Raw genomic sequence first — 123535 nt, forward strand, 5'->3', positions numbered from 1 at the left:
TGACCAGGTTGGGCCAGGTTTTTAAAGCATCAGTACAACCTTAAGTTCCCTTAACTTAGCCTAGGCCTTCTCGGGCTGGGATTTTTTAGGCTAGGCCCGCCTGAATCTGATTGACCCTGTTTGGGCTGGGTCGAGCCGGGTGGCGCTTGGCAATCCCTACGTATGATGTGATTATGTACTACATGTTGGGCTCAGACCGATTCTTCAGCCAATGCTTGAACCGACCGGCACTGGGCCTGAAAATCTTAGCCATGGCCTAGTCTACACCAGCCCAGGCCTTATTGGGCTCAGGGTAGCTTTCGATGGGCCTGGCCTTGCTGGGCCAAACCTACACCCCAAATAGTTTCAATTTCTTCACCGTGAAGCAAACAACCAAATTAACAATTCGGTACTTCGGTTACTTTCGTTCTCAGTTCTCACGGAACCACGGAGGGCGTCGACCGAGGCCAGATAAAGGACCAGAACAGAGAACAGAATAACTAGAAGGGGGAAAAGATGAACAAAATCTTGCAAACCCCTCTGTCGATTGGGATGTGAAGTCCTCTTGATATTCATCGAATTCTATTTCTGCAAATTCATTCATCGAATGGCTTTTCTTGGATCCAACATCCCCAGTGAGGTCAGGCAGTTTCGATCTTTATTACTGTTCAAACTTATTTGTTATTCTTTTCTTTTCTCTCATTCCATGGCCTAATCAATCTTGTTCTTGCATTCCGTGTTAGTTTTGTCTCCGTGTGCCTTTTATTTTATCTAATTTTTCATCTTTTTGGTGTTTACACGTGATGCACTCAAACGATCATCTTTATTTCAGTGAAGCATTGCGTATATCGGCCTCAGATTTAGTCAGGTTAGAGACTGGTGTTCAGCCTCTGACACCTAAATGGAACATTGTCTATAAAAACGATAAAAAAAAATTAACTCTTTATTGGTTTTCTTTTAAATTCTAAGTTAATATGCTGATAAATAGGAACGGAGAAACAAATTGAGCAAAACAAGTCTTCAATTTGATGAAATAAATTGTTACTTAGTTGCTCCGAGGGAGGAATTCTATGAATGGTGGAGTGAAGTAGTTTATTAATTTGATATGCAGGGTGACCTTAATCCTTAGTTCATTCAGGGTGTAATTGGGGGAAGAAGTGGTCTATAGACTATATAGTGACTTTACCGTTCATGTATCCTATTTCGGGTTGTTCTTTTCTTCACCCCTGTGTGAAATTCGTCCACTGCTTAGAGGAACATGGAGGTGGGAGTTTCGTTGTGGTAACAACTCTATGTTAGAGTTATTTTTGTTGTTGGCTTTAGGTATACTATCATGGGGCGTCACCGTGGATTGCACAACGTCTTTCAAGAGAGGGTTCTCCCAATCTCCTCTTTTTTTTTCCTTTTCTGATAAGAGGGTATTATGTAATTGATAATTCTTGTTTGAGTAAAATGATATTTCCCCTGTTTTTCTATAGTTTGGGGCCGTCCTACAAAATAAAATTTTTCTTTGATTTTTTGTTTTTAACTTCCTATTTGTTTGCACCAAAAGAAAATTTAGTTCAAAACGTTTATGTTTACATGTTTTTCCACAAGTGGTGGCAAAAGACAGACCTACCCATACTTTGTTGTTGGGTTGAGAGCCCAGGCTGAACCCCCGGCAGTCATTGGTTCTATTCAGTAAAATTATTGGGTTAGGTCCCCTAATGAGGTTGAGTCTGATTTTTATGATGAGTTGCTAAGCTGAACCCCAGGGAGAGGTTTGTGGGTGTAAAAGGTATGTTGGAAGATTGCACTAAATGTTACCACTGCTAGATCTACATTCTACACAATCATAGAAACCAGGCCAGATTGGCAGGTCATCTTGGAAAAAATGTTGAGTTGGATACCCAGGTTGGTTGGCATAGCTTCAAGGTGGCTCTTTGAAAAACCATTTTCAAATTCCACAGGACTTGCCCTCTCTGGATATCTGAACTTGTCAGTGATGCAGATTCATCACCAAATAGGGCTTGTTTCATTAGAAATAAGTCTAGGGTTGGGTTACATACCTGTTGGGCCTTTGATCCCATGAGTTTCTAATGTAATATGCCACTTTTCTGGGCCTAAAATAGGGGTACATAGGTTGCATATGGGATTAGCCCAATACTTAGTTTTTATTGTGTGTTTTTAATTGAACCGGTTTAAATTGGTTGCATCCAATTGGTTCAACTGGTCTAATTTAAGTGAAGTGATCCTATTGGCTAAGAGGTTCTTATATCCTATTGGCTACTAGGGAATCTTCTTTATTTTAAGTAGTTTAAGTTGTTTTTAAGTCATTAGGACTCTATTTTGAGTCTATTTCAGTTTCCTAGTCAATTTAACTTAGCTAATAGGTTAAGGATTGGGTTAGGCCATTCCTTTTTAGTGTCTAAGTCTAATTTTGAGTCTTTTATATAAGGTTCTAAGGGGGCCATATATTGAATACGAATTTGATTAATAAAAATTAGCTTTATGCTTGCTGCCATTGCTGCTGCTCTTTGTGAGTGTATATCCTTATGGATCTCAAGGTGGATAGGGTGGGTGGACTCCTGCGACTCCTTGCATTGTGAAGATCGGAAGGTTCTCTCAAGTCATCAAGCTGCTGCCATTGTTCCGGCAATATAGTGAGTTTGAATCTGTTTTTATTTTAAACCTTCTTCTACTTAGACCTAATCTACAATCCCCTCCATCCATCAAACCTTAATCTCCATTAAACCTGCAACTCCTACTTCAACTAAGACTCCCTTATAACTACAGATCTGGCCATCAATTTCGAACCCTACTTCCAGCCTATATCCCCCACACCTCTCCCTACACTCGACTTTAACCCTAGCCTTTAGTCTCCACTTTATCCCCTCCATTCCTTCACTCCATTAAAACCCAAAACCTGCAACACAATTCTGTCCAGAACTGCAGAATTTTAAAACCTTCCCAAATCCTATTATTTTTATACCATATTGACCCCCTAGACCTGCCCATTAATACCCTATAAACCCCTTTCCCAATATCCAACCCTAACCCTAGGAATTGACCTAAATCCTAGTGCTGTCCATTCGAGCCAGCAACCCCTTTTGTTATTTGATCCTGTTGTTTGGCTCCTAGTAGGCCTCTTACCTATCTAGGACTACATTAAGTGGTATCAAAGCCATGGATGAGTATGGCCAGCCCATTACCTCTGTCTCCATCGACTCTTTGAACAAAATTCTGGAGAAGCTTCAGCAGTTTCATGCTGGTCAAAGGGCTATAAGTGAAACATTGCAGCGAATTGAGCAACACCAAACTACTCTAGTAAGGAGCAACAACATTCCCCTAGAAAAGGACAAATATCAAGTCAATTCGGTAGCACAAAGAGCCCCAAGGACAGATCAATACAGAGAAGACAGAGATTACAGGGATCGACGTAGGCATGACAAAGATCATAGTGAAGATAGGAACAGAGGATACAGAGATTACAGGAGACGCCATAGACCTCCCAGGCGTATGAGTTGAGAGACTATGATGGCGGACTGATCCACAGGTATTTTGTGATTGGTTAGTGCTTTAGATGATTATTTTAATTGGTATGGTTTGCTTGAGCAGAGGACAATGAGACTAGCACATACCAAGCTAGTGGGACTAGCACATAATTGGTGGAGAACCCAGATGGATTATCCTGACTACCATGGTAGAGAACCTGTTACATGGGCAGAGATGAAAGAAGATCTGAGTAAGAAATATTTCCCACGGACGTTCAGAGCTCTACAGCAAGGTAACTTAAATTCCCATCGACAACATCACCACCAAAAAGCCTTCAAATCTGAAGACAACTTGAAGCTTCCATCAATGAGATTCCGTTTGCAAGTTGAAGAGTTTTGGAAATCTGACATCACCAGTGTTAAATCAGCGGCTGAATACAAATGTACATTGCCAATGGAAATTGAGAGAGCACAAGTTGAAGACAAAGCTGAAGTGATCATAGTGAATTGTGATGAAAAGAAAGAGACAATGCCTGGAGCTTCAAAGATGGAAAGTCAACATGCGGAAGATTCTACTGAAGAGGTCTACCTTGAAGAAGTCAAAGTAGACAAAGCTGAAACACAGCAGAAGATGAAGAGGTGGTTGAGAATATTCCACAGGAGATCAATGATATTCAAGATGTTGTTCTTGAAGAGGTAGAGCTTGTATCTCAAGTATTAGATGAGAAGGTTGCTAACACTAAAGACTCTATGGATAGGGCATTCACAGTTAGTGCTGATTCAGAGGTAGAGCACATAGAGTTTGTTATGCCACCATGGTTCTTCGAAGAGAAAGCTCCACGCCTTGAAGACTATATTCCTAATGTTCCTGCTTCACCGGAATTCTGTTTGGGGATGGTCAAAGCTGTTGATCACATGTTGATTCCCCCTCATCACTACAAAATTCGAGGATGAATTTTTCCAAGTTGGGGAGAGTTGATGCAGATTCATCACCAAATAGGGCTTGTTTCATTAGAAATAAGTCTAGGGTTGGGTTACATACTTGTTGGGCCTTTGATCCCATGAGTTTCTAATGTAATATGCCACTTTTCTGGGCCTAAAATAAGAGTACATAGGTTGCATACGGGATTAGCCCAATACTTAGTTTTTATTGTGTGTTTTTAATTGAACCGGTTTAAATTGGTTGCATCCAATTGGTTCAATTGGTCTAATTTAAGTGAAGTGATCCTATTGGCTAAGAGGTTCTTATATCCTATTGGCTACTAGGGAATCTTCTTTATTTTAAGTAGTTTAAGTTGTTTTTAAGTCATTAGGACTCTATTTTGAGTCTATTTCAGTTTCCTAGTCAATTTAAGTTAGCTAATAGGTTAAGGATTGGGTTAGGCCATTCCTTTTTAGTGTCTAAGTCTAATTTTGAGTCTTTTATATAAGGTTCTAAGGGGGCCATATATTGAATACGAATTTGATTAATAAAAATTAGCTTTATGCTTGCTGCCATTGCTGCTGCTCTTTGTGAGTGTATATCCTTGTGGATCTCAAGGTGGATAGGGTGGGTGGACTCCTGCGACTCCTTGCATTGTGAAGATCGGAAGGTTCTCTCAAGTCATCAAGCTGCTGCCATTGTTCCGGCAATATAGTGAGTTTGAATCTGTTTTTATTTTAAACCTTCTTCTACTTAGACCTAATCTACAATCCCCTCCATCCATCAAACCTTAATCTCCATTAAACCTGCAACTCCTACTTTAACTAAGACTCCCTTATAACTACAGATCTGGTCATCAATTTCGAACCCTACTTCCAGCCTATATCCCCCACACCTCTCCCTACACTCGACTTTAACCCTAGCCTTTAGTCTCCACTTTATCCCCTCCATTCCTTCACTCCATTAAAACCCAAAACCTACAACACAATTCTGTCCAGAACTGCAGAATTTTAAAACCTTCCCAAATCCTAGTATTTTTATTACCATATTGACCCCCTAGACCTGCCCATTAATACCCTATAAACCCCTTTCCCAATATCCAACCCTAACCCTAGGAATTGACCTAAATCCTAGTGCTGTCCATTCGAGCCAGCAACCCCTTTTGTTATTTGATCCTGTTGTTTGGCTCCTAGTAGGCCTCTTACCTATCTAGGACTACATTAAGTGGTATCAAAGCCATGGATGAGTATGGCCAGCCCATTACCTCTGTCTCCATCGACTCTTTGAACAAAATTCTGGAGAAGCTTCAGCAGTTTCATGCTGGTCAAAGGGCTATAAGTGAAACATTGCAACGAATTGAGCAACACCAAACTACTCTAGTAAGGAGCAACAACATTCCCCTAGAAAAGGACAAATATCAAGTCAATTCGGTAGCACAAAGAGCCCCAAGGACAGATCAATACAGAGAAGACAGAGATTACAGGGATCGACGTAGGCATGACAAAGATCATAGTGAAGATAGGAACAGAGGATACAGAGATTACAGGAGACGCCATAGACCTCCAGAGGCGTATGAGTTGAGAGACTATGATGGCAGACCAGATCCACAGGTATTTTGTGACTGGTTAGCTGCTTTAGATGATTATTTTAATTGGTATGGTTTGCTTGAGCATAGGAAAATGAGACTAGCACATACCAAGCTAGTGGGACCAGCACATAATTGGTGGAGAACCCAGATGGATTATCCTGACTACCATGGTAGAGAACCTGTTACATGGGCAGAGATGAAAGAAGATCTGAGTAAGAAATATTTCCCACGGACGTTCAGAGCTCTACAACAAGGTAACTTAAATTCCCATCGACAACATCACCACCAAAAAGCCTTCAAATCTGAAGACAACTTGAAGCCTCCATCAATGAGATTTCGTTTGCAAGTTAAAGAGTGTTGGAAATCTGACATCACCAGTGTTAAATCAGCGGCTGAATACAAATGTACATTGCCAACGGAAATTGAGAGAGCACAAGTTGAAGACAAAGCTGAAGTGATCATAGTGAATTGTGATGAAAAGAAAGAGACAATGCCTGGAGCTTTAAGATGGAAAGTCAACATGCGGAAGATTCTACTGAAGAGGTCTACCTTGAAGAAGTCAAAGTAGACAAAGCTGAAACAGCAGAAGATGAAGAGGTGGTTGAGAATATTCCACAGGAGATCAATGATATTCAAGATGTTGTTCTTGAAGAGGTGGAGCTTGTATCTCAAGTATTAGATGAGAAGGTTGCTAACACTAAAGACTCTATGGATAGGGCATTCACAGTTAGTGCTGATTCAGAGGTAGAGCACATAGAGTTTGTTATGCCACCATGGTTCTTCGAAGAGAAAGCTCCACGCCTTGAAGACTATATTCCTAATGTTCCTGCTTCACCGGAATTCTATTTGGGGATGGTCAAAGCTGCTGATCACATGTTGATTCCCCCTCATCACTACAAAATTCGAGGATGAATTTTTCCAAGTTGGGGAGAGTTGATGCAGATTCATCACCAAATAGGGCTTGTTTCATTAGAAATAAGTCTAGGGTTGGGTTACATACCTGTTGGGCCTTTGATCCCATGAGTTTCTAATGTAATATGCCACTTTTCTGGGCCTAAAATAAGAGTACATAGGTTGCATACGGGATTAGCCCAATACTTAGTTTTTATTGTGTGTTTTTAATTGAACCGGTTTAAATTGGTTGCATCCAATTGGTTCAATTGGTCTAATTTAAGTGAAGTGATCCTATTGGCTAAGAGGTTCTTATATCCCATTGGCTACTAGGGAATCTTCTTTATTTTAAGTAGTTTAAGTTGTTTTTAAGTCATTAGGACTCTATTTTGAGTCTATTTCAGTTTCCTAGTCAATTTAAGTTAGCTAATAGGTTAAGGATTGGGTTAGGCCATTCCTTTTTAGTGTCTAAGTCTAATTTTGAGTCTTTTATATAAGGTTCTAAGGGGGCCATATATTGAATACGAATTTGATTAATAAAAATTAGCTTTATGCTTGCTGCCATTGCTGTTGCTCTTTGTGAGTGTATATCCTTGTGGATCTCAAGGTGGATAGGGTGGGTGGACTCCTGCGACTCCTTGCATTGTGAAGATCGGAAGGTTCTCTCAAGTCATCAAGTTGCTGCCATTGTTCCGGCAATATAGTGAGTTTGAATCTGTTTTTATTTTAAACCTTCTTCTACTTAGACCTAATCTACAATCCCCTCCATCCATCAAACCTTAATCTCCATTAAACCTGCAACTCCTACTTCAACTAGGACTCCCTTATAACTACAGATCTGGCCATCAATTTCGAACCCTACTTCCAGCCTATATCCCCCACACCTCTCCCTACACTCGACCTTAACCCTAGCCCTTAGTCTCCACTTTATCCCCTCCATTCCTTCACTCCATTAAAACCCAAAACCTGCAACACAATTCTGTCCAGAACTGCAGAATTTTAAAACCTTCCCAAATCCTATTATTTTTATACCATATTGACCCCCTAGACCTGCCCATTAATACCCTATAAACCCCTTTCCCAATATCCAACCCTAACCCTAGGAATTGACCTAAATCCTAGTGCTGTCCATTCGAGCCAGCAACCCCTTTTGTTATTTGATCCTGTTGTTTGGCTCCTAGTAGGCCTCTTACCTATCTAGGACTACATTAGTCGGCCAGGGCAGATAGGGTCAATTTGTTTCACTGTTGTAGGATATAGGGTCTTTTTTGTTTTTGGTTTTTTTTTTGGGGGGGGGGGGTGTTGAGGGCTATGAGCTAATGAATCAAACACATAGCAAGACTTTTACAGTACAAGATATATTTTTACTGATTCTTGCTATTTAACTTTTTGTTTTAGGGCACAAATTCAATAACCTATATTGCAACACCATACTGAGTGAATTGCATCCTTCAACAGCATCTTTGTCCAGAAAATGAAAGTATTGGGTACTTCTACCTCCATTGATAAAGGAAACCATGTCAAATATGAAAGCACTTAGAATATACAAAGTGTGTCAAGTAGCTTAGATTATGATTAACACAAACTTCTCGCCGATGTGCACTTTTACTTCCAATCATTTTTAGTGCATTAAAAGTAAACCAAAAGAAATACTTCTTCAGTACCTATAGAAATGGATCACATTGAGCTCATCTATCACTTCAATTTTCTCTATGCATGAAATGATGGGAAAATGTTCAACATTGATGACTTCTCGAAATGATGCAGGTTGGGTTGCGGTCGCTTCTCTGCCCTCTTGGTTCTAATGTTGTTATCCGAACAGCTTGGTGAGCCTCTAGATCCACGTTTATAAAATTATCAGTAGAAGTTGAAATCTGGATTCTCTTATGCACTTATTTTTATTGTTCATATATAGTAATGACAAGCAATAAGGTCTGAAAATTTTGTGAAGTTTTTTTTTAATGAGTGATGCATGATGATTGCAGCACGGTGTCCTAAGGTTTCAAGAAGCCATGTTTTTTATTGTCAATTTTTACTCCTGTATGCTTAGCTTGTCATTTATCTTGTATAAAGCTCACTTAGCTCACCAATTTATCACTGAAATTTTTGCAGCTGTTCAGTAGGGATTGTTTTACCTGTATACTCTACATTTAAGGCTATTGAGAAGAAGGATCAAAATGAACAACAGAAGTGGCTTTTATATTGGGCAGGTTAGTGGTTAAAGCCTTTCATTTGGCTATGTTTTGACTTAATATTTGTAAACATAGTTGGCAGAAATAGTAGACAGAAACACCTTTTTTTTTTCTCAAATTTTGTTTTTGAAGCGAAAATGTGTTTGTCTGTCAGTGTCAGTTACCCGTTTTTCTTAAATCAGAAAAACAAGCCTTCCCTAATGGCAGAAATTGAGAGTATATGAAATGTGTTGAAATGTCAAAAGACTATTTTACCCCCTAATCCGCCATGTGCTCATTAGATGTGTTAGAGTTCATGTAATAAGAATATTTAGGGTACTTTGTTATTAGCCTGTATTTTTACCTTTTTACTTCCTTAGGTTTTATTATGTTAGTATGGGGGTATTGATGTAATTCCATATGTTATAAGCAAGTAAGTAAATATAGGAAGGAGAAATCAATTCCCTCCTCAAGCATTCCATGCGTCTCTCCTTCTCTTCTTTCTTCTTCTTCTTCCCCTCCTCTTCTCCCATCTTACTTGCTTTTGGTGACTATTATAACTTTGAACTCTTAGTGCAAAAACAGAAAAGAGGGCATTTCCATTATTTTTTTTTTACATAATTTTTTTGGTTCCAGAAAAGACCTGTTTTCTGTTTATTTGTCCCTTCCCCCACCCAAAGTAAAAGTCAAACACATGCTTTTTCCACATGTTGGAGTGTTTTATATCTGTTCTCAAAAAGGCTAAAAAGAAAAAGAAGCCGCATATTGAAATGAGGCCTAAATTGGCCTTGAATTGGCATTGATAATTATCTTTGGTCCATCCTATATAAGTTCGCATTATGTAAAAGGTACCTCTGATACCTTATTTTGAACATTTTCAATTCTTGCAGTATATGGATCTTTTAGCCTTGCAGAGGTTTTTTCAGACAAAATTATCTCCTGGTATAATTCATGACCTGGTGGCCCTCTTTGTTTACATTGTCTTTGATAAAATTGGACATTCCATGCTTGTTGGATCTAAAAAAACAGAGGATTTTATTTTATTTACTTTTATTTCATAATAACTATAGATAAGAAGATGATTTTTATTTTATGCTTGCTTTCTACAAAATTACTTTGAAGATATTTTTCTTTTGTGCAATTCTGTAGAATGCAAAAGTTCATTTAGACAGTCCGTCTTGATAAGCTTCTCAGGGCGGTCCGCCATGTGGGCTTTGGTTAACTGATCATTGGATTAGTTGTATACCTTATGGATTAGTCATGTGTCAAATTTCAGGCTCAAATACAATCAATTACCTATCCATGTATGTCCATTCATCCTTGTATTTGTCAGCTATGAATGTCCGTGCACCCTCTTGTAGTCCCTAGATTTTTAGAAGCTTTATTTTGTCACTTCGTGAAACTCCTCTGGGCTGAAACTTGACATGTGGGCAAGGCACCTTGGGGTCTACTTGTCTACAAAATTTGGCTCCCATCCAATCTGCCACCTGGCAGATATTTGGGCCACCCTAAGAAGTTTATCAAGACGTGCCGTCCTGGATAACTTTGCTACTTATGTAGAATTTCCTTGCAATCAAATCTTAAAAGTGTTTGAAAGCTTAATTTGAAAGGTCATGATATTGTCTTGGTAGAATCCTGCACCTTGCTTCGCTCAAGTATTGGAATTCAGAATAATCTCTTTTTGTTTAGCCATTTGTTGGGATCAGGGCATTGGAAGGTTTCACTTTGTTTTTTGATATGCAATAGATACATTTAATGCCCATATTATGCTACTTAGTGTATGCCAGCTTTGGTGATATCTGTAAAAGGGGATAACCAGTGCACGAGGCAAAGAAAACAAATCTTTTCTTGTCCCCTAACCTCATTGAATTGTCACCATCTAAACAGAATTGATATGAGTGCATGAGCTGCCTGCATGTCCTGTTACATGCGTTGAGCCCAAGAACAATTAGGGAAGAGAGGTTTGTGTGTTCCTGTATAAGCCTAAAATACTTAATGGGGTATCCTAATCGCCTAAGGATTAGGGTTAGAAAACATCATGTAACTCCAGAATCGTGGGGATTATATGAACCAAAACCAGCAACTGAGATTTAATTAAACAGAGAAAAGACAAGTCTGATGTGGCCAAAATTCTGGTTGAGTGGGCTAACAAGGATGGAGAATAAACCCTTAAAGTTTGAACTTGAGCCAACGGTCAGATTTGAGCATATTTGGAGATTGCTACTATGAAGATATGAAGGCAGGACTGAAATTAGAAAGTACTTAAAAAAATTAGTAACTTCACCTACAGATCTGACTTGTAGATGGAAGCATGGAGCTCAAACCCTGGTTGATGGAAGGCCTCTAATGGCTAACTCCCAAACAACACACGTATCTGCTGGACAGATTGATATGTATGGAGAAGATAAGGTTTCAGCAAGTAGGGACCCAGATCTGGTATCTACAGGGTGTATACAGATGTGTAATGGATTGCAATTGATCTCCCTCTTATGCTAACAGTACTCCACCAGTAGGGCACAACAGGACATAACAGGACAGCTCCAATAATAGATCTCAAACAGCTTCAAACAATAACTGGAATTGCAGAAAAATAGGTAGAAGGAAGGGAAAAAAAAGGGATATGACCACTGCCTCTCACCTATGGACTTGGTCAGTATCTCACTAACCTAGAAGGCATCTCACCTCACCACTGTACCTCACAGCAAGACAAAGGCACAAAATCCAATTCCACTGAACTATCAAATCGTGGGGATAGGCACCAAGGCCCTTACAATATATAGATGTTTGAAGTAACCTCTCGAAAAACAGAAAAATAGAAAGTGGGAAAAGGCTCACACATGTTTGTGGTTACTACTTGCCTTGTACATTAAGAGCTGAAGAAAACGGAAAGACAGAAGTAATAACTAAGTAGTAACTACTAAATAATCAAATTAGTAACTAGGGTTAACAAATAGAAACTACTAATCGAACCCCCCACGATTCTGGTTGTTAGTGAACTAATAACACCCAGACCATGGGCTTGGTCTGGCCTGAACCAAAAGGCCCAGATGGAGAACCATTGGCCTAATTATAAGCCTTCGACTGTACTGTTTGTAGTGCTTGTCTGCATCAATATCACTTGACAGGGTTCCTTGTTCTTGGAAGATTGTTGTAAATTGTTCTCACACCTTCCATCGTTTCTCTTATTTTGCAGGGTTCCAATGTACTACCACATGAAGTTTGCATTTCTTGTTTGGCTTCAGGTGCCATCTGCAGAAGTAAGTACACACTGATGCTTCGCTTGGAGCTCTTTCAAGAATGTCTATACGTGCATGAATTCTCAAGTTGTCAAATCTTTGCATAAATTACTAGTTGTTGGGAAGATATGATTGCTAACTTTAGCAATCTCAATTGGACTTCCTTTGAAGTCTGGTTACTACAGAATGGTCTTGAAATAGGGGTCAGTCTGATTCATTAGAATATTCTTGATCAAGTATGACTCAGTCATGTGAATGAACAAGTGGATGACTTTCATGAAAGGGACATGAATGTGATGGGAAATTTACTTATCACAGCTAAGGTAGTTGCATCACCTGAGAATCCTTCAAAATAGTTGAGTTGGTCAACCCAATGTAGCATTGACAGAAGGTATTAATGTGAAGAGTAGTCTGCTTACTTTTCGCATCCTCAAAATTTTTTTTGTCATTCATAACAGAAAAAGGAATGCAAGTCATAGTGAGGTTTCAGGATGCCATCAACAAGAAGTTATGTAGGCATATCCATGTCTATAGTAACTCTATTGCTCCCATAAGCAGATGGTGGCAAAAATACCGGTTTTTCCATGGTTTGCAGATGTACAGTGTCCAAGTAGGGGTGATAGCATTGGTTTTCAAGGACCTGCAATTTAAAGAGTAATCTTGTGAAGCATCGATGCTGTCCGTATTAATGTTATGCTGGATTTTATGTTTTCTTACTCATCCTAGATGGTTCTGGACATCTTTCCAGGTATGCATCTGGCAACGTGAGAAGGGAGAACACAAAAATCCAATTGATAGATGCAAAAGGAACCCAGGACCATTGAAAGTAAGGAATTTCAGGGAGAACACAAAAATACAATTGATAGATTCAAAAGGAACCCTGGACCATTGAAAGTATGGAATTTCAGTTTATGAATTTGGTAGAAATTTCACGAACTACCTGAAATAATAAAAAATAAATAAAGTGAAACTTGAAATAAGCATTGAGTAACAGATATCTCTCAGCTTTAGACATATGCTATCTTGTGGGTTTGGTTTCTAGAAGAAAATTCAAGAACTAATTATGGTTGCTTGTTAATTATGAGTTTCAGATGCCACAATTTAGATCTAAAATTCATGTGAGAAGCTTGTGCCAGAGGATTCATGCTCACTTTGAACTCACTGCGTGCTGGTTTTATGTTTTATTTCAATTTCTTTGTTGTTCTTTATCAGGGGACTAGGCAAATGTATGTGAACCATCTGCGTCCATTCCTCTTGCGGCATCAAGCTAGACTTGATCAAATAGTGGGCTATACGTATGGTGAAATGGTATGACTACTGATCATTTATTTCCATCATGGTTCAGTAAATCTTCTGTATGTTCAGTAGTTCCAAAGATTTATACTATTGACGGGCCTTGTTTGAGTTTACGTGTATCTCTAATATGTTATGTGTTGCTTGTTGAAGCCACTAATGAATGTTTTAGAAGTTTGTATGTACTGGATTTATTTAGACTTAGGTCTAAGCAGCCAAAGTATTTACACATTTAGAGCCCTTATATCATCTGGGAAATGCAAATTTGATTGTCTAATGGATTCCTAAATGTGTAGGTTAAATTCATCAATGCACACCAATCAGAATTCCAGTTTGCTAGGGCAGTGATCATGAATATCGTGGCATCAGGTATGCTACACACTAGTCTGGAATTGCTGTTGCTTGTAAAGACTTGAGTTGAACTTAACTTTTTCTTTCTCCCCTAAACAAAATCAAACTGTTCTGTTCGGTGGCTGAAAATTCAATATTCCTGTATCAGGCAACAAAGTTTTGAGGAATATTGTTCACCCAGCCAAACGAGGAGGGCACAGAGCAATAGAAGGCCCAACGAGTCAAATGGAAGATTCTAACACAGATCTTGACAATTAAAGCTCCCCTTGTTCTTTGTAAACAAGCATCGTAGTTCAGTAGGGCTTTTTGTAGGGTCAGGAAACTACATTGGTACAAATGATGTAAATATGCACTCTCTAAATGCCTCTGTAAGCACACGATGGTGAATATTCTCTTGCAAGCACACATTTTATTTGTTCATCATTGCTCTAATCTTATTTTGAAGCCAATGGCTAGCTATTAGTGATTTGCTTCTGATCTAGTTGTGCTAGTCTATCTGGACAAACAAGATCCGGTTTGGAAGCCCAGGCCTAAATTTTGCCATTGGTTCTAGTAAAGATAGATTGGAAATTTTAGCAAAGTTTAGGGGTTAATGTAGTTAAAATTAAATTGAAGCAGGGTCTTTAGAGGCTGTCGACAGGTGCTTATAATAGGAGTCAAGTTTCAGTTGTTAAGTTGGAATATGAGTCATTATAGGAGATTACATAGGTTAATGATAAAGTTGGTCGAGTCCAGGAGAGTTTTTTATTTCAGTTTCAGGTCTTGAAAAGGAATATGGTTCATCATTGTCCAATTCTCCATCTCAATTACTTGCTTTATTTTCCTGAGTTTTCTAACAACCCATCCTAGAATCTTAGGTTATATCAATTTAATATTTTCTGGATTGGGACAATTACACCACGTTTGGTTGCGTAAATCTTTGGGATTTGAATCAACAGAATCATGATTCTCAATTTTGAAAATTGTTTGGTTGATGAAATGAGTTGACATCTGCAGATTCACGAAATCTAGGGATCCACCATTTACACTAAAAATCGTAAATCTTCAGATTTCACCCCTTAGGATGAATTCTGAAGATTTAACCCTTGGTATAAAAAACGCAACATCTGGAGATTCACGAAATCAACAGCTCTTGTTATGTCTCTTCTCTATCTCTATCTCTCTCTCTTGTTCTCTCTCTATCCCTCACGATTGAATCTACAGCTCTGCTCCTCCTCGTTGCCATCGTTGTTGCTACTCCTCATTGACTCTAGGTAATCTCTCTCTCTCTCTCTCTCTCCCTTCATCTTCTTCTGCTTCTCAGGTCATTACTTTGGAACCCTAACTCGCGATCAAAGAATTCCCTTCCGGCAATGGTTGCAGAGGTCAAGGAGAACCCATTTCCAGTAACGGTTGCAGAGGTGGATTTTCTCCATTCGGATTGCAATGGTGAATCTCTTCGCATCGACTCCAGGTAATCTCTATCTCACTCTCGTTCTGTCTCTTCTCTCTCGTTCTCTCTCTGTCTCTACCGATTGAACCCTAACCCTTCTTCTCACCCCCCCCCCCCCTTCATCTTCTGCTGCTTCTCAGGGTAACCAAACAGTTATTCTGTCAGAATTTCAAATCCACAGGTACTCTCTCTATGGATGTTACACCAGAATCAAAACAGACACCAATAGATTTACACAACCAAATGCAGTGTTAAGTAGCCTTGCAATTCTGTTGGTGAAGATCTATCCCTATTTGACTGAGTTTTAAAGAGTTACATTACTTATATGGGCTCTATTTTTTATCCATCTATTCTTATTTCTGAAATTCGAGAATCATTCTCTTAAGAACAGCCTCTGGCTTGGGTAGTGTTTGTTAATTACCTGAAAAACTGTTTCTTTTTTTTTTTTTTTGTCTTAAAATTGCATTCATTCCAATTTTATGTCTAATTCTTCAAATTTCTTCAATCTGTTCCAAGTGTGGTACCAACCTCTATCCGATCTCCTAGATTTAATTCTAGGCTTTGAATCATGCCAGTTTCAAATGTGAGTAAACAATTGTCTATGAGAACCCTGCAACTATGCTAGCAGTTGTCTTCAAGGGCCTTTATTTGACAATAATAGGAATAAATTAAAGCGCATACCCAATACATGAGGCTCCCAGTATTGTGGGGTCTGGGGAAGTTCATAACGTACGTAGCCTTTCCCTGCTTTTTGCAGAGAGACTGTTTCTAAATTCAAACTGTTTAGTGGTCATTTTCTTTTTATTTTTCACTTATGGCTGATTGGTAGGGGCATTGGCTGGTTTGGAATCGAATCTTTGGGGAGGGGGCTATGAAGGCATTTGTACACTACTTTTCAGTCAGCCCAAAGATTGACCATACATCGAAATTGATTACTTAACATCAATTCTCAAACAAATAAACCATTTAAGGTCTTTTCCCTCGTTTTTTGAATGATCTCTCTACTGTTTAAATAATTTCACAAAGAATTGACTTTGTTTTAAAATTTTTGAAACCACTATGATAGCGGTAGCTCGAGGAGAAATCAAGTTGATATGATATTGAACACATGACTACGTGCTGATGTGGAAAACTTGTCCCAACTATTTGCCAAGTAAGAGAAGAATCTAATATTTGGTACTTTCAGGGGTGCCACGTGGTAGTTTTGATAGCCTATTATAGTTGGAATATGAAAAGGGTTCCAACATTAGGCATGTACGAGATTTGTCTTATCATATTAAATATCTCTATTGAGAATTCTAATTTTCTAAAAAAGGAAACTCTCTCTCTCTCTCTTGTGTGTGTGTGTGTTTATTCATTTGACCTCTCCCACCTAATCGACCACTATATTTCACAAAGAAATTATGATATATAATATTAAGTAATTGCTAAATATGTAGTATTATCATCTAGATATTAATAAGTTATTACAAATGAAAAATATACTCTTTAAAACAAAATAAGTAAGATTATTATTAAATAATTGAGAAGTTAAATTAAACAATATTTCTTTAAATGGTAGATTATGGTAACGGTGTTTGTTTCGGCAGGTCCAAGAAAAATCATTGGAGCAACACAATATTTGCCATGTGGCAGTGGAGACTGAAATTTGTGGACCCTATGGTCTCTTGCTCATATGTTTGTTTTAGTCCGAAGAGAGTTGGCCAAATGGCAAAATAAGCCTTTGAAAATCTTGTAGGAAAATGAAACTTAAAGAGAAATGGATGATTGAAAATACAAAGGGTATATACCAACACAACAAAATGGACAAGAGATCTCTACTTGATCGCATGGTCTCTACACAAGCATCTAAGTCAATGGGTGAGTACGTCTGGGTTTCTACCCAGGGGGCAGGCAGAGGTATCATCTCACGGTGTCCTGTGAAAGGAAGTACAAAACACCACCAAGTAGAGATCTTTTCCCCTAACAAAATATATGATTGAATTTGAATGAAATCTTATTGGACCTGTGACCAATTTAAAAATAGGTAAAAAGAACACTAATCAATCTGTGGTTCTTGTGCCTAGACACAAATCAATACTTTTGTGAGCGAAAAGCCCGTTCAACCCCAAGTGAAATAAAAAATTATGTATAAACCAATACCCTTGTATGCACTTTGATTGGCTATCATATTAGTGCAGGGGCTACACGACCAGTTAGTTTCTTACATCACTAAAATATTTGTCATGTGGCAGCTCAATTGAGACCTAAATGATACTGCCTAAGGTCCCTTGCTTATAGATCCAATTTCATCTCCGAGGGGATTTGCCAAATGGCAAGATAAGAGTAAAAAAAAATAAAGACTATGGGAGAAGGAAGGGAATGATTGGAATTTGAGTAGTTGTGCATGGGCATCGGGGTCTTCTACTGTCGAACAGGGATAAGGCGGTCTTTTCAATCTTGCTGTCTGAAGTGCACGAAAGTAGGGGCAGCTAGAAAATGAAGGATTCAGATCCTATGCATGGACACATCCGAGGAAGCATAATAAAAGGATTAAAATAATTGGAGAGGTAAGTTCCTCTCCAAAATGATGATAATGATGATAATGATAATGACAAATTGACAAGGTGGCTGAAAGAAAAATCTCCCCAGTCCTTCAGTAGTGGATACAGATGTACGGCTGAGCAGACTGTCAACGCACCCCAAGGACTAGCTCTAACCGTCCGATGCGCTGAAGAGGATCATGGTCTCTACAGTTTCTGCAATCTTAAGTTCTAACCCCACGAATTCACGATGCCACGACTTTTCTTATCTTTCTCGGACTACTTTTCTCCGGATTTTGCTGAGAACTTGAGAGAGAGAGAGAGAGAGAGACTGGGACTTTATACACACACACACACAGAGAGAGAGGTTACAAATTAACAATGGTTGCAGCACAGTTTTTCTATATAAAAAGTAAATCTTTCTGGTTGTGATTGTAAAAACCTCAATTTGAATGCTGTAGAAGGGAGGAAACTCTCTCCCTTTCTCGTTATTCTCTCTGTTTCTCTCTGTTTTTGGATGTGTGGAACGTCGCCATATACGAAGATATGACGGGTCGAAGAGACGGTTTATCGATGAAAAACAACGCACAGTCGAATCGTGGCTCAAGAATCGCTGTCGCCATTGCTATTGGAATCCTTGTGGGATGCATCTTTGCCTTCTTGTTCCCTCATGGGCTTTTCGGTTCCGATCTACAAATTCAAGGCCGTCAAGCTGGAAAAGACAGTCTTCTGGTATGCACTCAACTCCCTTATGTTCCCATTTTTGCTTGAAATGAAGATGTTGACTTCGATTTCAGTGTGTTGACTTAGAATTTGAGGTCTGCGATTCTAAATTGATACATGATCTAGAACTTTGTTTGCAATTACAAATTCTGGGTCTTGTGGGAATTTTCACCAATCTGTGGTTGCCATTGTTGTTTCCCCTTCCTTTTGGTTTTTAGGTTGATTTGTTCCCCTGTGAATCCGCGGAACGGATCAAAGCGTTGAAGTCCGAGTTTGTGTCGGAGTCGCAGAAGAACTCAGAGTTGAAGAAACAGGTTAGGGAATTAACTGAAAAGCTTCGGCTGGCTGAACAAGCAAAAGGTCAGGCAGAGAAGCAGATCGAAGTGTTGGGTGGAAAGCATAAAGCTGGACCAATTGGTACCGTAAAGGGTTTAAGAACCAATCCAACTGTCATTCCTGATGAATCTGTAAACCCAAGACTGGCTAAGTTACTTGAGAAAGTAGCTGTCCAAAGAGAGCTTGTTGTTGCATTGGCAAATTCCAATGTGAAAGACATGTTGGAGGTCTGGTTCACTAACATCAAGAGAGTTGGTATACTTAATTATTTGGTTATTGCTCTGGATGATGAGATTGCAAATTTTTGCAATTCAAAAGAAGTTCCCATGTACAAAAGGGATCCTGATGAGGGCATTGACTCGGTCGCAAAGAAAGGGAGCAATCATGCTGTCTCTGGTTTGAAATTCCGCATCTTGAGAGAGTTCTTGCAGCTGGGTTACAGTGTTCTTCTCTCAGATGTTGATATTGTATACTTGCAGAACCCATTCAATTATCTGTATCGGGACTCAGATGTGGAGTCCATGAGTGATGGCCATAATAACATGACGGCCTATGGTTATAATGATGTTTTTGATGAGCCTGCAATGGGTTGGGCGCGATATGCGCATACAATGAGGATATGGGTTTACAACTCTGGATTGTTTTATATAAGACCTACAATTCCTTCAATTGAGCTGTTGGATCGTGTTGCCAGTCGGCTTTCTCAGGAACCAAAATCTTGGGATCAGGCAGTTTTCAATGAAGAGCTTTTTTTCCCCTCACACCCTGGCTATGATGGACTTCAGGTATCCAAGAGAACTATGGATTTCTATCTCTTTTTGAACAGCAAAGTCTTATTTAAGACAGTGAGGAAAGATGCAAAGCTGAGAAAGTTCAAGCCTGTCACTGTTCATGTAAATTACCATCCAGATAAGCTTCGGAGAATGAAAGCAGTTGTGGACTTCTATGTTAACAGAAAACAAGATGCGCTGAGACACTTCCCAGATGGTTCGGATTGGTAGAACTTGTTTCTGGCACTCGAGAAAACTTCAGTGGTACCCTATTGAGTGCATTCAGTGATAATCTCCTGCAAATGCTCCAAAAAGTAACAGATAGGTTAACCATTCACTTTGAGAGCTACGTGAAATATGTGTTTTAATTTCCAAAAGAGTTGATTCCCCTTAGATTTTATTTTATTGATGTGATAAGTTTGTATGATGTTTCTTTAGATAGTCTACTTCCCATGTAGGATCTAAAGTGCCATATCTGGAGACAAATGATAGGGGCTTTATTGTGGAAGAGGTCAAGTATTTTTCTTTCTTAAACTTGTATTCCGGCACATCACACTGTATCAGACCCTCTCCTTCTGTACTGAATCTACTTGAATTGAAAATGACAGCTGGAAATTTGATCTGGACTTTGTGAAGGCCCAGCCTTATGTTTCATCCAGTTTTATATTGTGCTTGTAGAGAAGAAATCACCACAGTAAGTTCATATGTTTAGGGTTTAAAGAATCCATTAATCTTCACTTTCAACACTTTGTCTTGGAAAACTGGGAGATAAAAATAGAATGGTCATGGATTCTAAAATCATCACCTTTCTGAATCTCTGGACTAGGAATGCTAAGGTCTATAATTCAGTAGTTCTTTCACCAAGAGGAGTAACTGAAATTCTCTCATATATTTGTGTGTGTGTCTCTCTCTCTCCCCCCCCCCCCCTCCCCCTCCCCCCTCTCACCTTTTTTTTTTGAATATGCAAATCTAAATCTCATGATGTTAAAAACTCCATATGCAACTGACTGGAAAAGCATAAAAAAGATGCTGGAGTAGGTACAGCTTATACTTGTTCTCTTTTACTGGTGGTGCTTAAAACCTCTTCTAATTGGTTTATAATATAAAAAATGGGAGAAAGAACGCTACCTGGGTGTGTGCAGTACACTGCCCGAGCGCCTAGAAACAGAGGCGTGCGAAATGACTACTGCACCCCCATGGAAAGGCAAAATTTTTCAGGGGTGAGGCGGTCATTTCGTGCACCCTGGTGTCTGGGCGCAGGGGCAGTGCACCACACATGCCCAGGTAGCGTTCTCTTTCCCATAAAAAAATATATGACTAACTATTTTGGTACCTGGCCAGATATTGGAGAATAGGCCACCAGAAACTCATATACCTTCCCAGTTACCACTGGAATCTGCTCAGTTACTCATCGATCTACTGCATAAGAAGGGAAAAAAGGGGAAGTCACTGGCAGAATGTCTCCAGTGACACTTCATCCTCATTCCCTATGTATATACAAAAAACACCAAAAATCAAGAGGACTGATTCAACTAGAAAAACTTGGCTAATTCCTTTAAAGTTGTACCAAAGGAACTCCTCCAAGGCTTATACTTACTGCTGTCCAATGTTCAACCCTCAAGCCTTTTTCGCAACAGCAAAAATGGGCCTGATAAGGTTTTGAAATAACCATGCTTTCCTTTCTTTGTAAAAAGAACCATAACACAGCAGCAGGTAAGAGTCTCCATTTCTTCTTAACTCTTTCTAATGAAGCCACTGGATTGCAGTGTGTGAGAGCAGGTTTCAGGTTCAATATTGAGGGAATTGATACCATAAAAAGGGCAAAGAATTTGTGTGGCAAAATATGCACACGAAAAGAGATGGTCTACTACATTCCTCCCAGTGGTGAACATCAGATTGGCTAGAGAGTAGCCCCTTTTGAGGGTTGTCCAAGATAATATTTTATCTTTAAAAGTCATCCACAGAAAGAAAATCTTTTGTATAGAACGTCTGTCTGCCATATCAGCTTCCATGGATCTCCATAGGTGGCCCAAACAAGAAAGATCTAACAGGTTGAGGTAAGAAGTTTTTGTGAAAAGCTCTTTTTGAGAGTTGCAGGCATCATGTGGAGTATCTCTTCTTAAAGATTCACTTCAGCTCTATTTAACACACTTAAAAGGCCATAGGAAGCGTCGTGGCTGGCACGTAGGATCTACTAATATCGGCCTTCCTCTTGATTCATCCTTCATTGTTCATTAATTAATAACTTACCTTTGCCTCTGTATCTTGTACAGCTCTGAAGTTTTGAAGTCCAGATCAAATTTCCAGCTTTGAGGCAATTGAACTTGGGTATGGTGCTGGCGAAGTCATTGTTGATGAATCTGAGGCTGCAAATGCCAGGGATCTTGCGAAGGGCATTGATGTCGATCTTGCCCAAGAGGCCTATTGAGGTTCTGTCGGTAATTCAGTTCTGAATCAGTCGGGAAATGGTCACATGCCTCGCTGGAAATAGCTGAGGCCTGGCCTGATACAGGCCTAATGGTCTTGATCTGATTGTCTATCTTGGATCATCATCTTCAGACTCATTGCCTTCGCCCAGGGCAGGGCAGGGCAGGGCAAAGCCAAGCCAGCAGACCACTCTCGTGCTTACTAACTGTTTCCTGATTTGGGCAAACTGTATCTTCAATCCTTGACAGTTCCTCCTACGTACTTTTGGAAATTTAGAGGTTAGGTCTTAGAGATGCCCTTGGAGTACCATCAGTAGAAATGGTTCAGGGATTAATAAAACAAAAAAACCTGCTAAGACTTTCCCTTCCAAAATATGTAGGTGTAATTGATTAGGAAATCAGAATCGAGATCCAGATCAGGCCCAGTCAGTCAGAATCGGCCGGAATCAACCTGAACCCTAGAAACACAACATGGATCAACCACTCCAGATCAGCTAGAATACCACTCCAGATCAGCTGGAATCGGAATCAGGCTCAGCCAATTCCGATCTGTATTGACCTATTCAAGTAATCCGATTCCGATTCTTGAAACCCTGTTCACCAGTCTTACCTTTGCATCCACTTATTTATTTTAGGGGAAAATTTTACTCGACACACTCAGCAGAGAAGAGTATCCACCAAAGAAAGGAAACTTGCTATATAACCATTAGTCCAGAACAGTACAACATCTAACACCCAGTTTGATTTTACAACAATGTACATACATAGTATCCTGGATTTGAAGAGATTCTAAATACATAAGACAGTCAATCAGTCGGGACAGAAAAGTAAGGGTTAAGGCTCTAAAAATTAGTACTATAACAAAAAGATGTTTTGTGTTAATTAGAAACTAAATCAAGCTTCCCATTAGAGTTAAAGAAATTCCCTTCCTTCTGACCAGGAACTGAGCCACCTCCCCTTGAAGTATCTTGTACATTGCCGCCTCCGTCACCTTTTGCAGAATTAATAACTGTCTTTGTATTATTAGTTTCTAGATTAGCTACTGCATCTGGTCCATACAAACGAGTCAGCTCTTCCTGTTCCAGCAAATAATCTCTATTAATGACAACTTCATCAATAATCACAAAAATGGTTTTTTTGACATCTAAAAAGATCCACTCCCTTTCAAGTATTATAACCATTGTATGGTTTTCACTTTTAAGTACTTTGTCCATCTCCAATTCAGTCTGAAGACTAATGAACAATCTGCTTTAATGAGCCAAAAGATCTACTGATTGGATGACTAAGGTATCCATTCAATGCAGTTTTTGAGTAATCTCATCATCTCATGAGGTAAACTTCAGCCCAAGAACAGTCTACCAAGTGTTTTACTGTTCACTAATGTCAATTAACCTTGTAAGTTCACAAGTTGTCAAGCAATTGATGGAAACATGAATGGGTCCATGTTATAAAGGACTCCCACCAGATCTCATTGGTCAAATTTCAATCCAAAATGAACATTTTATATGGGTCAAAATTATGTCCAAAGTTTTTTTTTTTTTAATTAGAAACATACCATTGCCACAATTGTACTGATAGATATCTATGGCATTCTTGTAAATTTCTATAACTTTGAACATATTTTGAATCCTATTACAAACTCATATTGGGCTGGAACTTTACCGATTAGACAGGTGTATGATCCTCTATAACATGGAGCTGCTCATGTGGCCATGTCCACCATTTCTTGCCATGTGATGAACAGTGACTTTTACATTAATTCACCAACCTTAGGGAAGGTTAACTTTACCCTTATTTATATATGTTTTTTTTTTAACTTTTTTTTTTGGTAAAGTGTTTTTTTTTTTCCTTTCATGCCTTTGTAGCTCGGCTTTCCATTCATTTAATAAAGCAAGTTATTCATCAGTAATACTAAAATAGAACTTTAAACCATGGTGGAAAGTCAACACTTTGGAAAATGCTGAAAAATGTACGATGGACTGTAGTAAGAAGCCCAATACATGGTGGCCATATAGTGGAATTCAACTACCAAATTTGAAATGTGGCATGAGTCAGACACATCTATGCAACAATGAATGCATATTTAAAAGATGCAAACAAACAAATGTAAGAGACAACAGACTTTATGGAATCATGAATCGTTAAGTAAGAGTTTAGTCTGAAGAAAGTTTATAATCAGCACTGCAGAATTAGTCTAATCACAAGAGTGAAATATAAGACTAAGACAACTAGAAACGTAATTGGGAAAATAAAATACCAAGAAAAAAAATGGAGGATATAGAAACAGAAGATTATCAAATCAAACCATTATGGAACTATTTTCAGATGTTAGCTTTGTGCATTCCTCAGCAAGCCTTTGCAGCTCATCTTTGAGTGCACGATTTTCATTTGATAGTGCCTCCACCTTCGATTGTAGCTCTTCACATTCAGCCTGAAAAAAAAAACAAGAGGAAATTCATCACACACAGAGTTTCAAGGGATTTCAGGGTATAGAAAAAATTAGCAATATAGTGTGTTATAAAAAAATTCAAAGTTTCAAGATTACTAAATCTTCATGCAACCCAAGTGACATTTTGGTTAAGTCAGCAGTCTATCAGAAGGAATACACAGAATGGAACAATGCGCTTCTGGTTTTTCTTGCTGTTGTTCATGGTATAAGGGTAGAGCCACCCCCTTGGACTAGGGCAGCGTATCGGAAAGCTGGTTTTAAAAGACGTTTCAAAGACGTATCGAAGAGACGCTCGATACACTTAAGAATTAAGATACACATGGATATGCTTATGATACATGCATAGCAAGTGTTTTCAGTATTGTACACTACATCATTAAAATTTTTATTGGCAAGTGCAATATCAAAACCTATTAATAAGTAATAAAAAATAATTACACACTTGAAAAAGAAAAATCAATAAGTGTGTTACGATACTGGCTTAAAGTAACCCCTAAAGGTTCAAACCAAGCAAGCCTTATGTATGTATAAACATACTAATAAGTAATATCAACTAGATGGGGCTTAATTTTATATATGTTAGACACCATTGGCTGATCTATGTCCTCATGGAGTCTGATTGTTTTTTTTCTACCAGTAAATATATTTTTATTTTCAAAATTAAAAAAAAATATTTCAAAAAATCCAAAAAAAAAAAGGAAAATTATTTTGTTTTGGTTTGAAAAATAAAGAAAAGTTATGAAAGGAATTCCAACGTGTTTTTAAATGCATATGAGGCTTATTATGTTGCTCCATATTTGCTTTTGTTGTATTAGGCCAATTTTTTCCCAAAAAAAATATGAAAATTTAATTTTAATTAAGAGAAAAATATAAGGGTTAGGGGAAAATAATAAGTAGCTGCATAGTTGATGTACCTCAACTAATAATAACTTGTTTTCTTCATACAAAAGTATGGTGGTGAGATAATGGCTACCCAGGGAGGAGATGGCGACAGAAGAGACATAGCATGGCAGCATTGAGTGCCAATTGGAGGTGACGAGAAAAACACAATATCATTATTGTGGTAAGAAGATCATGGGAGGTGGGGCTACTAAATTGAAACAACATTTGGCTGGGAATGGTACAAACATAGTACTAGATTTCCAAAATGTTTTTACCGAAACCGAAATTGCAGTCAAAACCTGTACATTTTTTTCCCTGAGTTTCGATGGTTGGTTTTGTGGGCCAAATGGCCAAATTAGGTTATGAAACTTCTAGGACACTCTATTTTAGCCCCTCTAAACATAGTGGAACCCTTAGATTTTAAAAAATCACACCCAAAATGGTAGTTTGACTTCGGACTTTATGTTGGTAGTGTACGTTGTATACATTGTCTAATATGGCCTATTCTACACAATTTTTAGTACTAGAACCCACATAATTCAAGTAAAACAACTTAAATAAGTATTAACAATGAATAGACATCAAATTATAAACCGTTTGATAAATCATGCATCATACATGGTTTGTTACAAAGAGTCACATATATCAAAGTCAACAATAGTACAATATACAACCAATGAGTCACCCCTATGCCCATCCTAGACTCCTAGATTTCTAGGACCAAAATGAGTTCCGAGAAGGCTCATAACCACTAGAATGTTGCTACTGCTACTAAACCAAGTTATCCTCCAACTGTTGCACAAAAGCTGGCTATGTCATAGAACAGCAGAAGAAACGCTCGAAGTCATCCACGGCAGCCCTATAAATGGGATCATCAACATACTGCACGTACACTAACCTAGGATATGGTTCTCTGAACAGTGTAGAACGTGATCGAGAGCCACTGCCACTGGATGGTGCTTATGGAACCGTCACTACCATGTATGGTGGTTGTGGAACCGTCATCGGCTTTTGTGGTTGTGCACAAAAGCTAGCTATGTCATAAATGTTGTTCATGTTTCATTATTTCCTCACTTTTCCAACATATTCTGGTCAAGTAATCGGTCTTGTCCTGATTATGGACTGATTAACCAAGACCGCCTACAAACCCGATAAACTTAACCAAATAAAGATTTGGTTTCATTCTTGTGCTAGGACCAATTAAGTACTTAGTCTGGTTCGATGTGGGCCCAAATAGGGTGGTGCCTATGGCCAGCCTGACCAAAAACCATCCAAACCAACCAAATTGACACCCCTACACAATAGCATCTAAGAATCACCAGAGTAGATCTCACCCTATTAAATCAAAGATTAATTCTGGTTCAGGTCAATCAACACTACGAATTTTTCAGCATATACTATACTCAAGGTGATGCAGTTAAGGATATTCAATTGGGCCAATTGGGCCCCATAAGATTTTATTTTGGCCCATGTTGGGTTCTATGGGCCTTGGTAATGTAGTCCTAGATAGGTAGGAGACCTACTAGGAGCCAAACAACAGGATCAACTAACAAAAGGGGCTGCTGGTTCGAATGGACAGCACTAGGATTTAGGTCAATTCCTAGGGTTAGGGTCCGATATTGGGAAAGAGGTTTATAGGGTATTAATGGGCAAGTCTAGAGGGCTATTATGGTATAAAAAGGTTAAGGTTTGGATGAGTTTTGAAATTCTGCAATTTTGGGCAGAATTGAATTTTAGGTCAAAATTAGGGTTAAGTTAGGTTTAGGTTAGGGTTGTCTTATATGGTAATGATAGGCAGGTGTAGGGAAGTCTAATGGTATAGGTTTTATGATGTTTAAGTGAATGGAAGTAGGTTAGATGAGTTGGACAGCAAGATAAGGTTATTGGAGACAATTCCTAATGGAGGTAGGAGTAGGGGATTCTAGGGTTTAGGGTGGTGGGGGTTTGATGAAACTTGGATCGAGTGTCAATAATGATGTAAGGGATGTATGCTGAAAGTTTGGTTTGAAACTAATGGACAGATTTGAAGTTATGGAGCAATCCTAGTTAGGGTAGTAGTGAGAGGAAGAAGGTTTAAACAAAGTTTAGATTCAAACTTACTGGATTTGAAAAGATCTTCAATGGCAGCAGCTTTGAAGATGAATAATGGGGTCTCCCGCGATCTACAAGATGCAAGGAGATAAGTAGTAGCCCTCCCGATCTTCACGATGCAAGGAGTCGATTGGAGATCCACCAATCCCTTCACCTTGATATTACTCACTAGGCAACCTTGATATTACTCACAAGGCATACTCATGATGGAGCAAAGGCAGCAACAAAGGCAGCAAGCATAAAGCTAATTTTTATTAATCAAATTCGTATTCAATGGTGGCCTCCCTTACAAACTTATATAGAATACTCAAAAATAGACTTAGACACTAAAAATGAATGGCCTAACCGTATCCCTAACCTATAAGGTAACTTAAACTGACTAGGAAACTAGAATACTAAAGGAAACAGACTCAAAACATGGCTGGACTTATAGAATCCTAATCCAGCCCAACTTACATCACATGACCACTTAAGTTGTCACATGACCACTTAACCAAGTCACATGATCACTTAAATTGAACCAATTGGAAGCAACCAATTTGAACCGGTTCAATTAAAAAACATAAAAATAAACTAAGTATTGGGCTAATCCCGTATGCAACCTATATACCCATATTTTAGGCCCATAAAAGTGGTCTATTACATTAGAAACCCATGGGATCAAAGGCCCAACATGTATGTAACCCAACCCTAGACTTATTCTCAATGAAACAAGCCCTATTTGGTGATGAATCTGCATCACTTGGGCTTTTTATTTTTGGGTTTATTGATGTAACGGGCCTAATTTATAAGCTCATAAAGTGGTGACAAAGTTAGCATACGGGATTAGTAGTTAAGTGTTTTAGTCCGATTAGGATACTCAATAGCTTTTAAGAGTTCTGTTCTAAGTCTATTTACTTTAAGTCAGTATAAGAGAGTGATTAGGAGTCTTTTCATAGTCAATTTAATAATTTCAGAAGGAATCTATATATGTATTCACACACACCCCCAATCAACTTAAGATGTTTTGAGTAAATCTGAGTTTTTTTTTTTTTTTTGGGAGCTGTTGAGCTTCACATACGGGATTGGTATACCATGCCCAATTCTTTTCTTCTCTTCTCTTCTCTTCTTCTCCATTGATTACAAGGTTAGTTTCTGCAATTCTCCTCTCTTCATATCAACTTCTAGTTCTGATTTTGTTCTAAGCATAAAAATCAAATATTTTTTGTGTTTATTGAATTCCGACTGCAACTAGGAATTTTGCTAAAATTTCAAATATAATCATTAGATTTCAATTATGCATTTCTGCTTCCATACTAAGCAATTAGTTCCTGTTCTAAACATTCTTACCTTTTCCAAATTCAAATTTGAATCCGATTTCTTGTTTTCCTACTACAAGTTTGATTTTATTTTAATCGATTTTCAAAGTTTGTTTTTAAGTCCATAGTCGTCACGGCGTCTAGGCGACCCAATGCATTGGAGGGGTCTGGACGAAAGCAAGGTTCGAAGTTTCGGTTGCGAAACTGTGAAATTTCGACTGAAACCTGGTAAGTTTCGAGATCCAAATGACCAAATTAGGTCCCAAAACTTTTAGAAAACCCTATTTTAGGCACTCTAAACAGTGGGAAACCTTAAATTATAAAAAATAATAAATAAATAAATAAACCAAAATGGTACGTTGGGTTGATGGTGTACGTTGTACATTACAGTATACACAAACTTTAGCACTAGAACACACATAATTCAATTAAAACAACTAAAACATGCATTAAAAAAAGTAGAAACCATTTCATATTTATCAAATGTTATACATGATTCATTACAAAGATATAGGGGTGATTTGGCCAAAAATCACAAAATTTGAGGTTTTCTAGGAAGTTTCCCTCTTTGGAGTCAAAACTAGTGAAACAATATCAAAACATGGTTGAAATTTACAGAGACATTTCGACCAAAAACATTCATTTTATACAAGTGATTTGACCGAAACTGCGAAATTTCGACCTAAACTTGGAAAGACCCAAGTATTGCACCTGGTTTCATTTCAACCTTTGTCAAAACTGAAAAATTACGCGAATTTCTGTTTATTTAGACTGAAATTTCAAACATCGGATGCAAAGCGACACCAAGGTGATCAAGGAGTCTGGGCGACGCCATGACAACTATGTTTGAAGTCTGATCTCAGATTTCTAGCTGTCATTAGGCTTGTTATTTGGTATTGAAATCAATCTCTAACCTGGTTTGTCTGAACCTTCTAACGATTCTCACATTTGGGAATTCCTTCAAGTAGGAATCGTCAGATCCTAATAATCTGACTATTGGATCAAACCTAATTTATGATATTATATTCTCCCATCCAATTTGAGCCTTTGACCAGAATTTTGCAAGAATCTGATCACTTGACTCGTTTTTATTAAAATTATTTGGAATTCTGGTTTTATTCCTTACGTGCGATCCTGTCGCAAGCTTATCTGCCACTGGATACTTACTGGTCTGAGATTAGCACTGCATTACAAAGGACCAACTTGATGATTTTCAAAAAGGAAATAATTTTTCCTTCATCAAGAAATAATACATCCTTGATTTCAGTAAACTGCTCAGTAATGTTCTTTCTCCCCAAAGTTTGACCAACTCATTGCTTCCAAAGATATTCGTGCAAAACCATTTTTCAACTATTTAAATAGCGTAATATATTGGTATTATAGAAGTGTTGCTAGATTATTTATTGTGTATTGGCTCACTTATAATTGTAGCATGTCTCTTTTCAGGACTATCCTATCTCGCCTTCTCTTATCAGATATTGAAAAAAAAAAAAAAAAAGAACTTTGCACACTGTTGATTTAACAGAAGAGGGATTTTTATTTTGGGAGGGATGATTATGAACACTTAAAAAATGACGAAAACAAGCATGTACTTTCTTTCATCAAATATAAAAATATGAGGAAGATTTCAGATTGTAAGACCAAAAAATAAATGAACACCTGTTTGCGTAATCTTGACCTTCTCGCTGACTCCCGATTAGACTGCTTCCTCCTCTGCCTTTTCAATTCACGTTCATCCTTGCCAAGTAAAAGATACAAGTCAATAAAAGTATTTTACAATAAAACTAAAACCAAGTAAATGTTGAAAGCAGCACCAAAAAATATCTATCTATATGACATCATACAAAAAATTCCAAAATTTGAAGTTGAGCAGATGTACTGATGGTCACAAAAACCAATTAAAAAAAATACATAATTGGGATAAATATATACCTCAAACAGAGATTCAAAAGATTAGATACAAGCACCTCAAAATAGCCAATATTCCTCAAATTGGAACAGAGTACATTAAAATGAGAACAGTAATCACACATACATTAAATACAACTAGCACTCACCTCAAATGTAAATAAAAAATAAAAGCACCCTAAAATATGAACATTTAACTTCAACCAAAAAAAAAGAGGAAAGACCTACAATGTGTCCATACATCAAAACACTAGTCTCCGTATATGTAAATTTGGATCAGAGAAGAAGGGAAAAGAAAAATCCTCCACATCTTTAAGTATGCAGAATACGTCTGCAATTTAAAATTCGCCAATTGCCAGCTCTGGAATATTTTTTCCACTACCCTTTTCTAGAGTACATATAATCCATTAATCCACATTTATACATAAGTGGATTTGCCCCCAGGATAAACCCTTCGGAAAAAATGTGGCCAGAGGATCCCACCAGAAATCACAAACCAGAACAGTCTGAGAGTAGCAGAAGTAAAAAAACAATAATGAAGGATTTATGCAAACCTTGAAGCCTCAACAAATGTCAATGTATTATGAAGGTGTAACAGGGCACCCAATTATGTTGCCAAAGCCCCAACACAGTGATTTGATTAAAAAAAAACTAGGACAAAAATGCGCAGGTTCCCAATCACATTAAGTATACACCAATGGTCAATATTAAGTTCTTATTTCTTTGCCATAGTTACAGATGTGTTGAGTATGCATAGGCAGCCGGAGGTTCCAGAGTGTATAATACAGTATTGATTGAAGGAAATGGATGGGGTATAAAGGTCACATAAAAATATATAGTTGCTGAACTAAAACAGATTTTATAGAGTGTAATGTTGTAGGGTGGTATATCAAAAAAAAAAAAGTACCTTAGTGTAGAAACAAAGGAGTGGTTAAGTTTGATAAACAAAATAGACCCTAAAGCAACCATTTTCTTAATCATAGTACAAACATCCATAAGGAGTGATCAGAATGAAAAGAGTGTCGCCCATAGAATTAGTCTAGGGTGGATGAAGGTGAGAGCTGAGAGATGCTTTCGGAAAGCTGCGTGATCAGTGCATATTGTTAAATAGAAGGGAAAGTTTTTATTCACACCAATATGACCAGTGTTACTTTAGGAGCAAAATGTGGGGCAACCAATAAATAACAAATACATAAACATGTGCAGCTATAATACAGATGCTACAATCGATGAGTGACAAGAGCAGAAAGGATTGAATCCAAATGAATGATTTCATAATTGGAAAAAGAATATTTAGAGCATTGTCAGAAACTTAGGGAAGTAACGAATGGCAAGATCAGGGAAAGTTGAATAAGATGGCTCAACTATGTGTAATAAATACACTGATTACACCAATGCGAAGTTGTGAAGTGCATGTTTTAGGTACAAAAAAATAGAATGGAAGCAAAAATAGAAAACATGACTGCATATGATTCAAGGAAAGATATAAAACCCTGGAAAAATGTGACTGGAAAAATAGGATTTCTCTAGAAAGCCTCAATTGGTTAGGAAGCTGGGAATGTGTCGGTTAAGTAGGCCACTCTACTCAATATTTATCAACATAAGTTGACACAATTTCCAGCCCTTGTTAAATAACTTGACATCCTTCAAAAGGGGAAACAAATATATCAAAAGCATAATGCAGCAAAGAAATCTCTTACTTGAATCCAGAGGTGTTCAGCTACAAACCCCTCCCGTCCAACCACTGGTGCTGGAGCCACTACTGGTGAGACACCGGATGCATTTGGTCTTGTCTTCAAGGGCACACCTCCAGAGGATGTATTCCAAAGGTCCATTCCTATGTTCAAATTAGTTGCAGGCCTAATTACCACAGACTTTCCTGGCTTTCCTGGCACTGAAACTGCAACATTTGCAGCAGGTTGCTCCCTTGTACTGAAAGATGATTCAACAGGTACACCACTGTATTGAGCCATATTGGCGTTCTGTGCATTTGCACCTGAGAGAATCCTTCAAGTAACAAAACTAATACATTTAATTAATAAAGGCAGAGTAAAAGTGCTTCAGATGAGAATGGTACCATCTGCAAGCATCTGGCCAAAGCTCCTCTTCTTATTCCCAGTAAGCTCCTGAAGAGAAGAATCATATTGAGAATTTGGCAAGTTTAACATGAGTAAGAAATTGATAGCAGCAAAGCTGCTGAAGCACTAGCAGCCTGCTAGGGAGTCCTTAAACAGACAGAAATATCTCACACAGTTCTTAAATTTGACATGCCAAGTCAATGAAAGCTTTCAATCTTCTATTTAAGAAGATGGGTTAAGATTTGTATGTACAGCCTGGCCAAAGCCAGTTATATCAGCCAATTTCTTTAGCCTGAAGAAATGAATCAACACCTGAAAAATATTAAACAGAAAGCAAACACATACTTGCTGGTTAGTATCCTGATCACTTGCAGCTGATGTACCCTCACTTCCACTTTCAGCACTACTTATATTTACAAAGAAAGTAATTTTGAAAGTTAGTTGATGATAATACATAAAACAGAATACGGTAAATAGAAATCTAAGTTAAAGCCTTATCATATAAAAGTTCAAACTAAACCACCTTGGTGAAGGATCGTCGTTTCCAGAACCAGAAGCAGCCATCCCCCTTTCTCCAGGCTTGCCACCAGTATTTCCTGAACTTCCGTTCGACTTCTTTGTTGAAGTCCGGTCTTTTCCATCAAGGGACTTTCCTTCCATCTCTGCAGCTGGTGGTGGTGCACCCTGAGACTGCAGAGAAAAGTTTAGAGAAGCACAAGTACAGATTATTGTGAGAAATTAACAAGCGTCCTCCTATAGGCATAATGGTAGTTTTCATTATTCTCCTTCCAACAAATTGTCAATGAAAAAGAGGAACTACACAAGTAGTCTTCCAACATTTCTCCAAATCTTGACAGGAAAAAAAAAAAGGGAACAGAGAGAGAGAGAGAGAGCATGATGGACTCCGACATCAGATATCAAATGAGATTATAACATAAGAAGCAAAATGTAAAATAATTCAAAGGAGACCATGCTCACCATAGCCATGTTAGGATGAGCACAAAGTCCTCCATGAGGATATAGAGCAGGATATGGAAGTGGGGTTCCATATGGTGGAATTAAATGCTGAAAAAAGACGTGAAGGAAAAGCAAATAAGAATGTTTCTTCTTTCAAATCATAAAATATAAAATCTGAACTTCACTTGATAGTCTCAGATGGATGGAGATTTTCACCTGACTTCCCCAAAGATAAGGATGGGGAGTTGGAGAAGAAGAAACAGGTGAGGTGAAAAAGGGGTGTGGAGTAGCACCAGGACCATAGTATGCCTATTCAAGAGGCTGAGCAATGAGCTACTAAAAGAATTCTATCAGATACTGAATATACAGATTCAGGAATCAAAACCAAAAAAAAAAATTTAAGGCCAACATATTTGCATCAGAAACCTGCAAAGGAGTTGACCAATCAGGATACAAAGGTGTTGTAGGTGTCTCCTGTAAATAAAGGAAGAATTGTCAAAAAAAAAAAAAAATTAGAGAGAGAGACGGCAGGGTTGAGGGAGAACCTGAGTTGAAGCAGTTGGTTTTGAGGGCTTAGCAGGTGTATTTTCATCCCCTGAGCCCATTTTGCACCGTAGCACAACACATCTAGCCTCTTTAGACACAATATTTTATCAGTAGATCTCCTAAACCATCAAAGATTTCAAGAAACACCTGAAATGATCATGCCAGGTAAGAGTCATTTTAATCATTGGATAATTTCAGTTTAGAGCCAATTATTCATCATTAGTACTGGTGTTCTCTGGCAAACAGATAGCAGTACATAATGTTTAGATCAGACAAATAGTCATAAGTATAGATTATTCTATTACCAACAACAAAGGATTTTTGCAAAAGAAACTTCATAGCATCAAGTTCTTGCATTGAGCCAAGCAACTTCTATTGGAAGCTGGAAACAAGGAACAATCCAAAACATAAAATGTACATCAGAGAAGATTGCTCAAAGTTTTACTGTACAATAAGTGACTCCTTAGTCAAATGCTTTAGGTCCATAGGTTAGCCATACCCTGTTGAGATGAATTTATATGGTAAATAGGATATTTTGTCTCACATTCGTTTGATCTTTGGCTATCTTTGTCTAACAGCCAAACAACTCAAAGGAATAAGATTAATATCATACCTCATTTGTCTCTAGAATACTACATGGAGCATTCAAGGAATTTCTGGCACTTTCTGAAGGTTTACCCAACTAAGTTCAATATTCAGGTTTTCATTCATTCCAACATTTCCTTTATCGGTAATCACAGTTATGGTTTACCAAAAAAAAAATCACAGTGATGAAGCCATCCCTTTGGTCCATACTAATGAAGTTAAGACACTTAGAAGACTTGCAACAAACCCTCCCATCTTTTGCCAAATTATTTGGGCCGAGTTTAATAGGACACAATGGATTGTTCCACAATTTCAGCTCTGATATTTCATCTTGATCCATGTCATTCGTTAAATTAAAAACTCAAGATTCTACAAATTTTCAAGTGGAGATTTTCATGATTTTCCTTGTTCAGCATTTTTACATTTGAATTTCTACTAAACTTCTCTTCAAAACTTTTTTTATAGCTCAAATTTCTCTAAAAGCTAGAAATTTTGATGTTCCCATGAATTTGATAGAAGACAGCCCTTGTTCAAATTAGACTTCAGAACATTGCACAACAACCGTAGAAATGAGTTGCAAATTCGTGGGGCCCATGTGAGACCTTTTCCTGGGTCATGAGACAAATATAGTGCCAAAGAGCGTCAAAAGTTGCACAATGCAACTGGATTAGTAGGGGGAAATTTTTTTACTAATTTAGCTACTCTTAATTTTCAGTGAGCAATAAAGATACTTTTGCTTAGGCTATTTATTTTGTCATTTTGGGTGAGTTTCTCTCTCTCTCTCTCTCTCTCTCTCTTGATGTTCCCATGAATTTGATAGAAGACAGCCCTTGTTCAAATTAGACTTCAGAACATTGCACAACAACCATAGAAATGAGTTGCAAATTCGTGGGGCCCATGTGAGACCTTTACCTGGGTCATGAGACAAATATAGTGCCAAAGCGCATCAAAAGTTGCACAATGCAACTGGATTAGTAGGGGGAAATTTTTTTACTAATTTAGCTACTCTTAATTTTCAGTGAGCAATAAAGATACTTTTGCTTAGGCTATTTATTTTGTCATTTTGGGTTAGTTTCTCTCTCTCTCTCTCTCTCTCTCTCTCTCTCAAGTCCTTACAAGACTTCACCTTGGGCTATTCACATCCAATGTGGAGCACATGTGGGAATTGAGATCTTCGCGACTAAGATCTTCTCAGAGGGATTTTCTCCATCTTCAGATGAATTGAGATCTTCGCAGAGATCTTCATAGCCAAGATCTTCCCAGAGGGATTTTCTCCATCCTCGGAGGCACACCAGAGTTGCCACGCAATGGCTCTAATAAGTAATACTGCTTGTTGGGACTTGGGTAGAACTCATCCTTAAAATCTAGATATTAAGGAGAGGGTGCCCAAGTCCTTATAAGTCTTCATATCGGGCTAAAGTGGGATAATTGCTTTCGCGTGGAACCCCAACAGGTACTGCTTATGCGGGATCTTGACAAGGGTGAGTTTGGAGACAGTCATAACCATTAGAATTTTTTTGGCACAAAATGGCCGTTCTCAAGTCTCAAAGTCGGTCATTTGCCCTAGCAATTTGAACCGTTTTACCATTGCTCCAAGAAATTGCCCCTGATCCTATAGAATTCTCTAAATCTCAGACTAGCTTTTTGGTCCCCAAAAGTCCAAAACACAGGTGCACAATTTCGGTAAGCATAAACAGGAAGGAAATGCATGAATAATTGAATACCATGGATATATGATGAAGGGCAGATATGACATACTATTTTAAGTGTACATCCGAGAGACATATATTTGCATCCATCAGCAAAACCACGCCAGTACAATCCTTTTAGATCAAAGAACAACAGGAATATTATAGCATCGCTAAACCTACTTTATGAAAGAACAGTTTCAAGATAATACAACACTCAATAAATCATTTTCACAATAAACTCAAGTGATTTCAACCAGAGAATTTATCACTCTCAACGCAATGTTCATCCTAAAAGTATCTTCTAGACTTCTTTCTTCTTCTTTTTTTTCTTTTTTTTTTGTTTTTTTGGGGGGGAGGGGGGACAATTGAAGGTGCATGAAACAACAAAATGAGACCTCCACAAAAGAATGGAAAATTGAACAAAAGCCTGCCCTAATTCCAAAATCAAAATCCATCCAGAGAACCCATTATTTAAAACGACAAGGTAAAAGAAATAAGCCATCATTACAAGGAGATAACAGAAACCCAGAACACCCATATCTGATAAACCATAGGAGCTAATTGATATGAGCAACACAAACTCAATTCCACTGAGTAGTAAGGATGGGGATTTAGGGAGTGAAAAGATGCCATTTGAAACCTCTCCCTTCACCCCCCCCCCCCCCAAAAAAAAAGGCACACCCATTCACACAGACAGACAATCAAAAATTAGAAGAAGAAAAAACACTAATGAATCTAAACGAAATAAATTGAACTTCAAGAGGCTCCCAGGCGAACAGAGAAAGGGTGAGACAGAGAGAGACTGACCCGTTTTCATGGCGTAAAAAGAAACGAAGAGTGAAGTGGAAGTCCAGGTTGGACAGACAGCGGACAGTGAGTCCAGGTCTGAAATGGGATCTGTTCTTGCATTACACTTCCAAGTACAGACACGGTCCTTGTTACCACAAGAGAGAGAGAGGGAGAGAGGCCAAAGGTGTAAATCTGCAATTCTGCTCGCTCCTTACGCTGCGGTTCTTTGCCTATGCTACGTGTCTCGGAGAGTCTACATGGTTCAATAAAAATCTTCTACAATACCGGCGGGGCGGTAGTGCATATCCGACGGTCCAGCACAGGCCATGTGTCACCTGACTTACATCATTATAGAATAAACAGTTGTCAAATCCTAATTGGATTCGTATTTTAGGTTTTTACCAGATAGATAAAGATGGACTTCAACAACTTTCCAATTAAGAATCCCAATTCCGAATACCCACCACCACCTTGGGTCCCATTGACAAAACTAACGGATATGATTCCTTTTCACATGATATGATTGACTGGGAATGGGTTCCTGTCTTGAGCAGTTGAGCTAAAGAGCCGTATCGTTGTAATTAGGATTCCAGATGGTGCAAGTTCACCCCATTAAAGCTTTACATTAACGGGCCCCACAGTTGGTGGATCATGGTCTATGGTCCTTCCAGTTCCACCTTTTACTCGTATTTGCAGAAAATATTATCCGTTTTCGGATAAGGAAAGACAGGTTTGTACCCAAAAAAAAAAAAAAAAAGATAAGGAGAGACAGAATGGCTAACGTACGCCTAGGAAGTTGGGACTTCAACCTTTGACTGAAACGTTTCTATCTGTTAAACTGTAATAAATCTCTGTGCTGTTCTTATTCTTCTCTAAGATCTCTGTGTTTCTCTCTAATTTCATGAAGTTGTCTTCCTGTCTTCCTGACCCTGCTATCTCTCTTTGATCACCAGGAGCTGCAACTTCCTTCTTCTGGTGGCGGAGAACTTTCCTTATTTTGGATCCATTGTATCAAATTGTATTTTAGATTATACAGTCTATTGTTCATTTGTTCGATTGTCTAGATTTAATGATTCTAATCTGACGTATCCTAAACACCTGGCTGAAGAAATTCTCTCTTTCACCATGGTTGAAAAAATTTTCAATCCTATTTTAAATGAATAAACCAATTTTCGAGGAAAAAAAAAACTAATTAAACCAAACTACTATAGCCATCTAAAATTTTGCGAAAACCCAAACCATCTTCCTTGCCACTGATTTTCTCCTATAAATTTTAACAATGTTCACAGGATCAAAGACTTCAAGAGAGTTTGATATTTGTATTAAAGACAAAGTTTTCCTTCACTCATAGAATACGATTCACCTACCATCTTAAGATTCACAAACCCCTCCTAGTGTTTTAGTATGTTCCAAAATAGCCTCCCGAGACTCATTCCAACCCTCTAATGCTCCTCAGTAAATGGAATCCCATTCACTGTGGATGGAGTGAAACTTGGTCCTTGTATAAATAGGGGACAGTTTACATGCATGACTGCTCAGGGCAGAGAGGGGTTACAATGTATCAAATAGGAGACATTTGGTCATTTCTACCCTCTATTGTAAGAGGACACAACCATGCAACCATGCACGAAACTTTTGCCCTTCATCAACATAACAAAAAGATTTGCACAGCCCAATACTTCGATCCTGTTGCTGAGATGTAATCCACCATTTGCAAAAGAGTGTCGATAGTAGCTCTGTTTGCTCTATGCTTTAGTTTGCAACAGGGCCAATTTCATGGGGTCTTCCAATCGATTAAATTTCAGCCCACCAGATCTACCACTGGCTCGTGACAAATCTAGACATGAACATTTGTTCGTAAGCAATCCATATTTCAATCCCCACATAAGTTTTCTCTCAATCACCTAATAACAAGGTTTATTAAAAAACAAAAAATTAAAATAAATAACCAAATAACATGACATTAAGAATCTAATACTCAACATAGCTTAAGTCAAAATCACAATGGTAATATGACAACCAATTCAGCAAAAGAATTGAGTTTCATGCCTTAACAGTGGATATTGTATCCCCCAGAACATAGGGTCCCCAACAAAAGGGTGCGGGAACAAAAGAAAAAGAGGGGGGGGAAATAAAAGGGCCTAGATCATGTCCCAGCCTTCCTACGTCCGACACGCGCAACAAAACCAGCCTTGATTGGAGCAACGGACCGTCCTGAACCACACTGCAAGTAAGAGTATGATTAGCAAGAAGATATCAATGCCTGTCCAACACTCAACCATCACGAATGAATGTCAACATAAAACAGTAAGAAAGGTTCTTGATGATATTTTCATTTCATGGACAATCTCAACTTAGGTATAAGAATGTCCTATACATGATAATTTAAGTCCAACCAATACATATAGCAAGCTATGAACAAGATTTACATCACATATCAAGACCGTCCACATGCTTAGGTTGAACCATGATTGTGATTTCATGTGAACAAAGAAAGACGGTCAGTTACCTGCTCACATCTGAGAAAGAATAAACGGTTCTCTTTTGAAAGAATTGTGTCCGGACTTTTGCAGCCATTGCATATGACATATTCATCTGGAAAAAGATGAGTACTAGTTAAGAGAGAAATGAGAAAAGACAAATTATCAACAAGGAAGAGAGTCATCAAACTGCCTTAGAATTTTCCTTCCCACTAAAGAAAAAGTGAGAAGCGCCAAGCATTCAGCTATCTTTTTAATACGATAGTAAAGAAACTTACTGACATATCTTCGCAGAATCCCTTCAAAATTCTTGGGAGCAAATCTTCCCTTAACAACCAATCTTTGTTGCCCATCAAGAGATCCACTAGTTCCCATTTCAGCCAATAGAAAATTCATGACATGCTCTGGCTGCCTATGCATCCTGAAATGGAAGAAAATTTTAATATTAAAAATAGACGAGCATAATAAGACCATGGATAAATAGACCGGAAACTCATATTATATAAGAATTAAAATTCCCGTAATCATAAAAAGTTATGCATAAAAAAAGGACACATTTTACCACAGCAACAGCAATAAGTAAACAAAAAACGGTGTACCCAGTGCACGAGGCTCCCACCGCTGCGGGATCTGGGGAAGGTCATAATGTACGCAGCCTTACCCCTGCTTTCGCAGAGACGCTGTTTCCAAACTCGAACCCGTGACCACTTGGTCACAATGGAGCAACCTTACCATTGCACCAAGGCCCGCCCTCTAACAGCAATAAGTAAACACTAGTATAAATTCAATTTGCATCACAGAAACTACAATAATTTTCAGTATGCAGCCCACCAAAATATCTCATTCAACTGAAGGAGTACGAGAAATAAATCCCACCCGAAAGCAATAAATTCAACTCAATATTTGGGAGCAAGAAACAAGAAGCTCCCCAGAGCATCATAACATGATTTCAAGTTATTCTTCTTTTGAAGCACATCTTCCCTTCATACTGCACACTAGATTATGTTAGTGGAGTTAAAACAAATTATGTTGTATGTGTATCTCTGTGAAGAGTATCACACCTTAGCATCTACAAAGTATCATTACCATACCAGCACACTGCTGTAGAGAAGAGTAGTCCATAAGTACTTCTCTCTCTAATGCAGTGCTAATCTTGAACATGTGAGATCCACTGGGAGATCAGCTTGCAACGGGATCACAGGAAAGGAATGAAACCAGATATTCAAAGAATTTTAAAAACAAAGAATCAAGGGATCAGATCCAATCAAAATTCTGGTCAAATGCTCTAATTGGATGGGAGAATATAATTTCAGATATCAGGCTTGATCCATTAGTCAGATTCTTAGGATCTGAAGATTCCTACTTGAAGAAGGAATTCCAAATCTAAGAATCAATGAAGGTTCAGACAACCAGAATAGAGATTGATTTCAGTACCAAATAACAAGCCTAATAATAGTCATAAATCTGAAATCAGATTTAGAAAACAGAACTTAAAATCAATTGCTAAGTATGGAAGCAGAATTGAAATCCAATGGTTAGATTTGAAGTTTCAGAAAATTCCTAATTCGAAAGAATTCAAGAAACCAGAAAAAAAAGATAGGATTTTTATGCTAAGAACAGAATCAAAACTAGAAATTGATATGAAGAGAAAAGAGAATTAGAAGAAATCAAAGATGAGATCAGAGAGAATTAGAACAGAGAGAAAAGATCACACCTGATCTTAGGGATGAACTGATGTAGATCAAAACATGAAGAAGAAGAAGAGTCCAAAACACTGTTCACATGAAATGATGTAGATAAACCCCTTATTTTGCCTTGGTGAGAATATTATTAGAAGATCCTTGGTGGTGACCACATGAGAATCGAAGCTTTTACAAGAAAGAGGATTGACTGCTAGAAGACTTGAAGATCTAATTTTATTTTGTTACTATTTCTCTTAGTAGTACTTAGTTACTAAATCTATTAGTTTCTATTTTAGTTATTCTTGCATGTGGCTGAACTATAAAGCCTAGTAGCTTCTAATTTTAGCTACCTTCTATTTTAGTTAGGATTTAGTAGTTTCTATTTTCGTAAGTTTCTAATTTAGACCAGTTTCTATTTTGGAAGTTTCTAATTTTATTGTAAGCTTGCCTAAGCTATTAATAGGCTTCTTATTGTAAGGAAAAAACACAATGTAGAGAATAAAATTTTCTGGCCCAAGGTTGCCATCGAATTATGGGAGATCCTCCTTGTTTCAACAGCTGGGATAGCTGTGGGTGAGAGATCCAGGCTGAGAGAGCCATTCCCATAACCCCCCCCCCCCCCATCTCTTCTACTTCTTTTCTCCATCTTCTCCTCCACTGCAATTGATTCCCTGTTGTGTTGCTGCTACCCTGTGATCAATGCTGCAAACAACTGACAACTCCACAATCCAAGGCTGTGCTGCTACTGCCTCCTCCATTCAAGTGAAGACTGCTGCTGCTCCTAGACTTGAGTTCCTGCTGCAACTTCAAGGCTGCATATCTCCACCTTCATCCATCGAAATCTGCTGGATTTTTAGCATAGAACCACACCATCAGCCCCTCCATTCGATCCCCGCTTCTACCCCATTCCATTGGCTAGAATCCTCCATATTCACAAACCTTCAATTTTCATCCCCAACTCATATCTTCACTTCTGTCCATCAGAACTGAACCAAACTTTCAGAAAGATTCGCCTCAATGCCTACTCCACTCGATCAACCTTAGAGCCCATTCTCACCACTGATTTGCCTAGTATTTGTTACCTTCTGTTTTGGTGTTTACCTCCTAAATCTGATTTGCTTCCATTATTGATGATCTGCTGCAACTATTAACGATCCTACTGTAGAGTGGTTCTTCGATGAACCCCCTTCTACATTATGAAGTGAACTAGGAGGAGGGAGGTCAAATCTGGAACTCCAATCCCGTTTGCACAGCTCAACAGTACAAAAAACTCTTGAAAAACTCAAGTTTCTTTACTCAAATCATCTCCAATTGATGGAAGTCTATTACATATATAAAAACCTTCTAAAATTCCTAAACTGACTCGTAAAAAGACTCTTAATCACTCACTTATACTGACTTAAGTAAATAGACTCAAAACAAAATTCTTAAATTGGAGGTAAAGTTAGTACACAGGATTAATAGTTAAGTGTTCGAGTTAGATTAAGATGCTTATAAATTAGGGAATCCAAGAAAATAAAAGGCCTAACTACCATTAAAACTCAAAGCTTGTTTTCAGCCCCATTACACTGTCACTTGCCAATTGTGGGCCTTCTAGATTACATCTAGGCTTCCATACGGAATAAACGTCTTATGCAACTGCATCACTCCCCCCCCCCCCCTTTCTGTATCGAGTGCCTACCCCTTTCCTTAGTCCCCAACTTTCTCTCTACCACTATCTTAACATTTTACTAATGGCAAGAAAATGTTGACCATGCCATTCAATATTCAGATGTTCTTTCTCTCCTTCACTCTCATGTTCTGCAAGTTTCTACAATTTTTTATTTTCTTCATAATTCCTGAAATCACTCACAATTCATTTGACGCCTTCAATTCCACAGAATTTTGTTGACATAACCGTGCAATGTTCAGAGCTATGTCCCTTGCTACCTCAATGTCGTTTTCATGCACCAATGCAACTTTTGCTATAGAAGTGATACCAAATACATTATAAACATCCACAACAATACCAGCAATCAGCAGCCATAAAGAAAGGGAAGTTCTGATAAAAGAGAATGATAAAGCAGTGTTTAGGGAGCCCAATCATACGTCTTGCATAGATCCATAAAGTTCACAAAGACAGTCTTTTTTGTGCCTTCACGGAGTACTTGAGGTGGCCTCATCACCGTTCTACGTCTATCTCCTGCAAGCTCAGGATTATTCTCACGCAAGATGTTGAACACCCTGCCTAAAAGCTGCATCCATTAGAAAAATATACATTAATAAACAAATTAAAAAGCATATGCTTTTAATATATATAAAAATAACCACTGGCAATTAACACCAAAAAATCTATTAATGCATCAAAAGTACTGACCTCAAAAGCCATCAAAGCCCATGCAAGTAAAATGATAAAATGGGGGATCGAAGAAATTGAGTATAAAATGCTGGGACTAACAGTACTTTGTTATTAAAATAAAATAAAAAAAAACTTTTATTATTTGTCAAAACACGCAAAAACAAAAGAGTGCTATACTAACACATGCATGGCTCAAAGTGAGAGAGAGCAAAGAGAAAGAGACTGCTGAAGAAGATAACTCTGACTTATCCAATGCCCATAATTGCAAAATCTAAGAAGTGTAAGATCTCGTAAACTTAATCAAAACTTTATAGTAAAAGATAATGACACACATGGGAGGTCCTCAAAGAAAAGAATAACCACAAGCAGGGGATGCCCTTAAAGAAAAAAATTAACCACAAGCAGGGGATGTCCGTAAAGAAAAAAATTAACAAGCAGCAAGGGAGGTTCTTGAAGAAAACAAGCTACAATTTTACGTATACAGGTACCGGAAAATAATCGCACCTCTTCATATTCATAATCTCGGTCACTTCCCTCCCAAGGATATCGTTGTCCAAGTACAATCCCTTCTCCTTCTTCATCCTCATCAACATGGTCTGAATAGGAAGGGAAAAAAAAGGAATTAATTTGTACATTTAATAAGGACCTAATATTATGAGCAATTAGTAACAAACGTTGGAGTTAAAATAAATTTGAAATGAGAGCACATACCATTCAGATCTTCTCCTGCATCCCCATTTTCATCATTCAATGTTTCAGTTTCTACCTGCAACAGTACTCTAGATATTACTTAACACTTTCTGTCCGAGAAGAGATGATAATAAGGTGCTAGAATACAATAACATTTGTGCCCAGGTGGCAAAATGCTGACTTACAGGTTTCTTCTTCTTTTTCTTCAAACCAGCAAAAGTATTTTCAAGTCCGTCAGTCACTGCATTTGAAGAACCTTATGAGTCTCCAAAGAGGAGCAGTATAAAAAAAATAAGCTCTTGAAGAAATCCATTCAAAAGTAAACTCGTGGTCATTAATTTCAAACGTACCTGACAAATTTTCTGTTTTCTCAGCCAACTTATCCACAGCATCATCCACAGGATCTTGAATAACAACCTTCTTCTTCTTCTTCTTTTTTGTAGGATCGAATGGGGCAAGCTGCGAAAGAGGTAATCACAGACCACAGAGAGTGAATTTTGACAAACATAACATACCACTCATCATTATTCAGACCAAAATTTTGAAAAAAAAAAAAAAAAAAAAAGACGAATAGCTAGTTTTGCACTTCAATTGCTTTTTGAAGTTCCTTTCCATTTCTAGATATATCAATTTATTAACTAATCAGACAAATAACACTTTACACTGTAACCAACAACATGCCCAAACCCAACTACTCACACCATAGAAAAGACAATATTCTGATTCCCACTACATTCCGTATCATCTCAAACAGATCAGAACTTACTTCTGCCACTTCATCCTTCACGTCAACAGGAGTTTCGTCTGTCATAGCTGCTCCAAATTCGCAGAAACTAATGACCATTACATTAGAACAAGACCACAAATAATCAGATTAGGAATTGCTAAGTATTGAATGAATGACTAAAACAGAACAGAACCCCATCATCGAAAGTGAAAAGAGAAAACCCTAATAAATCGTCATTATAGGAACAGAAACAAACATAACGCTCTTCCACACCAATAGCAAACACTAAAGTCTTACCTGGAACCATATAAAATACAAGATCAAAAGTAGAAGACGCACCCACTAAAAGAACTGAGCAATGCTCACAAATCAAACACATAGAAAGCATCTAAAGGGACAAGAAAAAAAATAAATTGGAAACGAAAGTTAAAGAGTACATAAATCCCAATAAACTGATCAAAACCGAAAAATCAAGAGAAAAAGGCTCTAATCATAAACATCAAAATATAGAAGGTTTAAGTAAATAGAAATAAAAAAACAGAAAATTTCAGACCGCAGCCCTTTCTTCACATGTCGAGAAGCGCAGTTTAAAGAACCAAAGAAAAATAAGAAACTTGAACCTCCACTGAAAATCATATGAGATCGAATACCTTCAGGTCGGAAGATGAGATTCCCGTATTCCTGTGTCTGCCTTGTGTCGCTCTCTCTGTTTCCCTTCGTTTTGAGAACGGTGAAAGCGTCTCCTCTCATACGACCAGGTAGGGGTTTAAGTTTAGCTCTGTCGGGCCGAGCTCGTCTTGGTCCGTCCTGAGTTCAAACAGGGCTTGGACTGGATTTTTCAACCTGAGGGTGGGCTAAGGTTGAATTTTTTAAGTTTTGGGTGTAGATCAGGATCAGGGTCCGGTTGGGCTAAAGTTGAGACCTTAGGGCTCAGGCTAAGCCCAGTGCAGCCCGGCCCTGTGTTAGTTTATGTCTTATAAATTATTGTTTATATTTTACAATTTTTGTTTAGTATCTAATTATCTATTGATTTACCAAAAAATAAGTTAATTATCTATTGAACGAAAATATTTACAATTTTAAGATTAGGTTAAGCTTTTTAACCCAAAGAAAAATCTAGTAGTCATTTGAATATACCCAATCAGATATATCTCATTTTTTTAATGCATAGGATGAAGCAAATGGCAAAAAATCAATCAGGGTTGGACTGGGCTAGGCTGAGCCCGACAAGGTTGGGCTTGGGCTGAGATATATCTGCCTGACCTAGGGCCGGGTTGGGCTTGGGTTGAGCTAAGAGGACTCAGGGTTGGACTAAGGTTTTAAAAACCCGGCCCTGTTTCAACCTTAGGACCAGGGTTTTAGGGCTCGATATCGTATCCGCCTATCCGTACCGGCCAATACCTGACCAATATTGGATTGAAGATACAATATGGACGGTCAGACAGAGGATAAAATTGTCAAAGTCCATGTTAGTATCTAGGGTTGTCAATTCCAGGCTCAGCCTCTTAGACAGAACCAAAAGACGGCACTATTCTCGTAAAAATAAATTGAGGAATTTTTATTTGAAATGCATGCTTCTAATGTTTAGAGAACAACTGTAACATCCAAAATTTAGAAACTCTTTTCAATAGACGCATCAATTTGTAGTTCAATATTTGGGATCCTTGCATTGACTTTAAGTTGAAGATGATATCATGAGAAATGTAACCCTTCGAGTCATCTTTTTGTCGGTGAAAGAATCAAGTAAATCAGAGTGAGGGACAGAGAGATATGGTCAATTAAGTAAACCATTGTTTAACAAGTCCAAGATCTAAAAAACATAAAAAAAAAAAAAAAAGGGAACATGCACAGAAATGCATGACGTTTATCGTTTTTACCCGTATGTTTCCCAAATATACGGCAAAACGTATTTAAAACAATAAAAAACAGGTCAATTTTAAACGCATTTTTGCTAAGGTTCCACCATTTCTGCTAATCCAACCAAGCCTAGTGAGAAGCAAGTAATCAACTCCCCAAATAGAGCATTTTCAAACTTACCTGCTGGAGGAAAAAAACCCACTACGAAAATTCGTTTTAGCTTTCGGATGACTGCATCAAACTTAGTCACTCGGTTTACTCTTTTTTTGTTCTTTAGCTGTGTTGGCGGGAGGGCAGTCCAGTTCTCCCCATGTGGGTACCCTCTGGCTAGATCTCACACCGTCTATGAGTATGGGTCCCGCACTCCAAAGATGGATCCCACACCCTATGGACAGTGGGAGATCCAAGAGAAAGGTACCCATGTGGGGAGAGGAACCCGATTGGGGAGGGAGTGACATAGGGGTCTGAGGGTCACTGAACTTGCCAAAAAAATTTCTCCTTTCATAATTGAGATTATTCTCTCATCTCTGAACTTGTAGACCCTCTAATGACATTACCATCCCATGCACAGCCATTAGTGGGAAAATTATCTACTCCATTTCCTGCCTGTTCCATTCCCCCAAGTGCCTCTAATGGGGGATGGACCCCACCCAAACAATGTGATTAGACAAGAGTAGGGTGGTCATTTCCACCCCTATTTGAGAAACTTGAGAAAATAAATCTACCCAAAAAATGAAACAAATAATGATCCGTCATTGATGTAGCATAAGAGACTCACTCCTCCACTGGCAATAGCGTTGGGAACCCTCCCCTTATAATTATGTTAAATAAGGCAGCATTTGGTATGCATTCCAAATTAATTTTGCATTCTCAGATGATAAAAATAATTGTTTTTATTGCCCAAGAATGGGAAATCAATCTAGAATACATACCAACACTGCCTAAAACTCTTTCCAAATATGCAAATGGTCCTTTAAACGATTGGTCATTTTCCATTTTCCACTTGATATTCTGCCTGTTGTCCAAACAACCAAATGAAATAAAGTAAATTTCAATAAAATTCCTATCTTGTATTATTGGTCAAATGGTGAAAAATTACTTTACCTTCTGATTCATTACTTACACTCCCTCGACATGATGCAAATAAACAAAGCCTCAAATATCAGACCAATTTCAAATGAAACAAATCTGATCCTCGAGACATCCATTCCAGAGCATCCTCTCTATCCACTGAAATTAAATTTTCAGCCAGGAATTAGGAAACATTGGAAGGAGACCGGAGAAGATCTTGATGACCATTTGCATGTTCACATGCGCTTCAGGGGATGAGATTGGAGACTAACTACTCGAGAGTTTCCATTTCCACATTTATGGATAAGGATTTCTTCAACTGTTAGTCAATTATGTCTGTGCTACAGATAGTCTTTGTAAACGAACTGAAAGTTCAAATGACATGATCCACAGTGGAAACCACCCTATGAGATTGCAACATCAACTGATAATGCAAAGCAGAAAAGCAAAAAATCAATCAAAAAGAAACTTCAGTAGAATAACATTTCTGAATATCTTAACAAACAGGCTTCCATGTAAAGGCAGACAAGAGGCCAGCAAGGAGATCAGTTAGCCACCAACCTTGGTTTCCAGGTCTACGTTCTGTGACAAGCTCAAACGGCTTTTTCATCAGGAATGACCACATAAAGTCAATGAGACTGACCCAAAGAACCATTCTTTTAAGAGAGCATATAAATTCATAAGCCTTACAAATTAGCTTCTATGGCTTGACATGTTCCCGAATGAACTGCTCAACTTGCACTATATCACCTGTTAGCCCTGAAGCTTCTGCAATTACCACCTTGTTATGACAATGGGAGAATGTGAAGGCCTCTCCGGTCACACCAAGTGTAAATTCATTAGCAATGTCAGCATCAGAAATAGCAGTTCTTGATGTCCGTAGCTTGTCTCTGTAGGAAGCAGAATGTAAGAACATCAGATCTATTGATTTATCAATCAAACAGAAGGCCAGAAAGAACACTTTAAGGAATGAACTTCCACCTCGCAGCTACTCTTCTACCAAGAAAAAAAGAGGGGGGGGGGGGGGAGGAGAAGCAATGCTGTCACACCACCCTATGCCCTACCATCTTGAATACCACCTGAAGATGACCATCCCCAACATATTTTATACATGAAATTAATAACTATGTTTTGTATATCTGATATCCGATATCAAACTACAGAGTAGTAACTCTAAGACCGGCCACTAAGGAAATTGTGTCCATGAATCTAGCTGGAACACTAACTTATCAATCGGATCAGAGCTCAGGCAAAACTTGGTACTTGTGCCCTGCATCAAATACACTTAGTATAGTTTAAACGCCTTTTGCTCCTCAGAACTGATGCAGTCAGATAACCAATTCTATCTTGCCCACCCTTAAAAAATAAAAGGCACTGAAATCTTACTGTTACAACTGCTTGTCCCAAAAGCACACTCTGTTAAGTAAAAGCTACAACAATGTCTATCAACACACAAACCCCCCCCCCCAAGGCACTTGCAGGCCCAGACACACATACACACACGGCTATGCACATGATACACCAAGGGGCACACAGTGTACGGGCACAACAACAACACAACACAAACCCCTCACACTTGCCAGGCATCGAACACCCAACCTCCTGGCTTTGATACCATCTTACAACCTCTTCCTCTAAAAGCTCGAGCTGTTAAGGGCTACAACAATGTAATATCAACACACAACAACACTTACATTTCATTTGCCAGTTGTTTACCATCCTAGATGAAGTATATGTTGCAATAAAGCCTTGCAATGAGAGCATCAGTGACACAGAACTGAGGTTACAAGTTCAATCTCACTTAATCAAAGAAAGTTTGAAAGAATTTCAACTTCATGCACTTGTCATCAGGACATCATGGTCAAAAAAGAGAGATTACTAGTTTGACATTGCTAACTAAGTCCAAATGAAAGAGTTGAGGTCTTACATTTCCTTTTCAAGTTGTTTCCTGATGAATTCCTTGGTATGTGCCGTCACTTTGTCTGTCTTGTTGCATAGTATGAGTACAGGGATTTTCTTCTTAACAATGCTTGCCTTGGTCAAGATATCATAAAGGTACCTGCCACATTAAAAACATAAAAATGTCTAATGTCACGAACTGAATCTTATAAATTTATGTATGTGAAAATACATAATGAGAACCACAAAAATAGTAGCTTTTTAGTACTCTGCAGCTGCACGGCAATTCGGTAAAAACTCCACGGCATCCACGACAAAAACAAGGCCAGCAGTTTGAGGCAAGTATTCATCAAGCTTGGGTCGAAGTCGTGAATGCCCAGGAACATCAACTACATGGACAGGCTTTATTTTTCCCTTCTGCACATGAGATGAGAACTCACAATCATACCGATGAGACTAATTTATTTATCATTTCAGTACATAGAATGAAAGACTAATCAGTAACCTCTTCAATTTCTAAGAAATTGATGACAGGAAGACCAATCATACAGACAGAAGAAAGAGAGGGGGGTTTGAAATTATCACCATGTGGAAAAGTAAGAAATACCTTGACAATCTAACAGAGGGGCCTTTTGGGCGTTAAAAAAGGGACAAAGGGCACATTATAACTTGATAAGGTAGTAGTAAAGCTTCGGATTTCGGAAAGTTAATATACAGATCAACATGGACAGAAGAGATATCAATGAAACAGGAGTCCTTCAGGGAATCTATTCCCTAGCCATTCTGCATAACATTACATGCAGTTTATATGTGCAGGATGGCAGACTACATCACTAATTGATAAAATCTAGGAGATTTCTACTGCAAAAAAAAACCATTCAGACTGGATGAGTGCAACTATCTTCAATAATGTGCTGTGAATATGTGCTTCTTAATGCAGACTCAGTCCAAAAAATGGTCCTATTTTAATATCTATGGGATAGGGGCTTTTAATTCTTTGGGTTTTATTTGTAATGTGCTGAATTACAAGGCCCAAAACTGGGGGTCTATAGGGGTGTACGAAAATTTTAATTAGTCCTGGGGTCCATTAGGTCATGTAGTTGGCTTTAATTTACTCATCAAAGAGTCCTTATGGTTAGTTGTGTGGGGCCCAAGTTATCTAGAAGACTTAAGATTTCAACAATTATAATTAGTTAAGTATTTTAGATTCGCCGTCAATTAAGTTAGTCTAGCTACCTAAGAGTTTTAAATTTAGGAAACTTTCTTTTGTTTAAGTATAAATATGTAATCACCGCCATGATGATGGGTAATGGGATAGAATACAGAATTTTTATTTGAATTGAGTAAAAAAGAAGTTTCCTCTTTTCTCTCTTGTCCCCTATCCCTCTCTTCTCTCTCTTCCATTTCTTCAATTACTATTCATGGGTCTTGTTCATGGGTACTGTTCACACTTCACAATCCCGTTAACAGCCCCTATCTCTCTTTTTTTCCTCTCTCTCTCTCTTTCTCCAATGCAGGCTACTGAAACTAGCAAATGAGCAAATTTTTTCAACACTGTTTTATCAGGAAATAGTTTAGATTTGGGCCTGTGGAGCAGCTGATCTGATATCTGTTTCTTGACTGGAATCTAGGATTGGCTGGCTGCATCACTTCTACGGTTAAAATTAATAAATTTTTTTTTTTTGTATTCCATCAAACAAGCGGCTACAGTCAAACAATTAAGTCAGTTCGTCACAAAGCAGATCCAGGAGGGTCTCATCTCCCAACACGTAGGCCGTAGCACAAGGTGTGGATGTTAATTTTATGATCTTCCTGATAAAAACTTTGGATTACATTTTAGAGAACTAACAGCATGCAAAAGGTTGTCACTGTATCACTGCCACTTCATATCAATGCCTACAAAAAGATTGATCATGGAGAGTGTTGCCGAACAGGTTTTCCAAATTACAACAGTACAACAATGTCCATGAAATATTTTACAAAAATTATTTTACCTTAGAGGACTCAGAATGTAGCACGAAACTGCTCTCGTTTGGCTCCATTGATGTAACAGTACCTTGATGGGAAGAGCCATCTCGAAGCTGGCACAGTAATAAATTAAATAACCACTTCTCAATAATAGATCCAAATGGAACATAAACACATCTACACACACATACACAGAATTAATACATAAAATACCTAAGAAAGGGAATACAATACACTGATAATTCAGGATGTCAGTGGATCAGTTTGTATAGCGCTGAACATTGATGATAACCCCCATTACAACCTATATCCCAGTCCAACCTATAGTTGATAAAGTGAAAACTCTCAATGCTCACATGGGAAAAAGAGGCAGTTTTAATTAATGCAATGCCAGGATTAGCTGGAAAATGCACCAAGAGCAAAAGGCAAGGACTCAACCTGAACCAGAGTACCAGACCCTTTTATTAATGAGTTAGAAAGTGTCAGCCCAGACCCATATGACCACCGGTTTGGTGAGTCAGCTCAGGGATTGCCACCACCAGCAATGAATACATCCAATGGTTCAAAGCAAAATGTAGCTCAAGGAATGAAAGGTGCTAACAGAATTCAGATTCTGATTTACCAGAGATAACATTAGACTTGAAAGATAAGTAATATGCCAGATCCAATGGTTCAAAGCAAAATGTAGCTCAAGGAAAGGTGCTAACAGAAATCCGATTCTGGTTTACCAGATATAGCATTAGACTTGAAAGATAAAAAGGCAAAAAACATATGCCAGAGGAATCAAACCAGAATGGTTGGTGAACAGCTCAAAAAAGAGCATACTACTCCAGCTATAATTGTATAGCTATACTTATTGATTTCTGGTCCTTTGGAATTTCATTGCATGCAAGACATAATATATTACTTAATAATGTTCTTTTTTTGTCTGATCCAAACTTTTAAGATGAATAAAGAGAAGAAAGGCCATTTAATTCAGTGCTGATCCTGAACCAGTGAAATCCACTGGGAGATCAGCTTGCAATAGGATCGTAGATACAAGGATAGAACCAGGTTTGACAGAAAAACATATATTATCTCTATTTAAACAATTCTGATCAGCCTGAAATTCCAGTCAAATGAACAATATCAGTAGATAGAGACTGTAAAATATGATATGAATCTGCCGGACAGATTTGAGGTATAAAAAGAAGAAAGGCCATTTAATGCAGTGCTGATCCTGAACCAGTGTAATCCAGTTGGAGATCAGCTTGCAACAGGATCGTAGGTACAAGGATAGAACCAGGTTTGACAGAAAAACAGATAACTCGATTTAAACAATTATGATCAGCCTGCAATTCCAGTCGAATGAACAATACAAGCATTAGATCGAGACTGTAAAATATGACCTGAATCCGACGGACAGATTTGAGGTAATGAGAGAATCCTTTTGCGTCGAGAATTCTTAAAACCCAGAAAAACATAGAATTTGATAGTAGAAATTTTATGCCTCTTAAACAGGAACTGAAACTGATACGCAAATATTGGTTGTGGGGGGGGGGGGGAGGAGAAAAGATATGATCAGGAATCACCACCTGATCTGCAGACTGGAATCACCTCCAAGGGTTCCTGGAAATCACTACATTAGAGAGCATTCTGAATCTCCACAGAACCAAAGGCAAAAACCACTTTCCATTCATCAAATTCATGTGCTGACATCCCTTACAAACTTAAATAAAAGACTCAAAACAGAACTTAAACCAATCCTAAAACTCCTCCAGGCAATATAGCTTGCTATGGAGGTAGTCTTAACTGACTAAAACTCTGCATAAAATAAAGGAAAGCAGCTTAAAACAAGGCTGGACTCATAGAGACCTATTCCAGCCTAAACAAAATACTTAATAACAATTAAAATAAAGAATACGACTATAACTAGACTATATCCCGTATTCCTACCTCCTATTCATATTTTTGGCCCATTACAAAGAAAACTCATTAGACCAAAGGTCAACACATATGTAACCCAATCCAAGGCTTATTTCCGCTAAAATAGACCCACTAATATGATTCATCTGCATCACCATGTGAATAACCAAGAGTCACAAATCTAGTGGAATTAGCAACTACAGCTCGTCACTTCAACAAAGACAAATCCTATGTATTCAAAATTGTCTGGAGGTGAAGTGTAACTAGCTCATAAGAGTGACATGATAGTTGCACAAAGAATTCATGTATGTATCTCCCTCGAATAAAACATCTTGTCCAAAAGTTTCTGGCCCCTTTTCGTTGGTTCCTTTCCCTTTAATCTCCCACCATTGCCCCCTTCTCCCTCCATCCCCGTTCTTCCCTCTTTTCTTGTGTTTTCTACTGTTGGAGCTCATTCCCCAAGTTTTTTTATTTCAACAATTCAATCACTTGGGGACTCACATCACCAAGTTTTTTCTGCCATTAAAGCAACAGAGCTTAAGGTTTCATCTATCTGCAATCCCCCAACCAACAGAAAGCAGGAAAAGCTCCAGCATTGACCAACAAACTAAATGGATGAAGAAAGAGAGAAATTGATCTGTGGCCCGATGCTGTCAAACTCTCACTGTTAAAGCCAATGGAAGTCACAGTGAAAAACCAAAGCTCAATCACAAAATTTGATGGTAGAAATTGCTCGATAATGTGAAACCAATCATGTCATTTGCACATGATTTAGAGGCAGGTGAGTAAATTAAGCAACCCACTTAAGTTAACTCAACCTTAATCAATCAACTCGTACAGCTTAAAGGCAGGGTACATAACTTTATATACTCTAAGAATTCCCTAATACAACTAGAACTTGCCTAATGATAATACAACTCAAACTTATTTTACCAAAAATAGCCAAGACTTAGCATATTTGGAATCCTACACTGATTAGGAATCAAAGTGATGCTGAACATCCGTGGTTTTCCATCTTGGCTCGGCCTGGAAACCCGGTGCAAGACGGGTCAGGTCCAAACCATAGTTGTCAAGGCAGCGCCTAGGTGTCCAGGCGCCTTGCTGGTATCACCTTAGTTTTTGCCCCCCCCCCCTTGACCGCCTTGGTTCGCCTAGGCGCCGTGACAACTATGGTCCAAACCTGATTTTATGGTTCAGTAGGGCTGTCAAGGATATTTTCTATTTAATGGGATATTTGTAATTTGAAGTTTAATTAATTATCTATTATTGGTGTCAGCTACGTAGGGTTGAGAGTCCAAATTAGCTTGGAACTCTGTATTTAGTCTTAAAATGTTGATGAGAGTTCAATGGGGAATCCAAGGCAGCTGCTATGAAGGTGCTTTAGAGAGCATAAGGGGGAACATGATGTTGGTGTTTTCCAGGACCTTCGGAAGATGCAACTCTATCACACTGAAGTCATGGTGGTCATCAAAGGATTGGAACTCTCTCTAGAAAATGGTTTAGTAAATACAGTGATCAAAGAGGACTCTATGCGGATGATAAAATGGATTTAAGTCTTCTCTAGTGGGTCGTGGAGATACATGCATCTTATAAAGAAAGCAAGATCTTTGTGCTCTCAAGGGAAAAATTTTCTCATGAAGGATGCATTCTGATAACTCCTTAGCTGATGAATTAGCCCCTCGAATTCTTCATACATTGAGTCCTCACCCCACTGATCAATTCATTTTGTGGATTTCTTGGCCTTTGCCTTTTACTATTGGTGTACTTTATCATATGCTGTATAATTGTTCTTTTTCTGTAATAGCAATATCAAAAAAAAAAAAAATACAGAGGATTCAAGCCACACTTCAACTACACCATCTACAGTGGGACAAAATTGACCACCTCAGTCAAAACTCCTCCAACAGTAAAAGCAAAACTGTTTTGGGGCAACGATAGAGCTTGTCTTTTTTTTCTTCAAGTTTCAACAACCACGAAGCCATTCAGATAGCATTCATATTGAGGTTCTAAAATAGTTGGCAGAAAACAGATTGGACAATGAAATCTAGAATGCCTGTATTCAGACATAAGGATTGAGAAAATGCAGAATAACAGCACATATTGAAGCACCAAAAGGATGGAACCAATAATCTAGGAGCTAACCTGGTAAAACAGAATAGTTTTTCCACTACCACTCAGACCAGCAAGCATAATGGTATTGGATTTCGTTCTCCTGAACAAGCCAACTGCATTAAGAAAATAGGGACATAAGATTAATACCAAATTTCCTCTTCATCAAAGGGCAAAAAGTTTTCCAAAATCTGACCGTGTTGAAGCAGTTTAACATGCACACATCAAATACATGCAAACACTTCCATCTAAACAAAATTTTTCCACCATACTCTTGTTTTCAACTATTATGTATGTTACCATTCATATAATTTGCATGAACATCAGTTCATTCTAAGGGCACTCTTTCATATTTAACACTCTGAATAAAACTAACTATACATTTTTTGGGGGGGGTGAACTAATAACTGTACATATTTCATAGTGCATGGATAAGTAATGAATGTATTTGTCTTTCTTTTTTTTTGGCCAAAAGTTTTCCCAGACAAGCAGGTCCAGATGGGAATCTACATACTATCACCCATTTGTGCCATGTGGAAGGGGTGATGTAGCAATTCCACCATTGGCTATGTAGGAGGGGTTCGGATTAGCCACGTGTCAAATTGCAGACCCAAATTCAATAATATACCCTTGCATTTATCGGCACCTTCCCTTGCACTCAGCAGTCCATTTGTAAGCATGCACCCTCCCGTAGTCCTGGATTTTCCAAAGCTTTATTTGCCGCTTGAACAACTGCATTTGGGCTGAAACTTGATATGTGTGCAAGAGACATTGGGATCTTGCTAGCCACAAATTTTCATCCCCATTTGACCAACCATGAGGCAGACAATTGTGCCAGTCCAGATACACCCTCTAGACAACCAGAACAGGAGCCCTGCACCTTTTCTCAAAAATTTACTATCTTTTACTTTATCAACTTGGTGGTAGTCTTGGTTACTTCAGTGTCAAATGGAGTTCGTACTAAGACTCAAATATTGGTACCAGACTACATGAACTTTTTGTGAAACAATACAAAATATTTCCCAACTAAATGGGGTTGGCTAACAATCCTGTTCTGGTGCCTTACAGCTTATGCTTCAAGTCCATGCATATGAAGCACACCTTAATATCAGGGTCATATGCTTAGATTATCATGTATTTTTCTTTAAAAAGGACTTTATTTTCATCTTCGTTATACAGTTCTTTTGCATCGTTGGCATTTCTTAGGCAAGTGATCACCTGCCATCATGCCTCAATGTTTAAAATCACTTACATATGGGAGATGATTTTTACACCACCTTATTAAAAGAGGAATTTCTATAAATGGATGCTGACTTGGCTGATTTTATTGTTCGATGGATAGAGAACCCTACAGATCATCTAACAGTCAAATTTCATATTCTCTCGTGTATTTTTTTCAATCGTTAAATCAGTAAAGAGTCAATGTGGAAGTTCTAACCATTGGATAGATAGAGGACCGACCATGTGAATTGACCATCTGTCTAGTTCCAAAACCAAACTCAAATCATACTACCTATCATGTTGTAGGTATATCCATTACACCCAATAGGGGTCGACTGCGAACCGAATCTTGCAAGGTTCACTAGACTATGATACCCTTACGTCGCAAGAAGGTAATGGGTAAAAGGGAGTTGTCACCTAGAGATAAGGGTCCAGGACCCATAAATGTCTTCCCCGGTCCGGGGGAGAAGAATGACTTACAATGGACAAGGCTCAAGGCTCATGTCTGCCCAGATCATTGGGTATATAACGACCCAACCCCTCTATTGACATGATATTGTCCTCTCTAACCCAATGGGCCTCAAGGCTTTAAAACGCGTCCTATAAAGTAGAGGAGGCTACTCTTTATCAATAGCTCAAGATCCCCCTCCCTAGCCGATGTGGGACTAAGTTTGCACCCTCTCACCAATCTCTCAAACCCCCTGGTACTAGGTTGTGTCTTGGTGGGAACACCTCAACGATCTCTCAGGCGGGCCGGTACTAAGCCGAATTCTTGGGGCGTTACATTCTCCCCCCCCTTACGGGCACAGTGTCCCTGCTATGGCCCCCCCATAGGTGTCAGGAGTTTGCTCTGATACCACTGTAATGACCCAATCCCTCTATTGGCATGATATTATCCTCTCTGGCCCAATGGACCTCAAGGCTTCAAAACGCGTCATACCAAGTAGACGAGGCTACTCTTTATCAATAGCTCAAAATCTCCCTCCCCAACCGATGTGGGACTAAGTTTGCACTCCCTCACCGATTTCCCAAGACCCCTGGTAATAAGCCATATCTTGGTGGGGACACCTCAACGATTTCCCTGGCAGGCCAGTACTAGGCCGTATTCTTGGGGCATTACAGGTTAAGTTTCAAGTTACGAACCAAGATGGCTTATGACCCACCATGTGGCATGTATTAAAATTTTACCATTGGTTTCAGCTTTAAGAAGAAAAGATGCCAAAGTTGACTATTCAACTATTTACAACTTTCTACTGCCATGTCGGCAATTGCATATTGTCCAAAACATATTTTGCAGCAGCAAGACATGTGCAACATTGCTGAAGAAAAAAGTGATGACCCAATGACCACCAGCTCACATTGTTACCATTACTTGATGTTAACAAAACAGGAATTTCGTGAATGGCTTGAATGATCAATGAGATCACTCAAGCTCTCTATTTATAATAATAATAATAAAAAAGATAACAAAGGGAAACACTGTTCACGACACTGTCCGCGTGAACAGTGTCACGGCCTAAATTACAATTCTACCCTTGTTCAAAAGTGCATAAATAAAGCATAAATAAAATACCAAAAATACCCTTATAATATCGGGTAAGACATCTCAACACTCCCCCTCAAGTTGGGGCATAGATATCACACATGCCCAACTTGACTAGACTAGGATAAAACAACTTCCCACTCAACCCTTTGGTGAAGACATCAGCCAGTTGATCTCCAGACATCACAAAAGGGATACAAATCTGCCCACTCTCTAACTTCTCCTTGATGAAGTGTCTGTCAATCTCCACATGTTTGGTACGGTCATGCTGCACTAGATTGTGGGCAATGCTAATTGCTGCTTTGTTGTCACAGTACAACATCATTGGAAGATGAACAGAACCACAGATATCAAGGAGTAAACTCTGAAGCCACAGTAACTCACATATGCCCTGGGCCATAGCACGGAATTCAGTTTCAGCACTAGATCTTGCCACAACATTTTGCTTTTTACTCCGCCATGTGACCAGATTTCCTCCAACAAAAGTACAATAGCCAGAGGTAGATTTCCTATCAGGGTTACCACCCCAGTCAGTATCTGTGTAAGCCTCAATGCGAAGATGGTCATGAGGAGACAAAAGGATCCCCTTTCCTGGAGCTGACTTCAAGTAATGGAGAATACGAAGAACAGCAGCCATGTGAGTGGAATAAGAATCATGCATGAACTGGCTCACAAGACTCACAACAATGGCAATATCTGGTCTGGTGTGGGAGAGATAAATCAGCTTGCCCACCAATCGTTGATAACTGCCCTTATCAACAGGTTCACCATCCTTCTCTTGCAGACGGGTAGTATCTTCCAAGGGAGTGTCACAAGGATGAAAACCAAGCAAACCAGTCTCTGATAGTAAATCTAGAATATACTTTCTCTGGGAGAGAAACATGTCTTTTGGAGAACAGGCAACTTCAATCTCAAGAAAATATCTTAGCTGTCCTAGATCTTTTATGTCAAATTCCCGTCCCAAGAAAGCCTTTAGGTGAGAAACTTCATCTGTATCATTACCAGTCACAACTATGTCATCAACATAAACTATGAGAAGAGTGACCTTTTCTCCCTTTCGCTTGATGAACAGTGTGATCAACATTATTCTGTTTGTATCCACAGGAGACCATGGCTTTATGAAACCTACCAAACCATGCCCGTGGAGATTGCTTCAACCCATAGAGTGCCCTTTTGAGCCTACAAACTTTCCCATGGGTCTTGTCAGAGGAAAAACCCGGAGGAACATCCATATAAACCTCCTCTTCCAACTCCCCATGAAGAAATGCATTTTTTACATCCAACTGCTGTAGGTCCCAGCCAAAGTTGACAGCACAAGACAGTAAGACCCAGACAGTGTTCAACTTCGCAAGAGGGACAAATGTCTCTTGGTAGTCGATCCCATAAGTCTGAGTGAAGCCTCTGGCCACAAGTCTGGCTTTATATCTATCCACTGTTCCATCTGGCTTCTGCTTGACAACAAATATCCATTTGCACCCGACTGGTTTCTTACCCGAAGGAAGAACAACTAGCTCCCATGTCTCATTTTTAAGTACGGCCGTCATTTCTTCCATCATGGCTGCCAAGGAATTAAGTATCGGAGCGTATCGTATCGTCTCGGCCGATACGTCTCGGTATCGGTCATGGCCGAGACGAGACAGGTCGAGACGTATCTTTTTTTTTTTAAATGTAAATGTCTCGAATGTATTGGTATGTATCGACCGATACATATCGATAGATACGATCGACGATTCGTATCGATCTGAGCAGACATGATTTAAACCATTATTTTATTATTTTTGAAATAACGATACATATCGAGACGTCTCGGTATGTATCGATATGTATCGACCGATACATACCGAGACGTCTCGATACGTATCGGCAACTTAAAAACCACATGGGCCCAAGTCTTCTCAAAACAGAAAACTCGAGCAGGAGCAGGCTGGCCGAAAAAAAACAGTTCCAGCTTTGAAAAACCATAAAAAAAACATCTTTAAACTTGGTTTTTGCCAAAGATTTGTTGAGGGCTTTGATTCCTTTGCCAAAAACAATCCTAAAGGAGGTGAAATCTCATCATTTGCTGCATCTAGCAGCCCACATTCGAAATCAAAAGGTGTTCTTGAAGGGCAAGGTAGGTTTTTTGAAAAAAACTTGATTCTTTTGTTTAAATCTTTGATTTTTGGTATTTTTTTTGCTATGATTCAAAGGGAATATGTTAAACTAACTTAGTATTGCATTCTTTGTATACATTTACAAAGATTTGAGTTCAAAATCCATGTTTCTTTGCATTTTTTACCCAAAACCGAAAATTGCTTCTTTAAAATGATTTTTTTTTTTAATTTTCTTCTAAAATTTAAAACAAATGCTAATGTATATAATATATGTACTATATTATGTATAGATCTATCACATTCCAAGAAGATTATATATTTACCCTAAAATCTATCACAATAGTCACTCCTATTGTTGACGACCCTTACAGACATGACTTTGATCCAGCCCGAAATTCTTCATGGCAATTGAGTGACTTTACATGTAAGAAATTTCATCTTTTAATCTTTTATAACAATTTCAATGTGCCGCACTTGTCTGGTTATTGATTATTCACAATTCTTAGTATATATGCATGATATATGACACAAATTGCTTGTTTATATTGTTTTTATTGTCCAAAAGTGTATTTCCATATGTATTTTGATCATTTTCATGCGTTTCTGCACCGATCGATACGTATCTCCGATACGATACGATACGTCTCTTAAAATCGCCCGACCGATACGATACCCGATACCGATACTTAAATCCTTGATGGCTGCTTTCCACTTTGGATCTGTAATCGCCTCTTGCCATTTTTGAGGAATAGAAACAAAAGAAAGAGAAGAAACAAATGCACGATAGGAAGGAGATAAAGCATCATAGGAAACAACATTGGAGATGGGGTATTGGGTGCATGACCTAACGCCTTTACGAACAGCGATAGGTAAGTCAAGGGAAGGATCCTTACCAGATGATGTAGCAAGGTCTGGATCTGGATCAAGTGCAGACGATTGAGGAGGTGGTATGGTGGTGGTGGTAGTCTCAACTTTTCTAGTGCGCTCCCGGGTATATACCTTATCAACAGGGATTTGACTGACTAGTCTACGCTCCCCCTGAATAGGAGCCACTGTAGGAGCTGAAGTTACAGAGGGCTCCCCCTGAATAGAAGCCGGAAGAATAGCAGACACATCTTCAAAACCCTGATCCTACTCCCCCTAAAGAGGTGTCTGGGAATAATATGACAAGGACTCATGGAAGACAATATCCATGGAGACAAAAGTACGACAAGAAGGTGGATGGTAACACTTGTATCCTTTCTGAGTCGCAGAACAGCCCAGAAAAATACACTGAATGCTCCGTGGATCAAATTTCCCATGAGGATGATGATTGCGGACATTGCAAACACAACCAAAAACTTTGGGGGGAACCACAAAGGAGGAGGAACCCTAGAGGAGATCAATGGGGGAACGACCATCAAGGACATGGGTAGGCACACGATTGATGAGATAAGCAGCGGTAAGAATGGCATCACCCCAGTAGTGAGAAGGAACCTGCCGTGCAAACATAATGGCCCGGGCTACCTCAAGGAGATGTCTATTTTTCCTTTCAGTAACCCCATTCTGGGCAAGTGTGTCAACACAACTGGTCTGATGGACAATACCATGTGCAGCCAAATAAAGTTGGAACTGACCCTCCATGTACTCTCTGCAATTATCACTGCGTAAAATGCGCAAGGTGGCATTGAATTGGGTCTGAACCATACGATGAAATAACTGAAAACAGCGGGAAGACCTCACTTTTATGGCTCATCATGTACACCCAAGTGGCACGAGTATAACAATCAATAAAGGAGACAAACCATCGATAACCAGAAAGGGAAGTACAACGGGCAGGGCCCCACACATCAGAATGAACCAAAGCAAAAGGAGACTTACTTCTTTTATTTAATGAAGAATAACTGGAACGAGTCTGTTTGGCCAAAACACAAGCCTCACATAAAAACCCATTCCGATTACAATGCTTAATCAAGTGCGGAAACAAAAGAGACAGAGTACTAAGGGATGGATGACCAAGTCGACAATGCTAGAGATGAAGGTCAGGGGACGAGGTAGACTGTAAATGATGAGCTGTAGAGGAAGCCGAATACAAAGTAGAAGGCTGACCCGGGTCAAGTAAGTAGAGACCACCCTACATCTTACCACCCCCAATCATGCACCCCGTCTCCAGATCCGGTATGACACAATGAGAAGGGAAAAAAGTCAGTTTGCAATTCAGATCTCTAGTTAGACTACTAAGAGAGAAAAGGTTGGTAGAAAAGGACGGAACATGCAAAATAGATTTTAATGAAAGGGTAGGTGAGCAGCGTATGGAACCCTTCCCATTAATAAGAGAAAGGGAACCATTAGCTACTCCAACACTATCTTTGCTAGAAGATGGAGAATAAAGATGAAATACATGGGAGGAGCCAGTCATGTGGTCAGTGGCACCGGAATCTATAATCCAAGGACTGGATACAGCCGATGCACACAGACTACTGACTGGAGTAGCTAAGGCAAAATTAGAACCAGGAGGGGCAGCAGGTGCAGATGCCGTAGTGGAGGCAGCGAAGAGGCCTGTAGCATGCGACGGAGAGCTAGGAGCTCATCCTGAGTCAGCCCAACGTCAGATGAAGGGGCAGCAGCAGCAATAGTAGGAGAACCAGCCATATGAGCCTTGGGCTTAAACTTCCCACGGCCTTTCTTTTCCTCAAAATCAGCAGGCTTCCCATGGAGCTTCCAGCATTAAGCCTTGGTATGATAGAGCCTGTTGCAGTGTTCACACTTGACAAGACCTTTAGGGACAGCAGTACCACCATCAGTAATGGTAAGAGAAGGAGTACTGGAAGCAACTTGCAAGGCGGATTGATTAACAGTAGAGGAATGCAGCATAGTAGCCCGACAAGATTCCTCATTATGAACCAAGGCAAAGGCCTGCTCTAGGGATGGAAAAGGGGACTGCCCAAGTACTTACACCCGAATAGGATCAAACTCCATATTTAGTCCAGCCAAAATATCATAGACACGTATTTTGTCAACGTGTTTGCAATAGGCAGCCAGATCAGTAGCAGTAGCAGGCTGATAGTCGGAGTAATGATCCAATTGTTGCCACATGTTCTTGAGGGCAGCATAGTATTTGGAGACAGAGAGCTCCTGTTAGGTAGTAGCATTAGCCTTCTTTCTAATCTCATAGACCTGTGCATCATTCCCAATGCGACCATAAGTCTCTTTGGCACCATTCCAGATAGTATGGGCTGTGTCCAGTAGAAGAAAACTGTCTGAGATATCCCCTTGCATAGAATGGATCAAGTAGGACATCACCATCGCATCATTAGATAACCACTTGTTGAGCTGAGAACCCTCTTCCGCTGGTTTAGTTGTTGTCCCAAGTAGATGGCCAGCACGGCCAGCTACTGTCAAATAGGTAGACCGAGACCACTTCAGGTAGTTAGAGCCATCAAGTTTGATTGGGGCAGCAAGGGGAAGAAAATCAGTCCGGGGCTGGCCATCAATGCCAGAAGAGGCCGAAGAAGAATCTGAACCAATCATTGCAGCAGGTAACCAATCTTCAATGAAGCAGCAAACAGCCAAAAAATATCCAAAAAAAATTCTGGAATCGACCCCTAATAGAAGAGGGTTGTATTAGAGCAAAAAATCTCAGATATGTAGGCTGGGAATGATGTCGAATGAAGGCAGCAAGAGTGCCAATCAGATGCAGCAGGAACCAGCAGCCCAACCCCAAGATCGATTAATGTCAGGGTTTTGAAAAAAACCCTGAGAAGAGAGATCGATAAGGGACTAGGGTCTTCAACCAATCTGATGAAGTGAATACGGGCTGACAACAATATCAAATATAGATCCCACAATAGAAGATGCAGCCAAAACAGATGTAGAGGCCTGATCTCCAAAAAAAAATACGAATCTTCAAATCGCAAACAATTCTTCAGCTCCACTCGATTCAAAAAGGAGGTAGGTTGGCGCAGCAGCTAGATCATTACGACCACCTCAATAGTGTTGCCCTGATGGGAGAAGAAGAACCAAAAGAAAGGAAGAAAGAAGAAGGGAAGAAGCTCGATAGAGGGAAGGAGAAAAAAATCGAAGGGAGGGAGGTGGGTTTTGAAAACCTAGATCAGAGTGTATTTGGCTCTAATGCTATGTTAACAAAATAGGAATTTCGTGAATGGCTTGAATGATCAATGAGATCAGTCAAGCTCTCTATTTATAATAATAATAATAAAAGAGATTACAAAGGGAAACACTGTTCACGATACTGTTCACATGAACAGTGTCACAGCCTAAATTACAAGTCTACCCTTGTTCAAAAGTACATAAATAAAGCATAAATAAAATACCAAAAATACCCTTATAATATCGGGTAACACATCTCAACACTTGAGAAAGAGAAACCATTCCTAGTCACCAAATAAATACTTTTGTACATTTGAAGGGTGGCAGAGGTGCAGCATCAACTGAGCATTACATCCCTACATTCCTCATGAAATAAAATTGAAGAAACTTGCAAAAGCATCAAAAGTTTTTATTTTAGGTACTTAAACCATCAAAAAGTTAATGTCACCGAACTAGATGATTCTCGCATTCATTAGTAAACATCAATTACATATCCACTAATGAGATTGTAACCATATAATCACTAATAGTACATATCTGGAAAACTACAACCAAAATTCCATCCACACTAGCAGAATTCATTCCGCTCCGAAAGAGCCTTGGACAGAAAAGAAAAACAGAAAAGAGGTGTCTGTCCTTCTCATGTCCATTTGCCAACATCCAAAGAATCTGCCTTCTGCTATCTTCCACTCAAATTTAAAATTTAGTTACTGATTTAGTTGGTGATTGATTCTGAGTTGCCGAATTTGAATAAGCAGCTTGGAATGTTGGGTTGCTGATGCAATCCCGGGTTCCAAAACCCTCAAATTGGATTGCTATGGGCCCACAAGAAAAATAGATAACTTGAATTTAAGAACTTAGTGGCAATTCTGTAAATAAATGAAAGTTTTGGAAACCTATTGGGAAAAATAACAAATTCAAGGAATTAATGGTGAATAAAATTTGGAGAGGAGGGGCTTTCCTGGAATTTCAGAAGAGAGAATGGAATTATGAAATTCAACTTAAAGAATGAGGGCTTACTTGCAAATAAAAGGAAATTTATCTTTAGTAGCAAATAAAAAGAAAAAGTCCTCTTCTTCCTCACGATATGCAGGTCCTGCGATAGACCAGAACTGGAATCGAGTGAGAGAGATCCTTCGTATGATCACCAATTGAACTGAAACTATTTTGAGCAAGTAACCTCCACTCATATCCCTCGTGAATCCATCCAATAATAGACCTGGAGATCAAGGTTTAAAGCCGAGAAAATCTCTGCAAATTAGGTCTGGCAGCAGAGAAAAAACCAGACTCAAAGTTTTGCTTAAATCTCACAAACCAGGTGGAATTTCACTCTCAAATTTGGCAGTCTGAGTTGCCTAAGGGTTTGTCGACACCCCATGAAATATCAAGTTGGAAGGTCACAGTATGAGTGAAATCAGCTCCATACTTTGGGACTGCCAATATCGTTAGAACAGAACAAGAACAGGAAACGAAGGAACAACACAGAAGAGGGTAGATAAAAGAACTGAAGGAAAGAATAAACAGAAGAAGAAGATAAGAACACCTGAAAGGAAACAAGAACTGAACTTGGGGTAAGAGGGACTCACAACCGTGAGAAAAACTTCAGAATCTATATTGCGTTAATTACATGCTTGTATTCAAAGAGGATAAGAAAAGACTCCTAACTGGACTCTAGAACTGAAAACAAGTTTGAATGCAACTAAGACTCTATCTCCTACTTGCTATTAACGAGTCTAAAAGATAAAGACAAATAAAAAACAAATTACATAAATCTCTAATTATCCCTATGCCTAACTGCATCAACGGCAAGGTTAGCAAAGTCAGGAAGGAAGGTTAGGAAGAATCTAGTGAAGGGCATTCACTTGCCATTGAAGATGAAGAAATGCTGCACAAGAGATTAGTTTTCCTTTTGTCTTTGATGGCTACCTGGCCCTGTGCCCTGAATAAAGAAACCAAGGACTACTAAAAAGTACAGAAAAGTGGATTTGTTTTAGCCCTTCTCTGTATTTCTGCGTATATGTACATAGCTATTTTGTCTTTCTTCACAGTTCATACAGATGCTCCAATATCTACAGCTCTATTTAGCCAGAGAGAAGAAATGGATTTTAAGTCCTATTATTAAAAATGTAGTGTTTATAAGAATGTTCTCTGCACAAAATTAATCCATCACCAAGGGAGGTATAAAAGAAAGTGAATGCAAATAAATGTAGAACGATATAAGACATAAGTATATAGTTATAAGCCTATAAGGAAGTGAATGCAAATAAATGTAGAGCAATATAAGACATAAGCATATAATTATAAGCCTATAAGAATCTTACGGGCCTTTCTAAATATCACAAAAAATTCAAAAGTTTCATTTGTTTTCAAGCTTTTTATTTACTAGTGTAAGGAGTTGAGATTTTTTTCCCTTGACAAGTAGTGTTAAGAATACATTTTGGTAAGAGTATTGAGAATATTTGAATCATAGTTGTCACGGCGTCACGGCGATCCAAGTCGGTGGAGGGGTGTCACGTCGATATATCGACATGTCGCCCGCCATGGCGTTGCCATGGCGAGCATGTCGACCATGTTTTATTTTTTATTTTCTCTATTTTTAATGTCATTTAGTATGCTATAATATATGTCCTATACAATCAAAAATCAACATGAAAGTGTACTACTAATATACTATGGTTTAATTCATGAAAGTGTAATATCCATTAGTGTATATGAAAGTATGAAAATATCAAAGTACTGGTTTTTCTGCTATAACATTAAGTTGAAGGGAGAAAAAAAAAACTGAAATTATGGACTAATGGAGTTGAATATGTGCTGCTGTTGTGTGTGGCTGTGTGCAGGGCAAGAAGAAGAAAAAAGAAAAAAAAAAAACAGAGAGTACTATGGCTGTAACTGGAATAAATCCCTCCCCCTCTGTCTCTCAAATATCTCCCTGTGACTGTAGTCACTGTACAAGCAGTTGCGAAGAAGAAAAGAGGAAAAAAACAAAACCGAGAGGACTACTAAGTACTAACTGAAATAAATCCCCCCCCTTCTGTCTCTCGACTCTCTCCCTGTCTCTGTGTGTAACTGCGTATGTGTGGCTGTGCAAGGCAAGAAGAAAAAATTAAAAAAAAAACGATACTAATAGTGCTGGCTGTAATCACTAATCATTACCGGAGGCTGGGAGAAGATTAGGAGAAGAACTGAAGAAGAAGAAGAGGACTGCCTGGGAGGAGAAGAACTGAAGACCTGAACTGAAAGATCGAGTTGCCGGAGGACTGGGAGGAGGAAGAAGAACCAAAATTTTAAAAAAAATAATAAAAAATTACTTACCTGGAGTCCTGGAGGTTGCCGGAGGTGTTTGCAACTTCGAACTTCGAAGGCGTGAAGACCTATCTCGCCGAGAATTGCAGGAAGCCTTGCCGGAATCTCGACCTCTTCTCACGAACTGTTCCTCTGTCTCTCCTCTCGACTCTCGTCTCGAACTATTTTGGCTTTGCGATTTCTATTTCCCCCCCAATTAGGGTAATTAGGGTAATATGTTTGATGTTTCTAATTTTTTTATGTTAATGTCTATTGCAGGTGTATATTGTCAAGTTACACCTCCAATAGACATTAAAGAAAAAGCATCTAAGCTATTAAATGGTTTTTTTTTAAAAAATTTAAGTCTTAACTTTTATACATTCAAATGTACAAATATCGACCGACATGCCCATATATCGTGGTATGGCGTCCATGGCGACGCCATGGACGTCATATCGGACGATATTTTTACATTCACCATGGCGTACCTCGATATGTGCCTTTCCCCAGCGCCATGGCGACGCCATGACAACTATGATTTGTATGCCTTTGTTTCCATATTTGTAGTAATAGGAGCCATATTGATGCAGAATTATCACCAAACTGGGCTTCTTTTATTAGGAATAAGTCTAGGGTTGAGATATATATATATATATATATATATATATAGGTTGGGCCTTTGATCCCAAGGGTTTTCTATGTAATAGGCCACTTTAATGAGCCTAAACTAGTGGTATATAGGTTGCATACGGGATTAGCCCAATACTTAGTTTATTTTTATGTTTTTTTAATTGAACCAATTCAAATTGGTTGCATCCAATTGGTTCAATTTAAGTGATCATGTGACTTGGTTAAGTGGTCATATGATGTAAGTTGGGCTGGATTAGGACTCTATAAGTCCAGCCATGTTTTGAGTCTATTTCCTTTAGTATTTTAGTTTCCTAGTCAGTTTAAGTTACCTAATAGGTTAAGGATTGAGTTAGGCCTTTCCTTTTTAGAGTAGGAGTCTATTTTTGAGTCTTTTATATAATGTTGTAAGGGGGGCAAACATTGAATACGAATTTGATTAATGAAAAGCTTTTGTTTGCTGCCATTGCTGCCCCCCTGCTCTGTTGAGTGTTGCTCCTTATGAGTGTGCATCCTTGTGGTTCTATCAAGGTGGAAAGGGACTGGTGGAATCCGGTTGACTCCTTACGCCGTGACGGCTGGGAGGATCTTCTTCAATTCGAAGGTGGTTCTATCCTTCACATCTGTTCAAGCTGCTGCCAGTGGAATCTCCAGTAAGTTTGACACCCAATTTCTTCTGCTAACCCTCTAATCCTTTCCCCCAATCGATCCCCTTTATTTTTGGTTTGAATCCCATAAACCCTAACTCCATTAAACCCTAGATCTTGCTGCCCAACCATATTTAACCATTAGAATTACTTCAAATTCAAATCACAGCCTCTCCTTAACACCCCCTACACTAGACCCAAGCTGCTGCCCCCTATTTGTCTTTCAGAACCCTAAATCCCCTCACCTCCATTACAGCCCTAAAAACCCTGAAATCCCCACAGCCTGATTTAACCATCAGAACCAGCCCATATTTGGATCGAACCTTCCCCTTCATGTTTAGAAAACTCGATCCCAAGCCCAGCCCTTACATCCCACTTAAAAGTTAAAACCCTAAATTTGACCTAATTTCTAAAACCCGAAACCGTAACCCTAAAATTCTGGAATTTTGCATGCTCATCTAAACCTAACCAAATCTAACTTTCTAAACTCCCCAAAACCTGCCTAGTTTAATCGTATAAACTATATTCCCATTATCCTACCCTAACCCTAGGAATTGACCTAAATCCTAGTGCTGTCCATTCGAACCAGCAACCCCTTTTGTTATTTGATCATGTTGTTTGGCTCCTAGTAGGTCTCCTACCTATCTAGGACTACATTACATATTTGTTACCGTTCATTTGACATCCACAAAACTTTGAGTCAAGGCCCTATAGGCTCACAGACATAGTTTTTTTTTTTTTTTTCAAAAACTTCACCATACTCTAATCAACTGTGAAATAGTTATTTTGTTAGCATAACTGCTATCAAAGCATCACTGAGGCAACCTCCAATATGTTTTGGAGGATGAAATAACTGACCCAGTCAGTCATATAGCTACAAGTCTACAACTAGCTGACAACTTTTACGGGGTTTACCATTCGGCCTTTGACTTTTCTCTTCTGTTTAAAGTAATACCTTTATACTTTGTGTTACATTTGGCATTCAACAATAAAAACAGGGTCACTCTTGTTCATTTTATCTTGTGGCATTTCAGCACGCACTAATATCACGTTCCACTTCTGAGGTAGTGTTGATGTTTTATATTACACATTAAATTGACTTTTTATGGTCTTTTTTCTGGCAGTACAATATCAGATCCGTGATATTCTTTATAAAAAACTACATGATTTTTTTTTTTGATGGACAAGTCAACAGTTTGCTTTGAGGACCCAAACATGTAGGCATCAACTAACCACTTTAACAACCTTGGTTTAAACCATGCCATGCAAAATAAAGCATAAAAAAACAACTGTATCAACTTGCAGAAATACCCAATAAAACCTCAAGAACTACAAAATTTTCACCTGTTATCATTCTTAACTGTAAATATAAACTAGAAGCGTCCAATTCAGGAAGAGGATTACAAACTATAAAATCAATATTATCAAAAGACAAAAAAGATTCTAACAGAAGAACGAATCGACGCATGGAAAGAACTCAGCTTCTGATAAAAGTTACAAAGGAACTTCTATGAACTGATCCATCATCTCTCTCTCTCTCTCTCCTTTTTTCGTTTTTTCATTCTTTTTTTTTTTTTTTTTTTGGGGGGGGGGGGGTGTGGGGGAAGCTATTCTTCATCTCTTTTTACAACCCTCCTCTCTAACAAGTAGATTTTCCTTTACAGCACAATAGCTTATTTTTCCCCTTTCTGTTCCCTACTGCCCTTTCTTTTGCTATAAGCATGAAGTAAGTGTTCAAGTATACGAAGTTATGTGACAGCAGATACTTACATAACAAGAGAATAACAGATGTTAGAAATAGAACACCAATAGCAACATACAACTGTGAAGCTGGAGTCTGATCAAGCCAGTGCTCCACTTGATATAGCCATTGTTGCAGTTGATTCATCCATTTCTCCATCCCTTCCATTTGCCTACTTCTGTATTTCAAAATGGTATAATAAATGGCCAAAAGAAGCAAGATAATCACTGAGAAACAACTGTTCTTCTTGGGCATTCATGCCATGAAATTACAAAGATAATTATCAGTACACATTTGGCTAGCAGCAGCTCAAATATAGATCTATCTAAAAACTGAGAGAGGTGTGAGAAGAGAAAGCAGTATCATAAGTCTGTCCAAGTCGCATCAGTTAGAGTGGCAGGAGGCATAAGTGCATAACCATGTCAAAGAGAAAACCTTTGTAACAACTGTACTACGTAGGAGTCTAGAATTCATTGGATTAGGTCCACTGTGAGTCCAAAGATTATGGGTATTAGATTCTAAAAACCACACACAAGTCCATGTGACAGATTCCAATATTATAATTCTCCTATCAACAATGTATCTTCATTAATGCATCCTAAAGGATTTCTTTCCTTTTAGTTACTTCTAAGGGTCATGGCCAAGGGATACTCTCTCTCTTCATTTTTCTTCAAAATAGTGGGTAAAATCCTCTGTAAACTCTTACATAGAGCCAGCTATTAGGTCTCCTAAAAGGTCCTAGCCCTAGAGTAGGTTCCGAGAGGTTGCAGCTTCACAACCCCGAATCACAAGCTACACTAATATCTTTCGGTGCTAGTGAAGAGACATTTTGAGAAGCTGAGAAGCCGAAGCAACAAGTTGTGCCAAGAATGCCCTTAATGATAACCATTTCAAATTCCAAAAAAATCGTGAGATTTCTGTTTCGTACTATGAACTTTTGGATATTTCAAAAATCTCGGAATACAGAATTTCATTAAAAAATCTCCCGCAGATTTTTCTTTATTCTGTAACTTATTTAATGAAATTTTCACCTCCTTCTATCTTTTAACATATTTAACTTTTCAAATGAAGACATAATGGACGAGTGAAGTATAGAAGTGGGAATCTGTGAATCGTTAGGATTTCGGAAAGATTAACGGGCTCGAAGGAAGAAGGAGAACAAGGAATCAGCAATTCCGTTTCAGCCGATGCTGATGCAGTGCGTGAGAGACTGAATGAAAAATTGTGGAGAATAAATATAATTTTAGGCAGATTTCCAACTCGCACATTCATAATCGACCAAATCCTCACCTTAAGATCCCTAGATCATTCCCCGAACTGATATCTTTAAAATCATGACAACTTAGCAGTGAACAATTATAACTTTCTATCAAACCCACTCCAGGAACATTAGCAGAAACCGAAACACACACATACACATACACAAACACATAGAGATGCATGCATACCACAGCCAGAGAGAAAGAGGTATCTCGTCTCCTTCGTACCCTGCTGCAGAGAGGATAATGTGAGTGGGGGCTTCTCCGGTCGATGCCAAGGGTTTCGCCCACCGAAACGCATCAGATAAGAGAGAGAGAGAGAGAGAGAACGTACCTGTTTGCAGAGAGGCGAATGTGAGGAAGCTCGTCTCCTCCGTTTGCTTCTCAGCGGGAAGAAAGATGTCAGACTGATGACAAGGAAGAGGTCGAAGGATTTTTATATTGGAATTTAAAGTATTTATTTTACTATACATTTTAAGTGGCGAATAAATATTATTGGAGAAAAAGTTCTCGGGTTTACCAAAAAAAAAAAAAACATTTTCTTGGGATACACAGCCACACATGGGCCACGTCAGACATAGTTGACGACGAAATGACCGTCCCACCCCCATTAAAGGTGGAAATTCTGCCCTCGAGATGCAACAATGCACTCTATAGGGCTGTGGTGGCCAAGCATAGCAGCCACTAAGGTGGGGGGTGAGAATTGGGAGAAGCCTGGGCACACCTTCTTCTCTGTTGGTGATTAGAAGAATGTCGGGGTTAGGGTTCGAAAGGGCCGCTGGGGAAGGAGGGTTTTCAGATTTGAAAACGAGACGATGGGTTTTTGTTTTGTTTAAATGGTCAAACGGTTGGAGCCCAGATCGATTTGGTAAACCCAACCGGTCCATCTTGGGTCAGCTTCCATTCAACCGTTGTTAACTCAAAGTTATTAAATTTCAAAATCTAACCGTTGAAATATTCACTTTACAGGTGTCAAACACAGGATGAAGGGCAAAAAGATGGCTGCTATAGCCAAGGCCATAGAAGATCTGGATCCCTAGGTAGATAGTATTTGGAATATCTTTAGAAGAGCTTAGTGTTCCCAAAACTTGTGAGAATCGCTCTTTAGCTTTTTCATTTGTATATCTACCTTCATAGAGGTTTTTCTTGTGTTTCTTTGGTTATATTAATGTGGCTTGTGAGCTTTGTGTTTCTCCTTGTTTGTCAAATTGATAGTTATTGTTGAGTTTCAAGTGATAAACCTTGGAAAAACCACTTGGTTTGGATCTGATTTGCGCACACACACACATACATGGGTTATGATTGAGCCCGATAAAAGTATTGCAAGAGGTTGAGTTAATGGTGGAAAAGTCGAGCGTGAGTGATAACACTTGGGAGTGGACGTAAGCAAGTTGTCGAACCACTATAAATCTTGTGTGTGCCTCATTGTTTTTTTACTTTTCTCTGCTAAGATCGTTTTGCATACCCTCTTCCCACAACATCTCCTTGGGTAATCATATTTAGGTTTTGAGTGTTTTGCAATATCCATTTGAATTTTTTTTTTATTTTAACCCAATTCACCCCCTCTTGGGTCGCCACGATCCTAACAATTGATCCCAAGAAGATGAAAATGGGTTTGTTTTAAAAATGGTTTAAATGTCAATAATGCCCTCAATTTGAGTTGTTGGTATAAATGTTCATTGAAGGTTTACAACACAAATACAAATAAATAATTTATGAGAGAAAGAATGGTACCTGGGGGTGCCCTCTATGCCCTCTCACATGGGCGCGAGAAAAGATAATCCATCGTTGCAAGTTGGTGCTCATGCGCATGCTACCATTGGCCCATTTGGTAGTGCAGTGGCCACGCGTCCAAGCATCGTTCTTTTTTTCCCATCATTTATTGTCATAAATCACAAACATCTCCTTATAGTTGTGTATGAATTTCAATTTATTTAGATTTATATTAATTAGAAATAAGGGTCATAAATCATACCAAACACTTGCAAAAACTAAAATACGTTAGAGTAATAGAAATATAAATAATGCCAAATAGAGTCTTAGTAATTGTAGAAATAGTTTTTCCCCTATTCTTTGTGATTAAATTGTTATATAAACCCTCGTATTTCTTAATTTTTGCTTTTCCTACTATCTTCTCAGCTTCATCTCTACCAAATTTATACTTTTTTAAATTCTTATCATTCTTAGTCCTTTGCTAAGGTATAAACTAGATTTCTTAATCTTAACAGTTGCTTGAACGTCATCATCCCACTATCAAGTTCCCTTAGATGAATGTCCCTTTCCTTTAGATTCGTCTAAATTCTTTCTAGGAACATTCTTAATATAAGTAGTTGTCTTATTCCATATCATTTTAATGTAGTCATTGAAGGGAGTCCCACTTTCTTTGCAATACTAATATATGAGTAAATGTCTCAGTTTTCTCCTTTTTAAGTTTCACCATCTTAAAATATGGCAAATAATCTCACATTTCTTACGATTCAACGTTTTAAAATACAATTCTATTACCATTAATTTATGTTCCGTGGTTAAGCTCTCAACTAGTGTAACCTTAATCTTTGCATAATATCCTATCAGTACTTCTAGTTAGAAAGAGCTCTATGCAGACGCTGAATTTTGGCACCTTGGAAGTATGACTCGGCGATGATGATCAAAGATCAACTGACTCGTGTGGTGACTGAATGGCAAAAATTACCAAATTACCCCTACCCCCACTTTTTGTAACCAAACTGTCCCAAGTAGAGCCTAAACCCCTAGAATAGCCTTATTTAACCATTTTAAGCCCACAAGTAAAGTTTCACATAAATTTGGCACATTTTATAAAAATAACCGTTTTGCCCCTGGCACGGTACTCCTTATCTGGACCACCTGATTTAGTCCGAAACACTTTCGATGACCTCATTTGATCATATTAAGCTTTCACGTAAAGTTTCGATCAAATCGGGTAACTTTTGTGAAAATGACCGTTTTGCCCCTGGCACGTTTCTCAGTATCTGGACCACTCGATTTAGTCCGAAACACTTTGGATGATCTCATTTGGTCATATTAAGCGTTGACGTAAAGTTTCGGCTAAATCGGATAACTTTTATAAAAATGACCATTTTGCCCCTAACCTGGTTATTGGTATCCGAGCCACCCGATGGACCCGAAATTATTTAGATGATCTGATTTGGCCATGTTGTGCTTACACGTAAAATTTTGTGTAATTCTGGTATCATTTGGACCTTGATCGGTATGAAAAAACCATTTTTGTATTTTGTTCGGTATCTGTGCCACTTTTGCGGTGAAATCTGATCCCATCATCCGTACGAATGTAAGGTACATGTCAAGAGGTTCGCGTTGATATGTGGCGCCTCAAAATCGGCCATTCGGATCAAAAGATATTGGTGTTTGAATGTGGACCCTTTAGAATGGAATATAAAATAACAAAAAAAAAAAGTTGACTGAACCGAATCAGACCGGTTAACCCGACCCGTCCTGACCCAACCTGGCTGGCCCTGTCGACAGAGGCTACAAAGCCTAAGGCCCAGGTGCACAGCCCATGGCCATGCACCTGGCCGCAACCTGCAGGCACGCTGTGCGCGCAGGTCAAGCTTGCCAGCCCCAACCCCCTTTTTTGTCAACCTGTATTAAATGTCCAGGGTTCATTCAGTCATTTTGTCGAACACATTTTTGCCTATAAGTAGGTTGTGTTTTGGAAGGTTTAAGTTCGGAGAAAAATTCAGAGAAAATTATCTTCATGCATTTCACAATCTCCTCTTTCAATTCATAGTCTGATCATATCCAGATTATACTCTTTTATTCAAATAAAACTTCGTAAATACCCCTTCATCACAAGTTTTGCCATTTGGAGCAACCACACTTGGAGCGGCTTTTGGAGGTTTCCGGTGACGCTTTGCGGCTAAATAAGGTTACCCAAGCTGAGCCCAGGCCCTTCCACCCTTCAGGAGTATTTTTATATATTTTTATTTATTTACATATATTTTCTTTGATTTTCTTTACTAAAAGAGGTCATTTTTTAGTTATAAAAATGTTAAAAATATCAAAAGAGTGATAAAATTCTGAAATTATCAGGGATGATGTTTTCCACTGTGTTTGATATTCATTAATTTTGGTGAGCTCCAAATCATGGTTTTTGTGACATTTTTGCCCCTGTGAAGGATTTTGGATTATGTAAAATCTGAACATGTGGGTGGGTATTTGGACAAAATTATTATGACCATGTTAAAGATCATATTTTGATTAGTGGGAATGGGCTCTGTTTTGATCCAATTCGGATCTGTGATGGGGATTTTGTATTTTTCGTTGTTTTCCCTTCTTTTTCAGCATTTTAATAATATAAAAATAGTATAAATGCATAAAAATTCACAAAAAATTATGGGATGCATATTTCATCATGCTTGATTTTATGGAATCATTATCCACTATCATGCATGTGTGATCGTTTTTATATGTGTTCCCCACCCCATTTAGGGATATAAATGTCATTTTTCTAATTATAATGAAAAATCCTGGAAAAATAAGAAAAAATGTTTTTATGCATGACATGCTGTTTTAGAATGCTTTAGGATGTTTTCATATGCATACATGCCCACCATGAGTCATAACCATGCACAAAAAGTCATTCTTGCCCTCGGGGCATTTTGGTAATTTACCAAATGCAATCCCATTGTGCCATCCTGTAGTCTTACTTGACATGTTTAGTAATTTCAGGATGTTTAATGACATATCAAATGCCTGAAATGACTTAAAAGTTCTTGTTCTAGCATTTTTACCATTTTGCCCTTAGGGGTATTTTGGCCATTTTGCAATCAAATCATGTTTAGGGTCCTGGAAAGGTTTCTATCACTTCATTTGCGTGTTTTAACTTTCATAAGCATGTCCTAAGCATGTTTTTTCTTTTTCATGAGCTTTTCATGCATTTTGCCCTCTAGGGGTATTTTCGTAATTTGGGTCATTTTGATCCTTAAGCCATTTTGTTTATCAAACTTATCCATGATAGTACCATTGCCCTAGGATCTTAATAATTTTTCACAATTGACCATGTTTTTTACCATAGAGTTAGGTTTTCTAACTCAGGTAAATCAACTAGATTAATTAGGGCGTATAATATACATAATCACCTAACTTAGGTGTAGTAATTAGGATTAAAACATTAATTTTAATTAGCCTAATTAGGTCCATAAATCTCAACAAAGACAATCAGAAACACAAAAAAAAATAGTTTAATTAGGTGCATAATACGTATAACACAACAGTATACAATAGAGTTTGGTCTAGGAATACCGGCCGTCGGCGGGGCGGTTACTGGGTGCCTAACACCTTCCCAGCCCGTAACTTGACACTTACTCAGAGATCTGGAGCAGACCATACATTGAGTCATTGGAGTTAATTTAGCGCCCTTCTCTGAAGAACGGGCACTATTTGTGGGTCCTAGACCTTGATCTAGGTGGTGACTCCCTACACCATCAACAGCAATCCTTGCTCCGCTCCCATACTCGGGTGCACGACGCCAGAAAAGAGGTCGCGGATCGATCTTCGTCCGTTGTACCTACACTCTATTTGGCTACTATTTTGTTTATTTCTTAAGGTTTATTCTCTCTTTTTAAAGCACGTGTTTCCTATTGATAAATCATAAGGGATAACAAATTCTAAAACTGAAGTCCCATCATCATTCTGGTCTCCGAAACCACATCTCTTCTTGAATTCTTTCATAACATCTATTATATTTTTCGGCATGTCCATTAAGATCTCCCCCTATTATCTTGTTTTTTTTTTTTTAAACTAATTCCTTGAACCAAACTATCTATTTGTTCCAAAAAATGTTTCTCAAAATTTCCAATGAGGCGTGCCATCCTCTCTCTCTCTCTAAGGGTTTAAAAAATAATCGACAGTTCTGATTAACTTCATGTCGGATTTTGGTTACAATTAAAAGACATGAGATTAAGTTGGCAGTGGACTCGTCATGCCGCCACTCACCATTACAAACAAGATCTACAAATTCCTGAATTTTGCTCGTCTCCAGGGAGCCCAACACGCCCAGGGTGTTGCTACCAGCCATTGGATTGTGCAGTATACATCCCTAGGCATAAACTGAGATGTGTGCAACACAGCTCAGCTATTGAATGTCCCCTGGCAGGGAAAAAGATTTTATCCAACACCCTGCCCGGGCTGCATGTGCAGCACCAGACAGAATGAGGTGTGAAAAGACCGCCTCACCCCTACTCTGTCGAGTGCTGCATGTGCAGCCTGGGCAGAGTGCTGCACAGGAGCCAGGTCCCCCTGACAGCACCCTGGGTGCTGGGCTCCCTGAAGACAATCTTGATCCCAGATTCCTACATGTCGGATTGAACCTAAAAAAATCCCCTGATTCGTTCTGTTATTCATCAAATATTTAAATACATGTACATTTGTAATTCGTCAGAACTGGATGAGAAGAAACTCTCATGTCCGATTCTGAAGTAGAGATGGATTGGCAAAGAAGGGGCCAAACTGTCCATATCTCCCGAAGTACAAATTAGGAATATTTGAGGGAAACAAGACACCAACTGCCAAAACTGCCAAAGTCGAAATGAGGACAGGCGGAGGGAATTATGAGAAATTGCCAAATTGTCGTCTCCTCGCGAACGCGCCCACGGTCTCAGACTCTGTCTTAGAGTGTCTTTCTTATCTACTCCTTACTCCGATAAAACCAATTTGTGGCTCCAATTTCGCTAAACTCTAATCCAACATCTACCGTCTTCTTCTGCAAAAATCTCCCCCAAAAAATCTATGCTTCTGCTTCAAAGGAAAACAAGTTGGAAGGGAAAAGATAGAAATAGGATCATTCAAATCCCATTGCAGGTCCTGCATTGGCCTTTCCCTTGTACAGAGTTCATCTGTAGAAGACGATCCACGCCAGAAATATAATCTTCGTATTTGATTTTGATTCCTTGTTTTTACTCATCATTTCAGTCTATGCACTTCAGAATGTGTTAATCAATCTTACTTTTGGGGTATGAACAATCATGAGTGGATCTGGGTCTGCAAAATGAGATGAAATCGAAATGAATTTTTGGGTTTATTGTGGAACTCCATTTTCCGCCAATAGTTATTTTCAAAATTTCCAATGAGACGTGCTTGTTTTTCTGAATGGTGTAGTTGATAACATAACATTTCCACAGTGTTGAGGTGATCTATTGCAATTCGATTGTAACATTTTTGTTACTCAGAATCCCAAATTTGGTCAGAGTGACTATAAATGGAGAGATTTTCTTATAGAGATCATATTCTGTTTGGATTGGGGCACAGAAGTCCCCGGAGATCACTTGGTAGCACCGGTTCTTCATCCAGAAACTCCGATGAGGATTTCAGTGACGTATTTGGTGGCCCCCCGAGGCGTTCTTCAGTCCATAGATTGCGGCACAGCCTTGGTAATACTCCGGATTCCTATGCGAATGGAGTAGAAAGATCAGAAGGAGAAGGAAAAGTACTTGTCTCTCGGAGTTCATGGTCTGTTCTGAAAGAGAAGCCAGTTTTTGGTGAGGAAGATCTTGTCCGGAGGAGATACCCAAGTGATGATTTCTTGGACGATATTTTTAGAGGTGACCAGTCTTCAAGCCCAACTCCTAGGAAGTCTGATCGGGATACTTTCTCTTCAACGCCAGCTTCTAGGATCCAAAGCCCTGTCCGCCCGTTGGCATCTAAACCTGCTCAACTTCTTGGCCCTTCATCACTCCCTAGACAGCTCAGGTTTTCGATGTTTTTCTCTTATTATCTACTCTCAAATTTAAACAGTTTCGTTCCACGTCTATGGATGAATATCCTGCCCAATAATCTAGGCTAGTTTCATTAGAAACAGGAAACTCAAAACCATACCTGTTACTATATTTAAAAACTAAACAATATCACCCTTCAACCATAGATATTGGAACATTGGACTGGTGAAATGAAAAATGCAGAGTATGCAATGTGTGATTATGAAGCTTTCTTTATACTCCGCATAACTTTAGCTATGCCTATATTTTTCTGCTCTTGGCAATATTAAATAGATCTTTCCTCTCCCCTGTACCCCCAACCAATAATATAGTTTCTTCTGGTAATGTTCTCCACCGTTGGGGAAAATGTTTTTGTATTTGTCAGTCTAACTGGTTTTCTTTGGGAATATATTAAGTTAGGTCAATGTAGCTAGGTTGTCTTAGTGTTGCATCTCTAATATGTAATACCAGATTTTCATTTATCCTCTATGTTTTATTATTTTGGATGGTTGGGGGACATCTCAAATAAATAGTTCTATATCTTTCCATCAAAACTACCAATTTCTTCTCTTCTCTTACCTGCTTCATTCATTTATTTCTTTATTTTTCTAATCAAGAGCTGACTACTTGTTTTGGATGACCTTCCCCTTCTTTCTTTATTTCACATTGTTCTATGCATACCTATTTCCTGATCTACTATATTTCTCTTTCTTGTATATTAAACAAGAGCTGTTATACACTTATGTACAAACACAAATCTATCAATTTGTCTGTTTATCTAAATGTACTCATGAACTTTACCATTATGCTTGATCTATCTATGCTATTTTCTTTAACTTCAACTGCTTGTACAATTTTAGCCTACCTTCAAAGTTGGCCAAAGGGATGGACTTTCTGGTGTGCGGTACTTCTCCTAGTTGTAGTCCTTATAGAAGCAAGGATGGTGCTCAAAATGCTTGTTTTGCATCTTCCCCATGTGCTAGAGTTTCAAACCAAATGATCCTGCAGGGACAAGAGGATTTGAAATTTGATGCTCCGCACTCCTATCGCCAGAGTCCTTTGTCACATGAGTTTCCTCTTAGCAGTGGGGAGTCATCCAAAGCCACCAAATGTGGTAATGAGGAAAAAAGAGAACACAGGAAAAAAATTTCAAGTCGTTCAGAAATGCTTGAAGAACAATGTCACTTTTCTATATACAAATGGGCAAGCAAAGGAGTGCCAATTGGGATGCCTTTTAGGGGAGGAAATATTTCAAGCTCAAAAGAGAGGGGTAATGGCTCAAGTAGTTCAAGCTCAAAAGAAAGGGGCAAAAGTGAGATTGTAGCAAGTGAATTATCTATAGAGATTCCCTCTCTAAATGATAGAACGTCATCCCTGGACAGTTCGTTTCACATTGAATGTGAAAATCAAGGCAGTATTCCGGTTCTCAATTCAGTGGCTGCAGATACAATAGATTCATTTAGGTTTAAGGAGAAACCTGGATCTCCCAAATCTGATATAGAACCACCTCTATGTCTTGAAAATATTACCACAGAAGTCCCTCATAGCCTCACAACAAAGAAAGAAGTAAAAGAAACTAATCCTTTTTCAGGTGTGTCTGGTTCTTCACCTGGCAAAGGTTTACTTGGAGGTATAAAGAAAGAGGAAAGTGTCTCCATGCAGGAAGGCAAAGCTAAATCAAAATCTTTACGTTCAATGTTCTATGAAAATTCTGATGGACAAGGTAATCCCTCTCACAACCAGGTCAAATTTGGTGGATCAATTGGGATATTGTGAAGTGCATTAAACATTGCATCCATTTTATTCTATGTAGGGAAGGATGGGATGGTAAGACCGGCTGAAGGAAAAAAAGACAAAGGTGGCAGAGTTGAAACCATTGTTACATCATGTGAAAATATTGCTGGTGGTAAAAGGTTAGAGACACAAGATAAAAGAAAAATCTTGGATCTTGCATCTAACAGTGGCTTGCAAGGTACAGTGGAAAATTCAAGAGACAAATTTTTTGGGAATAAATTCAAAGAAAAGATAAAAGAATTTGTCAGAGTTTTTAATCAAGAAGCTCCTCCAAACCACATAATTAATGTTGGGACTCAAGGTTTTAGATGGAAAGAGAAGGGCACAAGTGAAGCAGATGATGGAGCACGTGATTCTGCAACCAAGGCAGATGGGAAAAAGAAGGTGACCAATTTGAACATGGACAAAACATTGACAAATGGGCAGGCCATGGTATGCAACTCAGAATTTTGTTGATCAGCTAAAACCTAATTTATATTTGTCCACTGACATTTTCTGAATTAACATAACTCTTATCGCTGTAGAAGGATTTGGATACTTCTGATATTTCTGTTTTTTTCAGGTAGATCAAACTCTGGAACAACCAGAGAAGTCACATTTTATCTTGAACAACGGCACCCAAAAAGCTTATGAATCATCCTCTGGAAGGACCGGTAACTCAGCATCATGTTCTGGTTAGTTTTTTTCATTTTCTGTTATGGTAAAAGTGTAGTATAGTTGAATGGTCTAGAGGGATGAAAAGTGTCGATGCCCTTTGAATGATGTTCCATTTCTTATGGGATTTTCATATAAATGGGTATTCTTAAATTTAGTCACCTTGTAAACTAGCTGTTACTAACTATGAACCTAGTAAGATGTTTAAAAATGTAACCGAGGAAGTAAGTGATTTTGACTGGATTGTGTGTGGGCTTATTAGAATTTGGAATATTTGAAGATGTATAAGAAGCAGATATCACCAAAAAAAGTATGAGAAGCAGAAACCCAGGTTGGTTATCGGATTTAGTTATTAACGGTCGAGAGAGCTATGCATTTAAGTTTACTCCATTGACCAATTAGGATCAGAGCTTTGATTTCCTTAAAGTTTGTTAGCAAGTTGACCTTCAAGGTAAGAAGCATGTAGACTAAGTAATGGGGTGTTTTTGACAGTGGGAATGTAATGTAGAAAAACAGAGTGGCTGTACATGAATGTAATATTTTCTTCAGGTGATACTCTGTTTTCTTTCTGAACTTAAATTTTATTAAGGATTCTCCATGCATCAAGTAATCTGATTCCTCTATTTTTTCCCCCTCACCTCCTTTTTTGGTTAGAAACTCTTCCTGGAAGTTTTGAGGCACCACTTGTGACTGAAGAGGAATACCATCGTGAAGATCTTCAAGGCAGCTACTTGGTATATCTTATATTCAAGATTGATCATATTGGTTTTGTTGATGGCTGGTATATCTACATAGATAGCTGTGTATTACACACTAAGAGCAATCCTAATCAGTAAACATCCTCTGAAGAAGCTTGTACTCTTGGGCTTATGAACAGGTAAAAGAACCATCTCCTAACCATAACAGACAACAACAAACTGTTGAATATCATGAAGAAATCCAGGTAATGCCGGTAACATTAAATCTTATCCCTTGATAGCAGCTTTGCTTTTATTCCTCTATGACTTAATATATCATATTGCTTGATTTGCTGTAGATTTCAGATGCCAGAATACGACAGTGGTCAAATGGAAAGGAAACAAATATCCGTGCACTGCTATCAACTTTACACTATGTGAGTGTTTTTTTTAAATACCAAAAAGTGTTAACCTCTGTTGTCAAATTTTGGGCTTCTCTCTACTAACACACACTCTTTGATCCCAAACCTCTTTATACCAACACTATTGGTTCCTAGCTGTAGTGAAGCTTTTTTAGGAACTCCCGAAATTGAGTTGGCAACTATTATTTATCCGAGTCTGTACTCTCATTCTCAACCTATTGGTGAATAAGTGAATTTTCTAATTTCAGAAATTTGAGTAACCTAGTGACTTTAGAGTAGAAGTTATGACAAGAGACCTCTATGATATGAGTGTATGTTACCCAACTTTCACCACTTACCTCCCTATAGTTGGATAGCAATTTCAATTCTTAATGGGAATAATATCCATAAAAACAGGCGAAGGATTAAAACATAATTTTGCCATTTTTGTTGGGGATGGGGGATGCTAAATCAAAATTTGTCTATAGGAATGTATCATCGCATGCATTAGAGAATTTGAAATGATTCAAAAGGGGGTATAGGATTACCTCTTTAGCGTCACAAGTGCAACACCTTCTAAGGATTTCAGCACTTGTGCAAGTGTCTCCACTCAGCAATTCGGTCTTCTTTCTTCAGTAATGGAGGATAGGGTTCAAAACCCCAGTTGTATGAGAAGAGAAAAGAGAGAAATTTGAAAACTGAAAATTCTTTCAATCGACTGTTTTTCTCATTTCCTCTTAGCATCAATATATAGATGAGCAAATCCTAATCCTGAGTGGGGTCCACAAGACAAGTGGTGGGATCCCAATCCCATAGGATGATCCTGCTAGAATTGTTACAATGTCTGTTTTATTTACTAAAAAATACTGCAACTTAAGTGATTAGTAAACTATTACTTATCATACTACCCTAAGGGGATGGTCCACAAATTGGCAAGTATTTACCTCTTAGACTCTCCATTCTGATGACTAAATTGGAATTAGAATGAAAAGAATTACCAGAATCCACAAGTTTTGAAACTGAAATAATATTTCTCTAAAAACCAAGAACATAATAACAATCACTTAAAACTAAAGTTCTAGTATCTTTAAATTGAATAAAATAAGTGCGAACTGCATCCACGTTGGCCTCATCTCCCGTTCCCACTCTTAGTCGTAATTCATTTCTCTGTAATATTCTTGTCTGCTTGAACCCCTACAATATATTCCAAGCATGTACAGTGGACCCAGAGACCATACACTATGAGTCAGTTGTTTCTTTGTCCAAAAAAATAAAAGTCAGTTGTTCTTACTAACACATTGGATTCACATAAGACAAGTGTTTCAAAAAAACCCTTCTTCCGAGAAGAGAATGGGAAGTAATCTTCCATAATCTAAACATCGAACAGTCAATTTAAGGCTGTGTTCCATTTTCTTAAAAGGAAACTGGATTATATATTTTTGAGATTTCAAATACATGTTAAACATAATTGATCAATTAAATTTAGGATTTTTTACAATTACCACCCCAAAAACTTTGATATCTACTATTACCCCCCTAAAAACTTTCAAACAACTACTACCCTCCTCTGTTGCATACTAATAACTAACTGGCCCCCACCGTTACATTCCCGTAACGGAGAGGGTTAGTCGTGAGAGTGTGCCATTGTCACGGATTTTCTAGGACCAAAATGCCCTTTTGGGGTGGTAATTGTAAAAAAAAACCCCCCCCCATCACCGTCCCTTCTCCTCCTCCTCCTTCTTCTCCTTCTTCTTCTCCTTCTTCTTCCTCCTCTGCAACCCCAAACCTTGTTTTCTCCACTTGAGGTCCTAAACTCCTACACTCTACTGTTTCAGTGCCTTTTGTTGTTGTGTTCAGAGCTTCAGAGAAAAAGAAGATCTAGAGCAAGAGATAAAAAATGGAGGGCAAGGAAGAAGATGTTAAGCTTGGAGCTAACAAGTTCTCTGAGAAGCAGCGCATAGGCACTGCTGCACCCAAAACGAATTCCCCCACCAAATTGTAAACTCATTCTAACCCCAAATTGGGAAATCTCCACCACAAAAGCGGAAAGACCCAATTCACAAAAACAACCGAAATTCAAAAAATTTACAAACTTGCTCGTTTGTCTCTGCACCCAAAACGAATTCCCCCACCAAATTCTCTAAAAATCGAAATCAAGGTAATTCTGCTTCGTCCCAACTCCAACAAGAAACCAAAATCCTGAAGTTCCACCAAAATGAGAGAATAACCGTAATTATCACAAACCTATGACAACAGAGTTCATTAAAACCTAATTTCATCAAAACCCACCAAACATATAATCAACAAAACCCTAATTCTACTTTCCGTCTTTTCCTTTCCCTATCTTTTTGTCTTTCCCTTACTTGCACTGCATATAGACCAGTTCCTTTTCCCAAACCCACAAGAGAAAGATATAATCAGAATCTTTTTGGGGTTTGTAAAACCTAGAAACAGAATCACGTAAACAAAGGCGAACACAGCGAAGATATCTCCTCAAACGGTCACTCCAACCAATCTGTAAACCAAAAATTCAATTTTAATAAAAAAAAATTCCAAATAAACAAAACTTTAACGGCCGGCAAAGATAATCAACGAAGTCTACGACAGTTGAATTACTTGAATCGATTACTTGTGAAGTTAGATCAACGAAAATACCCAGAAACCAACATCAAAAACCCTAGTTTTAAGTGAATTTTTTTGCCCTATTTTCCTTCTGAGATTTTTTTTTTAATAATTAATCACAAGAGAACCTTCTGTGGCAAGTAACCAACGCGTAGCAGAAGAGAGAGAGCTTTCTCTTCTTCACAGGAAGTCAGGAAAGAAGGAAACACAGGAGGAACAGCTTTGCAACTTTGCTTCATCCACCGTAAACTTCCTTCTGTCAAGCAACAGAGGGCAAGCGACTCCCACAGGAATCTGAATATACCCAACAGGCATCTCACCTTTCAAGCAACTTGAAAGTAAAGAGGAAGTGATGAAGAGGTGTTCGCCGGAGGAGGAAGCTGACGATGTTCTTGTTCCTCCAGTTTGCTGCAAGTGATGAAGTGAAGAGAGGAAGTGAAGAGGAAGGGTTTGGACAAAGGGTATTTTGGTCATATATAATTTGTGATAACAGTAAAATATCACTACTAACCCCTTCCGTTACGGGTCTGTAATGGTGGGGGTCATTTTGTCATTAGTATGCAACAGGGGAGGGTAACAGTTATTTGAAAGTTTTTTGGGGGGGTAATAGTAGATATAAAAGATTTGGGGGTGGTAATTATAAAAAACCCTTAAATTTATCAAGGTATCCTCATTTCTGTATTAGGGGAAAGGAGAGTGATGAGGGCATTTTAGAAGGGAGATGTAATCGTGCTCAATCTCTATCCTCTCCTATTGTGCCAGCTGGTCATGAGGAGGAGATAGTTTCCTTAAATCAAGGTGTTAAGAGAAATCTAGTCTCTTTTAGTGGTGTTATTAATGGAAGGAGGAACCGTGATCCATCTCAATCCTCTCCTATTGAGCAATTTGAGCATGAAGAGGGGTTTTGTTTGGCTGATGGTTTACTTAACATAGCAAAAAACTTTATTGAAGGTGGGTCGGTTTCTGGTGGTGGAGAGGATCTTGTTGCTGGTTCCAATCAGGTTGCGGGTGAGGAAAAGTCGGGTTCTTTTGTTGCTGGATCGGGTACGGAATCGGACCATTCAGGATCTGGAGCATCGGATGAGGATGAATCGAATGTGCAAAATTCCTACTTTCAAGATGGGGTTATCGTTTTAAATATGCCTAATGAGGTGGAATCAGTTCAAAGATCGCGTTCTCATAGGTCTAATCAAGATGAGGTGCAAGGCGGGTAGACTCAAGTGTTGGGTTGTAAAAATTGTGTTGGATGTAGGAATGCTCTTCGAGGTGGTCGTGTAGGTTCCCATATGGCAACTTCAATTATTGGCAGAACTCGAAGTCAAAGGAATGCAAATCTTGGTGTTAAGGCGGTGGACGCAACGGTAGAAAAACATCAGGTTGAAAGGGAGTTAGGAGTGGGATTGCAAAATGTTTCATCTTCCTTTTCGTCAGAGGAGGAGGCTCTGTTGGCCTGTGTTGCTCTTGATCGACCGGGTATTTATGCTGAGCTCCCCTGACGATCGAATAGGATTAGGACCCCCTCGGTGCACCTCACAGATCCCCCGTAGCCTTATTTTATTATTTCTTTTGGGTGAATGAGTGGCTTGTTGCCCTTGCCAATATGCTTTAGGACTGAGTCCCCCTTTAGTTTGTATCTAGGCTTGTTTGCCTCGTTTTTAATCTTCCATAAATTTTTATAAAAAAAAAAAAGATTAAATAAGACACCCCCCCAAAAAAAAGGTATCCTCATTTCTGGAGTTTGGGCTGTTGCCATGACTCACACTCCTTGTCCGCATCTTCATCAGACACTTGTGCCACTATCTACAAAGCTTATATTGAAATTGATTTCTTGTGGCTTGGTTTACATTCTCCATTGTTGAACATTTATTGTTTCTATTTAATAGCTTTAACTCAAAACATGTGCACGGATGTTGCACTTCAGTTTTTTCATATCCATTCTTTAATCAATCACTATACAATACGAATGGAATGTATTAAACCTGTCCAGGTAATTATATAATCATGCTTTCAGAATTTTTTTGCCTTTATGGCTTTATCTCTTGTTTAATAAGTAGGTTCTTTGGCCTGAGAGTGGATGGAAGAGTGTTCCCCTTGTCGATATAATTGAAGGAAATTCTGTGAAGAGAGCCTATCAAAAAGCATCACTGTGCCTGCACCCAGACAAGCTACAACAGAAAGGTGTTGCACCCCAACAAAAATACATAGCAGAAAAAGTCTACGCCATTTTGAAGGTAATGAAACAGTTTAAGATTGATTGGCTCAACTCAATCACAGTGAAAGATATCTATTTTCGTTCAGCAACTTAGTCATGTGGATTCATTTAATCCACTGACCTTGTTTGTTAAGATTCAAGAACGATATTTGGATATTTCATTGCTAAATTGATGGAATCCAATTTCATAAATTACAATTATTTTGGTTCCTTGTTCCAGAATTAATGATACCATTCAAAATTCAACCTCATCTTACAATTTTAACCACAGTATTTACAATATTGATTTATAAAATGTTCAAGAAAGGGCTAATAGTTTGAACTTTTTCTATTAGATGGTTAGGTCAAAATTTATCTGAGCTATTGGATGGTGGATCCATTGTTCCACATTTGGATGTCCTCATCCTAATAATCTGGTCATAGATGATGATTACTGCCCGTAATACTTACCATTGATCATTTGTTCTTTGTGTACTTCAGTTCTTGAATGACAGTATGTTGGCCTGTAATTGGGTTTATTTTCTCTTGCAGGAGGCTTGGATTCATTTCAATTCACCAAGTACATTTTGATTGTAGCATTCTTCACAAACATCTTCTTGCAGTCAACATGAGAAAGTTAAGTTATTGGTGTTATCCAACATGTATATATCGTTATACTGTACATACATATTGTGGTTTATACTTGGATTTATTTTTAAATTTTTTTTTTTGGTGGGGGGGTGGGGTGGTGGAGGGGTTGAAATTCTTGAAGATGTTGAGAAAGTGGATAGTGACTTATCAAAAAAGGAGCCTGGGAAGACAAACTAGTGATGCAATCGTCAAGTTACCTAGACCATCACCTCACCTACACATACTGGTAAGCAGGATTTTGGACCACATTTTACTTCAAGTCACTGAGAATGTTGCTGGAACAACTTTATGATTGAGTTCTTAGTTTTATGTAGTATGTAACTTTGTATGTATAGTAATGATATTATTCAGAATTCTAGCAAAGTGTTGGTTGATTATGAGATGGACCATCATATCAGTGGATCCATGTTTTTGTAGCATTAATCAAGTAACACTGATACAGGAGGGTGAATAATCTAATGTTCGATTGGTAGGTTAGCTGATGTTAAATGAATATTTCCTATTCAAAATCAGATGCAAAAGAGAGATTAATTAGGTAAAGGAAGAGGGAGGGTTTAATTGACACCATGACCATGTGTCTTAGTTGAGGAGAGATGATTAAATAAGCATAGTTACTTACTAATGATTAGTAGAAGAAGCCTATGCAAAAGCAAAGCAGGGTTATAATTTTGTTAAAAATTAAGGATAAAACTATGTAAGAATGTAAGAAACATTTTTATTAACTTGAGTAAGAAAAATGTTTGTTTGCACCCTATCTAGAAGGGGTTCTTTAATCAATGGCAGCTCAATGGGGTCTAATTAAATTTTCTAGACAGGTAGGTTGTCAAGGTCCACAACTAAAGTGTCAAGTTTCAGCCAAATTAGAGTAATTGGCAAGTGACAAACAAAGCATAAAAAAAATCCAACAGGTAGAGTTATCACATCACCCTTCCACATGGCAAAAATGAGGCAGGCCATCAAGAAGTTTCTTTCCGAGAGGACTGCCTAGAGAAACTTCTCCAAAAAAAAAAAAAGGTTTTAATGCAATGGTGGTGACAACTTGATGGGCCAAGCTTAGGACAGCTTATGTTATGATCATGTGAAAACCTTACAGCAAGTGATGCAATAGGAAGTATTGGGGGGGGGGGGGGTTAGATGTCGTTCTAATGTTAATGTAAATTTGAATCCACAAGGTTAAGAAACCCTAATTCCAACAGGGAAGAAGAGCCAATAAAATGAATTTGGTTATAAAGTTACTTTTATTTGATCCAAAAGACCTTTATATAACAAGGTCGGATTATTATGAAAAAGGGAAATAAAGTAAAACAGGAAGCAAAATAAAGTAAAAAAAATTACGAAACTAGTATCCCTAATTGTGTTCAAAACTTTAAAGGGTCACGACGTACGGGGCAACTCCTTACGAGGATCACGTCTTTCTTTAGCTAACGTATGCATTTTTTGCCGTTTTCGTGTGTTACAAAGGTGAAACAGCCCTCCGAAGAATCAACAATACTATCTAGATTAAAACTGAGATCAGGCTTCACCAATAACTTTTTCCACATCATCTGAGGCCTTCGATGAGGAATTCTCCCTTCACCATGGGTGAAAAGAAACTCGGTCCTTTGCTTATGGTGACTTTCCAAAGTGCTCTGCAGCTCTGGGTAGAAAAATGAAATGGAGGTAATATCATTAGTCCATTGGACTTGGACTTTAGACCAAGGGCAGCCCATATATTACTTGGACTAGGGCTTTACTATCTCCCCACGAACTTAATTACACCATAAGTAAAATAACATTGATATTAAAATATCATATTAAGAGAAACAATTCACTACTAATTCATATTTATTGGGAAAAAAAATTGCTGCTACATTTTTTTTTGGGGGGGGGGGGTTAAAAATCCATGCCGCCTCCACCACCACCACAATAGAAAGAGAACCAACATTGAAGCATAAATGACCATTTATAGTGATACTGGTGGGGATGAGCTCTTGCAGATGCAGAGACCAAAGAAATTGCAGATTTTGGAGAATAAAAAGCTCTGTACTTAACACCAGTAATAGCCTCCTCGACCTCCTGGATCGCAGGATCAGTGGCAACTACAGGGGCAGAGGCAGACGCAGACCCAGACCCAGACGGGCTATCTACCTCTACTGCCTGGCTGATGCAGGTGTAGTCTTCTTCTCCTTTTTCAAGAAGTGAGGTTAGAGACGAGGGTAATATCATCTTTTGAACTGCTATTTTAACACCGTTCGCCACTTAAGGTTCGGTTGATAGAATCTTGAGGCAGTAGGGGAGGGCATTATCATTATACAAAACTTGGGGGTGAGGTTTGATATTATGGATACTTAGAGGGGAGGGGGTGATATTTACCCTTTTTTTAATGACAAAAAATACTCAAAATTAAGCATGAAATTAATTTTTATTTAAAGGGAGCAAGGTTTGGCACATCCTTACCCAAAAGTAGAATTACATGCACTCCAATAATTGCCACATGGTAGCTCAAGTAAGACTGAAATTATATATAGGAACCACTGGTAGATCATAAGGTCATCTATTCACATGTCAAGTTTCAATCCAATCCGAGTTTCCCAAGTGACAAAACGTGGAGTTAAAAAAATAGAGACTAATTACTGTGGGGAAGCATGGATATACATGGGAGGGTATACCTTAGCATGAGAGTATATATTGAAATATTGAATCATCTTCTAAATTTTGACATGTAGCCAATTGACATTTCTTAAACATCCACCGGTTAGAATTGTCACATTACTCTTCCTTATGGCAAAATTCATTAGCTGTGTAAATATACTTCCAAATGTGAGTGTGCTAGAATATATTTTTTTTAGGAAAAAAGAATACTACGTAGTCGCGTGGTTCTTACATTCAGACACACGAACGTACAAAATAACCACCCAACCCCTACTGAATAAAAAAATCCATCCTTGTTAATATTCTTGCTTACTTTCTCATTGGTCCCCTGCCCCTTTTTTATTATTTCAAATCTCAACTCTTATTAATATCTTGTTGAGAAGGAAATTTTGAATTTTTTTGGATATTAGAATCATTTCAGTAAAGGAGCCAGAGAGATGGAGGATTCCTTTTTATCAGTAAAACTTAGAAGAAAGATGGAGGAACATTGACTGTAGATATCTATTCTACATTCGCAATAAAACAAGCTACATAAAAAAAAAGGAATGGCTCTCTGAGGCTATAGCATTTCTTGTAACCATTCAACAACAACAACTACTACAACTCAGCTTTTATCCCAACTTAATAGGGTCGGCTACATGGATCCAAGTAGAGTTAAAATATTAGAAGGGAAAATGTTCTCTCTGTGTGTGTGTGTTGGGGGGGGGGGGGAGAGGGGGCGTAGGCCACACTCAGACACACTGGTGGCGAAATGACTGCCTGCCCCCCAAGGTGCAAGCGTGCGCACTCATTGGCTGCCGCGTGTGGCCCCTGCACTCCCCACAGAGAACACTCTCCCATATTAAAAATATAGAAGTAAAGGGAAGTGGCATACAACCATGGTTCGTAATCCCGTAACGGATAAGTTGATATTGACAGATATTTATGACCCTAGACCCGATCCGATACCATTTCACTTTATGACCAAGGGTATAAATGTCATGCCCCTATCCCAGACAAGGAATATAATACAACATAAGGGGTGACTGCCCGGATCACTAACACAGTGTCCTAACGCACAGTCATAACCAATATTAAAGCAACATAACATCAGAGTGCGGAAAGGGAATATTACATTCCAAGATCAGTAGTTTACGGAAGCGTATAAAATCAAATAGTTACAAGATGTTCAAAGGCTAATGATAAAGTACTGTAGTTATTACATATCCCATGACCATCCAATAACTATCAAAAGGGTAAAACAGTAAATATATATATACATGGGCTTCAAGCCCCAAAAGTAAACAAAAAGGGGACCAAGTCGCAAGTAATCTCACGGCCCGTAGGCGCAATCATCACAAGGACACCCGTAGCCATGTTCCTCAAACATAGCACCCAGCTCCTCCGTACCAATATCATCATATCCTGAGGGCTGAACTTCAAGTCCCGCGAGATACCCGCCATCTGCATCATAATCTAAAAAGTGTGCGCACGAGGGGGTTAGCTCCACCGAGCCAGTGAGGGGATGGGGATGCACAACAAACAATTCACATATAGTCCATGATGCATGCAAATATTATTAAAATTTGTACCTATCACACAGACTAAGTCAAAGGTATATGTTACTGTGACAACTCAGGAGACACTATGGGTCACTTAACTTATCGTCACAATGAAACCTCAATTATCACCAGGGAGCCTACGCCGGTAGAAGTCTCCGAGACCACCCAGTGGCAAACCCCGATAACCATTACTACCATGACTGGCCTCTCTCACCTCCACAGAATCCGGAGTTTTGGTTACCCAACACCTAAACCCCTGTTGGTAAGGGTCGTAACATAAGGGAACAAAGTCTTAGCCGTAGATATACTACATGCAAGTCCTATCGTCCCGAGAAGTATTCCGGACACATCAACTTTTTATCTGGTTTAGCACCCGGATACCAGTACGGCACGGCATATACAGTTCAATATGAAGTTCACTAACAATGTATAACATATTCCGGGGTTCTGGCACCGGCACCCACCAGTACCGTAACCCAATGAGAGGTGGAAAGTAACTACAACATCATCATTTCAATAAATATTCAAGAATATGTAAAATGCATAATCATACTTGTTAAAGTATACTAATAGCATGGTAAACATGCAAGTAATAATATCAAACCCAACAATAACCAAACCCACTCACAATATAAGTTATGCACCGTAGTTACAAGGTTGTCGCCGCGATTATGTAACACGTCACAATAAGGAAATCTTAAACCTAAAGAAATAGTAGGAACATGATTAATCAAGGAAAGGGAAGGATTCCCAAAAGTATCCCATAAATCACCTAAGTATAAGGTTTTAGAGACAGGGTGGTTTTATAGGTGGTCTCATGCCCAATTCCTGAAACCACATGTAAATACAAACTAACCAGGGGCTTAGGAAAGTCTCAGTCAAGTACGGTTTTAAGGGTGGTTTCTCAGAAACATTAAACCGCATGTAAATCCTAGATAACCAGGGGCTTTATTCCGAGATGTAAATCTCAGGGTGGTTTCTCGTAGGTTTTAAAACCATACGTAAAACCTCATACCTCCAGTACCCGAGCTTAAAGGGGTTTTTCACCAAGGGTTCCATTTCCAAGGGTTTAAAGGTAAGGAGACTTCAAAGAAGTTTCCCTTCTAGGTCCATTAGGATTCTAAGACCTTATAGGTCCATACAACCCAAGGGATTCAAGAGAAGAAACCAAAAAAACCTATTCTAAGGCATGATAGGTTAGAAACTCCATGTTTTTCAAAGAGAAAGAGGTTGAGAGTCATAGGGCTAGCCATGGAGTGCAACAAATCCACAATAGCCCAGGTTAAAGGTTCCATCGATTCCTTGGGTTCAAAGTAGAACCCTAAGTCAAGGCTTTTCCCTTTTTCCAACTCCCAAAACCCAAAAATAGAAGAAGGGAAGAGGCTTTAATGGCTTACCTACCCCAAGATAGAGGAGCTCCACGTTGAGGGCTCCAAGAGGTGGGGTCTCAAGCTTTCAGCCAAGCTTCTCCACTCTTCTTCCTCCTTTTCTCCTTCCTCCAAGCTCTCTCCCACGTTTTTTAGTAGATGAGAGGAGTTATGGCCAATAAATGCCCATGGGTTCTATTTATAGTAAGTGGGACTTAGGGTCTATTTGGTTGGGCAACAAATAGACCAAAACTCATTCTTGGGCTTAATAAGTTAAATGGGCCATTTAAGTTAAATGGGCCACCCAGTAGCCCTAAAAAGAAAAGAAGTTCATTAAAGGGGTGGGGTTCACATAATATGGGAACACAAGTCCCTCACACGTTTTCCAAGGTAAGTGGGACCCACGACCAAACCAAAGGCTAGGAACTTACTCCTCCACTGTCATGGTGCGTCATCCATGACCCCGAATAGTTTTGCCACAGCAATACCAAGTTCATCATTGAACGAAGTGTCCAAGCAAGGCGACACTCCAGGGTACTCTCTCCGAAAATCTTCACTTCCCGGACTGGTGTTAGGAGAAAAATCGACAAAGTCGCCGTCAACAAATTTCTCCCACTGCCGATTGAGGAATCTTTCCTCCACAGGCAAACCTGTACTGTGGTCAATGATTTTGTAGTTGGATTTGATCACCAACGAGAACAGCTCACCAGCATACATGGCAGCGGTATCTACACGTCACGAGGAAGAATTAATAAATAATTATTATCCTGGGTGCGGGTATAACAATAAAGGTAACAAAAATTGATTTTTTAAATTAAAAATAGGGGTAATGCATCCAAATCCACCTAATTATGGGTGATACTGAGACTGACACGATAGACTAACACCAAGATTACGAACCATGCATACAACATTGACTCTTTTTAAATACTTAGCAGGCCTTGAAAAAGGAGTGTAATACTAATACAACAACATCACAACGTCACAGTCCAATTAAATGGGGTCAACCACATTGATCTCTGCTCTACAATTAGATCTATTTAAAGTCATACCAGGAACAAGGCCTAAGCTAAGCATTTCTTGTATCCTTTTAACAATGTAGTTTTATATTTAATTTTCTAAAAAAAGAAAAAGGGAAGGAATTCATGCACAGTCGTAAAAACCCCAGATGATTTGTAAAACAGGACGTAGTCCCCATCTAAAAGGCTTCAAGGGGACTATTGTTCCCATACAAAAGCCTTCCTGTGTGACTGTACACAATAAGAAAATGAAAAAAAAAAAAAACTTTTGAAATAAAAAGAACATTATTCGGTAGCGTACACGATTATGCCCTTTCAACGAGGCAATGAAATCATCACATTTCTCCCTTTGAAAGCATGTGGACTGTTCCATTGGCGCTGGCACAGGAGTTATGCAGCTTGGCAGCAAATCCCTTCAAGAGCATAAGAAATGCTTAGATCTGACTCGTCTCCTATGACCTGCCCCCACCTTCGTCCCTTCTACTAGACACAAATAGGGGTGGATCCCACCTGGGCAGGGTGTTCTAGTAGAGGGTAGAGTGATCATTTCACCCCTGTTTGTGTCTGGTAGGAGGAAGGGAGGTGGGGTAAGTCGTAAGAGGGGAGCCGGACACGAAATGCCTTGGGTCAGACTTCTGAGACACTTTTCCCTGAAAAATAAAAAGTTAAACCGGAATCGACCGGCTCATGTTTCTAAGGTCGCTGGTCCAGCCGGTCACAACGGGAGCTGAATGTGTCATCTCTAACTGGACTGGACGATACAAGGGTATTTTCGTCTTTCAGCTTCAACCTCCACCGCCCAGTTCGACTCCCAACACCTTATTACCGAGTCTCTCTCTCTCACACGATCAAACCCCCTTTCTTGAACGCAACTCCTTGTTCATTCGATTCCATGTGAAATTCAAGCATCCGAGTCGTCGATCTGAGCATAACCTCATCTTCTCTTATGTGTTTTTTCCTTTTCCCTTTTCGCTCTTCTGTCCAACGATGGCCCTCCGTAGAACCCTAGCACATCGTCTCTTCAATGTAACCAAACTCCACATGCTCCCTTTTCTTCTCCGTCGTCTGAACAACCGTTAATCCCTCTCTATCCCGCCAAAACAATATTCCATCGAGATTTTCGCAGCGGCTCTGACACCGGTAAGGATGGTTTTTTCCAGAGATTTCTTCGTAAGGGAACGATTGTCCAGTCGGCGGTGGCCACGCCGGAGCTCTGCTCTCTGTCTCTTGGTGACAACTTGATGGAGAAACGGAAAGGGATGAACTTTAGCACAGATCGTCTCTGTCCCCGATTGGATGGACTGAATCCTCCGACAAAATCGGATAGTTTGGACCAAAATTCAACTGAGAACGTGCAAAAGCTGTCGGAGTCGGAGATATTGAAAAAAAAGGTGAGAAGCATTCCAAAAAGCTGCATCTTATATTCAGACTTGCTTCAGATCTGCTCCGAATGTTTTCCCGGTCAGGGATTGGAGTCCTCCAAGATTTTGGTTGAATCCGGAACCGTCTTTGTTTACGGATACTATGTGCTCCTTCACCGGGAAGAGGTAAATAGTTCTCTGTTGTTCTTCTATTTTTTTCTTCTTTTTATTTTCGATTATGTTGGTGAATTCAATTTTCGAGATTCCTTAATATTTTTTTCTTCTTTTTTTGAAACTTGAAAGTACCGATCCAATTATCCAAAACATCTTTTTTTTCCAACGTTTGTCCCCATTTCACTCACATTAGGGAAAAAAAACAGACAACCATAGGTTTTTTTAGGTAAAAAGAATTTATTATCTAGAGAACAAAGTTCCCGAAGAGTCGGCCTACAAAGGAAGGAGAGTACTGTGGGGGGGGGGGGGGGGACTGGTGCCAAACATGATTGTTCTGAACCGAAGAAGACCTTAAAGTTAAGACCGTCTTGGGAAGGGAGATGTTTCACACAGCTTTGCCCCACAAGCACAATCACAGGAAAAAGGACTGATACAGGGGTTGAAGTGGGTTAGACAACCCATTTTTCCAAAACCGAACATAAAAAGCACAAAAAGGAAGAACAAGATCTAACCCAATAGGCATTCCACGAGCAGTAAACAGATAGTTCAAAATGAAGATTTTGAGTGAAAAGATGAAGTGATGATGACATGCAGGAGGTGAGGGATATAAATGAAGGCTAAATGCTAATAACACTAACTTCAGGTGGAAAAGTCTTGGAAATCTCAAGCATATTGAATGAAAGCAAAAAACAACCCAGCAATCTGAAGAAATGGGAGAAAAAGAGACTCATTTGCAGTTGCATAAACAAAGATTAGGCCATAATATAGTTAGAGAAGAACTCCTCTGATGAGATAAGCTCCATAGCTAATACGAAAATGATTGCTTGCTTCAACGAGATTAAAAGATCTTGAAAGAAGGCGTACAATTAGAATCTGATGAAAACAAGTTCAAACTAATGCTGATAGGGGAGCTACCATGTGGGAAGGTTTGATTTAATACAAAACACCCATGTTATTTGCTGTAGGGTTCATCTTTTTGTTCACCATAGGAGGACTCACTGGAATAGTCCTGGCTAATTCTGGGCTAGACATTGCTTTACATGATACTTATTATGCGGTTGCATATGAGCCATCCCAAGAAGAAGAGGAATTGTAGAAGCGTGCTTCACAAATTCTTAAGAGGAAGTGCGGTGGAAAAGCTATAGAATCACTTGGTTCCGGCTGAGGAAGAGGTGAAGATAGCCATTCTTTGGTAACTCCGCTTCAGCTTCCCTCGGTTCGTCCATTCACCTTTTGGCAGTGCTTATTCTTGCACATGGTACCCCCAGAGGATTCAGAATTTTTCTTTCCCCTAACTGGATAGCCATGTAGCATTTATTTTAGACAACCATAGGTGTAGGGAGAGTTGAGGGAGAGAGAGAGAGAAAAAAAAGGAGAAGTGATGACATGCAAGAAAGGGTGAGCAAGAGTGGGCTTCAAGTTCCCAAGGCGGTAAGTGTTGGGTTTGGTGGCTTTTATCTAGACTGGTTGATGGATTGGTTCAATGGTTTAGATGGAGCTAATGGAGAAGAAAGAGAGTGAGTGGAGTCTTCAATAAGGATGTGTTTTCCAAGTAAGTGGAAGAGGTAGTGTCTTCCAAGTGTTGGAAGTTTCCAAGGAGGTGAAGTCTTCAATTGGAGGAGTTGAGTCTTCAACAATGTTGGAACTTCCAAGAGAGTGGAAGTGAGATGTTGGTTGAAGACATTAAGCATTGAGGAGAGAGAGTGAGTGGGCTTTCTCTAAGGAGAGAGAAAGTCAGAGGAGAGAGAGAGTTAGTGGATTTTTTCTAAGGAGAGAGAAAACCACTAAGTTGTGATGAGCTTTATAAAAGAGAGAAGTGTCTTCAAAAGTAATGCTAGTGTTGATTCAAGTGTTGATCCAAGTATTGAGCAAAGATGTGAGGATCCATATGAGTCCACGTGGTACAATGTTGGTGCAACATGTAATGTAGGACTGCAATGAAGGTTCAACCAGTCCCAAAACCGGATCTGGAATCAAGGGAATTGGGGCAGTCGATGGGTTAGGGCTGGAATGGTTTGGTGGGTTCATAAGTAGGTCTAAGGTTAGGATTAAGGTGAGGGAATAGGTCTGATTAAAAAAAAAAGGCTAAGGAAACAAATCTGAAGCAGGGCAGTTGTCTCTGCCGATTGGATCTGCAGGCTGGGAAAATAGGGTTTAATAGGATTTTGGAGATTTCTTGTGGAAGGTGATCTGCAGGTCAGATGGGGCTAAGGATAGGATTGAGTGGTGTTCTATTATAGGGAAAAGGATGCCCAAAAGATGGGAGAAAGTTAATGCTTGGATTGGCCAGGAGGTTGGGGGGAATAGAATTTGAAGGTTAGTCCAAAAATAGAAGGTAACCTTAGAATGAAGGTCTGGGCAGCAACAATGGAACTCGGTTGAAGGGGAGAGACTTTTGAAGGCTTGAAGACTTGCAGGGAATGAAAATCAGCAACAAGAAAGAACCTCCTGGGCTTCCCATCGCAAGGAGTCAATAGGATCCAACAACAGCTCCTCTCTCCAAGGATCGAACACCAAGGAGCAGCTTCGTTGAAGCAAAACTTGCATAACAATAGAGATATTGTTTAGAATCAAATCGTGGGCTTCTTGCCCTCCTGGGTTGCTTTTATTAACTGAGGAAAAAGAGGGAAAGAGTTCAAAATTGGAAAGTCTTAAAATTAGATACTTCCAATTTTGTACCTTACTTGAGATACAAGGCACTATCTGCCCAAATAAATCATGGCTGATGTGAGACTGACTTCTCTACTAACAACTTAAATAAATAAAAGGACTTAACTAATCTATGTGACCACCACTTAATTTAGACCAGCTGAATCAATTGGTTCACTGGTTTATACAGGACTCAAAATTGAAACATAAAACTACCCAGTGAAATCTTGGGCTACTGTTGGACAGTAGCCTACTCTAAATTGTGGCTAGGTGCCAAGGTAGGCAGCAGCCTTCTTCTTCTTCCTTGAATAAACCTTTGGTTCTGCATCAACTCTCCCCGGCTTGAAAACATTCATCTCCGACGAATGGGTGAGGGCCATATAACGCTCGTACAAGTCCGCATCAAGCTTCTTGAAGTCATCGGCGTGTATCCAAGTGCTATAATGACGTGGTTGAACCTTCCTTTTGACGAGAAAGGCATGGTAACCGGTGCCACAACGAGTGGTTTTGTACATGTCATCCAAATCCTCTTCAATGATGTCTTCTTTATGTGGCTTAAGTTGGGGCAGGCGTAACAATTGTTCAGTGTCACCATCATCAGTGTGGTGCCCCACATAAAGGGGTGAATCAGCCACGTTGAAGACATTGCTTATACTCATGTCATCAGGTAGCTTGAGTATATAAGCATTTGGGCCAATACGTTTCAACACCTTGTACGGACCCATCTTCCTTGGATGGAGTTTAGTGCTAACTCCTGATTGGAACCTTTCCGGATTTACACGGACCATTACCATGTCACCTGGCTGGAATTCCGCATAATGACGATGGCGATCAGCTGTAGCCTTGTAAACATCGTTGTTGAGAGCTATTCGTTGCCGAGCATCAGCATGCACCTCTGTGATATGGCGCAGAAACTCATCAGCTTCAATGCTGATGCGTGCTTGGGGGTGTAGTGGCACAAGATCAATAGTCCGTTCAGGTTGTGCTCCAAAGAGTATCTTAAAAGGAGTCCGTCTGGTAGTTCTGTTCACTGAACTGTTGTAAGCAAACTCAGCAATATCAAGGACGGACGACCATGTCTTCTCATAATCGCGAACCAAGGACATCAGTAAGTTGCTCAAACTCCGATTAACCACTTCTGTTTGACCGTCGGTTTGTGGATGAAAAGATGTAGAGAACCGGAGCTTTGTGTTTGTCCTCAGCCACAAAGTTTTCCAGAAGTAACTCATAAATTTAACATCACGGTCAGACACATTGCTGCTGGGCAGGCCATGAATTCGCACCTCTTTCTTGAAGAACAGCTTGTAAATTTGATAGGCATGGCAAAAAGTGAGCCATTTTAGAGAAACGATCAACAACAACAATATTGGAATCATATCGTTCTCTAGTAGGCAGCAGTCCAAGGACAAAGTCCATGCTAATATCAACCCATGGTGCATGAGGGACAAGTAAGGGAGAGTATAAACCTGTATTTTGCTTCCCTCTTGCAAGTTGGCATACCCGGCACCGTTTGATCACATGATCAACATCTTTTGCTATGTGTGGCTAATAATAACGGTCCGTCACCTGAATAATTGTCTTATCCTTCCCAAAGTGTCTTCCCAAACCTCCTCCATGTAGTTCCCTTATGATGTGATGTCGTAGGGAAGAGTTTGGAATGCATAGGTGCGTCCACAAGAACAAGTAACCATCATGGACAGAAAATTTAGGACACTGTCCACCCCACTGCAGCTCATCATAGAGCACCGTAAAGTCTTTATCGGCAGCATACACTCCTCGTATCTGCTCAATATTAACTGTATGGGCAGCAAAGGTATTGAGGGTGAGAACCTTGCGGCTCAATGCATCAGCCACCGTGTAATATATTCCTAGATAGACAAGGGTCTGCTAGGAGCCAAGCATATCAGGATCTCACAACCTGCTGGCCGATTGGGGCAGGATTAGGAAAATCTGGGCAGAATTAGGGTTAGGCTTAAGTAAATTCGATTGGATCTTATTGGGTTAAGGTAGGCAGGATTTTAGGAAGCTAATGATGTAGGTTGGTTAAGGTTTGCGTGAGAATTTGAAATTTAGAAAATTAGGGTTTCTGGTTCTGGGTTTTGGGAAAGGTAAGTGAGGTGAGTTTTAGGGTTTGGGATGGGAGTTTGAGGCTAGGGTTCTGATCGAGTCTTCCAATGATTGGGAAGAACACTCGGTTAGATTTTGGGGCTGAATGGATGGGTAAAAGTATTAGATCTGGAAATTCTAGGGTTTTTGGTTGAGTGTAGGTTGGGGGGATTCTAGGGTTTAATGTAGGGATGGAGCTGAGGTTGCTGTCAAGTGTAGGGGAGATGGTAAGGCTGTTGTGAATGAAGTTTGGATGGGATTGATGGATGGAATTGGGCTGAACAGGTTATGGATGAGGTTAGGGTTTTGGCGAACGAATGTGGGGATGTAGGCTTAGGTTGGAGGATTAGGAGAAGAAGGATAGTGTTAGGAATTTAAAGGTAACTTACTGGATTTGCAGAGATCCAACAACAACAGCTTGTAGCAGAGAAGAGAGCCTTCCAATCAGAACAGATGCAAGGAGTTGATTGGTAATCCCCCAATCCCTTCACCTTGAGATCCACAAGGCACACTCACTGGGGAGCAGAGCAGCCGCAGCAATGGCAGCAAAGACTGAAATCAGATTTGAAAATTGAAATGTGGGGGTGCTTCCCATGACTGTCTTATTTATAATCCATGGCCAAAGGCCTTACACCTAATCAGCCTAGGAATAGAAGTCCTAGAGCCTGAATTTCTATTACGACTATAAGTCTGCTCTCTTTAGAAATCGTGGAGGGGGACTAATTATCTTAAAAAACAAATACTTAAAAGATCCTCTAAAGACCAATAGAAATAAAACAAATTCTAGCCAATAGCAAAGCGTCACTTAAATTGAACCGGTCAAACCAATGGTTCAATTTAAGTATATAAAAAAAAACTAAGTATAGAACTGAAAACGGAAAATTAAAACTAGGCTCCAACAATCAGCCTTATTTCTAGGGCTGCTTCTTCTTGTGGGTGCTTGGACCTACATCAGCTCTCTCCGGCTTGAAAACATTCATCTCTGATGAATGGATGAAGGCCATGTAACGTTTGTACAACTCGGGGTCAAGCTTCTTAAAATCGTCTGCATGGATCCAAATACTGTCCTGGTGTGGGCGACCTTTTCATTTAACAAGGAAGGAACGGTAACATGTGCCGTATCGAGTAGTCTTGTGCATGTCATCTAGAACTTCCTCGATCACATCTTTAGTGGGTGGCTTGAGTTTGGGCAGCCTCAACATTTCTTCAGTATCACCATCGTCTGAGTGATGTCCCACATATGGGTAGAGTTCAGCCACATTAAACACCTTGCTTATGCCCATGTCATCAGGCAACTCAAGAACATAAGCATTAGGTCCAATACGTTGCAGCACCTTGTATGGACCCATTTTCTTCAGGTGGAGCTTGCTATTAACACCTGGCTGGTGTCTCTCTAGGTTAACTCTTACCATGACCATGTCTCCAGGCTTGAACTCAACAAATCTTCGATGCTTATCAGCTGTAGCCTTGTAGTGATCAGTGCTGAGGGCAATTTTTCTTCTAACATCTGCATGAACCTCAGTGATATGGCGTAGGAACTCATCTGCTTCTATACTGACCCGAGCTTGAGGGGGGTAGAGGAACAAGATCGATGGGACGTTTGGGCGGAATCCCAAGTAAAATTTCAAGAGGGGTACGCCCAGTGGTCCTGTTCACCGAGTTGTTGTCGGCAAATTCAGCAATATCAAGTATAGAAGGCCATGTCTTCTCGTAGTCTCTGACCAAACACCTCAATAGATTACCAAGGCTTCTGTTTACCACTTCTGTTTGCTCGTCTGTTTGTGGATGGAAGGTAGTAGAGAACAACAACTTGGTATTTGTCTTCATCCATAAAGTCTTCCAAAAGTAACTCATGAATTTCACATCTTTGTCAGAAACTATCGTGCTGGGCAGCCCATGGATGTGAACTATTTCCTTGAAAAACAACTTGGCAATGTGGTAAGCATCAAACGTTTTTCTACAAGGAATAAAGTGAGCCATCTTGGTGAATCTGTCAACAACAACCATGATGGAATCATATTTTTCACGAGTAGGGGGCAACCCAAGTACAAAGTCCATGCTGAGATCAATCCAAGGCTGGTGAGGAATCGGCAGTGGTGAGTAGAGACTCGTGTTTTGCTTGTCACCCTGAGCTAGCTGGCAAACCCGACATCTCCTGATTACATGCTCCACGTTTTTGGCCAAGTGAGGCCAGTAATATCGATCAACCACCTGTAGAATAGTCTTGTCCTTCCCAAAGTATCCTCCCATGCCTCCTCCATGTAACTCCCTTATGATGTGTTGGCGTAAGGAAGAATCAGGGATGCACAGCTGTGTACCAAGGAATAAATAGTCATCATGTATAGCATACTTAGGATGTTGTCCACCCTGCTTCAAATCAGCATATAGGACACTGAAGTCCTTGTCACTAGCATACTCATCACGTATCTGCTCGATACTAAGTGCATGGGCTGAGAAAGTGTTCAAAGTCAGTACTTTTCTACTCAGTACATCAGCCACTGTGTTCTCCTTTCTTGACTTATACTTTAAAGCAAAGTTGAACTCCTATAGATAAGCAACCCACTTTGCATGCCTGTTGCTAGTGGACTTCTGAGAGTGGAGGTGCTTGAGTGCCTCATGATCAGTGTACAGAACAAACTCCTTCCCAATGAGATAATGGCTCCAATGGCGCAACACTTGAACAATATAGAGTTCAAGGTCATAAGTAGAGTACCTCCGTTTAGCATCATTGAGTTTCTCACTGTAGAAAGCAATAGGGTGCCCACCTTGCATCAAAACTCCTCCTAGACCAATATGAGAAGCATCTGTAGCAACTTCAAATATGTGGTCAAAATTAGGTAGGCGTAGCATTGGAGCTTCAATCATCCTCTTTTGATCACTTGGAGAGCTTTGTTGGCGTTTGTTGTCCATTCAAACTTTCCTTTGTTTTGCTTGGTGCACTCAGTCATAGGTGCCATAATAGCATTGAAATTTTTCCAAGTTTTGTTGGCGTCTGTTGTCCATTCAAACTTTCCTTTGTTTTGCTTGGTGTGCTCAGTGATAGGTGCCATAATAGCACTGAAATTGCGAATAAATCTCCTATAGAATGATGCCAACCCATGAAAACTCATGACTTCTGTGAAAGTCTTCGGAATAGGCCATTAAACAATGCTTTTGACCTTCTCCGGATCTGCTCCGACACCCTTTGAAGACACGATAAAACCAAGGAATATAACCTTGGGCAGCATAAAAGAACACTTCTTCAGGTTGATGTGGAGTTTCTCTTGTCTGAGTACCCTTAGTACTTGTTTCAAATGGTCAATGTGTTCACTTGGATGCTTACTATACACCAAAATATCGTCAAAGTAAACAACCAGAAATTTACCAATGAAAGGACGAAGTACCTGTGTCATGACTCTCATGAATGTGTTGGGGGCATTCGTTAAACCAAAGGGCATAACCTTCAACTCGAACAAACCATCCTTGGTCTTGAAAGCTGTCTTCCATTCGTCTCCAGGGTGGATACGAATGTGATGGTAGCCACTTTGAAGATTAATTTTGGAGAAGATTATAGAGCCGGACATTATGTCTAACATATCATCAAGTTTGGGAATAGGGAACCTGTACTTGATGGTGATTTTATTAATAGCCCTGCTGTCCACACACATTAGCCACGAGCTGTCCTTCTTGGGAGTCATTAAAGCTGGAACATCACAAGGACTTAGGCTCTCTTGGATGAAACCCTTTTAGAGCAGCTCTCTAACTTGCTTCCTGAGCTCATCATGCTCTGTAGGATTCAATCTGTAGGCTGGCAGATTAGGCAGAATTGAACCTGGCACCAGGTCAATGGCATGCTGAATATCCCTCAATGAGGGTAGACCATTGGGCAGCTCCTCTGGCACTACGTTAGAAAAATCGTTCAATAACTCCTTGATGGGCCGTGCTAGCTTGACTTTAGTCTGGGCAGCAACTTCCTGTGTCACCAAGGCAAGGATCAAACTTGTGTCATGGCTGGTCTGCTCAAATTCCTTCTGTGGAACAGCTAATGCTTTACTCTCACAATCTGTCCCCTTCTGATTTGTGTGCATGGTCTAGCGTTTGCGCATCTCTGAGGATAGATTAAGAGGGTGAAGAATGATCTGCTGTCCCTTGTGTTGGAACACACACTGATTTTTTCTTCCATAAATAGCAACATCATTATCATATAGCCAGGGTCTTCCCAATAAAACATCTGTCATCTTCATTGGGATGATATCGCACCAAACCTCTTCTGCATAGTGTTGAAGTTGTAAAGGAACATAACACTTTTTATTTACCTCTAACTTGTTGCCATTCAGCAGAGCAACCTTGTAAGGTAGTGGGTGCTTCTCACATTTCAGATTTGCCTTCTTCACATATCCTTCAGAAACCACAGTAACACTACTGCCACTATCAACAATACTCTGGGCAGTGCATTCTCCAGCTCGCATACGTGTATAGAAGATGCAACTGTGTCACCAATCTTCACCTTCCGTTTCAGCCATCAATATGCGTGCCACAACATGAACACCTCCGGTATCTTCATAATCATCACCCAGGTCTTCATAATAATCAGCCCCATCGTCACTATCATTTGGGGGTAGAGCAAATAAACCCTGTTCATTGGCATCATCATGGGTTTCTTCTTCTTTTTCAGCCACATTAACTTGCCTATGCTTTTGTGGGCAATCCTTGGCATGGTGGCCTAACTCATTGTAGTGGTAACACCTGCGGGGGTCATTAGTTACTGACCATAGGGGCTTTGTCCTTGCTATCCACACGTGGGGGAGCTGTAGGACGAGAAGTACTACCTGTAGAAAAGCCTGATCGTGTGGGACCAACAGTGGGATTGCTAGGTCGTGTGTAGTCAGGGATAATAGGTTTGGAAGCTGGAATAGAGTTTCTGGTATCGACAACTGGGGAACCAACCAGCCAACAACCCTTCAGCCTTTAGTGCCTTCTCAAAACAGTCCCTGACAACTCTAACATCAGCTACTCCGATAGCCCTAGTTATTTCAGCCTTCAATCCCAGTCGAAACCAAGATAGCATCTGTGTAGTACTCTCTCTAGTGCCAGTACGAGAAGAAAGAGCATCGAACTTCTGCATGTACTCAGATACAGACAATGTCCCTTTTCGTAGGGAGTTGAATTGATCCTGTAACTGTGCTCTTTAGTGCCTGGGCAAATATTTCTCCTTCAGATCATATCTCATCTCTTCCCATGTAGTGGGTGCATGGCCATCAAGTTCATGTCCCTTTCTACAGTTCTCAACCATTCCCGTGCAGGACCAATCAGCTTGGTACGTGCTAATCTCATCTTCCAGTCTTCAGGCAAGCCATACCAGTCAAAGTAATCATCAAGAGCTGCAAGCCAGTCATAGAATACATGAGGATCATGATTCCCATCGAACTCTTTTAATTCCAGCTTTACCTTATGAGTGTCATACCTTCGATTAGGGAATTCATCTGTAGTGAAAGAAGATCTCAAGTACTCCCCAAAGTTAGGTCTCCTTTGCTCTTCTCTAGGTCTGTCTCTGCCTTCTCGATTCCCATCTTTGTCATCCCCGTCATACCTGAGTCTCTCATTGGAATCTCTGGATCTGTCCATATAATTTCTATTTCTTCCCAGGGTTCCCTGTATTTCAGAATTGACTTGATATCTATCTTCTTCAAAGGGGTCATTGCCGTCCCTAGGAGTATTCCTCTGTTCATCCAGCTGTCACTTTTTCAGTCAATTTTTGAAGCATCTCCAGGTAGCAGCCATGGGATCAGGTGGGGTTGGTCTGGATCCACAACTGGGTTGCCATGTTCATCCATGGCTCTGATACCACTTAATGTAGTCCTAGATAGACAAGGGTCTACTAGGAGCCAAGCAAATCAGGATCTCACAACCTGCTGGCCGATTGGGCCAGGATTAGGAAAGTCTGGGCAGAATTAGGGTTAGGCTTAAGTAAATTGGATTGGATCTTCTTGGGTAAAAGTAGGCAGGGTTTCAGGAAGCTAATGATGTAGGTTGGTTAAGGTTTGAGTGAGAATTTGAAATTTAGATAATTAGGGTTTCTTGTTCTGGGTTTTGGGATAGGTAAGTGAGGTGAGTTTTAGGGTTTAGGATGGGAGTTTGAGGCTAGGGTTCTGATCAAGTATTCCAATGATGGGGAAGAAAACTCGGTCAGAGTTTGGGGCTGAATGGATGGGTAAAAGTATTAGATCTGGAAATTCTAGGGTTTTTGGTTGAGTGTAGGTTGGGGGGATTCTACGGTTTAATGTAGGTATGGAGCTGAGGTTTCTGTCGAGTGTAGGGGAGATGGTAAGGCTGCTGTGAATGAAGTTTGGATGGGATTGATGAATGGAATTGGGCTGAACAGGTTATGGATGAGGTTAGGGTTTTGGGGATCGAATGTGGAGATGTAGGCTTAGGTTGGAGGATTAGGAGAAGAAGGATAGTTGCTGGAATTTAAAGGTAACTTACTGGATTTGCAGAGTTTCAATGACAGCGGCTTGTAGCAGAGAAGTGAGCCTCCCGATCTGAACAGATGCAAGGAGTCGATTGATAGTCCCCCAATCCCTTCACCTTGAGATCCACAAGGCACACTCACCGGGGAGCAGAGCAGCAACAGCAATGGCAGCAAAGACTGAAATCAGATTTGAAAAATTGAACTGTGGAGGAACCTCCCACGATTGTCTTATTTATAATCCATGGCCAAAGGCCTTACACCTAATCAGCTCAGGAATGGAAGACCTAGAGCCTGAATTTCTATTACAACTATATGTCTGCCCTCTTTAGAAATTGTGGAAGGGGACTAATTAACTTAAAAAACAAATACTTAAAAGATCCTCTTAGGACCAATAGAAATAAAACAAATTCTAGCCAATAGCGAAGAGTCACTTAAATTGAACCGATCAGACCAATGGTTCAATTTAAGTATATATAAAAAAAACTAAGTATAGAACTGAAAACTGAAAATTAAAACCAGGTTCCAACAATCAGCCTATTTCTAGGGCTGCTTCTTCTTCTTGCGGGTGCTTGGACCTGCATCACCATGTTTTCCTTACCAGCCTTGTATTTTAAGCACAAATACTAACTCCTATAAATAGGCTACCCATCTGGCATGCATGTTGCTAATCGACTTTTGAGAGTGAAGGTGTTTGAGCGTCTCATGGTCAGTGTAAAGAACGAATTCCTTACCAATAAGATTGTGGCGCCGGTGACGTAACACTTGAACAACTGCATACAACTCCAAATGGGGCTTTTGTAGCCAAATTTGCCCTTACTAGACTTCATACATTCAGTAATAGGGGCCATAACAGTGCTGAAATTGCGAATAAATCTCCTGTAGAAGGAAGCCAAACCATGGAAACTTCGAACTTCAGTGAGTGTCTTAGGTACCGGCCAGTCCTCGATGCTTCTAACCTTCTCAGGGTCAGCTTCCACCCCCTTGGCTGAGACAATAAATCCAAGAAACACAATACATTTAGTAATAGGGGCCATAACAGTGCTGAAATTGCGAATAAATCTCCTGTAGAAGGAAGCCAAACCATGTTTTATAGCCTCGAACCCAACAGCTTCGACAAACATAGCTCCTAAAAGAGAAAGCCTTCTGAAAAGTGCATCAACAACTTGGTTTTTTTTGTTTCCCGGACTTGTGCCTAAGTATGAAGTTTTACTCTTGCTAAAATGAAAGCCATTTTGCATGTCTGCTATTCAACTTCTTTTGGGCATTGAGAAATTTGAAGGCCAACACAATACCTTCGGTTAGTCGGCCAGCCAACCTTGCTAGCTGGTAGGCTTTCTCTAAAAATCTACTTATCTTAAATATCCTATTCCACCCGAACCAACAACTCAAGCTCTTCTAACCCCATCTGGAAAACGGATATTTACCTGAGAATTCCCAGCTCAGCTGCGACTCCCGCTATCCGCCCATGTTGAAGTAATACATGTAATATTATAAATTTTTCGGTATAGTCGACGTGTTGTGGTTCTATCTTCCCCCTTCCTTCTTTTCCTCCCATCCCAAAAGAAAAAAAAAGTCATTAATTACTAGTTAACAGTCAGACCTCCATTTGGTTTTTCAAAAAAAATGTTGCGGAGACAGGATTTGAACCCGTCGAACTTCAGTGAGTGTCTTAGGTACCGGCCAGTCCTCTATGCTTCTAACCTTCTCAGGGTCAGCTTCCACCCCCTTGGCTAAGACAATAAAGTCAAGAAACACAACTTTGGGTAGCATGAAAGAACACTTCTTGAGGTTCAAATACAACTTCTCTTGACGAAGAACTCTCAAGTCTAGTTTAAGATGGTAAATATGTTCATTTTGGTCCTTGTTGTATACCAAAATATCGTCAAAATAAATAACCAAAAATCGAACAATAAAAGCACGAAGTACCTAAGTCATAATTCGCATAAAAGTGCTAAGTCCATTCGTCAAACCAAAGGGCATGACTCTCCACTCATATAGCCCGTCCTTGGTTTTGAAGGCGGTCTTCCATTCGTCGCCTGGGCGGACACGAATCTAATGGTAATCGCTCCTAAGTTCCAATTTAGAGAAGACCTTCGCTCTGGACAGCATGTCCAACATGTCGTCAAGCCGTGGAATGGGGAACCGGTACTTGACAGTTATTTTATTTATCGCCCTGTTGTCCACACACATCCGCCACCATCCATCCTTTTTGGGAGTAAACAAAGCTGGTTCAATACATGGGCATAAACTCTCCACAATAAAACCCCTTTGAAGCAGCTCATTAACCTGTCGTTTGAGCTCATTATGCTTCGTAGGACTGAGGCGATAAGCAGGTAAATTTGGTAGCACCGAACTGGGTGCCAAATCAATGGCATGTTGGATATCCCTCATTGGCGGTAGCTCATCTGGCAACTCATTAGGAACCAAATCAGAAAAATCAGACAGTAACTCTTTGATGGGTGGGGAAAGTGTTACCTCAGGCTGTGGAGTAACTTCCCTGGTAACAAGAGCTAATACCAGTCCCCTATCATGGCTGGTGTGTAAAAATTCCTTGTGTGGAATAGTCAGCAGCTCCTTGTGTAGTACAGCCAGCACCTTCTCATCACCGGTGCTCTTTTGGTTGGTCCTCAAAGCTCTCCGTTGGCGCAGCTCAGCGGGTACATTGATTGGATGGAAGACAGTGTGAGCTTCCTTGAACTGGAATACACACTGATTTTGCCTCCCACCAACCATGACATCATTGTCATACATCCATGGTCTACCAAACAAAACATTAATGAGGCGCATAGGGATCACATCGCATCATATCTCTTCCTCATACCTATGAAGTTTCAGCGGTATAGAACAACACTGATTTACTTCCAAGTTGTTACCGTTCAGCAAGGATACCTTATATGGTTGAGGCTGCTTCTCCACCTTCAAGTTTGCTCTCTTCACAAAGGCGTCCGAAGTGACATTGACGCAGCTGCCACTTGTCAACTATCACCAGTGCATTTTTGTCACCTGACTTCATGCGGACGTAAAAGATACGAGTGCGCCGCCAATCTTCTCCTTTGGTTTCAGCTACTAATATACGGCTGACTACATGAACGCCATACGTACCTTCAACAATAGTGTCATCCTCATCAAATTCAGCTCCACCATAATCAGCATCATCGAATAGGTATGGGAGTAGATCAGAATCTTCCTCCTCTGGTGCATTGTCAACTTCAGCAACAGCATTTACTTTTTGACGGAGTGGACAATACTTAGCATAATGTTCAGTTTCTTGACAACAGAAACATTGTGCCTTGTTGCCATTAGTAATAGGAGCCTTACCTTTGTCTTGTCGGGTAAAGGTTGTGGGTCGATTAGTGGCTGTTGTAGCAGGTTTATGTGCTGGAAAATTCTTCTTATTCTCCCCAGTTTGATAACTAAACCTCTTGTTATTGGAAGCTAATAACTCTTCAGCACGTAGGGCCTTCTCAAAGCAGTCTCTAACATTCACCACATCAACAACGCCAATAGCCCTATTAATTTCAGGCTTGAGACCCAATCTGAATCGTGACAAGACTTGAATCTCTCTCTCCCTAATCCCTGTACGAGAAGATGGAGAATTGAACTGCTCCATATACTCCGCAACTGTTAAATTCCCTTGACGAAGAGAATTTAATTTGTCTTGTAGTTGAGCTCTAAAAGTGGGTGGCAACTACTTGTCCCGCAACTCTTCTTTCATCTCCTCCCATGTGGCAGGTGCTCTTCCATAATCTTCTAACTCATACTCGTGAGTTCTCCATCACTCACGTGCAGCTCCAACTAGCTTTGTACGTGCTAGTTTCATATTTCAAAGTAGTCGTCTAATGCTGCCAAACAGTCATAGAACACTTGGGGATCATGTTTTCCCCAGTAGTCCTTTAGTTCAAGCTTAACCTTTTGAGAATCACCAGTGTGCCTATGAAGTGTGGGCTGATCACCAGTAAAATAACCATGTAAATGCTCTTCAAAGGTTGGCTGTAATGCTGGAACCCTTTGTGGGCCTCTTCCTACACCCCTCCAGTTAGGAAAGTTGGCTGCAGAGTGAGCCGGGTGGGCTTCATCTTCAAGTGGAAGGTGTGTGCCATGGTTAGGGAGAGCAATCTAGCCTCCACTGCTAAGAGTCTCTCGTCCATCATCTTCTGACTCTCAGTAATCTGATTACTCAGTTTGGTAAACATCTCCAGCATAGCTGCCATGGGATCAGGTGGACCAGAAGCTCCAGAACTATTATTCCCTGTCATGGCTCTGTTACCAATTAATGTAGGATTGGAATGAAGGTTCAACCCTCAAAACAGGATCTGGGATCAAGGGAATTGGGTCAGTCGATGGGTGAGGGCTGGAATGGTTTGGTGGGTTAATAGGTAGGTCTAAGGTTAGGATTAAGGTGAGGGGATAAGTTTGGTCAATAGGGAATTGAAAAAAACGCTAAGGAAACAAATCTGCAGTAGGGCAGTTGTCTCTGCTGATTGGATCTGCAGGCTGGGAAAACAGGGATTAATGGGATTTTGGAGATTTCTTGTGGAAGGTGATCTGTAGGTCAGATGGGGCTAAGGATAGTATCGAGTGGTGTTCTATGGTAGGGAAAAGGATGCCCAAAAGATAGGAGAAAGTTAATGGTTGGATTGGCCAGCGGGTTGAGAAAATGGATATTAGAAGGTTAGTCCAAAAATAGAAGGTAACCTGAGAATGAAGGTCTGGGCAGCAGCAATGGAACTCGGTTGAAGGGGAGAGACTTCTGAAGGCTTGAAGACTTGCAGGGAATGAAAATCGGCAACAAGAAAGAACCTCCTGGGCTTCCCACCATAAGGAGTCTGCAAGATCCAACACCAGCTCCTCTCTCCAAGGATCGAACACCAAGGAACAACTTTGTGGAAGCAAAACTTGCATAACAGCAGAGATATTGTTTGGAATCAAATCGTGGGCTTCTTGCCCTCCTGGGTTGCTTTTATTAACTAAGGAAAAGAGGGAAAGGGTTCAAAATTGGAAAGTCGCAAAATTAGAAACTTCCAATTTTGTACCTTGAGATACAAGGCACTATCAGCCCAAATAAATCATGGCTGATGTGAGACTGACTTCTCTACTAACAACTTAAATAAATAAAAGGCCTTAACTAATCTATGGGACCACCACTTAAATGAGACCAGCTGAACCAACTGGTTCACTGGTTTATTTGGTTCAGCTGGTTTATTACAGGACTCAAAAATTAAAACATAAATCAACCCAGCAAAACCATGGGCTACTGCTGGACTGTAGCCTACTCAAAATCGTGGTTGTCTGCCAAGGTAGGCAGTAGCCTTCTTCTTCTTCTTCCTCTTCCTTGAATGCATCTTAGGTTCTACAGCAACATGTGTACAAGGACTAAGCAAGGAGCCAAGGTAAAGGTGGGTTGAGTGATGGATGTACGTGGATTTGGGTTTGGGTGTCAAATCGCAAGGGTTATACTATTTTCTCTTCTCTTGATTCATAGTGGAAGTTGGATCACACTCCGTGGATGTAAACGGTTTTGCCAAATCACGTAAATCTCTTGCCTCTTCTCTTGTTTATGTGTTTGTTTTTCTTTTTGTGTTGTTTTGTTGATCTTGCATATACCGCTTTAGTGTGTTTCTCACATCGCAAAGATAATGTTGGAAAGGTTGCTTTTCCAATCCCAACAGTAATCTCATAGCGGGTTTGCCTAATTAATTTAAGATAATGTGCTTTGAAATTTGTTTCGTTTTGTTTCGGCCTCGTTAGCTATAGCCTTTAGTGATGTAGTGTAAGAAGTAACTGGCTGCTGGTGAGAGTTACCCAAATGTTCCCTGATTTTTGTTGTGAATATTACAGTTAACAGAAATGTTGGAGGAGAAGAGAGAAAAACAAGAAGAGCTAGAGGAGAAGAAAGAAAAGTTATGGAAGGAGAAAATTGCGTTGAAAAAATCTGTAGTTGCCATAAAAGGGATTCTAGTAGGCTTGTTCGGCGCCCATACCATAGCATTCATCGCCCAATCCATAAAATTTGGAGGAATTTTCTGGCCATCTTGAATTTGCCATTCAACAAACTCAGCTACAGGGCTATCAGGCTATGGGCTGTTCCCTCTGCTCTTCTATTAGGTAACAATGCTATGGACTGTTCCCTCTGCTATTCTATTTAGAATCTGCTATACTTTTTTGTTTTTTGGTAAAAAAAATGTTTTGCATGGTATATATTTTCTATTAGCTAGCAATGCTATGGGCTGTTCCCTCTGCTCTTCTATTTAGAATCTGCTGTACTTTTTTCTTTTTTGGGTGAAAAAATGCTTTGCATGGTTTATATTTTCTATTGGCTAGCAAAGCTATGGGCTGTTCCCTCTGCTTTTCTATTTAGAATCTGCTGTAGGGTGTTTTTTAAAAATTTTTTAAGGGTTAAAACAAAATGCTTCACATGGTATATGTTATGCACCCCAATCTCTCCCTGGACAGTGAAATTTTGACATGAAGTGATGTAAAATTAGTCATAAGCAAAAATGAAATAGTAATAATAAGGAAAAATTACTACTTCACAATCCAATGTAGATAAGCTTATTTCGGTGGCCCACTTAATTTTATCACATGGCAAAATGATGTGGCAGTTCCAGCCATTGGATAGATGGTGGAAAGTTTGGATAGGCCATTTGTCAATATTAGACTCAAATTCAACCATAGACTACTTGTATTGGCATGCATTCCATACATGCTTGTGATACTTCGACCACTACCATGCCATCTCTCAGAGTTTTGAATTTTCAAAGCTTTATTTTGCCTCCTTAGTAAACTCCTATTGGGTTGAAACTTTACGTATAATTAAGGGACGTAAGGGTTTACTTATCCACATAATTTGGGCTCCATGCATGCCACATGGTAGATTTTTGGACTAACTAGATATACTTTTCCCTAATAATAATATATGAAAGTAATTTATATAATGTAAAAAATTAATAGTTTGTATCAAATAATTTTTTCTAATTTATATCATACTATTATAGGAGCCATTTTAGTGGTTTGTTCGACGTTAGGTGGTCGGACTTGGATCCAATTAGGGTTCATATTTTGTGTACAAGTAGATCCCATGTTACCTGTTTATCTATCAAATTTGATCTCAGTCAAAGGTGACTATATGGCATTTTTAAAGCTTTAAAGATTCATTATATTTTGAAAAACAAATGGAAAGACTAAAAATACAAGGGAGAGATACTAACATGGAGGTAAATGTTTGAGTTTTATTGTAAAAATTAACATGTGACGACTACAAACCATGCCATTTCTATTCAATGGTTGGATTTGTCAAATCTTCCTTCTATGTGGCATATTAAGTGTGATCAATGCATGAAAATTTCCATCGGTGGATCAATTACAATAAACTTTGGCTGATATTATATAAGGGGGAGAGTTTTCTGTCTGGGAATGTGGCCCCTACGCCAATGTGGGAGTTAATGGGAGCACACGTAGAAGCATCAAGAAGGATGGAATTTTCGCCTTTTATGGGGATTGGTAGTCATTTCACCACATTTTGTGTCTGGGTGCAAGAATCATGCTCTCGGACAAAGTCTTTTTTCACTTAAAATAAAAATATGAGTTATTATTTAGTTGTGCTATATTTTTAATGACAAAAATACCCAAATTAAGCATGAAATTAATTTTTATTTAAAGGGAGCAAGGTTTGGCACATCCTTGTCCAAAAGTAGAATTACACGCACTCCAATAATTGCCACATGGTAGCTCAAGTAAGGCTGAAATTATATATAGGAACCACTGGTGGATCATAAGGTCATCTACTCACATGTCAAGTTTCAATCCAATCCGAGTTTTCTTATTGACAAAACATGGAGTGAAAAAAATAGACTAATTACTATGGGGTGCATGGATATACATGGGAGGGTATACCTAAGCATGAAAGTATATATTGAAATATTGAATCATCTTCTCAATTTTGACATGTAGCCAATTGACATTTCTGAAACTTCCACTGGTTAGAATTGTCACATTAGGCTTCCTTATGGCAATATTCATCAGCTGTGTAAATATACTTCCAAATGTGAGTGTGCTAGAATATTTTTTTTAAAGGGAAAAAGAACACGAACACTACGTATTCGCGTGCTTCTTGCATTCAGACACATGAGCGTACAAAATAACGACCCAACCCCTCCTGAATAATCCAACTTTGTTAATACTCTTGCTTATTTTCTCATTGGTCCACTGCCCCTTTTTAATTATTTCAAATCTCAACTCTTATTAATATCTTGTTGAGAAGGAAATTTTGAATTTTTTTGGATATTAGAATCATTTCAGTAAAGGTGCCAGAGCGATGGAGGATTCCTTTTTGTCAGTAAAACTTAGAAGAAAGATGGAGGAACTTTGGCTGTAGATATCTATTATACATTCGCAATAAAACAAGCTACTTGAAAAAAAGGAATCACTCTCTTGAGGCTATAGCATTTCTTGTATCTTATTAGCAACAACAACTACTACAACTCAGCCTTTATCCCAACTTAACAGGGTCGGTTACATGGATCCAAGTAGAGATAAAATATTAAAAAGGGAAAATGTTGGGGGGAGGGGGCGTAGGCTACACTCAGACACAGTGGGGGCGAAATGACCGCCCGCTCCCCAAGATGCCAGCGTGCGCCCTTTTGTTGGCTGCCGTGTGTGGCCCTTGCGCTCCCCCATAGAGAACGCTCTCCCATATTAAATATATAGAAATAAAGGGTAGTGGCATACAACATGGACTATTTTTAAATACTTACTACTTCTTAACTGCCCATCATTCTACTCTAGGCCTCGAAAAAGGAATGTAACATCATAGTCCAACTAAATGGGGTCAATCACATTGGTCATAGTCCAACTAAATGGGGTCAACTACATTGATCTCTGCTCTACAATAAGATCTTTTTAAAGTCATATCAGGAACAAGGCCTATGGTAAACATTTCTTGTATCCTTTTAACAATGTAGTTTTATATTTATTTTTTTAAGAAAAAGAAAAAGGGAATGAATTCATGCACAGTCGTGAAAACCCCAGATGATTTGTAAAACAGGGCATAGTCCCCATCCAAAAGGCTTCAAGGGGACTATTGTTCCCATACGAAAGGCTTCCTGTGTGACCGTGCACAATAAGAAAAATGATTAAAAAAAAAAAAACTTTTGAAATAAAAAGAACATTACTCGGTAGCGTACACGATTATGCCCTTTCAATGAGGCAATGAAATGATCACCACGTTTCTCCCTTTGAAAGCATGTGGACTGTTCCATTGGCCCCACGCTGGCACATGGGCTACGCAGCTTGGCAGCAAATCCCTTCAAGAGCATAAGAAATGCTTAGATTCGGCTCGTCTCCTACAACCTGCCCCACACTTTGGTGCCCCTACAATTGAGCACTCACCCCCACCCCATGCTGCCCATAATCACCCTCACAAACTATTACTCACACACATGAGAAATTCAGAATTCATACTCGAAGAAGGATTCTAGGAAAAAAGGGTGTGAAGATTGGATTCCGAAAACAGAGTTTATTAATGATGTATTAAATTGAAATCTGAAAACCAAAACTATCTTAATTACCCAAGGGGGGAAAAAAAATATCAAATCCACATTTTTCTATAAACATGGTAAGTCGAATAAAGTGGTAGTTGATAGTTCAGTCTTAGCTCTATCATGTGCCAATGACCAAATCCATAATGAATTAAGGTATATAGTGTGTATTGATGGATGCCAAGGTCAGAAATAGCAGCTGAGGTGAAATTCACTCTTTCATTTAGAGAGAGCCATGTACACAGCTCTCCACAGAAACAATAATATCTCTAGAATCCACACGGTGCCACAAGATTTCCTGCTACCATCCATGACTCTATCTGATAAAAAAATTTTGACAGAAAAATTAAAACCCAATGCACGTTCTCATCATATCTGCAGGTTCCCATGATTTTAAGCTTATTCACAACTTGTTTGAAGACTTTCCTTTGGATATTATTGGCAGACAAGGTTAAACTCAAAATTTATAACAAAGATAACAAAGATGGAGAAACACCAGCGACTATTCTGACCTTGGCAATTTCACCTCAGCTTAATTTAGGCTTGAGATGATTAAACTCAAAGTTTATAACAAAGATGGAGAAACCTTGTCTGCCATGCTATTAAACTGATCACGTTGGGTTCTCAGTGTGGGGACCCAATTATTAGTGATACCTGGGCATTTGCAGGTTCTTGCTGCCACATGAAAGTATGAATAAACAGAACAGAGCTACACAATATACAATAACATGGCCAAGACTACAAAAAAACAATAACATGGCCTTAGATTTTCCAAATCAGCTGTAATAAGGAGAAAGGATTGGAGATAAGGAAAACAAGACTCGATATAAGCTTAAAACTACCAGAGAACCAGGTCTGAAGACTTCCATTAACATTGCACCCAAAAAAAAAAGAGAGAACCAGATCGGAAGACAACAAATCAAACAAAAGGGGTCGGTTTTTTTTTTTTTTTTTTTTTTAATAACAAATAGGAAGAAGCAGAGAGGGGTTTTACCTTCTGGAGATTGGATTGGTATGTGGGAGGTCAGGTCTTGTGAAAAACCATTCAGAATGAAGAACACATCCAAAAAAAGAAACGTGGGAATGATTGGAGTTCAATAAGCCTCACAAAGATCTCTTTTTTTTTTTTTTTTTTCAAGTTTCTTGCTCCTCTTTTCTACAAAGAAGGGAGTGATTTTCTACGATTCAGATAGATCAACAGTGGAAAACAATAGCTTACCTAAACCGTCACAAAATCTCTAAGCAATGGATCCAAGTAGCTTTCGTATGGTCGATTGAGAGTTGAGATCGAGATGAAGAGTTGCAAAGAACGGAAAGGGCGTTGCAGGCCAAAAGTAAAGTTTTTGAAAAAACAGAGTTGCAAAGAACGAAACAAGGAAGTTGTTTCGTTTTGGCTTTTTTCCTCCTAATGTGATCGTTCTAGTTCCCTTTTTTTTAGTCAGTATGGATAAATACAAAAGTATTTTACAAGTATTTGAAAAGGTATTGAAAAGTAACCGTATTGGAGTTACTTACAATTACTTTATTCTTGGACGATTCAGATTAAAACATTTTAATCTAACAGTTACTAAAATCCAGTGTAAAAGATTCCTCTTATAGTAAGAAACTTTTAGCCATAAAAAAAAATGGGACAAAAAAAATCAATAAAGATTATCAAGGGTAACCGGGTAGGATTCCTTGAGGCAACCTTTTCATTCTCAATTCCGGCAAAAACACAATTTTTTTCATTTCATTTCCTTTTTGTTTTTCTAATTTCTTTCGTCCTTTGGAACTTCAATTTTCAAAATCCAAATCCATACAAAGACCACCCCATCCTTCTTCAAAAAAAGGATTCCTTGAAGTCCACAGGGTGGTCCCAAGAACCTAGCTACTTGTGGTGAACATGGATCTTTATCCTCTCAATTTGCCTACCTCTACTTGATGTCAAGTACATCTAACAGAGGGGGCAAAAATGATTATCCTACCCCCTCCCCAAATACACTGCCTGAGGTGGGTTTCACGTGGGATCCACCTCTCTCCATTAGGATGTACTTGATGTCAAGTATGGACAGGCAAATTGAGAGGATAAAAATTCCTGCCATTGAGCTTGGATTTCATACAATCATTGTCTGTAAATTATCTCAGAACATTCTCCTTTATTGAGATACGCATCAAACATTTACACATCAAGATGTACAAAGTACACCTACATGGTCCGAGTCACTTGATAGATTCCCAAAATGATTAAAATTAAATTCAAATGTAATCATGCCAAATGCGGCAAAAAAATTTGAAACTCGAACGCTTTTTTTTTTTTTTGGTGGGGGGGGGGGGGTGTGTTTAGTTGAACTCATTATGAGTTGAGGCAAAGTTTGAAAGAGAAGAAGTAATTTAAGAGTCAAAAGGACGTAATAAGGGTCTGAGTTGTAAACCCCACCAAACGTACGGTTGTCCACTCTCCTTGACTCTTTGTTCCTACGTTTTGGGGAAAAGGAATGTTGCATTTTTCTCTCACATGTATTTTTCAATTATTTTTTTTTGGTTTTGGGTTATTTTTAAAACTATGGGTCGTACATAAATAATATCTTTTTCAAATCAACTATTAATGTAGTGTGCAAATTGTTCCCTATACTCTTCGTGTGCAAATTCTTTTTCATGCTTTCTCATAAAATGTGAAGGTTAAACATATGTAATTTTTATGGAAAAAGAATGTTACTTGTTCGCTTGCAGAACACAATCTTTGCGTTTAAACATAAGGTCATGTGAAATGACCGTTGCACCCCCCCTATAAAAGGCCAAAAAACCCTAAGGGCACAACAATCATTTCATGCGATCTTGTGTCTAGGCACAAGGTCCGTATCGCACACGACTAGATAGCGTTCTTTTTTCCATTTTTTTTTATTTCATCTACTTTAAAATGTGGAATTCAAATGAGTGATATCATTTCCAAATGTAGTTGATATTTTATTTCTTATGTATATATATTTTGGTTTTCATTGAACCCAAAAAAAAAAAGGTTAAATATAATGACTTCCTCATCCATGTTGCTACAACCATCTAGAAATAACCATGAGGAATTATTATACTATTTTTTATGAAGGAAAAATATTTGAGCAAACATCATTCGAAAGTAGATTAGCATGCTCTATGGTTTTATCAAGTGAAAAAATTTAAAAATTGCGATCATTAGAGTTTAGAAGATTTTGTAAATGAGTAAAAATTGTGCACAAGATCAGCTCAAAAATGAAATTACATACCCTTCACATATCACTGTTCATATGAGGGAGTGATATATAATAAATGCCCCTCCTCCTATTGTAGGGAACCCTTTTCTTTTACAAATTTATCGCATGTTGAGATTCAATATATTTCCCATATGTAATAATATTTTTTTCATATGTAATATCCTTTCGGTGTAGGATGCACCATTATAATCTCTTTCTTGATTTTTCAATATTTTATTTTGTTTCTTAATTTAAGGGGTTTTCTTACCAAAATAAAAAATTAAGGGGTTGTACTCGACATCCCACTTCCTTTTTATAAACAGAGGTAGAGCTGTTGCAAACATTCTCTCTGTTGGAACTTTTTTTTTTTGTCATTTTGAAGGAAAATTGATGAGAAATGCATTGAGTTTGGGATTCCTTGGTGGAATTTTGAACGTGGGACCTACATATCGTTTAAAGTGATGAAGTGAGGAGTGAGGACCACACTCCACAAACATGATCTGGTACCTTCTTTTGGAGAAAAAGATCTTCTCCAACTCCAATTCCTCTTCAATCACCCATCTCACGAGGGGGAGGATTTGGACGCGCATCCTCATGGATCTGGATACCCTTTTTAAGAGAAAAAAAAATCCTCTCAAACTTCAATTCCTCTTCAATCACCTATCTAATATCGGGGAAGACTTGGACACGCATCTTCAAGTATGGGGATGCGTGTCCAAACATTTTCCGATATGAGATGGGTCCCCAGGTGTGGGGATGCGTGTCCAAGTCTTCCCTGTCATGAGATGGGTGGTTGGAGAGGACTTGGACGCCCAAATAGTTGGAGAAGATTCGAATCCCTTTAGGGGGTGATGTGACAGCCCCATGTGTCTCACCTCTATTGGTTGTAGACCTTTGTGTACTTTTGTTTTTTTTAAGGCGAAGTTTAAACCTTGTGTAGTTGTGTTCACCTCTTTGTTTTCTGTTCATCTTGCCCCTCCTTATGAAGGATCTTTATCCTCTCAAGTTCCTTGCCCGGTATAATTGTCCGATTCCTCTTATAAGAGGTGTAAATGACAACCTAACCCCCTGCCTGAAGACACTATCCAGGTGGGATCCACTCCCCTCTTATTAGAGGCACCGGACAATTGTACCAAGCAGATAACCTGAGAGGATAAAGATCCCCTTATTAGGCCATTCTGTCTATTAAATAAATAGATGAAAATATTAAATTATTTACCAAAAAATATTAAATTAAATACTTCAATCAAAATTCCACCTTTTTTTAACTAATCAAATTCTATCTTTAATCCGGCCATGGGGACATGCACGCACATCGTACCATCAATTCTTATTTTTCCATGTATTAGAAGTCTCGCACAAAAAAAAATTAAACGTAAGAACATAATTGGGCTCCCCCACCCTCAGACTCTCTTAACCCAACACCCTTTCAAAAAACATGTTCAAAAAAACAATTGTCCAGAACCAGGCCAGGCATAGAATTCACCAAATGACCAAATGCCCAAATGGTGGGGTTTGATTTGACCTCAATCAAACATGATATTTGGATCTTTGTAGACCATATTTGGAAAACTAGGTTTTGACCAAGATTTTTTTTTATTTAAAGAGAAAGGTTTTGACCAAGATAACTCACCAAAATCAAGTAAAAAAAACAAACATAAAACATGGTCAAGAGTAATACACATCCCCCCAAGTTATAAAAAAAAATGAATGGATTTTACTTGTTCAATTTAATTTTCCTTTGACTCGATATTTTTGTCCGAATCATGCAAAAATCTCATTTGTGGTTTTATGTCAATGTCATCTATATAAAGGGAAAACTCAATTAGGAGTGAGGAGTGAGGACTAACAAGCTGAAACCCTAGACTTCAATGAAACTTCATGGTTATACAACCAATTAACAATTGAATTACTCAGGATGCAAAGAAAATCTTAAGGATGTCAACGAATAGTCGAAAATCTGAATTTGATTTGCAATCGTTTGTAGAGATAAGATTGTTCATTTGACTAATTTTTTTTACCAATTTCTATGAAACATGTAAATTTATTTATGTGGCAAGTTTGATTTGTTTTGACCAAGTGAGATTGTTTTGAGGATCCGAATCCTCTCCAATGAGGGTATCGCCTAATGAGCGTTCAACGACTGGGCATACTGG

At 39.1% G+C, this 123535-nt stretch overlaps 6 protein-coding genes and 1 long non-coding RNA gene across 29 annotated transcripts; 4 read left to right on the plus strand and 3 right to left on the minus strand.

Annotated features, from left to right (window-relative positions):
- Positions 1–452: 452 nt before the first annotated feature.
- LOC122657868 (HVA22-like protein k) lies at positions 453–14429 on the plus strand. Its single transcript, XM_043852661.1, has 8 exons — positions 453–619; positions 8621–8679; positions 8966–9063; positions 9915–9966; positions 12218–12281; positions 13473–13568; positions 13850–13922; positions 14053–14429. Exons 1-8 carry the CDS (start codon positions 587–589, stop codon positions 14160–14162), a joined length of 585 nt encoding a protein of 194 aa, XP_043708596.1. The 5' UTR covers positions 453–586; the 3' UTR covers positions 14163–14429.
- Positions 14430–18309: 3880 nt separating this feature from the next.
- On the plus strand, positions 18310–20313 carry LOC122659868 (arabinosyltransferase RRA2-like). The gene is made up of 2 exons (XM_043855013.1): positions 18310–18590; positions 18800–20313. Exons 1-2 carry the CDS (start codon positions 18405–18407, stop codon positions 19916–19918), a joined length of 1305 nt encoding a protein of 434 aa, XP_043710948.1. The 5' UTR covers positions 18310–18404; the 3' UTR covers positions 19919–20313.
- Positions 20314–22790: 2477 nt separating this feature from the next.
- On the minus strand, positions 22791–37489 carry LOC122660530 (G-box-binding factor 1-like). Of its 18 annotated transcripts, none has more exons than XM_043855881.1 (12): positions 37406–37489; positions 34322–34469; positions 34203–34250; positions 33993–34085; positions 33798–33884; positions 33343–33503; positions 33165–33225; positions 32819–32867; positions 32442–32737; positions 30493–30570; positions 24419–24544; positions 22791–23189 (listed from the first exon to the last, which is right to left on the minus strand). In XM_043855881.1, exons 2-12 carry the CDS (start codon positions 34379–34381, stop codon positions 22992–22994), a joined length of 1257 nt encoding a protein of 418 aa, XP_043711816.1. In that variant the 5' UTR covers positions 34382–34469; positions 37406–37489; the 3' UTR covers positions 22791–22991. The 18 variants fall into 18 exon arrangements, with proteins under 18 accessions (XP_043711816.1, XP_043711815.1, XP_043711814.1 ...); XM_043855880.1 differs by having other exon boundaries at positions 33165–33222; positions 33343–33509; XM_043855879.1 differs by having other exon boundaries at positions 33343–33509.
- Positions 37490–39312: 1823 nt separating this feature from the next.
- LOC122657686 (eukaryotic translation initiation factor 2 subunit beta-like) lies at positions 39313–62941 on the minus strand. 3 transcript variants are annotated; one of them, XM_043852473.1, is made up of 11 exons: positions 58282–58286; positions 52566–52570; positions 45344–45393; positions 44928–45036; positions 44763–44818; positions 44599–44653; positions 44392–44483; positions 43638–43783; positions 40146–40288; positions 39897–39982; positions 39313–39611 (listed from the first exon to the last, which is right to left on the minus strand). In XM_043852473.1, exons 3-11 carry the CDS (start codon positions 45386–45388, stop codon positions 39534–39536), a joined length of 810 nt encoding a protein of 269 aa, XP_043708408.1. In that variant the 5' UTR covers positions 45389–45393; positions 52566–52570; positions 58282–58286; the 3' UTR covers positions 39313–39533. The 3 variants fall into 3 exon arrangements, with proteins under 3 accessions (XP_043708408.1, XP_043708407.1, XP_043708405.1); XM_043852472.1 differs by lacking the exons at positions 52566–52570; positions 58282–58286 and adding an exon at positions 62935–62941; XM_043852470.1 differs by lacking the exons at positions 52566–52570; positions 58282–58286 and having other exon boundaries at positions 45344–45410.
- Positions 48895–72938, minus strand: LOC122657687 (signal recognition particle receptor subunit beta-like). 2 transcript variants are annotated; one of them, XM_043852474.1, is made up of 7 exons: positions 72808–72937; positions 71389–71537; positions 56147–56229; positions 52126–52212; positions 50400–50548; positions 50160–50291; positions 48895–49122 (listed from the first exon to the last, which is right to left on the minus strand). In XM_043852474.1, exons 2-7 carry the CDS (start codon positions 71525–71527, stop codon positions 48933–48935), a joined length of 780 nt encoding a protein of 259 aa, XP_043708409.1. In that variant the 5' UTR covers positions 71528–71537; positions 72808–72937; the 3' UTR covers positions 48895–48932. The 2 variants fall into 2 exon arrangements, with proteins under 2 accessions (XP_043708409.1, XP_043708410.1); XM_043852475.1 differs by lacking the exon at positions 52126–52212 and having other exon boundaries at positions 72808–72938.
- A 6841-nt stretch (positions 72939–79779) lies between these two features.
- LOC122657685 (J domain-containing protein required for chloroplast accumulation response 1-like) lies at positions 79780–89382 on the plus strand. 3 transcript variants are annotated; one of them, XM_043852468.1, is made up of 9 exons: positions 79780–80346; positions 81212–82074; positions 82165–82577; positions 82708–82819; positions 83454–83533; positions 83677–83742; positions 83836–83913; positions 88554–88730; positions 89243–89382. In XM_043852468.1, the coding sequence occupies exons 1-9, from the start codon at positions 79856–79858 to the stop codon at positions 89279–89281; spliced, it is 2319 nt and encodes a 772-aa protein (XP_043708403.1). In that variant the 5' UTR covers positions 79780–79855; the 3' UTR covers positions 89282–89382. The 3 variants fall into 3 exon arrangements, 2 of the variants coding, with proteins under 2 accessions (XP_043708403.1, XP_043708404.1); XR_006332339.1 differs by lacking the exons at positions 83454–83533; positions 89243–89382 and having other exon boundaries at positions 88554–88617; XM_043852469.1 differs by lacking the exons at positions 83454–83533; positions 83836–83913; positions 89243–89382 and having other exon boundaries at positions 88554–88685.
- Positions 89383–100661: 11279 nt separating this feature from the next.
- LOC122660029 lies at positions 100662–103552 on the plus strand. The gene is made up of 3 exons (XR_006332604.1): positions 100662–100705; positions 101090–101091; positions 103438–103552. It is a non-coding gene; the product is annotated as an uncharacterized LOC122660029 (long non-coding RNA).
- The last annotated feature ends 19983 nt before the right edge of the window (positions 103553–123535 follow it).

Source organism: Telopea speciosissima, chromosome 4 (genome assembly GCF_018873765.1).
Source record: "Telopea speciosissima isolate NSW1024214 ecotype Mountain lineage chromosome 4, Tspe_v1, whole genome shotgun sequence".
NCBI lineage: Eukaryota > Viridiplantae > Streptophyta > Magnoliopsida > Proteales > Proteaceae > Telopea > Telopea speciosissima.

Excerpts from the sequence above, each read along its gene's own strand:
- LOC122657868 (XM_043852661.1), top strand. The coding sequence starts at position 587 with ATGGCTTTTCTTGGATCCAACATCCCCAGTGAG. Across the intron at positions 9,967-12,217 it reads TCAGACAAAATTATCTCCTG|GGTTCCAATGTACTACCACA; the intron begins GTATAATTCATG and ends CTTATTTTGCAG. Across the intron at positions 13,569-13,849 it reads GCTATACGTATGGTGAAATG|GTTAAATTCATCAATGCACA; the intron begins GTATGACTACTG and ends CTAAATGTGTAG.
- LOC122659868 (XM_043855013.1), top strand. The coding sequence starts at position 18,405 with ATGACGGGTCGAAGAGACGGTTTATCGATGAAAAACAACGCACAGTCG. Across the intron at positions 18,591-18,799 it reads CTGGAAAAGACAGTCTTCTG|GTTGATTTGTTCCCCTGTGA; the intron begins GTATGCACTCAA and ends TTTGGTTTTTAG.
- LOC122660530 (XM_043855873.1), bottom strand. The coding sequence starts at position 34,381 with ATGGGCTCAGGGGATGAAAATACACCTGCTAAGCCCTCAAAACCAACT. Across the intron at positions 30,571-32,441 it reads CTGAACACCTCTGGATTCAA|GATGAACGTGAATTGAAAAG; the intron begins GTAAGAGATTTC and ends TTACTTGGCAAG. Across the intron at positions 23,190-24,418 it reads CTGAAAATAGTTCCATAATG|GAAGAGCTGACTCGTTTGTA; the intron begins GTTTGATTTGAT and ends TTGCTGGAACAG.
- LOC122657686 (XM_043852472.1), bottom strand. The coding sequence starts at position 45,388 with ATGACAGACGAAACTCCTGTTGACGTGAAGGATGAAGTGGCAGAA. Across the intron at positions 44,484-44,598 it reads TGCAGGAGAAGATCTGAATG|ACCATGTTGATGAGGATGAA; the intron begins GTATGTGCTCTC and ends CTTCCTATTCAG. Across the intron at positions 43,784-44,391 it reads GAGATTATGAATATGAAGAG|CTTTTAGGCAGGGTGTTCAA; the intron begins GTGCGATTATTT and ends TAATGGATGCAG.
- LOC122657687 (XM_043852474.1), bottom strand. The coding sequence starts at position 71,527 with ATGGAAGGGATGGAGAAATGGATGAATCAACTGCAACAATGGCTATAT. Across the intron at positions 50,292-50,399 it reads AATTGCCGTGCAGCTGCAGA|GTACCTTTATGATATCTTGA; the intron begins GTACTAAAAAGC and ends TTAATGTGGCAG. Across the intron at positions 49,123-50,159 it reads AAACAACTTGAAAAGGAAAT|AGACAAGCTACGGACATCAA; the intron begins GTAAGACCTCAA and ends TGCTTCCTACAG.
- LOC122657685 (XM_043852468.1), top strand. The coding sequence starts at position 79,856 with ATGGAGAGATTTTCTTATAGAGATCATATTCTGTTTGGATTGGGGCAC. Across the intron at positions 82,820-83,453 it reads TAACTCAGCATCATGTTCTG|AAACTCTTCCTGGAAGTTTT; the intron begins GTTAGTTTTTTT and ends TTTTTTGGTTAG. Across the intron at positions 88,731-89,242 it reads AAGTCTACGCCATTTTGAAG|GAGGCTTGGATTCATTTCAA; the intron begins GTAATGAAACAG and ends TTTCTCTTGCAG.